Source organism: Pristis pectinata, chromosome 41 (assembly GCF_009764475.1).
Source record: "Pristis pectinata isolate sPriPec2 chromosome 41, sPriPec2.1.pri, whole genome shotgun sequence".
Lineage (NCBI taxonomy): Eukaryota > Metazoa > Chordata > Chondrichthyes > Rhinopristiformes > Pristidae > Pristis > Pristis pectinata.
The window spans coordinates 4,355,473-4,499,651 of NC_067444.1; the positions used below are offsets into that span (position 1 = coordinate 4,355,473).

Consider the following 144,179-nt stretch of genomic DNA (forward strand, 5'->3'; position numbering starts at 1 on the left):
CGTTTGGAAATATTGAATAAATGGATTCCAAACGTCCTCAAATTTAAGCAAAGGATCAACAGTCCTACTCCTAATTTTTTCTAATTATAAACATGGTTTGAGAAAACCATTGAAATGTGGTAGGGGGTATAGGGTCCTTCCATTTAAATAGAACGGATCCCTTGGCCATTAGTGTAACCAAAGCAATCATACGACAAGCAGAAGTGGATAAGTGGCCAGAATCCATCATTGGTAACCCAAAAATTGCAGTAATAGGATGGGGTTGTAAATCAATATCCAATACAGTTGAAATAATATTAAAAATGTCTTTCCAATATTTTTCGAAAAGGGGACAGGACCGGCCTCTTTCGATCCCATGCGTGGGAGGCCGCGGTAGCGGGTTCCAGCCGCTGACCGCCGTCTGCGCCGCCGTGGGAGCCGCTCGTGGTCCGGGCGCAGGACGGTACGCGCTGCCCCTGTCGAAACGCTTTGCGATGTCCGCTCGCCTCCCCTACTGGGCGCGTCCCTAAGCCTGCCGTGTGTTCCCCTTCTGCAGAACGCGAGCTGCGAGACCAGCTGCCGGCTCGCTCTGGCGCTGGACGTCCAGGTGCTGTGGGCGAACATGGGACCGCTCTCCAACCCCCAGTCCGCTGTGCTGGGCGCCCGCTTCCTCTACCGGACCCAGGAGGTACAGGTGAGCGCGTGGCCCATCGGCGGGTGGAAACAGCCAGAAGCACTTCGAGCCCGCTTCACCGCTCCTTAAAGTTACGGCCAATAGTTATTGCAAGGAGACAGGCCAGCCGTTTAAAACTTGAGAACACAGAACAGTTGTTGTGTGAAAAGGTTCTTTGGAGTCTTAAAGGTGGAGGACTCTGGACACAGGCTTTGGATTCTAAATGTAGTTTAATCACAAAGGTAAATATGGGGACAGAATAAATGGGAACAGATGCATACTCACACAGGAGACCGCAAACGTGAGGGGGCAAATCGCAACGAGGATGAGATACACACACACACACACACACACACACACACACACACACACACACACACACACACACACACACACACACAACAAACAAGTTACAGCTTATCAAGGGATAAATACTTCAATGCCTGAATACCTTGACCCAAACAAGCCTTGGCCTTAACACTCCCTGGAATCTGACTAAGACGCTCCCAAACCACGTGGTGATGCACTCTCCTACCAGTGGTCTCTGCAGCGTTGTTTCACTACTCTTGGGGAAGTCAAAAGAGAGAGACCAGGGGGGTTGCAACACTCTTTATAGTGCGGCGAGGCTGTGTGGAGACTGGCCAGGTGATTTAGACAGGCCAATGGTTTGCAGGTCAAGGACAAAGGTGCCTGCGATGGCCAATGGTCAGGCAGGTTCGGGAACAAAGGTGCTCTCCCAGGCCAATCCCTATACCCGCACCTGATGGGTGGGGTGGAGCCACACCTTGATTGACGGTCACTTCTGATCCGAGGTGCAATGCTGTCCTCCGACCAGAGGGCTCAGTGTTGTTACTGTCACGTGACAGCCATGTGCTCTACTACAACAGTCCAGCACTGTACAGGTTCTTCAGCCCACAATGTTGTGCCGACCTATATAAACCTACCCCAGGATCAATCTAACCCTTCCTTCCCACAGAGCCCAAAGCCATCCATTCTTCTTGCATCCACGTGCCTATCCAAGAGTCTTTTCTATGTCCCTATTGTATCAGCCTCTAACCCCCACCCCCGGCAGTGCGCTCCAGGCACCCACCGCTCCCTGTGTAAAACAAACCTACCTCTGACATCTCAGATTATGAAAATTTCTTTATTAGTCACATGTACTTCAAAACGCACAGTGAAATGAGTCTATTGGTATTGGTTTATTATTGTCACTTGTACCGAGGTACAGTGAAAAACTTGTCTCGTACAGGTCAATTCATTTAACCCAGTTACATTGCGTGAGTACAGGGTGCATTGAGGTAGTACAGGGTGCATTGAGGGAGTACAGGTAAAAACAATAACGGTACAGAGTAAAGTGTCACAGCTGCAGAGAAAGTGCAGTGCAATAAGATGCAAGGTCACTAAAAGGTAGATCGTGAGGTCAGAGTCCATCTCATCGCATAAGGGAACCGTTCAATAGTCTTATCACAGTGGGGTAGAAGCTGTCCTTAAGTCTGGTGGTATGTGCCCTCAGGCTCCTGTATCTTCTGCCTGATGGAAGAGGGGAGAAGAGAGAATGACCCGGGTGGGTGGGGTCTTTGATTATGCTGGCTGCTTCACCAAGACAGCGAGAGGTAAAGACAGAGTCCATGGAGGGGAGTCTGGTGTCCGTGATGCGCTGGGCTGTGTCCACAACTCTCTGCAGTTTCTTGCGGTCCTGGGGAGAGCAATTGCCGTATCAAGCCGTGATGCATCCAGATAGGATGCTTTCCTATCAGAATAAAGGCTTGTCCAGTCTGTCCTTGGAGCCAATACCCTCTAATTCAGGCAGCATCCTTGTTAGCCTCTTCCGCAAGGGAGATATGGACTTGGATCCCTGTTTCCTTCATACATCAATGCTGTTAAGGGTATTGCAACTGATTTATTATTGTCACATGTACCGAGGTACAGGGGAAAAACTTGTCTTGCATACTGTCCATACAGATCAATTCATTACACAGTGCATTGACGTAGTACAAGGTAAAACAATAATAGAATGCAGAATAAAGTGTAACCATTACAGGGAAAGTGCAGTGCAGGCAGGCAATAAGGTGCAAGGTCATAACGAGGTAGTTTGTGAGGTCAAGAGTCCATCTTATCGTACCAGGGAACCGTTCAATAGTCTTGCAACAGCGGGATAGACGCTGTCCTTGAGCCTGGTGGTATGTGCTTTCAGGCTTTTGTATCTTCTGCCTGATGGGAGGGGGGAGAAGAGAAAATGTCCTAGGGTGGGTAGGGTCTTTGACTTTTTCCGGCTGCTTTACCGAGGCAGTGGGAAGTGTAGGCAGAGTCCATGGAGGGGAGGCTGGTTTCCGTGATGCGCTGGGCTGTGTCCACAACTCTCTGCACTTAACCGTGGCGTCCACGTGAATCTTTGAGTCGTCTCCAAACTTACTGACCAACCCATCTACATTTTTGTCTCACCCAATCTGAGGGGAAAAGCCTGCATGCATTCACTCTAACTGTACCCCTCGTAATTTTCTATACCTCTGTAAGATATCCCCTCATCCTCCTGCGCTCCAGGGAATAAGTTCTACCCTATTCAACCTTTCCCTGAAACTCAGGTCCTCATGTCCCGGGAACATCTGTGTACATTTTCTCTACACTCTTTCAAGCTTATTGATATCTTTCCTGTAGGTGGGTGACCAGAACTGCACACAATACTCCAAATCCGGCCTCACCAACGTCTTCTCCAACTTCAACATAACAGCCCAACTCCTGTACTCAGTACCCTGATTTATGAAGGCCAAACAGCCAAAAGCTCTCTTTACTACCCTATCTACCTGTCATGACATGCATTACATGCCCCAACCACTCTCTGGGTAAAAAACCTTCCTCTGATATCTCCCTCGAACTTCCCACCCATTACTTTTAAAGCCATACCCTCTTGTTTCGAGCATTGGTGCACTGGGAAAGAGGCACTGGCTGTCCACTCTATCTATTCCTCTTAATATTTTGTACACCTCTATCATGTCTCCCCTCATCCTCCTCCTCTCCAAAGAGCAAAGCCCTAGCTCCCTTCGTCTCTCCTCATAATGCATACTCTCCAAACCAGGCAGCATCCTGGTAAATCTCCTCTGCACCCTTTCCAACGCTTCCATATCCTTCCTATAATGAGGCGACCAGAACTGGACAGGGTACTCCAAGTGTGGTCTAACCAGAGTTTTATAGAGCTGCATCATTACCTCGCGGCTGTTAAACTGGAGGCAATAATAAGCTAGTCCCAAGTTAGTTGGCCAGGGTGGTCAGAAGAACATTTGGTGGCACCGGCTTGCAGTGAAGGTCTCGTTTGTTCCACAGTGTTCCAGCAGGAAAGTCGCCCTGATGTCCTCCCTCACCTTTGTGGACACCACTCGGTACCCGCCAGCCCCCAGGGACCAGCCGGCCCCCGACTGGAAGCTGCCCTTTGACTTCTTCTACCCATTCAAGGTCTCGGGCGCCGGAGTTGTCGAGCCGGCGGGACGGGTGCTGGGCTCCATCTGGGCCGTGGCTGTGGCGCTTTTCCTGAGTCGGCAGTGAGGTCCCAGCGAATCGACGGGTGACTGTCACTGGGTGGGGACTGGCCGGCGGCTCTTGCTGAGTGTGGGGAACTCTCGCCGGTTCTGGAGCTGGGGAGAATGTTTCCCACTGGATCCTGAGCTGGGACGGTTGGGGGTGGGGGTGTGGATTACACAGGGTCCTCGGCTGGGATCGGGTGTGTTATTACAGGGGATACTGGGCTGCGGCAGGGGGTGTGGATTACACAGGTTCCTGGGCTGGGATGGAGGTCTGCATTACACAGGGTCCTGGGCTGGGGCAGGGGTTGTGTATAACACAGGGTCATGGGTTGGGGCAGGGTGTGTGCATAACACAGGGTCCTGGGCTGGGGCAGGGTGTGTGCATAACACAGGGTCCTGGGCTGGGGCAGGGTGTGTGCATAACACAGGGTCCTGGGCTAGGACAGGGGTTGTGTATAACACAGAGTCCTGGGCTGGGACAGGGTATGGATTACACAGGGTCCAGGGACAGGCGAATAGCTCCCACCAGCCTTCAAGAGCGGTGTGGGGAACAGCTCCCTGCTAGATGGAGGAGACTTGGGAAGGTTATTGGGAACCCGCTCCCTCTGGGGCGGGAAGAAGGACTTTTGGACCGCCTGCTGGGCTGGATGTGGGACGGTGCAGGGGCATTCCCTACAGCTTGCTCTCCTGAGATCAGATGGGAGCGGCTATAAACCAGAGGCACCGACACAAAGGTATGGTGTGGGATCCGTCGCTCTGGAGCCAGCTTCTGGGGCACTGGGACCACAGGTTGGCTACAGACCTTCTCACCACTGTACTCATGTGCTACCTGTCCACTTGACCTTAATGGGAATGTAGAGGCCAGTGGGATTTTAATACTTGTTCATATCTGAATCTCTTATCAATAAAAGTATATATTTTATTTTCAGCTGTCCTGATTTGAGTATTTCCTTTACACAACATGAGTCTGGGGAGCACAAAATCACATGAAAATTCAGAAACAAAGGACTGCAGATGCTGGAATCTAGAAGAAACACACGGTGACGCGGGACAACTCAGCAGGCCAGGCCGCATCCGCGGAGAAAAGCAGGCGGTCGACGTTTCCGGGGTCGGGACACCTTCGGGACTGAAGAGCGGAAAAGGGGGAAGCCCGATACCTAGGAGGGAAGAACAGAGCAGTGATAGGTCGACAGTAGAGGGGAGGCCGTTTTGTACCATCGGCAAACTTACCTGACGGATTGAGTTTGCAGTCCGGAAGATGGAGACGGAACAAAAGAAGAGGATTCGGGTCGAGGCTGATCTAGCAAGGAAGATAAATGCTGAGATGGAAATGAAGAAGGTAAAACAAGCTGTGTTGAAAGCTTACGAATCAGTACCTGAAGCCTCCGGGCCAAAATTTAGAGACCTAAAGAAGTCTACAGATAAGACGGAAATGGGATTTGCCACTGGAAAGAGAATATGTCTTGAACGATGGTACATGGCTAAAAATGTAGATGGGGATTTTGATAAATTGAAAGAATCGATTTTAGTGGAAGACTTCGAACCCAGATAAGTGTGAAGAGGTTCATTTTGGCAGGTCAAATATGTTGGCGGAATGTAGTGTTAATGGTAGGACTCTTGGCAGTGTGGAGGATCAGAGGGATCTTGGGGGCCGAGTCCATAGGACGCTCCAAGTGGCTGCGCAGGTTGACTCTGTGGTTAAGAAGGCATATGGTGTGTTGTCCTTCTGTGAATTGCAGGGCACTGGGGAGCGTAATGCAACAGAGGGACCAAGGGGTACAAGTCCATAGCTCCTACAAGGCGGCAACACAAGTGGACAGGGTGGTGAATACACCATTTAGCACGCTGGTCTTCGTCTGTCAGGTCATTTGGCATCGGAGTTTAAGGTGACTGGAGGAAGATATCAGGGAGATGACAGAGGTAGGTTTTTTACACAGAGAGTGGTGGGTGCATGGAACGCACTGCCGGCAGAGGGGGTGGGGGCGGATACATCAGGGACATTTAAGAGACTCTTAAGAGAGACACATGAATGATAGAGAACTAGGGGGTGGGGGTGGGCTATGTGGGTGGGAAGGATTAGATAGATCTTATAGCAGGATAAAAAGTCAGCACAACATTGTGGGCTGAAAGGCCTTTAATGTTCTATGTTCTACATTGCAGTTCCATAAGTCATTTGTGAGGCCACATGTGGAGTACTGTGTGCAGTTTTGGTCCTCCTGTTATAGGAGAGACGTGATTCAGCAGCAGAGACTGCAGAAAGGTTTTACGAGGATGTTGCCAGGACCAGAGGGCTTGAGATATAGAGAGAGGTTGGCCAGGCTAGGTCTTTACTCCTTGGAGCGCAGGAGAACCAAGGGCGTCCTGATCGTAATGTTGAAAATTATCAGAGGCACAGATCAGGTGGACGGTGACGGTATTTTAATCCCGGGGGCAGGGGAGTCCAAATGGTGGGGGTATAGATTTAGGGTGAGTGGGGCAAGATCGAAGAGGGACCTGAGAGACAGGTTTTTCACGCAGACGGTGGTGACTACATGAAGCGAGCTGCCAGAGGCAGGTAACAGTATCATATGAGAAGCAATTGAACAGGTACATGGCAGGGCGGAGAGGGACATGGGCCGAATGCAGGAAACTGGGACTATCTGGGTGGGCACCGTTGTCGTGCCTAACGGCCTGTATCCGTTCTGTGTTGCCCCGTCGCAATTGTGACTCCGTGCCCCTGGGGATTTCATGTATTCCTCCGGAAAACATGCTGTGGCGATCTTTCACTCACCAAGGTGGCGGAAATCTGGAGAGCAAATCCGTTGGCAGAGGCAGTCTCACAGGATTTTAGGATAACCTGGACGAGGATTTCAATGGTCAGTGCAGAGAAATATACGAGCCAGTTGTTCGATAATGGCATAGAACGTAGAACAGTACTGTGCTCAGTTCTGGTCGCCTCACTACAGGAAGGATGTGGAAGCCATAGAGAGGGTGCAGAGGAGATTTACAAGGATGCTGCCAGGATTGGGGAGCATGCCTTATGAAAGCAGGTTGAGGGAACTTGGCCTTTTCTCCTTGCAGCGACGGAGGATGGGTGGGGGTGGGGGGGACCTGATAGAGGTGTATAAGATGATGAGAGGCATTGATTGGGGAGATAGAGGCTTTCCCCCAGGGCGGAAATGGTGGCCACAAGAGGACACAGGTTTAAGGTGCTGGGGAGTAGGTACAGAGGAGATGTCAGGGGTAAGTTTTTTACTCAGAGAGTGGTGAGTGCGTGCAGTGGGCTGTCGGCAACGGTGGGGGAGGCGGATACGACAGGGTCTTTTAAGAGACTGTTGGATACGTACATGGAGCTGAGAAAAACAGAGGGCTATGGGTAAGCCTTGTAATTTCTAAGGGAGGGACATGTTCGTCACAGCTTTGTGGGCCGAAGGGCCTGAATTGTGCTGTACGTTTTCAATGTTTCTATGTTCTAGTATAGCACAGAACAGGCCCTTCGGCCCAAAATGTTGCTTATCCCTCCGACCCACAGGTTGCCCATATCCCTCCATTTTCCTCTCATTCATGCGCCCACCCAAGACCCTCTTAAGAGCCCCACAATGAATTTGCCTCCTCCACCCTATCAGGCAACGCAGTCCAGGCATCCGCCACTCTCTGAGTCCATTAGTATGGATCAATGATAGGCTCAGTTATAGTGGAGCGCAGGGCTTGTTTCAGTGCTGCAGTGAACTATCACAACATGACTCTATCGAGTGAACCTCCCAATTGGAGTAGAAATATATATTAGGAGTTAATTTGAACTGTGGGAGAGAGATCTGGAGAAGGGAACATCAGAACGGAAGGTACAGTGGACAAAACCACGTCGCATTTTGCGTGTGAACAAGCCCCTACCGATTTTTTGAGAGAAGAAATGTCATAATTCTTTCCAGTGGGAATTTCACCGCGTTCTTCAACTTCTCCCTGAAGTTACTCTGCGTCAGGACGTAAATACACGTGTTGATGCAGGTATTGAGGAGGTGCAACATTCCCGCCGTGGCGTCCGTGATATAGTAATAGCCGGTGGGGCTGTTGTCAATCGAGACCCTTGCAATCGCCTTGAAGAAGTGAAAAACGACCTGTGTTACCCACAGCAAAACTCCCCGTGATGCTGAATAGCAGGACGATGGACTTCCTGCGGTGGTCCATCTCGGGGTCCTTCTCTTTCTCGCCGCGGAGCCCCCGGCGGACTCCGCTGGCCGCTACAAATCCGTCTGACTGTCAGCGCATTGAGAAGGAGAATCAGGAAGAACGGGACACAAGGGGTTAAAAGGCGGTGAGTGAGATCATAGGCGACCCACGCAGGCGAAGAATAGAAGATGCTTTTCAGAACACAGTGCCAGGGAAGGTTATTAAGTTGGTAGACGGGTTCATACATAAACCACCGCGGTACACTCTCCAAACAGCCCAGCGCACTCACTGTCCCTATAACCACAGCCGCCGTTCACTCGGTACAATATTTTGATTTCAGCTTCTCCCAGCAAATGGCCACAAACCGATCGAAGGTGAAGGCGACCTTCAGCCAGACAGAGACAGTGGTGCTTGCAAACACCAGGAAGTTGATGAAGGTGCAGTCGGGAGTGATGCTCAGGAATGTGTAGGGGAAATAGATCGGAATGGTCCACCTCAAAAACGGATCGGCGACAACCACCAGGAGGTCGGCCGCAGCCATGGCCACCAGATAGCGTGCGATACACCTGGAGAGACCGCACTTCCCTCGGCACAGGACCGCAATCGCCGCCACGTTGACTGCAACAGAGAGAATACGATGCAGAGAAACCACTGATCAGTCCAATGGTTTCTGATGGGACATATTCCCTGCTGCCGGCCGCGGATTTTAAGATTAAAATTAAAATATCTTTATTAGTCCCATGTACATCGAAACACACAGTGAAATGCATCTTTTGCGTAGAGTGTTCTGGGGGGCAGCCGGCAAGTGTCGCCACGCTACCGGCACCAACATAGCACGCCCGCAACTTCCTAACCCGTACGTCTTTTGAATGTGGGAGGAAACCGGAGTACCCGGAGGAAACCCACGCAGACACAGGGAGAACGTACAAATTCCTTACAGACAGCGGACGCATTTCAACCCGGGTCGCCGGCGCTGCAAGGCGTTACGCTAACCGCTAAACTACCGTGCCTAAAATGCTGAACTGTCAGGAGTGGGATTCGAACCCCCCGCGTCTCCAGTGGAGACTGGAGACCTGAACGCGGCGCCTTAGACCACTCGGCCGTCCAAACGGCGACCGTTTTCTAACCTGTGCTGTTGCTTCGGGTAGATAATAAAATAAGCCATCACTGTCTATAGGATGATGGCAATTTGTCCCAATCAGCCGTTGGGGTTTGCACTGTGCGCCACATGTTGTGTCAGATGTGTCCAAACTTATGAGGGGGAGAGACATGGTGAATGGCCACTGTCTCTTTTTCCCCCAGCGATGGGGAATAACGAACGAGAGGGCAGAGATTTTGGGTAAACGGGGAGAGACTTAATGGCAACCTGAGAGGCATTTTATGTTCACCCAGAGGGTGGGCAGTATTTGGAACAAGCTGCCAGAGGAAGTGGTCGAGGCAGGTAGACTGACAACATTCAAAGGGAATTTGGACAGGTGTGTGGATGGCAAATTGCTCTGAGGGATTGTGTGCCAAACGCGGGCAAAAGGGTCTGGGTTAGATGTGGATTTCGGATGGCGTGAAGCACTTTATGGGCTGAAGGGCCTGTTTCAACGCTGTCCAACTGTATGAATCTCCGACTCTTGTGGATTCGCTTCAGCGGTGTCTCTCGCCGTCAGCACAGCCTGATTTAGGGGGTGGCCGCCCAAACACACAATCGCTCTCTACTTCCCCTGCCTTACGCATTTGAGCTGACGAATAGCCCTCAGGGCAACCAGGGCACAGGCCAGCACATAGATCGTACTCCTTTCCCCGCCAACATTTCTGTCACAGTAAACGGGCTGTCTCAGCTCTCCCTCCCTGTTCTGATCAAGAACTTTCGACACTGAACCCTTCACGACCTTCCGAGTGTTTCTGATATCTTCTGCTTGCATTTCAGCTTTGAAGCTTTGACACGATTTCCCTTTCAGCGGATTATGCCTGACCTGCTGAGTATTTCTGGCATTCACCGCTGAAAAATTCCGGCAAATACAAACAACCATCTGTAATTAATACACATCACCGGTAGATAGCACATTTGCTCAATTCAACGCCAATTTTACCGCAGTTCATTAAAATACCCATTGACATTCGCCGAATTGATACAACGGACACGGTGCAAACGGACATAAAATAACATTTTTTTCAACTGAATTCGCCAACGACGACTGAATTCTGGTCGACTTGCAAGTCTGTTCGCAGTTCTGGTCTCCCAAATATTTACAAGCAATATCTTTTCCCCATTGTTCAGCGATCCAATACTAGAGGGCGTGCATTTAAGGTGAAAGGGGGTAGGTTCAGAACAGGAGTGAGGGGAAGGTTTTTTTTAACCGAGAGAGTGGTGGATGCTCGGGATGTGTTGCCTGATAGGGTGGAGGAGGGAAATTCATTGGGGGCTTCTAAGAGGGGCTTGGATGGGCACATGATTGAGAGGAAAATAGAAGGATATGAGCATTATGCAGGTAGGAGGGAATAACTATGTCGGCAAACTTTGTGGGCCGAAGGGCCTGTTCTGTGCGGCGCTGTTCTATGATGTTCTATGCTCCAACTATAGGAAAGATGTCAGGCACGGCAGTGTAGCGTTTAGTGTAACGCTATTACGGTGCCAGCGACCCGGGTGCTCCGGTTTCCTCCCAAATTCCAAAGACGTACGGGTTAGGAAGTTGCGGGCGTACTATGTTGGTGCCGGTAGCGTGGCGACACTTGCCGGCTGCCCCCAGAACACTCTACGCAAAAGATGCATTTCACTGTGTGTTTCGATGTACATGGGACTAATAAAGATATTTTAATTTTAATCTTAAAATCCGCGGCCGGCAGCAGGGAATATGTCCCATCAGAAACCATTGGACTGATCAGTGGTTTCTCTGCATCGTATTCTCTCTGTTGCAGTCAACGTGGCGGCGATTGCGGTCCTGTGCCGAGGGAAGTGCGGTCTCTCCAGGTGTATCGCACGCTATCTGGTGGCCATGGCTGCGGCCGACCTCCTGGTGGTTGTCGCCGATCCGTTTTTGAGGTGGACCATTCCGATCTATTTCCCCTACACATTCGTGAGCATCACTCCCGTCTGCACCTTCATCAACTTCCTGGTGTTTGCAAGAACCACTGTCTCTGTCTGGCTGAAGGTCGCCTTCACCTTCGATCGGTTTGTGGCCATTTGCTGGGAGAAGCTGAAATCAAAATATTGTACCAAGTGAACGGCGGCTGTGGTTATAGGGACAGTGAGTGCGCTGGGCTGTTTGGAGAGTGTACCGCGGTGGTTTATGTATGAACCCGTCTACCAACTTAATAACCTTCCCTGGCACTGTGTTCTGAAAAGCATCTTCTATTCTTCGCCTGCGTGGGTCGCCTATGATCTCACTCACCGCGTTTTAACCCCTTGTGTCCCGTTCTTCCTGATTCTCCTTCTCAATGCGCTGACAGTCAGACGGATTTGTAGCGGCCAGCGGAGTCCGCCGGGGGCTCCGCGGGGAGAAAGAGAAGGACCCCGAGATGGACCACCGCAGGAAGTCCATCGTCCTGCTATTCAGCATCACGGGGAGTTTTGCTGTGGGTAACACAGGTCGTTTTTCACTTCTTCAAGGCGATTGCAAGGGTCTCGATTGACAACAGCCCCACCGGCTATTACTATATCACGGACGCCACGGCGGGAATGTTACACCTCCTCAATACCTGCATCAACACGTGTATTTACGTCCTGACGCAGAGTAAATTCAGGGAGAAGTTGAAGAACGCGGTGAAATTCCCACTGGAAAGAATTATGACATTTTTTCTCTCAAAAAGTCGGTAGGGGCTTGTTCACACGCAAAATGCGACGTGGTTTTGTCCACTGTACCTTCCGTTCTGATGTTCCCTTCTCCAGATCTCTCTCCCACAGTTCAAATTAACTCCTAATATATATTTCTACTCCAATTGGGAGGTTCACTCGATAGAGTCATGTTGTGATAGTTCACTGCAGCACTGAAACAAGCCCTGCGCTCCACTATAACTGAGCCTATCATTGATCCATACTAATGGACTCAGAGAGTGGCGGATGCCTGGACTGCGTTGCCTGATAGGGTGGAGGAGGCAAATTGATTGGGGGGCTCTTCAGAGGGTCTTGGGTGGGCGCATGAATGAGAGGAAAATGGAGGGATATGGGCAACCTGTGGGTCGGAGGGATAAGCAACATTTTGGGCCGAAGGGCCTGTTCTGTGCCATACTAGAACATAGAAACATAGAAAACCTACAGCACAATTCAGGCCCTTCGGCCCACAAAGCTGTGCCGAAAATGTCCCTACCTTAGTAATTACTAGGCTTACTCATAGCCCTCTATTTTACACAGCTCTATGTACCTATCCAACAGTCTCTTAAAAGACCCTATCGTATCCACCTCCATCACTGTTGCCGGCAGCCCATTGCACGCACTCACCACTCTCTGAGTCAAAAACTTACCCCTGACATCTCCTCTGTACCTACTCCCCAGCACCTTAAACCTGTGTCCTCTTGTGGCCACCAATTCAGCCCTGGGGAAATGCCTCTGACTATCCACACGATCAATGCCTCTCATCATCTTATACACCTCTATCAGGTCCCCCCCCCCCATCCTCCGTCGCTGCAAGGAGAAAAGGCCGAGTTCCCTCAACCTGCTTTCATAAGGCATGCTCCCCAATCCTGGCAGCATCCTTGTAAATCTCCTCTGCACCCTCTCTATGGCTTCCACATCCTTCCTGTAGTGAGGCGACCAGAACTGAGCACAGTACTGTTCTACGTTCTATGCCATTATCGAACAACTGGCTCATATATTTCTCTGCACTGGCCATTCAAATCCTCGTCCAGGTTATCCTAAAATCCTGTGAGACTGCCTCTGCCAACGGATTTGCTCTCCAGAGTTCCGCCACCTTGGTGAGTGAAAGATCGCCACAGCATGTTTTCCGGAGGAATACATGAAATCCCCAGGGGCACGGAGTCACAATTGCGACGGGGCAACACAGAACGGATACAGGCCGTTAGGCACGACAACGGTGCCCACCCAGAGAGTCCCAGTTTCCCGCGTTCGGCCCATGTCCGTCTCCGCCCCGCCTCTGCATGAACCTGTCCAATTGCTTCTCAAATGATACTATTTTTCTCTGCCTTTGGAATCTCGCTCCATGTAGTCACCACCGCCTGGGTGAAAAACCTGTCTCTCAGGTCCCTTTTAGATCTTTGCCCGCTCACCCTAAATCTATACCACCTCGATTTGCACTCCCCTGCCCTCGGTTAAAAAAATACAGTCAACGTCCACCTCTGATAACTTTCAATATTACTATCAGGACGCCTCTGATTCTACTGCGTTCCAAGGAGTAAAAACCTAGCCTGGCCAACCTCTACCTATATCTCAGGCCCTCTGGTCCTCGCAACATCCGCGTAAAACTTTCTTCTGCGGTCTTTGCAGCTGAATCGCGTCTTCCCTATAACAGGGGGACCAAAACTGCACACAGCGGCCTCACAAATGGCTTATAGAACTGCAACGTAGAACACAGAACATTACAGAACAGTACAGGCCCTTCGGCCTACAATGTTGTTCCGACATTTTATCCTGCTCTGAGATCTATCTAACCCTTCCCACCCACATCGCCCCCCATTTCTCTATCATTCATGTGTCTATCTTAAGAGTCCCTGATGTACCTGCCCCCCACCACCTCTGCCGGCAGTGCGTTCCACGCACCCACCGCTCTCTCTGTAAGATACTTACCTCTGCCGTCCCCCGTATATCTTCCTCCAATCAACTTAAACTCCGATGCTAAATGACCTGACAGATGAAGGCCAGCGTGCTAAACGCCGTTTTCCCCACCCTGTCCACTTGTGTCGCCGCCTTCAAGGAACAATGGATGTATTCCTTGGTCTATCTGTTCCATTACACTTCCCAGTGCCCGACCGTTCACAGCATATTTTCTACGCTGGTTCAGCTTTCCAAAATGCATCACTTCGCACTTACCTGTATGCAAAACCATTTGCCACTCCTCTGCCCATTTTTCTCACTGATCGACATCCCCTTCCAATCTACGATAAGCTTCTTCACTACCAACACCTCCTAATTTCGTGTCACCCGCAAACTTACCGGTGGAGCCTTGTGTGTTCACATCCAGATCATTTATATAAGTAACAAATAACAAGGGTTCCAACGCGGACCCTTGTGGCACACCACTGGTCACCGGCCTCCATTCCAAGACACGACCTTCAACCATCACCTTCTGCTTCCTTCCTCCGAGCCAAGTTTGAAAGCAGGATTCCATGAGACCTAACCTTCCAGACCAGCCTACCATGCAGGTCCTTCTTGAACGCCTGACTGAAGACCAAATAGACATCTTCCATTGCCAGACCCTCAGCTGCTTTCTTGGTGACCTCTTCAAAAAATCTCTGAAAGTTTTGTCAAACTTGGGTTCCCACTCTCAAGGCCACGCCGGCTCCTCCTAATCAGACGCTGTCTATCCAAATGCTGGTAGGTCCTGTCCTTCAGGATTCCCTCCAGCAATCTCCCCACCACTGATGTCAGGCTGACCGACCTGTAGTTCCCCGGCTTGTCCTTGCCACCCGTTTTAAACAATGGAACCACTCCAGTCCTCGGGATCTGAACCACCGGCGAACGATGAAGGTAAAAAAAATGTCTCCGTAATTTCCCCTGCAGACTCGCATCCTCTGTAGGCTTTTAAAATAAATCTGTTGTATTCGATTCAAATTAGCTGGAGTAAGAGTGCAGCTTCATTGCAAATCTTAGGAAATTGCAAAGTTGTGAGATACACTCGGGCAGGCCCTCGGGATTTTTTATATGACATCTTTATTAGTCACATGTACATCGATTTTTATCCACCTTTACGAACTGTCAGACTGCAAATACCTCCTCCCTGCCAATATGAAATGTTCTCCGAAACATGTCCACTTTTCCCCTTATCTCTTGAGCAACCATGATTTTCTCCTCAGTAAACCCCGAGGAAAAATATTCCTTGGAATTCCAACCATCTCCTGCGGCTCAAGAGAAAGGCGTTCCTGCTGATCTCCCAGCCGACCTACTCCCTCCCTACATACCCTTTTACTTTTAATACAGCTGTAGGACCTCTTGGGATTTACCTTAACCTCACCTGCCAGATCCATCTCGTACTCTCTCTTTGTCCCCTTGATTCTCCTCTTAAGACTATTGTTAATCTTTTTGTAGTCATCAAGGGATTCGCTCGATCCCAACCTTCTAAACACAATGTGTGCTTCCTTCTTTTTCTTGATCGGACCCTCAATATCTCTCGTCAGCCAAGGTTCCGAAAACTTGTCAGGTATACCCTTCACCCCAACAGGGACATGACGCTCCTCCATACTTGCTGAAACGCTCTTGAAAGCCTCTCACTCGCCATTCCTCCCTTTGCTTTCGAACAGGCTCATTCAATGGACCTCTGCGAAATCCTGTCTAATTTCCCCAAAATGAGCCCTGATATAGTTTAGGAACCGCACCTGTGGACCTGGCCTATCCATTTCCATTACTGTCTCAATACTAATGGGAGTCCTTATTTGGGAGAGGAACAGAGAGGTTATGCCAACTAGAGCCTTGGGCAAGAGTCAATGAAAGGTGGACACAAAACATAGAACACTACAGCACAGCACACTCCCTTCGGCCCACAATGTTGTGCCGATATCTTACCATGCTCTAAGATCTATCTAACCCTTCCCTCCCACATAGTCCCAAATTTTTCTGTCGTTCATGTGTCTACCTAAGAGTCCCTTAGGCATCTGCCCCCACAACCTCTGCCGGCAGTGCATTGCACGCACCCACCACTCTCTGTGTAAAATTCTTACCCCTGACATCCCCCTTATACCTTCCTCCAATCACTTTAAAATTATGTCCCCTCGTGTTAGCCATTGCCGCCCAAGGAAAAAGTCTCTGACTGTCCACTCGATCTATGCCTCTTATCATCTTGTACAGCTCTATCAAGTCACCTTCCATCGTCCTTCTCTCCAAAGAGAAAAAACGCAGCTCGTTCAACCTATCCTCATAAGACATGCTCTCCAATCCAGGCAACATCCTGGTAAATCTCCTCTGCACCCTCTCTAAAGCTTCCACATCCTCTCTATAATGAGGCGACCAGAACTGAACACAATACTCCAAGTGCGGTCTGACCAGAGTTCTGTAGAGCTGCAACATCATCTCGCAGCTCTTGAACTCAATCCCCCGACTAATGAAGGCCAACACTCCATACGCCTTCTTAACAACCCTATCGACCGACGTGGCAACCTTGAGGGATCAACGGACGTGGACCCCAAGAGCCTCCACACTGCGAGAAGTCCTGCCATTAACCTTGTATTCTGCCTTCGAGTTCGATCCCCCGAAATGTATCACTTCAAACTTATCCGGGTTGAACTCCATCTGCCACATCTCAGCCCAGCTCTGCATCCTATCAATAGCCTGTTGTAACCTACAGCAAACCTACACACTATCCACAACACCACCAAGCTTTGTATCATCAGCAAACTTACTAACCCACCCCTCCACATCCTTATCCAAGTCATTTATAAAAAGAGAAGGGGTCCCAGAACAGATCTCTGCGGAACTCCACAGGAGAGCCAAATAAATCAGAACCAACGGAACCTGAGTATTACGGTCAGAACTGATAGGAAAAGAGAATTATAATGAAGTATTTCGGTCGTGGAGCAGTGAGAAATCCGGAGACAAACTATCGCAAGGAAGACCCACGTGCCTGGGGCAGGGAAAAACAAGGATCATTCCTCTGGTCAACAAGAAGTCATCACTTTCGGCATTAGATGTTGGAATGATGTTCTGGGTAAGTACTGGTACAAAAGCATCAATAAGATAAGATCTCTTTATTAGTCACATGTACATTGAAACACACAGTGAAATGCATCTTTTGCGTAGAGTGTTCTGGGGGCAGCCCGCAAGTGTCGCCACGCTTCTGGCACCAACACAGCGCGCCCGCAACTTCCTAACCCCGTACGTCTTTGGAATGTGGGAGGAAACCGGAGCACTCGGGGGGAAACCCACGCAGATACGGGGACAACGTACAGACAGACAGTGGCCGGAATTGAACCCGGGTCGCTGGTTCTGTAACTGCTATACTACCATGCCTGCCCATCCAGGAACCAAATTTGTTGTCAGTGTAACGCTTTACAGTGCCAGCGACCCGGGTTGAATTCCGCCAACTGTCTGTACGGAGATTGCACGTTCTCTCCCCATATGTCTGCATGGGTTTTCTCCGGGCGCTCCGGTTTGCTCCCACATTCCACAGACTTACGGGTTAGGAGGTTGTGGGCCATGCTATGTTGGCGCTGGAAGCCTGGCGATAATTGCGGGCTGCCCCCAGAACGCTCTACCGCAAAAGATGCATTTCACTGTGCGCTTCGATGTACATGTGACTAATAAAAATATCTTATCTGATCTTTTGAACATGGATATTCGTGTTGATACAATGTAGTGCAACTTTTCAATTAATTAATCTTGGTGCGGTCATTTTCCGAACATAATTTCTACGACCGAGCTGGGGGTGGTGGTGGTGGTGGTGGGGGGGGGGGGGGGGGGGGGTGGGGTGGGGTGGAGTGGTTGGCAACATTTTTGGAGTGCCTTGCGTGGGCGCGAAAGAACATAAGAAGCTCGGAACTATGCTTTCAGTCGAATCATCTGATGCTAGGATATCAAAATGGTAACGGTATGAGGGGCGGGAAGAGCCAAGGGTGTTTGGAGAATTGGAGAGGTTATCATCGCAGTTGCATACAAAGGAAATGGCCTGACTATGACGATAAGCAAATGGGAAGGGTTAAGAGCAGAGGACCAGGGACCCTCGGGGATGCATTGTGGAAAGCAGTTCGTGAAAGGCAATCAAGGAGATTTTTAAGGCCGTTACGGTAGGATGTCTGCTGGACGATACAGCTGGACTGATGGGTGAAGAACTGCAGTTGAAGGGTGATTTGTGGAAGTTGCAGAGTTGTAGAGAGGGAGAGAGAGAGCGAGAGCTAGAGAGAGAGCGAGTGAGCGAGAGAGAGAGAGAGACAGAGAGAGAGAGAGACAGAAAGAGAGAGAGACAGAGAGAGCGAGTGAGCGAGAGAGAGAGACAGAGAGATGGAGAGACAGAGAGCATGAGCGAGAGAGAGACAGAAAGAGAGGGAGAGAGCGAGTGAGCGAGAGAGACAGCGAGAGAGAAAGCGAGAGAGAGACAGAAAGAGAGAGAGACAGAGGGAGAGAGCGAGTGAGCGAGAGAGAGAGACAGAGAGATGGAGAGACAGAGAGCATGAGCGAGAGAGAGAGAGAGTGAGCGAGCGAGAGAGCGAGAGAGACAGAAAGAGAGGGAGAGGGAGAGAGAGCGAGTGAGCGAGAGAGACAGCGAGAGAGAGAGCGAGAGAGAGATAGAAAGAGAGAGACAGAGGGAGAGAGAGCGAGTGAACGAGAGAGAGAGAGAGACAGAGAGAGAGAGAGAAAGAGAGAGACAGAGAGAGCGAGTGAGCGAGAGAGAGAGACAGAGAGATGGAGAGACAGAGAGCATGAGCGAGAGAGAGAGATAGTGAGCGAGCGAGAGAGCGAGAGAGCGAGAGAGAGACAGAAAGAGAGAGGGAGAGACAGCGAGTGAGCGAGAGAGACAGCGAGAGAGAGCGAGAGAGAGATAGAAAGAGAGAGACAGAGGGAGAGAGAGCGAGTGAGCGAGCGAGCGAGAGAGAGAGACAGAGCGTGAGAGAGAGAGAGAGAGGGAGAGGGAGAGAGGAAAGAAAGTGATTTGGGGAATGGCCCGCCTCTCCCGCTCCCTGAGGAGATAGAGAGCTTCGTGGCATAGTGTCATGAGGTGACAGAAGGCGAGGGACTGCAGATGAAATGACAGTGCCGTTTTCAACAACACGTCTGCCATCCTCAGCATTTATTTTCAGGTCACCGTCTATTCCTTATTTGTTTTACCTTTTGGAAAACTGGCGGTAAATACTGAATCCGTTGAGCAGGAACACTGACACCATGCGAATCTGCAACCCCCACCCCGCCCAGATCAATGGGGGACACACGTCTTTTAGTTACCAATGACTTCAATGATGTGTCGCCAGAGATTTCACTGCTTCAATAACTCCACGGCAGCGTGGCGGTTAGCATAACGCTATTACAGAGCCAGTGACATGCATGCATCAAACTTCCCTCTGCATTGTCTTTCAATATCCAGCAAATAAGATAAGTAATTTTTTTTATTAGTCACATGTACATCGAAACATACAATGAAACACATTTTGTTTTGCGTAGGGTGTTCTGGGGGCAGCCCGCAAGTGTCGCCACGCTTCCGGCGCCAACATAGCACATCCGCAACTTCCCTACCCGTGCGTCTTCCTAACCCGAAATCGGAGGAAACCCACACAGACACGGGGAGAAAGTATACAAACTCCTCACAGACGGTAGCCGGAATTGAACCCGGGTCGCTGGCGCTGTAAAGCGTTACGCTGTAAACCGCGACACTACCGTGCATGCCGTGTATGCAACCTCGACACAGACCGTGACCCCGGCCCGGCGTGCACCCGGTTCGCTGAAGCTACGAGGCAGCGCATCTACTAGAAGTTCTACTGGACGTACTTGATAGTGCAGGCAGGAATAAATGGAACATGGAATCACAAAATCATAGAATCGTACAGCACAATACAGGCCCTTCGGTCCACAATGTTGTGCCGACCTTTAAACCTCGCCTAAGACTATCTAACCCTTTCCTCCCACATATAAATTCCTCCATATGCTTATCTAGCAATCTCTTGAATTTGACCAATGTACCTGCCTCCACCACCAACGCAGGCAGCGCATTCCACGCCTCAACTACACTCTAGGTAAAAAAATACCTTCTTCTGATATCTCCCTTGAACTTCCTACCCAATACTTTAAAGCCATGCCCTCTTGTATTGAGCATTGGTGCCCTGGGAAAGAGCCGCTGGCTGTCTACTCTATCTACTCCACTTAATATTTTGTACACCTCTATCATGTCTCCCCTCATCCTCCTCCTCTCCAAAGAGTAAAGACTAGCTCCCTTAGTCTCTCCTCATAATGCATATTCTCTAAACCAGGCAGCATCCTGGTAAATCTCCTCTGCACCCTCTCCAACATCTGCAGGAACATCTCAGTTGACGTAGCCGACGATTCGAGGGACCATGAACAATCAAATAGAGCTCATCTCACGAACAGTTTTTATGGCAGCAGCAGTTGCAATGAGATGAATGGCCTGCCTCTGCGTCGCAAAACAGCATTGATTAATGACTCCCCTAGTCCCGGTGGAATGGAGTCATTGCATAGGTGGCCAGGTTCAACCTTTGTGAAACCAAATGAGATCGAGGAAACAGAGTGGCGCAGCCTGTGTAGAATTTCTGCCTCGCTGCTCCTGCAACCCCAGTTTAATCATTATCTCGGGTCCTGTCTTTGCGGAGTTCACAGGTAGACCAGGCCACATCCAGAGTACCCAATGCAGCAGACCAGGTTGGAAGGGGTGCAGGAGAATCTCTGCCTCACTTGGAAGGATACCTTAGGTCCCTGGATATTGGTGAAGGAATAGGTGTTGTACCTCCTTAGATAAGATATTTATTCATTGGTCACATGTACATCGAAACGCACAGTGAAATGCGTCTTCTTGCTAACGATCTGTTATTATTGGGTAAATAGTGCCGCCACATTGAGAATTTCCCTGCTTGATTGAAACAGGAGATTCAAATCATTGGAATCACGACTGAGAATGTGCTGGGAGCAGCCCGCAAGTGTCGCCACTCTTCTGGCGCCAGCATCGCATGCTAACGGCGCTAACCTGTACGACTTTGGAATGTGGGACGACACCCGAGCTCCCGGAGGAAACCTCCGCAGACACACGGGGAGAATGTCCAACCTCCTTACAGACAACGGCAAGAATTGAACACGGGTCGCTGGCTCTGTAATAGCGTTACGCTAACCGCAACACTACCGTGCCGCCTACATGTGCAGGGGAAAACGCCAGGAGACGGGGGTGACTCTCTCTCTCTCTCACAGCAGCCTGAGGGCACATACCACCAGGCTCAAGGACAGCTTCTATCCCACGGTGATAAGATGATCGAACGGTTTCCTTATACGATGAGATGGACTCTTGACCTCAGAAACTACCTTTTTTCTACCGTGCACATTATTGTCTACCTGCAATGCACTTCTCTGTAGCTGTGACACTTTTCTCTGTATTCTGTTGTTGGTTTTACCCTGTACGACCTCAATGCACTCTGTACTACCTCAATGCACCCTGTACTACCTCAATGCACCCTGTACTACCTTAATGCACCCTGTACTACCTCAATACACTCTGTACTACCTCAATGCATCCTGTACTATCTCAATGCACTCTGTACTACCTCAATGCATCCTGTACTACCTCAATGCACTCTGTACTACCTCAATGTATCTGCACTGTGTAATGAATTGATCTGTACGATCGGTATGCAAGACAAGTTTTTCACTGTACCTCGGTATCAATGGCAATAATAAACCCATACCAGTACCAATACAATTCTCTGTCGCAAGGACCAAGAGACCCGAAGGCTGTGTTGCCTTCCGTGTGCCCGGGTTCGGGACATCTCATCTGATCTGCGGAGGAATTTGGAATGGGAGAGGAAGATCCAGTTGTCATGGTCCATGTGGGTACCAGCGGCGTAGGAGAAACAAAGAACGAGGTTCTGCTGAGCGAATTTGAGCAGCTAGGGACTAAATTAGAAAGCAATAGTAAACCAACACTAATACCAACACTTCCCACATCGACGACTACCTTGGTGACTGGCTGGATGATCATCCCTTCCCATCCATCTCTACCCGCAAAACACTGTGAGTTGATGTAGCAGGAGGATTAGCTGTTAGATAATTCTTCATTGTCTGTGCAATGCGTTGCTCCAGCAAGGCCGCGGCACATGACGAAAAGAAACTGTGGAAACTAACGGCAGGGCTGATGGAAACCTCAAATGTGCTGGAGGAACTCAGCAGGCCCGGCAGCATCCGTGGAGAAAAGCAGGCGATCAACGCCTCCGGGTCGGGAACCTCCTTCAGGACTGGAGATGGGAAAAAGTGGGAGGCCCACTAGATAGGGAGGAAAAAGCAGTGCAGTGCTAGGTGGACAGAGGAGGGGAGGCTGGGTGGACAGAAGGTGGTGATAGATAGATTCAAGTGAGAGATAGTGGTAGGCAGGTGCAAGTCAGGCGGGGAGAGCAGAACTGATGCAGAGTGAGTTGTCTAAAGATGGAGAATCCGGCGGACTACAACGTGCCGAGAGGGAAGATTGGGAAGCTGTTCCTCAGGATTGTTTTAGGCCTTATTTTAACAGAGCAGGAAGCCACAGACAAAAAGGTTGGAGCAGGAAAATGAACCAAAGTGACGTGCAACACGCGAGGCTTCGCTCCTTCTGGGTGAATGCAGATTCACAGAGAGAAAAGTAAACCTTAAGCCACCGACGTTTCATTTCTTCATTGCAGAGGATGCCGTTTGGTGAACGCCCAATGCAAACCAATAGTACAGAGGAAAAAAAAACGCAGATGATCGGCCGCCTTCATCCAGAAACTCACTTTGCGACCCTGATACTGAGAAGGGAAGACGTTGTAGGAAAGGTGCTGCAGCCTCCGGGGTTACAGGGGTCAAACGGATTTCTGACTGGGACAGAACTATTGGTATTAGTTTCTGTTTTTTGTCACTTGTGCCGAGGTACAGTGAAAAACTTGTCTTGCATACCGTTGTACATATCAATTCATTACAGATAAGATAAGATATCTTTGTTAGTCCCATGCACATAGAAACACACAGTGAAATGCATCTTTTGCGTTGGGTGTTTTGCGGGCGGCCCGCAAGTGTCGCCACTCTTCCGGCTCCAACACAGCACGCCCGCAATTTCCTGACCCGTACGTCCTTGGAATGTGGGAGGAAACCGGAGCACCCGGAGGAAACACACGCAGACACACGGGGAGAGGGGGGGGTGGTGGTGGAGAACGTACAAACTCCTCACAGACAGCGGCGGGAATTGAACCCGGGTCGCTGGCGCTGTCATAACGTCACGCTAACCGCTACACTACCGTGCCTGCCCAAGGCACAGTGCATTGAGGTAGTACATAGTGCTTTGAGGTAGAACAGGGTAAAAACTATAACAGAATACAGAGTAAAGTGTCACAGCTACAGGGGAGTACGGACCAGCGAGTCAAGAAGACAGCGAGCCCTTCGAAGTGCTGAGAGAAAATGTGAGGAGTTGATGCTTCTGATGGCCTGTTATAGAACCATAGAACAATACAGCACAATACAGGCCCTTCGGCCCACCATGTTGTAACGGCCTTCAAACCACTCCTAAGACTATCTAACCCCTTCCTCCCACATATCCCTCTATCTTAAATTCCTGCATATGCTTTTGAACTTGACCAACATATCAGCCTCCACCACAGCCCCAGGCAGCGCATTCCATGCCCCAACCACTCTCTGGGTGAGAAACCTCCCTCTGACATCTCCCTTGAACTTCCCACCCGTTACTTTAAAGCCATGCCCTCTTGTATTGAGCATTGGTGCCCTGGGAAAGAGGCGCTGGCTGTCCACTCTATCTATTCCTCTTAATATGGATAGAGTGGACAGCCTGGTCTTTCTTTTTGCTCTCTTTCCATTTCTGATGAGTCGCCCTGAACCTGAAACGTTAACTGAGACTTTTTCCACAGACGCTGCCTGACTTCCTCTGCAGTTTTTGCGTTTTCTATTAATTTGACACGCCTTGTCAATTGAACTCTCTAACACGTAGGGACACATGGACCATATATTTTAATCGTCGCATATTTAATCGCACGCTATCTTGACAAAACTCTGAATTTTCATCGTGTCTGTTGGAATTTTATTACAGGAAGAATGGAACACAACAACAACTCATATCACTGGGGTAATTTCATACCAAGAGATCAATCTCCCACTACAGTGACTGACAACCAATATGAAGAGAAACGTTTTTTTCTATATTCCCTGATTTGTGTGATCTTGCCTGCAGGGATTTCTAATTCTATCTTTAGATCTATGTACAGTTTCCACAATTATTTGGGCTGATGTAATCTGTTCATATTTGGAAAAGGTCCTCATTTCAACGTCCCCGTGGATTTTCCAAAGGATATAAATTAAAGTTCCGGGAATGCGTTTGCTGAGAGTTCGATCCAGGGGAACGCTTCATGAACAAAATGCTCGAAATATTTTACAGTATCCAGAAAATATACTACCTGATCCTCGCGGCAATTGGTGTTTGCGGTAAGTGAGTGGAAGCGTGCAATTTTGATAAACCTGCAGGAGACTTGGTTTTGCACCGTGAGTACTCATGCACATTATGGCATGAGTTTCTTGTGTGAAGGTGAGCGGGAAGCTTAACAGTTTCTATCTGTGTTCCGTCAACTCTCAGAGAGAGAGGGGAATGGAAATACTGCAGACGAATACGATGGAAATATGATAATGGGAATAATATCTATTAGTCTTTGTCCCATGGATTTGCAATCCGGATCCCTTTCCTCATCAGCGTTCCGTCAACCCCTTGGGCCTCTTCACTTCGTTTTCTCTTCATGATTGAATTCGTCCCTCGAGGTCTAACCCCGTCCTTTTCTGTTCGAAGGCAACCGAGTTTTCCTTTATTTCCTGCTGACCCACGATTTTCCGAGTGCTGCAACGTCCCCCGAGCTGTCTCAGTTCCAACCCACATCTCTGTCAAGCGTCGGACAAAGTCACTCTTGAATGAACTTGTTCCCGTTTCGCCGACTTTGTCCTCATCAGTGAATAGAGCGTTGGAAGTGTTCTATCTTTGAGAACGGTCTACAAGTAGCATCGTTGTCTCCTCTGCATTCTCTCCAGCAATAATATTGATGCAATGCAGTGGAGCACAGAGGATTTCTCTATGTATGAACACACATAGTTCCCTTATATGATGAGATGGGCTATGATCTATGGCCTCATGACCTCACGATCTACCTTGTTGTGACCTTGCACCTTATTGCACTGCACTTTCTCTGTAGCTTGACACTTTACTCTGCACTGGTATTTTTTTTTTACCTGTACTACATCAATGCACTCTGTACTAACTTAAAGTAACAGCACTGTGTAATGAATTGACCTGTAAGATCGGCTTGTAAGACAAGCTTTTCACTGTACCTCGGTACAAGTGACAATAATAAACCAATACCAATACATAGGAGCATGCGAATTGGGAGCTCGAGTAAACCATTCAGATCCTCAAGTGCACTGCGCTATGAATCCGCCTTCATTCAACCTCCATTTTAATTCTTGCTGTAGTTAAAGAACTGTTGGTTTGCAGCACAGAAGAAAGCGTCTTGCCCATTCTGACTCATCGCGCCAAAACGGCCCGTCAAGTAAGCCCCTTATCGTTGTTCATGGTCTATATCCCCTCTTTTGGCAGAAGTGTCCATACAAATATTTAATAGGCACCCGCTTGTGCTGTCTTCGGGATTGGGCAGGCACGGTAGCGTAGCGGTTAGCTTTACGCTATTACAGCGCCAGCGACCCGGGTTCAATTTTCAAACATCAAAGGTTTTTAGGGTACAAACTGTCTGCAAGGAGTTTGTACGTTCTCCCCACCGTGTCTGCGTGGGTTTCCTCCGGGTGCTCCTCTTTCCTCCCACATTCTAAAGACGTACGGGTTAGGAAGTTGCGGGGCGTGCTATGTTGGCGCCGGAAGCGTGGCGACAATTGCGGGCTGCCCCCAGAACACTCGACGCAAAAGATGCATTTCACTGTGTGTTTCCCATGTACATGGGATATCTTATCTTATCTTATTTCATTTCCAGAACCACGCGAATCGTCGATAGTTTTTATCTCGGCGCAACTTTGTCCTTTTAATATCGATGTTCTATAATCTATGTTGCCATGGTTAACAATTGACCTACTAAGGGATTCTGTGTTGGTGACCAGAAACTTGTCTGTGGCCTTACTAGTGTTTTAAATAACCCTCCTATCACCGAGACACGCAGAGGTCATGTGATAAGACAGCACCCAAACAGGTCATTGGACCCACCGAATCTCCGACGGACACCAAAGCGCCATCTCTTTACCCCCACGTATCTATCAACTCGCAACAGATTCAATCACTAACCGTCACGCTATGGACAGTTTATAATGGCTAACTAAGCCAACAAACACGGCTTCTTTGAGCTGTGGGAGCAATTTGGAGAACACATGGGGGAAGTAGCCAGCAGTCACAGAGAGAAAATGCAAACTCCACACGTCACCGGACATCAAGCTTGAACCCTTTCAGTGGAATTGTGACGCCGCAGCTCTACCAGCTGCACTACTCCGCCGCAGCACGTCAAAAGCCTCCCCACTCCTATGTCCTATATCTTAGCCAAGAAGGGCAATTATCCAGTAAGATTGTTTCATCGGCAGAGCGACATGACTTCAAGGTCTACTCTTTTGTTATGTTTCATTGTACATCCGTTTCCCTTGAACATCTAATGCAAGACATCACACGTTTTTAGGGCCACGTCCAGTTGGGACGTTCCAAGCATTATATCAGCGCGCTTTTTTTTCACTGCAGCTAAAATCTTTGTTTGTTATGAATGACACTTCTCATTGTCGTGCCCACTCGCGTTTTATCCCCGCTTCCACATTGAGTTCCAAATTATTGTCAAACGTAGTGAGAATCGAGATGGCAGGAATTGCGCAATTGGTTGGTAAAACGCAACGCTGTGCTCAAATGCACAGCAGGCACTGTAGTGTAGCGGTTAGTGCAACGCTATTACAGCGCCAGCGACCCGGGTTCAATTCCGGCCACTGTCCGTAAGGAGTTTGTACGTTCTCTCCCTCACCCCTCCGTGTGTTTGCGTGGGTTTCCTCCCGGTGCTCCCGTTTCCACCCACATTCCAGACACGTACGGGTTAGGAAGCTGTGGGAGTGCTGTGTTGGCGCCGGAAGCGCGGCGACACTTGTGGGCTGCCCCCAGAACACTCAACACAAAAGATGCATCCCACTGTGTGTTTCTATGTACATGTGACTGATAAAGATATCTTAAAGATAAAACCTTAATAATTAATCTTTCTTCTCTCTTCCATTCTCTTCTTCCACAGTTAATTCGGTGTCCATCCTTGTCCTGTGCCGTGGAAATTGCGGACTGTCCAAGTCCACACGTCTCTATTTTGTAACCATGGGAACGACGGATATGCTCGTTGTTTTCATTGAAGTTATATTGTGGCAGATGAGTAACTATTATTTCCCGGAGTCTTTCCTCAATTTCACCTCTGCGTGCAAGGTTATCGACGTTTTGGCCCGTGCAGCCATAAATTGCTCAGTTTGGTTCACCGTCGCTTTCACTTTTGATCGCTTTGTCGCCATTTGTTGCGAGAAGCTGAAAGCAAAATATTGCTCCACCAAGTCCGGCGGTACAGTTTTGACGATTATATTCGCTCTGTTCTGTTTTAAAAGCATTCCCTTTTATTTTACAGTTGAAGCTGGAGAGGTAATCGGGAATGAGCAGTGGTATTGCAGGACAAAATCAACTTATTACACAGAGCCAACATGGGTGGGGTATGAATGGTTTGATAAGATTTTAACTCCATTACTGCCATTCGCATTGGTTTTGGTATTCAATGCTCTTACGGTGAGATATGTTTTGGTAAGCAACCGTGTTCGAAAGGGGCTGAGGTGTCAGAACACAGGCGGGCATCGCACCGACCCAGAGCTGCAGAGCAGAAGGAAGTCCATGATTTTGCTTTTCACCGTATCCGGCAGCTTCATACTGCTCTGGCTGGTCTTTCTGATAGAATTCTTACGCTACACGTTTGCGGGAACAGGGCGTGTCGGTACCAATATCTCTTTGCTGATCTTTGAACAAGTTGGATACATGCTGGTTTCCGTAAGCTGCTGTACAAATACATTTATTTACGGCGTCTCTCAATCCAAATTCCGACAGGAGTTGCGCGACCTTGTGAAATCTCCGTGGTCTTACATTATTCAATGTCTTCATAAAGTAAGGAACTGAACACATCACTGCATTGGACGGGCTGAGGTCGCGGAGTTGGTTTATATCAGTATTCCCAATGCATGAACGCAACAGTTACACTCAGGGTTCCAACGCTTATAAACACACCAGTAATCTCTGGTAACCTGCGATTATAACTAGATAGGAATCAGGACATTATCATCGACCGAATGATCCCCGCTTTCTTCAAGTTCATGTTACGAATTTCTTTGTTGCATTTGAGAGATCTCGTAAGGAACTCCGCAAAAAAATTCTGATTTGACAACTCACCTGCTGTTCCTACTTCAGAACATTCAGAACACTGCTTCAGAACATTGTCGATCAATATGCACGGGGAGATCAGTAAATGTGTCACCGATTTGAACCCATACCCAGTGGCTTGCAGTTTCAACGTGCAAAACTTCTGTCAATGCATAAAATATTTATTGTGTTATCTTGGGTTCTTTGGTAGTTCATATGTATGTTCCTGTCGGGTTGGAACTCATCAAGCTATGAACAATGCCTCAACATTGACTGCGTTTTACACGGTCCTACATAGATGGATATGAATAAATTAAAATCGTTTCCACGTATAATCGTATCCAATACTTGCAACCTCCGGCTTCAAATACCAATCTCTCGTATCTCTTGTTTATATACCTTTGAAAAAAATGCAATTTCAACATTGCTTCGTGATTACGAATTTTCGACCAGAAATGTTTTGTACTCTTAACTGAGACCTGATTGCTGCTCTGTACGAGGTCCATGAAATATTTTAAGAAATATATGCTTTTTAGCGCTTCAACTATTTTGCAATGTGTAATGACTTGACACCCTTATCATTTCATCAAATTGCTCCAACGACATAGTGTATAATATTCAAGTATATTACTTGACACCCTTATCATTTCATCAAATTGCTCCAACGACATAGTGTATAATATTCAAGTATATTACTTGACACTCTTATCATTTCATCAAATTGCTCCAACGACATAGTGTATAATATTCAAGTATATTACTTGACACCCTTATCATTTCATCAAATTGCTCCAACGACATAGTGTATAATATTCAAGTATATTACTTGACACCCTTATCATTTCATCAAATTGCTCCAACGACATAGTGTATAATATTCAAGTATATTACTTGACACCCTTATCATTTCATCAAATTGCTCCAACGACATAGTGTATAATATTCAAGTATATTACTTGACACCTTTATCATTTCATCAAATTGCTCCAACGACATTGTGTATAATATTCAAGTATATTACTTGACACCCTTATCATTTCATCAAATTGCTCCAACGACATTGTGTATAATATTCAAGTATATTAATTGACACCCTTATCATTTCATCAAATTGCTCCAACGACATTGTGTATAATATTCAAGTATATTACTTGACACCCTTATCATTTCATCAAATTGCTCCAACGATATAGTGTATAATATTCAAGTATACCTTCAGCGAGCGAATCATAGAAAAATGTAGCACAGAAAGCTGCCGTTTCCTTATAAGACAATTTTATGAACTGTTTCCCAGCTATCGATACTTCAGCTAAGACTCTTTCCACCATGCATGTACAAACCATTTCGTGGACTATCCACTTAAAGCAGCTACACTTCCGTTCATTTGTCAATCAAACAGCTGGCCTTTGTGACGGGTGGGGAGGGGAAGGTTACATGTCTTTTAATTGGATTATTTATGTCAGCATGGGAGATAGATGGGACTTATTAACTGTAGACCAGTGATCGTGGAGGTACCTTAAATCTTGAATGCGTTCTTATTGCCCCTTGTTTCCGGGCTTTGGAACAGACGTGAAGTAAACAAGTAAACTAAGTGTCCCCGCGTTACATCTTTCTATAATTCATGCATCGCTACCAACGCTCGTATTTTAAAAGTAAATTAACCTCACCTCCCGTTTCATTTTTTGAATTGTTTCCCAGCTGTCGAGACTTCAGCTAAGACTAAGACCTCACTTGGGGTACTGTGTGCAGTTTTGGACTCCTGATTTAAGAAAGGTTGTGCTAACGTTGGAGAGGGTTCAGAGAAGATTCACTCCGATGATTCCAGGAATGAGAGTGTTAACATTAGAGGAACGTTTGACGGTTCTTGGGTTGTACTCCTTGGAGTTCAGAAGAATGAGGGGGGGGGGGCCTTATAGAAATATTTCGAATGTTTAAAGGCCTGGACAGAGCAGATGTGGCAAAGTTGTTCCTCATGGTAGGGGAGTCTAGTACAAGAGGGTACGACTTCAGGATTGAAGGGCGCCCATTCAGAACAGAGATGCCGAGAAATTTCTTTAGCCAGAGAGTAGTGAATTGGTGAAATTTGTTACCATGGGCGGCTGTGGAGGGAAAGTGATTGAGTGTATTTAAGGAAGAGATTGATATGTATCTGAATAGCCAGGTCATCAAAAGTTGTGGTGAGAAGGCGGGAGAGTGGGGCTAAATGGGAGAACGGATCAGCTCATGATCGAATGGCGGAGTAGACTCGATGGGCCTGACTTCTGCTTCTGTACAAATAGGTCGTGGGAGGGATAGGAAGGGTCATTCTGGTATGATTCTGCAGACCTTGCGTGTGCATCGTGTGTTGTAGATGTCCAAGATGGAGGGAAGAGGTTCTCCAGTGATAATTGTGTTCATTGTATCAACTGGATCAATAAAGTGTTATTATCAAAGCAAATGCATTTAAAAGACATTCACAGGCGTCTCTGAACACGATACCCGAATAAGAGTGTGATTCAAAACCACATATTATCAACCACCATCAGAGTCTTTTCAAGAAAGTGGCTTGGGATTTGAATGCATGAAACCGACCGGACAAAAATGAGCAAATTAACACGGTAATGCGCCTTGTGAATGGAATCTTAGAACCTAAAACTAAGAGTGTTACATATTGTGGGAGAAACTGTCGTGTATGAGTTCTCGCCCGATGCTAAAGAGATGTCTTTTTCTTTCCTTTCCAATTTGGGATATGGGAAGGAGCCGCCATGAAACGTGATGCGGACACAAACATCAAATTCCCGCCGAGCGGGGTGAAACTTGAACCGACACTGTTCCAGTGGGTACATTGGTGGGAGTTTGGGTCAGTGGCTTCGGTTGGGACAGAAGAGATGTCACTTCGTAAGAAGGCAAAATACTGTTGGCACATTGTATAAACAGATCTTCACATTTAATGCATTTGGATTAACGCATTTACCCCAATCGTGCATGTCAATACACGTTCGAAACTCCCCGGGCTATTTTGTTTCGTTTGTTTCTGCTGAGTACTCGCTGAAAGGTACTTAACAGCTGTGGCAGAAAATGGTCCGTTGCAATGACGTGGATGTGCTGAGTTCAATTTCAATTCCACCCAACTGGAAAATAGGTGTTTAATGTCAATCATTCAAGCCATTAACCAAGCTTGCATCTGAATATGCTACTTTCAACATTTGTCTATTCGGGTTTGAAATGGTCACTTGACCCAGCCACTCAGGAGATACCATTAATATTTGCAGAATCTGAAATACAATACTTCGATCCAGTGCAAACTCCAGTAGTGGGAAGAATCACTAACTTAATATTGATATTGGTATTGGTTTATTATTGTCACTTGTACCGAGGTACAGTGAAAAACTTGTCTTGCATACCGATCGTACAGATCAATTCATTACACAGTGTAGCTACATTGGGTTAGTACGGAGTACATTGAGGCAGTACAGAGTGCACTGAGGTAGTACAGAGTGCATTGAGGTAGTACAGAATGCATTGATGTAGTACAGGTTAAACAATAACAGTACAGAGTAAAATGTCACAGCTACAGATAAAATGCAGTGCAATAAGGTGCAAGGTCACAACAAGGTAGATCGTGAGGTCAGAGTCTATCTCATCGTATAAGGGAACCGGTCAATAGTCTTGTCACCGTGGGGTAGAAGCTGTCCTTAAGTCTGATGGTACGTGCCCTCAGGCTCCTGTATCTTCTACCCGATGGAAGATGATACAAGAGGGAATGACCCGAGTGGGTAGGGTCTTTGATTATGCCGGCTGCTTCACCAAGACAGCGATAGGTAAAGACAGAGTTCAAGGAGGGGAGGTTGGTGTCCATGATGTGATGTGTCCAGAACTCTCTGCAGTTTCTTGCTGTCCTGGGCAGAGCAGTTGCCGTACCAAGCAGTGGACTGTGAATTGCGAGCAAGACAGCCAATTGTTGCGAATTAATTCCATCCTTCTCTCTCAAGGTTCGAGCAAACCAGTGCAGAAAGTTAATCGCCTTCTTGCATTCAAAACACCCAGTTTCACAGGAAAGCTTTGAACACTCATGCCCCGGATTGCAAAATATTCCGAAATGGTACTCGGAGCAATTATCAGGAGATAAATTTGTTAATCGGTCCCTATTTACTTATTGTGGGAGAGACTGCCTTCTGTGTTTTTAATCCGGATTTGCTGTGTTCGTTTTCAACTGTAGCGAGTACAAGCAGAGGCTCATAATCCGTTTCAATTGGCAGATAGATAATCACCGCTGAAAGACAAGGGAGTCTTGAAAAACTGCAGTGGGAGAAGTGTTATTGTTAGATCATATCAGGAGAATCAGAATCGTAACCGACACGCAAGACCATACACGCCCTCACTGGAAATATTTCATTCTTCAATCATGGGGCTCAACCAACAAAGTATAACCAAGTTTTGGACTATTCGTCCCTCCCACCTTGGATAACGAAGTGAGAACTTATTCCCCTGCAGATCAATGGGCCACTTCTGAAATATTTCACGCTATTTCCTGACCTGCGGGGTCACGTGACCATGTCAAAATCCACTTCCGCCACCTTTTCCTCAAACCCTTCGGGTATGAGCAAAAAACTCTCAGGGCGCCCTCCCACACAGAGACGAGAGATGTTGTAGCAGCAACCCGCAGACAATGACGACCACCACTTTGATTCTGTTGCTCGGTGAGTCATGAAATAATCTTTTGTCTCAATTAATGTATTCAGTTCCTGTGAAATCTATACACTATTGGTATTGGTTTATTACTGTCTTATAGTACGTTTCAGTGAGACTGTTCTATGCTAATTCAGTCGATAAAAGCAAAGACCAGTTTGATAAGAAGTAACACTGTCTGAATTCAATGCATAATTTTGCTCTATTACCTTTTTATTTGAAATGGATGCATTCAGATGTGGATCAGAGTCTTCGATCGCCATGCTCATCGTTGTTTTACTCCCTTTTTGCTAATTCACATTGAACGCAGAATCTTTCATTCTAGTTTTAATTCGTTGTGGTAAAATTGAAACACAAATTCGGTTCTTGCGTTGACAACACACGGCTGAATTGTTCACTCCATCAATGGAGATGCACAGTGCATTTTGGCGGGAGAAATGCGAAACCCTTGACCTTCCTCGAAAAGAGGATTTTGCCGAAGGCCACTTTTAGAATTGGTATTGGTTTATTATTGTCACTTGTACCGAGGTACAGTGAAAAGCTTGCCTTCCAAACCGATCGGACAGGTCATTTCATCACCTAGTGCAGTTACACTGAGTTGGTACAGAGTGCTTTGATGTAGTACAGGTAAAAACAATTACAGTACAGAGTAAAGTGTCACAGCTACAGAAAAAGTGCAGTGCAATAAGGTGCAAAGTCACAACAAGGTAGACCATGAGGTCAGAGTCCATCTAATCGTATAAGGGAACCGTTCAATAGTCTTGTCACAGTGGGGTAGAAGCTGTCCTTAAGTGTGGTGGTACGTGCGCTCAGGCTCCTGTATCTTCTACCCGATGGAAGAGGAGAGAAGAGAGAACGTCCCGGGTGGGAGGGGTCTTTGATTATGCCGGCTGCTTCACCAAGAGAACGAGAGGTAAAGAGGCTGGTGTCCGTGAAGAGCTGGGCCGTGTCCACAACTCTCTGCAGTTTCTTGCGGTCCCGGGAAGAGCAAGTTTCCGTACCAAGCCTTGAAACACACAGGTAGGATGCTTTCTATGGTGCATCGGTAAAAGTTGGTGAGAGTCAAAGGGGACGTGCCGAATTTCTTTCGCCTCCTGAGGAAGTAGAGGGGCTGGTGAGCTTTCTTGGCCGTGGCATCTACGTGACTACGTGACTTGACCACGACACTGGAGGTCTTGGAACATCGTGGTGGATCAAACCACGTCAACAGCAGAGTGGAAGAATTCACACACTTTGAATTTCTGGGACTCATGGGAGAGGATGATTCGGAAGTCCGCAATGATGGAGAATGGGAGGAGGGTCGTGTAGAATAACAAAAATAGGTTTCGATATACAAAAAAAAACATCTCATTCAGTTCCTTGTAATTAAAACTCGGAAAGAAATGAATGAATGAAATGCAGAAAAGCATGAAACAAGCAAACAGAATTATCACGAATTTCTGCTTAAGTGCTTTTCAACATCTGGTCGTGTGTACATACAAGGGGAAGACAGGGTCAATGTTGACGCCAATCATCCTCCACGACCACTATTGCAACCACTCCACCCAAGCACCCCACCCCCTGGCCGCAATCGTACAATGCACTGCAGCGGAACACATGATTTCAGTCCCGTGTCAATGTATGTTCGCATTTTCAGTGCAACTGGAGAGATAACCAGGGTTTGAAATGCTCTCCAGTAGCCACTGAATATTATACAGAAAATTGCTTCTTTTAAAAGTTCTGACCGAACTCTCTGCGTCGTGGGTCAAGTTCCGCTTTCTTGTTTTTGTTTCCTTTGAACGCTGTTCTCAGTTAAAACCGCTACCTTCCGTTGTGATGTTGTAACGATGTTATCAACAACAACCAGGTTTCCTTGATCTTGTTTGTTCTTTGTCTTTTATTCCATCTTAACTGAAGTCTCTTTCTTACTGTCGTGAGCGCGCATGTATAAATCTACAGCAGCAAAGCGTCTCTGCTTAAAATACTCAGGCAATACCGAGCATTAAGAATGTACTTAAGTGCATTTGCTCATTATGAGTGCTGTGATCATCGGCCTGGTTTGGCGAGATCCATGACTTCAAGGGAACGCATTGCACTTTCCTGCCAATTCAGCTCATGATTTATTTGTCAAACATAAATTCGGTCCAGTCACATTTCCCAGCGATACTGCTTCATCCATGACTGACAGAGAACCAACGCTGAACGTGCAGTTGTGTGTGGCTAAGAAGTAGGCGCATTGCGTAAAACATGCACTATTGATGGCAAGACCCTTAACAGTGTTGAAGAGTAGAGAGACCTTGGGGTGCAAGTACATGGCTCATTGAGAGTGGTTAAACTGGTCGATCGGGTGGTTGAGAAGGCTAATAGAATGCTTGCTTTCATTAATCGAGGTACTGAGGCTAGGATTCCAGAAGTTCATCTCTATAAAACTCTGGTTAGGCCGCATTTAGAGTATTGCGTGCAATTCTGGTCACCTCACTACAGGAAGGAAGTCGAGGGTTTAGAGAGGGTGCAGAGGAGGTTTACCAGGATGCTGCCTGTATTAGAAGGCATGTGCTATCAGGAGAGGCTGGACAAACTTGGGCTATTTTCTCTGGAGCGGCGGAGGCTGAGGGGTGATCTGCTGGAACTGTATAACATGATGAGGGGCATAGGTAGGATGACCAAGCAATATCTTTTTCCCATTGATGAGCGATCCAATACCAGAGGACGTGCATTTAAGATGAGAGGGGCTAGGTTCAGAAGAGAAACGAGGGATGTTTTTTACTGAGAGAGTGGTGGATGCCTGGAATGCGTTGCCTGATCGGGTGGTGGAAGCAAATTCAGTGGGGGCTTTTATGAGGGGGTTGGATGCGCACATGAATGAGAGGAAAATGGAGGGATATGGACATTCTGTAGGTTGGAGGGATTAGCTATGTCGGCACAACATTGTGGACCGAAGGGCCTGTTCTGTGCTGTACTGTTCTATGTTCTGTTATATGAAAGGCACTGCAACCAGGAGTGCCTTTCATATAACAACCTTCACTGACTGTTTGCCACATGCGTAAAATCGACATTTCTGGGCACGGCCGAACATACATTCAATGCATTTGGGAGTCATAAAATCGTACAGCACATAAACAGGTCACTCGGTCTAACCTATCCACGCCGACCACTGGACACCCGTTGGTATTAGTCCCGTCGCCCAGTACATAGTCCATAGCCCTATTACGTAACCCACTGAAATGTTCATCTACACTCATCTTAAATGCTTTCAGCTACCCAGCTTCAACCACTCACTCTCTCAGGCACGGCATTCCAGTCTAAAGCCCAAGGCCAGTTACCTTCCCTCATAACCTTCGCCACTTTAGTTTAACACCTTCTCGACAGACCTGGCTCTTGGGGTCACAGCGGCACCAGTGGCCACCCGATGCAAGTGCAGGAACCAGAGGAAACCCTCGAGCAACATAAATGCGACCTGATCTTCTGCATGTTTCGATTTATGGACTCACAGAGCAACACAGCACAGCTACGGGCCCTTCGGCACAACCAGTCCATGCCGACCGCGTTGTCCACAAGGCTATTTCCAATTCCCTGCATTCGGCCCATATCTCTCCAAGCTCTTCCCTTCCATGTGTAAAAGATAACTGGAAATAGAAGAGTTAAACTGGACATGTGAGGGTTAATGGTGTACAGCTATTATTCCTGCAACCATAGCGTGATATTGCTTCAACTATGGTGTGACTATAGTTATGGCTACAGGTTTTGCAGGTGCTGGTGAGAAACAAAGAAACCGTTGAAGGCATATCTTGCTGTGCTAAAAGTTTGCTGTAATCAAATGCCCTAGTATGTGCAACTTCGCACGGATTAAGTATAAAAGGAGGAGCACTGACCTGTAAATCTCTGAGTGAAGATCAGTGCAGAGCTCGGGTTACACTGTTTACTCTTTCTCTGTATCCCTTACTCCCTCTGGCGCTAACATAATAAAGCATTAATTAAACGCTCCTTGGTTCTGCTGTTGTCTGATAAATTTCAATGCGGGTCGACTTTCACACATGTACCTACCGAAGTGTTTCTCAAATGATATTATTGCACCTGCCTCAATAACTTACTCTGGTTTATTCCATATACTTACCACCTTCGGCGTGGAAAAGTTGCCTCCCAGGTCGCTTTTCAATCTTCCCCCTCTCACCCTAAACCAATGTCAAGATACACCCTCTAACTTTGGACTCCCCAAACCTGGTGAAAAGGCTGTTACTTCTCCGTCTTTTCTACCAGATTTCCCGCAGATGGAAACTTGCTTTGTCTCTTTCCAATTATCTTTGAGTGGTAGAGTCTGTGCAGGTGGGTGGGAGGGGAGAGTTTATGAAAGTTGAAGAGATTGAAATGGTTGATGAGTATCAGTGCGAATGAACACTGTTGTGCACTGACTAAGAACATAGGGCTCTACAGCACAGTACAGACACTGCGGCCCACAATGTTGTGCCGGCATTTTATCCTGCTCTAAGTCTATCTAATCCTTCCCTCCCACAAACCCCCCTATTTTTCTTGTTGGCTGAAAGGGATGTTTCCATTCCCTTCTCACAAAATCCGATCGTGTCATAGAATGGCGGATCTCAGCAACAACCCCTTAGGTCCACGACGTCCGAGCGGGCTATTTCTTTTGCCAATCCACACTAATTCCATTTTCTTGCATTGGGACGGCAGCTTTCTATCCCCTGCCTTTTCAAGTGTCTGCATAAAACATCATTAAACACTATTAATGATTGCATGTAATCCCCCCACCTCCACTGGCAACGCATTCCGGATATCAATACTTTTTGGGGGTTTCACCCTTTACGGTCATTGTAAGCCTGTGCAAGGTTACTTAGATGCACCTATCATGGGGAAGTATTTGTTTGCCGACTGTATTGATTTCCCTTATAATTTAATATTTCCCTGATGGATCTTACCTCACCCCCTTTCGCTCCATGGTAGACAAGCCCAGCCTAGCCAATTTCTGCATTCATGTCCTGGCAACATCCCTGTGAATCGCTTCTATATTCTATCCAACGCAACCACATCCTGCAGTGTGGCGAACAGAACTTGCATGCTTTTGGAGCGTGGCAATAAATCGCAGGGAGAACGTGCAAAATTCCACGCAATATTCAACCAAAAAGGGCAGGATTGAATTTGCGTCACTCGATTCTGAGAGACAGCGGCTCGATTCTGTCCGCCGTTGTGACCCGTCCCCCACCAATCCGCATCCCCGAACTCTGTGCAAAACCAATAAGGGGGAAAAGAAACATCTGACGCAGCACAGTATGAATGTGACTGTTTTGTCCTCAGAACTCTTTGTATTGTGTTGAGGGACAAGTTCTGTTTTAATAGAATAAACTCTCCTCCCATTTACAAGATGCTTCTTACGTGCTGGCATTTATCTGCCTGGACCTTTCAGTACGACGTAATCTGACCCTTACTGTTTTTTTAAAAAAATTATTTCTACTTCAGCTTTAGAATCTTCCTGAAAGTCATGAGAATTAATCTGTGAAACCTGTGGAAACAAACATTCTTGCTGAGCATATTCAGTTATTAGTGAATTCTGAGAATGTAGGAAGCCCACCTTCGCTCTTTCAAGGAACAGATCTTTCGCCCAACTCGTCCATCCCGACCAAGATGTCTATCTGAGCTAGTCCAATGTTTGGCCTATATCCGCCGAGACCCATTCTATTGATGTACGTGCCCACATGTCTTTTAATTATTGTTCTTCTTGCCGCCACAGGGACTTCCCCTTACAGCTGGTACAATACAACAACCGCACTATGTGGGGAAAAAATGTTTCTCAGATCCCTATTAAAACTTTCCCCTCTCATTGTAAATCTATTCGCTCTCGATTTAGACTCCCCCTATCCTTGGAAAGAAACTGTGGCCATCCACCATACGTACGCCCCTCATTATGTGATACATCTCATTAAGGTCACCACTTAACATCCTCCGCTTCAGGGAAAGAAAACGTCCCGGCTTGTCCAGACACTCACTGTAACTCAAACCTTCCAGTGCCGGTGTCTGATCCTCACGAATCATTTCTGACCCCCTTCGAGGTTCATGACATCCTTCCGACAGCTTGGCGGACAGAACTTCACACGATGGCTGCTGGTGAAAACCACTGAGGTATAAGAAGTCATATTTGGCGGAGAGAGAGGCGCATAGGACATATCGCAGTACAACACTGGAACAAACCAGTCGGCCCACGATGTCTGTGCCGAGCATGATGCCTAATTAAAGTAATCCCCGCATTTTTAATCCATATTCCTTATCCCTGCGTATTCATGCGCCCAGCCAAAAGCGTCTTAAACGCCTCTAACGTATCGGCTTCCACGACCACCCTTGGCAGCGCATTCCAGGTCCTTACCACTCTCTGTGTAAAAATACTTGGCCTCGCAAACCCCCTTTAAACTTTCCACCTATCACCTTAAAACCACGCCCTTCGGTATTCTATATTTCTATTCTGTGATAAAAGATTCTGGTTGTCTATCCTACCCATGCCTCTCATAATTTTATAAATTTCTGTCAGGTCTCCCCTTAGCCTCCAACGCACCAGCGAAAACAATGCAAGTTTATGTTATTGGTATTGCATTGGCTACTTATTGTCACTTGCACCGAGGTACAGTGAAAAACTTTGTCTTGCATACCGTTCGTACAGATCAGTTCATTGCACAGTACATTGAGGTAGTGAAGAGTGCACTGAGGTAGCACGGAGTGCATTGAGGTAGAACAGGGTGCATTGAGGTAGTACGGGGTAAAAATAATAACAAAATACAGAGTAAAGCGTTACAACTACAAGGAAATGCATTTAAGGTAGACAATAAGGTGTAAGGTCAAACAAGGTAGATTTTGAGGTCAAGAGTCCATCTCATCATATAAGGGAACCGTTCAATAGTCTTATCACAGTGGGGGTAGAAGCTGTCCTTGAGCCTGGTGGTATGTATACAACCTCTCTTTGTAGCTCACACCCTCTAATTCAGGCAGCATCCTGTTTGGCCTCTTCTGAACACTCTCCAAAGCCTGAACATCCTTCCTGTAACGGGCGACCAGAACTGCACGTTATTTTCCAAGTGTGGCCTAACCAAAATTTTATGCAACTGCATCCTGACTCCCTGACTCTTATTCGCTATGCCCCTAGAGATGGAGGTAAGCATGCCGTACGCGTTCGTTGCCACTCTCTGTTTGCTTTGCTATTTCAGGGAGATAGAGACTTGGAACTCCAAAATCCCTCTGTACGTCAATGCTGTTAAGGGTCATGCCATGAACAGTACACTTTCCCCTTACTCCTGACCTCTCAAAGTGCAATGCCTCACACTTGGCCGGATTAAACTCCAACTGCTGTTCCTCCGCTCATATCTGTCACGGATCTGCATCCTGTTCATTATCCACAACGCCACCAGTTTTTTGTCCCCCCAAAACCTGCAAACCAACTCACTTGCATTACCGTGCAAGTCATGTATATATACCACTACCCACTGTTATTTCCACGAAGCAAATTCTGAACCTAACTATCAGTTCACGCTGGATCCGGTGCACCTTAATTTTACCGATCAATCTACTATGAGGAAACTTGTCAAGCGCCCCACTAGAGTCTATGTAGAGAACATCCACTGCCCGACCCGCATCAATTACCTCGATTCACCTCCTCAAAAACTCAGTGAAGATTGTAAGGTCTGAGCCGTCCCGCAGAAAGCAAGTTGACTGCTCATAATTAGTCCATGTCTTTCCAAATGTGGGTGAATCCTATCCCCAAGAATCCTCTCCAATAGTTCCCCTACCACTGAATGTGAGGCTTACTGGCCTATAATATCCTGGATTATCTGTATTACCCTCCCTTAAAAATGGACACCATTGGTTATTGTCCAATTCTACCAGATCTCGCCTGTTCCCAGAGAGGATACAAAGATCTTCGTCAAAACCCCAGCAATCTCCTCTCTTGCTTCTGGAAACACCTTCGGACAGGTCCGATATCCAACTCCATGTTATTCATGACACCCAGCACCATCTCCTTCTTGATATCAAAATGGCGTAGCTTGTTAGGATACCCACAGGGATCCCAGTATGACCTATGTCCTCTCTTCAGTGAATACCGATGCAAAACATCTGTTTCGTACTCCGCTGCCATCGTCTTGACACCACGTACACATAGAACATAGAATATAGCACACTGCAGCACAGTACAGGCCCTTCTACCCACGATGTTATGCCGACATTTTGTCCTACTCTAAGATCTATCTAACCCTTCCCTCCTGTTCAGTTCTGGTCGCCTTATTGTAGGGAGGATGTGGAAGCTTTAGAGAGGGTACAGAGGATATTTACCAGTATGCTGCCTGGATTGGAGAGCATGTGATATGAGGATAGGTCGAGAAAGCTGCGGCTTTTCTCTTTGGAGGGAAGGAGTATGAGAGATGACTTCATGGTGGTGTACAAGATAATAAGAGGCATAGATCGAGTGGACAGTCGGAGACTTTTTCCCAGGGCGACAATGGCTAACACGAGGGGACTTAATTTTAAGGTGATTGGAGGAAGGTATAAGGGGGATGTCAGGGGTAAGTTTTTTACACAGAGAGTGGTGGGTGTGTGGAACGCACTGCCTGCAGATGTTGTGGGGGCAGATATTAGAGACATTTAAGAGACTCTTAGATAGACACATGAATGACAGAAAAATAAGGCCTATGTGGGAGGGAAGGGTTAGATAGATCTTAGAGCAGGATAATATGTCAGCACAACATTGTGGGCCGAAGGGCCTGTACTGTGCTGTAGTGTTCTGTGTTCTATGTTCCCACCAATGCCTCCACATTTCGCCTGATGTTCTGGTTACCACCACTTGTCACTCCTGTCTAAGTTCTCCAGAGTAGCACTGGAGAACCTCCCTGTAAGGATATTGAAACCCGTCTGGTTCAGCTACCTCTTGTAAAGGTCCTACCTGCTCTGGAAGAGAGCCAATTACAAAATCCGAGATCAATTCACATGCAGGTCCGGTTGTTAACCCGTGGGTTTGTTCATTCGTAGTTCTGCTGTTTTAACTGGTCCTTCAACAGAATTTCATTTAATCTGCCATTACTATCTTAGCGTGGCCAGGTCGGTGAACTTGCTCTCTGGACCAAATGAGATGCCTGTAATTTGCAATTTCTTTTTTGTTCACCCACGCGCCCTCGAATCAGGTGAAGTTGGAATAAGGCGAACATCTCCATATTTTCTTCAGTATTAGTGAAAGAGGCCCATACTTTGAAAAGCACTGTCCCATACGAATCTCTGAATATATGCCATGCAAATTACACGTGGTTTGGGTCGTAATCTAGGTACTTCTTAAACTTTGCGCCAGATATTTAGAATTTGAACCACGACTGCTCACACTCCTTCTTGGGATTCTCGTTCATTGTCCTGTTTATGTCACTGGAACCTACCTGGACCACACAGACCACATGCACCACAACAGTTCACTCAGGGAATTCTGTTGCATTTTCACTTCAGCATTGATCTCTTTTGAAGCCGAAAGATGGGGGGAGAGAGAGAGTGAGAGACAGAGACAGAGAAAGAGACAGAGACAGACAGACAGACCGACAGAGAGAGAGAGAGAGAGAGAGAGAGAGAGAGAGAGAGAGAGAGAGAGAGAGAGAGAGAGAGAGAGAGAGTGAGAGAGAGAGAGAGAGAGAGAGAGAGATACAGGGAGAGAGACAGGGAGGGAGAGAGACAGAGACAGACAGAAAGACAGAGATTGAGACAGAGAGAAAAAGAGAGACAGAGAGAGATAGGGAGACAGAGGCGGAGAGAGAAACATATAGACAGAGAGTCGGCTGGGGGGAAGGCAGAGAGAGTCAGTGAGAGCAATGAGAGAGAGGAGGGAAAGAGAGTCAACGAGAGGAGGAGAGGAAGAGAAGTTTGCGGCAAAATTTTACGAGCTATGGAACGTCGAAAACGAAGAGAAATAGTCGAGGAGAGAGAGAGAGGAAGAGGCAGAGCGAAAGTCAGTGGTCAACGGGTAGAGATAGTCAATGGCGGAGAGAGGGAGGGAGAGAGAGGACAGAGAGAGAGAGAGATGTTTGGTACCATTGAACAGAACTGGAAAATTGTGGCAAATTGAGAAAATAAGTTAGTTTCAGGCAGAAGAGAGTGTGGGAAATGGAGGGGAGGAAACACGAGAATAAATTTGACGGTGATATTCTTTTACTCTGCAGTAGACACGCTGAATTCATTTTTACTTCACCATGTTAAATGGATTCCTGAGGCACCGCGTTGTGCTTGGTTTGTTACTTCTTGCTGTAGTCTGACCTAACGCAACCGTCGGCTAAAGGAGCAATGTAAGAACTCTTTCAATGGAGGTGACATATTTCTGGGCTGAAACCGGGTTTCTGTTCAGAGCTTTTGCTGTTGGAGAAAAATTGAGAAATGAAGGATATGCAGCACAGAAAGAGAGCTCTGTTTCCTTTATGGTAGCCAACGCCCTCTTTTCTCTCCATATCAACCTAGACTTCTGCTGCCTTATTAACCTGGTTTTCCATCTTGTTTCCTGTTCCAATCATCGCAGGTGCCGAACTAAACTACTCTTGTGGTTCAGTGGTTCACACTGAGCCGACATTCTGAACGAAAACATTTCTGTGGAATTCGTTTCTGAATAAATAGAAATAAATTTTAAAACATAGGGTCATGCTTAGTGTTGACATCTGTGGTGTGTCGAGCATTTGATATTTTAACTGGATAAAGAGCTGAGCTGTTGCTCTTGCTGTATACCACAGAAGTAGAGACATAGGAAATATAGAACAGAAGGAAACCAATAATATATCTATATATCAATAATCTCTCTCTCTCTCTCTCTCTCTCTCTATCTATAAATCAATCTATCTATCTATCTATCTATCTATCTATCTATCTATCTATCTATCTATCTATCTATCTATCTATCTATCTATCTATCTATCTATCTATCTATCTATCTATCTATCTATCTATCTATCTATCTATCGTTACATACACAATCTCTCTCTCTCTCTCTCTCTCTCTCTCTCTCTCTCTCACACACACACACACACACACACACACAAAGAGAGAACATTTCAGCACAGGCATAGGTCTTCGGCCCACGATGTCAATTCCGACCCTGATGCGAACTTAAACTAATCCAAATGCCTGCACATGATCCATATACTTCCATTCCCTGCACGTTTATTTACCTGTCCAAATGCCTATTTAACGTCACTATCGTACCTGGGTGCATCAGCTCCCCTAGCAGAACGGTCCAGGAATCTACCACTTTTGTGTGAAAAAATGCCCCGCCTCGCAAATCTCCATTCAACTTCCCCTCTTTCACCTTAAAGCAACGTCCCCTGGAAATTGACTTTTCAGCCCGGGAAAAAAAAATCCCTGACTTTCTACCATATCCAAACCTCTCATAATTTTATAAATTTCGATCCTCACAGCTGCTACTCTCTGGTCCATGCAACATCCAGACGAACCTGTTCTGCACCCTCTCCAAAGCCACTACCCGTTTCCTGTTATACGCCGACCAGGAGTGCAGGCGGTATCCCGAAAATGACCCAATACAACTTTAACACAGCTACAATATGACTTCTCGACGTTTTAAGGCAAGCATGCCGTACGGCTTCTTCACTGCCCTATCTACTTGTGTTGCCACGTTCAATACAACATCGTGTGTTGTTATGTACTTGAATCTCAAGATCACTCAATACTCCTTAGGGCCCTCCAACAGAAATATCGAGGGGTACAAGTACCTAGCTCTCTGAAAGTGGAGACAGATGCGGACAGACAAGCGAAGAATGGATTTAGCACGATCGCTTCATCGATCGGGGCATTGAGTACATGGGTTGGGATGTCATGTTAGCGCTTCCCAGGAGGTTGGTGAGACCACATGTGGAGTATTGTCTGCTGTTCTGGTCTCCTCGCTATCGGAAGAATGTTATTTAAGCTGGGAAGCGTGCAAAACAAATGATTCAAGAGGACCTTCCGGGACTGGAGGGCTTGAGTTACACGGAGAGGATGGTTTGGCTGGGACTTTCCCCGGAGCGTCGGAGAGTAAGGGTCGAGCTGACAGACGAATATAATGTCAAAAGGGAGTGTAGATAATGTGGATTGTCATAACCTTTTTCCAGGGTAAAGGGAACAGACACACGCACACACGCACACATATGCATATACACACACACTCTGAGCAAAACAAGCGCACACACACAAGCACACACATTGAGCAAAACACAGACATGCACCCTGAATAAGAGACACACATGCACACACACCAAGAGAAAGACATCGGGAGACAGTGAGGAAGGAAGAGATGATATACTTAGAGCACAGGGAAGGAGAATAAGGAGGAGAAACCAGATTAGAGACATCCAAGAAATGGCAGGCAAGGGGAGAGAGAAATCAGAAGGAATTGAATTGGTTTCAGATTGTCACTTGTACTGAGGTACAGGCAGGGTAGCGTAGCAGTTAGCGTAACGCTATTCCAGCGCCAGGGACCAGGGTTCAATTCCAGCCGTTCTCTGTAAGGATGTTGTACGTTCTCCCTCCGTGTGTCTGCGTGGGTTTCCTCCGGGTGCTCCGGTTTCCTCCCACATTCCAAAGACGTACGGGTCAGGACGTTGCGGGCGTGTCATGTTGGTGCCAGAAGCGTGGCGACGCTTGCGGGCTGCCCCCAGAACACTCTACGCAAAAGATGCATTTCATTGTGTGTTTCGATGTACATGTGACTAATAGTTTTTTTTTATCGTATCTAAAACCAGAGGATATAGATTGAAGGTAGGAATGCAAAGATTTGCAAGGGAGCTGAGTGCAAAGTACTTCACACACAGGGTGCTGAGTGAATGGAACGAGCAGACAGAAGAAGCTGCAGAGCGGGTCGGATGACAATGTTTAAAAGACAGTTGGACAGCCACAGAGAGAGAGAAAAGTTTGAGTGCGATGTGGACCAAACGCAGGCAGTTTGGACCATCTTGGTCGGCATGAGCGGGTTGGGCCGGCGATCCCTTTCCGCGATATGACTCTCTGAACCTATGACTCTTATTTACTGCTTAAGGCCTGTATTGCTTTCAGCCAGTTGTTTGTTTTGACAGCCAGTTCCTCATTTTTCTTGAGTTGGCGTTCTTCTGAACTAAAACCTCTTCTGTCCGCACTGCAAACAGTTCATTGAGCTTCCGGATAGAAAGGAGATCTGTCTGCTTCTTACTTCATTCGAGGAACGCCACAACCTGTCTGGACCTCAATCCATCTGCCTTTTGCCCGCCCATGTGATCAGCACAGCGCCTTGTCGATTCTCCGACCTCCATTAACAAAGAACTGCAGAGAGATTGTGTGAAATGCCCTTGATTTTCAGGAAATATTGTGGAAGATTTAACCTTATTCTTAGTCAAACCATCGGACCATAAAAGAAATGTCCATAATTTGGCCATTCGGCCCATAACTTCCGAACCCGTACGTATCGAGACTGCTCGGTCATCAGGCATGGTAGTGTAGCGGTTACCGTAACGGTATTACAGCGCCAGCGACCCGGGTTCAATTCCAGCAGCTGTCTGTAAGGAGTTTGTTCGTTCTCCCCCGTGTGTCTGCGTGGGTTTCCTCCGGGTGCTCCCACATCCCAAAGACGCACAGGTTAGGAAGTTATAGGCAGTTAGAGTACTGTGTCCAGTTCTGGTGGCTTCATTATAGGAAGGATGTGGAGGCGTTGGAAAGGGTGCAGAGGAGATTTACAAGGATGCTGCCTGGATTAGAGAGTATGGATTATGAGGAGAGACTAGGGCTTTACTCATTGGAGAGAAGGAGGATCTAGGGCTTTACTCATTGGAGAGAAGGAGGATGAGAGGAGACATGATGGAGGTGTACAAAATATTGAGAGGAATAGATAGAGCGGACAGCCAGCGCCGCTTTTCCAGGGCACCGATGCTCAATACAAGAGGGCATGGCTTTAAGGCAATGGGTAGGAAGTTCAAGAGAGACGTCAGAGGGAAGTTTGCCACTCAGAGAGCTGTTGGTACATGGAATGCGCTGCCTGGGGTGGTGGTGGAGGCTGATACGTTGAGCAAGTTCAAGAGATTGTTAGATAAGCATCTGGAGGAATTTAAAATAGAAGGATATGTGTGAGTTAGATAGTCTTAGGAGTGGTTTGAGGGTCGGAGCAACATGGTGGGCCGGAAGGCCTGTATTGTGCTGTATTGTTCTATGGTTCTATGATGCAATGTTGACGCCAGAATTGTGGCGACACTTGCGGGTCGCCACCAGAACACTCTACGCAAAAGATGCATTTCACTGTCTGTTTCGATGTACACCTGACTGATAAAGATATCTTATATTATTCTTCATGGGCCAAACCACGAGGGGAGTAGATAAGTCGAACGGTCACGGTCTCCCCCCCCCCCCCCCCCGGTAGAGGAGTGTAAAACTAGAGGGCACAACGTTTAAGGCGATAGGGGCAGAGGTTTAAAAGGGGGACCTGAGGGGCAACCTTTTCACACAGAGTGTGGTGGGTACGAAGGGGAAATAGAGAAGATAGGTGGTTTACCAAGGGCATAGAACATAGAGCGTAGTGTAGCGGTCAGCCTAACGCTCTACAGCGCCAGCCACCCCAGTTTAATTCCGGCCGCTGTCTGTAAGGGGTTTGTACGTTCTCCCCCCGTGTGTCTGCGTGGGTTTCCTCCGGGTGCTCCGGTTTCCTCCCACATTCAAAAGACGTACGGGTCAGGAAGTTGCGGACGTGCTATGTTGGCGCCTGAATCGTGGCGACACTTGCAGGACACCCCAGTATACTCTACACAAAGGTGCATTTCACTGTGTGTTTCGATGTACACGTGACTGATAAAGATATATTATCTTATTTTATTTCAACCCCATTCTGCCAACTTCTCCCTGTAACCCCTAAATCCCTGAGCAATCAGGAAACTGTCAATCTCTGCCCAATGACTTGGCTCCAAAGCCTGCTGTGGCAAGCATATCCACGGTTACACCACCTTCTGGCTCAAGAAATTCCTCCTCATCTCAATTTTAATGGGATATCCCTTTATTCTGAGCTTGTACCCTCGGAAACAAGAACGTCCTGTTTGTGGAAACATCATCTCCACGTCCACTATATCCAGGTCTTTCAGTATCCGGTGGGTTTCAATGAGATCCCAGCTCATCCTTCTGAACTACATTGAGTACTGGCCCAGAGACATCATATGTTAAGCCTTTTTTCCCCTGGAATCATTCTGGTCCCTCCTCTGGACCCTGCTGAAGGACAACGAATCCTTCCCCAGATACAGGGCCGAAAATTGCTCACAATATCCCAAATGTGGTCTGACAAACGTTTCATAAAGTCTCAGCAGTGAATCCTGGCTTTTGGCTTCTGGAAATGCCTGCTGACATTGAATTTGCCTTCTTTATTGCCGAGACGAACTTAACCTGAAGGGAATTCTGACCTGGGACACTCATGTGTGTTTGCACCTCCGATCTCTGAATTCCCTCCCCAATTAGAAAAGCGTCCAATTTGGAATAATGTCTCCTTGCATGCTTGGAAGTGATTATTCCTGCCAGGAAGATAAGATAACATCATTACTGAACCCATTACCGCGCTTTCCACAAATCCAAATGAATGTGTGAATTCATGTTGACCAACTCGTTGTTCACACTCCAACACGGCCATGATCAAAGGGGGTTTCGGGGGCATTGTTTTGCTGCTGAGGGCCAGAAAAAACTCCAGTTTCTTTGGTATCCAAAGAATGGGAAATGCAGTCAATGGAGACAGAATGCTTCAAACAGACAGGAAGTATTACACAAGCCATTAAATACGTTGTTAGTTTTGCTCTGGCAAGTTCTTCATTCTTTGAATTCTGAAGTAAAACCGCAAAGTTACGTATTGAAAACAGTTCTTTGACCTTCCCGATAGAAACCACATTGTTCTGCTTTTCTTTTACTTTGTTTGAGTTATTGTTTTCTGATGCTGCTTTTTTTAGACGTTACTTTATGGGTTTTCAGAAGAGTGCGTGAGAGCACCAGAAGACTGTTTCTGCAGAAAATATTGAAGTACTGCTTGGTTGTGAAAATGCATTTTATGTGCCTCTCTGCTCTGTATTTACAAAGACACAACACCGAGATATTGATTTGCACATTGGGCAGAGGCCACCTCCTTTCAAGAAACATAGTATTAAGGATTAGAGACTTTAGGCACAAGAATAATGTCTGCAGCATTTCACGAAGTAACGATCATCTCAATAAAACTCAGTTATTTGCATTTCACAAGAAACCTGGAACGCAAGTTAAAAAATTACACAGCAAATCCAATGCAACTGACCGTAAGGATGCTCTCAGAGGAACTCAAGTTGTTTCCGACCTACCTTAGAATCTGATATGAAAATAGGTCAACCTGTTGATCTAAATGCAACTTCTGAGGTTTCGCAATGGAGGAGGGTTTGGCAGTCAGGCAATTAAATCAAATGATACGTAGACAGATAGAGTTATGATGTTATATTGGCATATAAACAGAGAGAGAGAGAGAGAGAGAGAGAGAGAGAGAGAGAGAGAGAGAGAGAGAGAGAGAGAAAGAGAGAGAGAGATAAGGATAGATAGAGAGATAGAGATAGATAGATAGATAGATAGATAGATAGATAGATAGATAGATAGATAGATAGATAGATAGAGAGATAGAGAGATAGAGAGACAGATAGATAAATTGAGAGATAGAGAGAGAGAGAGAGAGAGAGAGAGAGAGAGAGAGAGAGAGAGAGAGAGAGAGAGAGAGAGAGAGAGGTTATGGGCCATGACTGGGAAAAAAGTTCCTGAGTTTTCTGAATATTGAACAAGATTTATTATCAGCATGTAACGACGAAAATGGCCAGTAAGTGTCCACTGCATGAGGTGTATGACAAACACAGTGGGCCTCAGATTGAGTGCCACGCAAATGGTCGTTACATTAAATAGGGCAAACACAATTGCCTCTCCTATACCACGGTATGTTGCCATTTGTTCACAGAAGCAAACTGAAAGTGCAAGGATTATCGTAGATTTAGGAGCAAAAGTCTTGTGAACTGCTGCGGGGACCATTGTTGATGCCGTTGAATGGCAACCAAAAACTCGTCCCACAGATACTTTCTACTGCATTTTACTGGGCGGTGGGTGCATGGAATGATCTGCCAGAGGAAGTAGCAGGGGCTAGCAAAATTGCACCATTTAACCTACATTTGGACAGCTTCATGCATCGGAAACGTTCAGGAGGATGTGCGCTAAAGGCAGGCCAACGGGAGTATCTTGGATGAACATCTTTGGTGGCCTGGGCGACTTGAGCCAAAAGGCCTGTTTCCGTGTCGGATCACCCTGTGACTTCAATGACTGCACACCTTTATCTCATAACAGACCCCCCCCCAAAGTGCAACACCACACAGCTGTCTGGCCCTAACGTCATCTGCCCTTTCCTCGCCCGTATGATTAACAGAACACTTTGTCGCGTTTCCGCCTTCCAGTAACAAAGAACTGCAGAGCGATGATGTGAAATAACCACGATTTTAAGGAATTTTTCTGGCAGATTTAACATTATTCTTAATAAGACCATAACACCATAACATGTAGGAGAATAATCTATCCATTCGTCTCATCGAGTCTGCTTCGCCATTAATATTGGCTGATTTTTTTTCAACCGCATTGTCCCCGAAACCCTAAACCCACTTACCAATCAGGAACCTATCAACCAGATACTCGACTTCAAACTTCCGAACCAGATACCACAGCAGGAACCTAATCAAACTCTGACTTAAATACACCCTCATCAATTGGCCTCCCACAGATTCCTCAAAACGAATTCCACAGGTTCACCACCATCTGGTTAAAGAAATTCTTCCTCATCTCAGTTTTAAAGGGATGTGTCTTTGTTCTGAAGCTGCGCCGACTAACGGACACATCCTCTGCACGTCCGCTCTATTGAGCCCTGTTCAGTAACCCGTAGGTTTCAATGAGATCCCCTATCATCCTTCGAATCTCCATCCAGTACAGGTCCAGAGACTTCAAGCACTCATCATGTGTCTAGCCTTTCTTTCCTTGGAACATTCTTGTGAACCTCCTCTGGACCTTCCTCAGTCCCAGCACATACTTCCTTTGATACTGAGCCCAAAATTGCTCTCAATATTCCGAATGCGGTCTGACCAACTCCTAAACAAGCCTCAGCAGTAGATCCTTGCGTTTGATTCTGGACCCCTATTAATGAATGCTGATATTGCATATCCCTTCTTTACCACCGATTCAGTCTCCGAGTTAACCAAAAGGGAATTCTGAACAAGAACTCCCATAGAACCATAGAACCATAGAAAACTACAGCACAGAAAACAGGCCATTCGGCTCTTCTAGTCTGTGCCGAAACATTATTCTGCTAGTCCCAGTTATCTGCCCCCAGCCCATACCCCTCCAGACCTCTCCCGTCCATGTATCTATCCAATTTACTCTTAAAAGTTAAGAGCGAGCCCGCATTTACCACATCAGATGGCAGCCCATTCCACACTCCCACCACTCTCTGAGTGAAGAAGTTCCCTCTAACGCTCCCCCTAAACCATTCCCCCTTCATCCTAAAGCCATGCCCTCTCGTACTTATCTCTCCTAATCTAGGTGGAAAGAGCCTACTTGCATTAACTCTGTCTATGCCCCTCATCATTTTGTAAATCTCTATCATATCTCCCCTCATTCTTCTCCGCTCCAAGAAATAAAGTCCTAACATGCTCAATCTTGCCCTGTAACTCAACTCCTGAAGACCCGGCAACATTCTTGTACATCTCCTCTGCACTCTTTCAATCTTACTGACATCATTCCTGTAGTTCGGCGACCAGAACTGCACGCAATATTCCAAATTTGTTCTCACCAATGACTTATACAACCTCACCAAAACATTCCAACTCCTATACTCAATACTTTGATTTATAAATGCCAGGATGCCAAAAGCCTTTTTTACAACCCTACTGTGACTCTACTTTCAAGGAATTATGTATCTGAACTCCCAGATCCCTTTGTTCCTCCGCACTCCTCAGTGTCCTACCATTTACTGTGTATGTCCTCCCTTGATTTGTCCTTCTAAAATGCAACACCTCACACGTCTCCTTGTTCTTCCGATTTCTGAATTCTATCGCCATTCAGAAAATAGTCTAATTTAGAATAATGCCCCTTGAATGCTTGGAAGTGATAATTCACACCAGCAAGGCAGGTAACGTCACCACTGAACCTCTGATCGCATGCCCCCAGTACAAACTCTCACACATGCTCGTTCAGCAACGCGTGTTTCTCCCTCAAACATTGCCAGGATCAGTAGTGGCTTGCACCCGAGGGCCAGTAAAGTTCCGTATATTTGCTTGTTCAGAAGAACATAGAACAGTACAGCACAGAAAACGCCCTTCGGCCCACAATGTTGTGCCGACATAGCTAATCCCTTCTCCCTGCAGAGTGACCATATTTCTTCATTTTCCTCTCATGCATGCGCCCATCGAAGTCCATCTTAAAAGCCCCCGATGAATTTTCCTCCACCACCCAATTAGGCAACGCATTTCAGGCATCTCACACTCTTTCAGTAAAAAAAAACTTACCCCTGACCCTCTCACCTCCTCTGATCCTACCTCCTCAAATGCACGCCCTCTGGTATTGGATCGCTCAATAATGGGGAAAAAGATATTACCTGTCCACCCGATCTATGCCCCTCATAATTTTATACACTCACAACAGATCACTCCTCAGCCTCTGCTGCTCCAGAGAAAAGAGCCCAAGTTTGTCCAGCCTCTCCTGATAGCACATGCCCTCTAATCCAGGCAGCGTCCTGGTAAACCTTCTCTGCACCATCTCTAAAGCCTCGACATCCTTCCCGTAGTGAGGTGACCAGAATTGCACGCAATACTCTAAATACGGCCTAACCAGAGTTTTATAGAGATGAACTTCTTGAATCCTAGTCTCAGTACCTCGATTAATGAAAACAAGCATTCCAGAAACCACCCTATCTACCTATGTAGCCACTTTCAATGAGCCATGGAATTGCATCCCAAGGTCTCTCTGCTCTTCAACACTGTTAAGGGTCTTGTCTTTAGTGTGTACTGCTTCTTGACATTGGTTTCACCAATGTGCAACACGTCACATTTATCTGGGTTAGACTCCATCTGCCAATTCTCTGCCCGCACATGCAACTGATCCATATCACGCTGTATCCAGCGCCGGATTTCTACACTATTCACAGCACCACCAACATTGAAAAGAATGCAAGATACAATAAGTGGAGGCAAAATTTTTCACACAGACAAAAAATACTCCACTTAAGTTGTAAAATGTATTGTCTATTTGCACTGAGCCAGTTTATTGTTTTGATGGCAAGTTCTCATTCTTTGAATCCGTGTTCTTCTGAAGTAAAGCTACAACTTTCCGTGATGCAAACAGTTCTTTGACTTTCTCGATAAAAAGTCAGCGAACGAATCTAAGTGGACCATGTTGACCACAGCAGATGATTAAGGGAAATTTGTTGCACTTTCCCTTCATAATTGTTCACGTTTTCAGACATCGAGAGAAGAGAGGGGGCAGCGTGGGTGGGGGGGAGGGAGACTGTCCTCTCTTTACCAGGCTGTCGGACTGGTCGAAAGTAGGATACGAAAGTCGGTACTTGGATTGCTGCTTTTCGTGATTTTTATCAATGACTTGGATGAGGGAGTAGAAGGGTGGTTTGGCAAGATTGCAGACGACACAAAGGTCGGTGGTGTTGTGGATAGTGTGGAGAATTGTCGAAGATTGCAGAGGGCCATTCATAGAATGCAGAGCCCTGCTGAGGAGTGGAAGATGAAGTTCAATCCGGAGAAGTGTGAGGTGGTGCACTTTGGAAGGACAAACTCCAAGGCAGAGTACAAAGTTAATGGCAGGATTCTGGGTAGTGTGGAGGAGCAGAGGGATCTGGGAGTTCATATCCACAGATGCCTGAAAGTAGCCTCACAGGTGGACAGGGTAGTTAAGAAAGCTTATGGGATGTTAGAATTCATAAGTCGTGGGATCGAGTTTAAGAGGCGCGAGGTAATGATGCAGCTCGACAAAACTATGGGTAGACCACACTTGGAGTACCGTGTCCTGTTCTGGTCACCTCATTATAGGAAGGATATGGAAGGGTTGGAAAGGGTGCAGAGGAGATTTACCAGGATGCTGCCTGGTTCAGAGAGTATGCACTGTGAGGAGAGACTTAGGACTTTACTCTTTGGAGAGAAAGAGGATGAGAGGAGACATGATAGAGGTGTACAACATATGAAGTGGAGTAGATAGAGTGGACACCCAGCGCCTCTTTCTCGGGGCAACAATGCTCAATACAAGAGGGCATGGCTTTAAAGTAATATGTGGGAAGTTCAAGGGAAATATCAGCGGAAAGTTTTTTACCCAGAGCGTGTTTGGGCCATGGAATGCGCTGTCTGGGGTGGTGGTGGAGGCAGGTACATCGATCAAATTCAAGAGATTGCTAGATAAGCATATGGAGGAATTTTAAATAGAGCGATATGTGGGAGGAAGGGGTTAAATAGTCTTCGGCGACGCTTAACGGTCAGCACAACATTGTGGGCCGAAGGGCCTGTATTGTGCCGTACTGTTCCATGATTCTATGATTCTGTGAAAGTAGGCTCATAAAGATACTGTAAATGCCATGAATTGTGAACTGTGAAGGCCTGCGGTCAAGTGCGAAGCAAGTGGGTTATTGTACAAATATTTGTTGTCATACAACAGGGTAGGTTGATGTCCGTTCCTGGAAGAAAAACGGAGAGTCTAAATAAGTGGTTCCTCGTATGTTTTGGTGTCTGTAACTTGTGATTTGCTGCAGGGTCGTTTGTTGGAGACAGTGGTTCCCACAAATGCGGCCCAAGAATTATTTTTCCTGAATTTCACTGGGCGGTGGGTATAAGGTACCAGCTGCCAGAGGAAGTAGCAGAGGCGCGTACAATTGCGACACCTGAACTACATTTGGACGTGTGCATGGTTAGGAAATGTTTCGTGGACATAGGCCTAATGCAGGCAAACTGGGCTTACCCAGGAAGACATCTTGGCCCGCATGGACGAGTTTGGCCGAAGATCCTGTTTCCGTGCTGTATAACCCTGTGACTCCACATCTTGGCAATATACTCGTTCCAGTGCTCGCAATCATATCCTTGATACTCATTTGTTCTTTATATCGCAATAGAACATGGCAGATGGAGTTCAAACCAGATTAAGTGAAATGGTTCCTTTTACTAGGTCAAATATGATGGCAGAATATAGTATTAATGGTGGAGAACCAGAGGGATCTTGGGTTCCGAGTCCATAGGACGCTCAAAGCAGCTGCACAGGTTGACTCTGTGGTTAAGAAGGAATATGGTGTATTTTCCTTCATCAATTGTGGAATTGAATTTAGGAGCCGAGAGGTAATGTTGCAGCTACATAGGACCCTGGTCAGACTTCACTTAAGAGTACTGTGCCCAGTTCTGATCACCTAACTACCGGAAGAATGTGGAAGCCCTAGAAATGGTGCAGAAGAGATTTAGAAGGACGTTGTCTGGATTGGGGAGCATGCCTTATGAAAACAGGTTGAGGGAACTCGGCCTTTTCTCCTTGGAGCGACGGAGGATGAATGGTGACCTGATAGAGGTGTATAAGATGAACAGAGGCGTTGATCATTTGGATAGTCAGAGGCTTTCCCCCACGGCTGAAATGGTTGCCACAAGAGGACACAGATTTAAGGTGCTGGGGAGCAGGTATAGAAGAGATGTCAGGGGTAAATTCTTTACTCAGAGAGTGTTGAGTGCGTGGAATGGGCTGCCGGCAACGATGGTGGAGGCGGATACGATAGAGTCTTTTCATATACTTTTGGATAGGTACATGGAGCTTAGAAAAATAGAGGGCTGTGGGTAAGCCTAGTAATTTCTGATGTAGGGATATGTTCGGCACAGCTTTGTGGGCAGAAGGGCCTGTATGTGCTGTAGGTTTTCTATGTTTCTATGTCTAGCTAAACCTAATAGCAGAGTTTGGCTTTCAGTAAAAACTGCTTGATGATAATTTTTAGCTGACGTATAACCGAATAATTGAAGATAATATTGACATCATTTTACCTGATCCTGCCTCAAATTATGACCTCATTCTGATAAGGATAACTACCGATTCCGATCTCTACTCCAGATTAGTCTTTAATCAGAGGCACCGGCATGCAATAAAATTCGCGTGAAGCCAACAGAGTAAAGAGTATGCAGGGCAATAATAAATACAAAAGTAAATAAAATGAGCGCAAGATAACAGAATGTGCAAATACAGCCGCGCAATCTGTAGCAGTGGAAATAAGTGCTAAAACCCCAACAGTTTACGATGTTTAGGGCGATGGTCAAAAGAGAACACAGATGTCAAAGTGACACCAAAATGAAACAGCAGTCACCAAGTAAAAGCCCGAATTAGAACACAGAACATACAACAGTACAGCACAAGACCAGGTCCTTCGGCCCACAATATTGCCAATGATGCCTAATGATGCCTAATTACATGAATCCTTTTTGCCGCCACATAGTCCATATTCCTCTATTCTCTGCATTTACGTCTCCCTATCTAAAACACAGAACATTACAGAACATATAAGATATGACAAGTTTCTTTGTTAGTCCCATATACATCGAAACACACAGTGAAATGCATCTTTTGCGTTGAATGTTCTGGGGGGCAGCCCGCAAGTGCCGCCACGCTTCCGGCTCCAACACAGCACACCCGCGACTTCCTAACCCCGTACGTCTTTGGAATGTGGGAGGAAACCGGAGCTCCCGGAGGAAACCCGCGCAGACACGGGGACAACGTACAAACTCCTTACAGACAGCGGCTGGAATTGAACCCAGGTCGCTGGCGCTGTAATAGCGTTACGCGAACCGCTACACTACCTTGCTGCCCGGTAGAACGTAGAACATTACAGCACCGTACAGGCCCTTCGGACCACAATGTTGTGTGGACATTTAATTCTGTTCCATCCAACCCTTTCCTCCCACATAGCCCCCCATTTCTCTATCATTCTTGTATATAAGTCTCTTAAATGTCCCAAATGTATCTGCTCCCACCACCTCTTCTGGAGGTTATCTAAGAGACTATAAAATGCCCCTACCATATCTGCTCCGACCACCACCCCCTAGTAACTCACTCCAGGCACTTACTGCTCTCTTGTGCAAAACGAAAGTTTGTCCTGCACATTCCTCCCCCCCCCCCCAACAACTTAAATGCATGCTCTAAGTTCACACAGGATGCAATGGCAATATGGAAACCCAACACGGAATCTGATCTTCAACCTACGAAATAGCAAGTTCCTATTCGAAAGTTGAAGCAATATTTGAATTGATAAGTTATTACAGTTACCCATACAAGAACAGGGGAATGAGGCGAAAGGTGCACATGGAATTCTGGGATGCGGTAACACAGTAGAACTTTCTGCAAATCGGACGGAAGTCTTTTTCTGCGAGGTTAAAGTTCTGTGGGGCTCTTGAAGATGGCATAAATGTAACCAATACGCGTTTCTTTTTTTTTTACAGTGGTTTTAACGGCTCGCTGGGGTGTTTGTCCAGGTTAGTGACAAATATTTTCCCTTAAAATAATGCAATAAATAAGGTTAGATATTTTTTCGCCGAAGATAATCAGGCGTCTTATTCTGTTGCCTTGTATATTGGCTATTCGATCGAGCTTATTGATTGCTGTAACATTTTTTACAATAACGTGCAAGAATTAATGTAGATCTGTGTCTGGCCATTCACCTCCCTTCTTCGTGAAGTCAGTATGGGGCATACTATTGGATATGTCCTTACTTTGTTTCGATGCACCCGCATTCTCAGTGCGGACTAGGCGGACAGATGCTTGTGAGGTCGACGATTTTCTTATTTTCTTCATGGATATCGAAGTGATTTCGATATGAGGGTGATGGAAGTCAGAGGTGTTGAAGGTGAGAAAAATTCATGCAAATTTCTTAGAACCATAGAAGAATACAGCACAATACAGGCCCTTCGGCCCACCATGTGGTGCCGACCTTTAAACCACGCGTAAGACTATATAACCCCATCTTCCAACATATCCCCCTATTTTAAATTCCTCCACATGCTTATCTAACAATCTCTTGAGTTCCGCCAACGTATCAGCCTCCACTACCACCCCAGGCAGCGCATTCCATGCACCAGCCACTCTCTGGGCGAAAAACCTCCTTCTGACATCTCTCTTGGTGATGTTGTTCCAAGTTTTTATTTATTACTTGCATTATTACGTTCACTTCGCTTAATTCTCGATCGGAATTCTAACCCTTTGCAGAATTGGAATTCGTTTATCATTGTCACATGTACCGAGGTTCAGTGAAAGACCTGCCTTGCATACCGTTCAATTCCGTAAAGTTGGTAACGTTAGTAGCAGATTTAAACAGCTAAACGTTTCATGTAAACGACTGACCCAACTTGTGCGTTCTTCATCCGAACATATTGGCACAATATATAATTCTAAATGGCAACAAACACACCTATTCGGTTTTGAAACTCTGTGGTTAAGAAGGCATATGGTGTATTCTCCTTCATCAATCGTGGAATAGAATTTAGGAGCAGGGAGGTATTGAGGCGGCTATATACAACCCTGGTCAGACCCAACTCGGAGTACTGTGCTCAGTTCTGCTCACCTCACTACAGGAAGAATGTGGAAGCCATAGAAAGGGTGCAGAGGAGATTTACAAGGATGTTGCTTGGGATGCGGAGCATGCCTTATGAAAGCAGGTTGAGAGAACTCGGCCTTTTCTCCTTGGAGAGACGGAGGATGAGGGGGGACCTGATAGAGGTATATAAGATGATGAGAGGCATTGATCGGGTGGATAGACAGAGGCGTTTTCCCTAGGGATGAAATGGTTGCCACAAGAGGACACAGGTTTAAGGTGCTGGAGTAGGTATAGAGGAGATGTCAGTGGTAAGTTTTTTACTCAGAGAGTGGTGAGTGCGTGGAACGGGCTGCCCGGCAACGGTGGTGGAGGCGGATACGATAGGGTCTTTTAAGACACTGTTGGATAGGTACATGGAGCTGAGAAAAATAGAGGGCTATGAGTAAGCCTAGTAATTTCTAAGATGGGGACATGTTCGGCACAGCTTTGTGGGCCGAAGGGCCTGCATTGTGCTGTAGGTTTTCTATGTTCTAAAACTTCAGATCACACTAAAAAAAATATAACGTATTGGTGTGAACCAGATGCTGAGTTTGTATTATGAACATGTTATCGTGATATCATCACTGCATTCTCTTGTAACCTTTGGCCTACTTTTGCGGAACTAGCACACATTCCTCCTCTCCCCCAGTCACCTGCTTTCCCCCTCTCACCTGGACGCCGATCACCTGAACTCACCTATCACATGCCTGCGTGTGCTCTTCCCCCTCCCCCACGTTCTTATTCTGGCTTCTGCCCGCTTCCTTTCCAGTCCTGATGCAGGGTCTCGGTCTGAAAGGTCGACTGTTTATTCCCCCCCCCCCCCCCCATAGATGCTGCCTGATCTGCTGAGTTCCTCCAGGTTTTTTGGTGTATTGGTCAAGATTCCAGCATCTCCAGGGTTTCTTGTGTCTCCGAAATAGTTCTATAAATTGAGGTACATGAATGATTTAATTCTCCTAAATACCAGAAATAGATTATAGTTTTCCCTGCTAGATATATTCTACTTCATTTTCATAGAAACATGGAAAACCTACAGCACAATTCAGACCCTTCGGCCCACAAAGCTGTGCCGAACACGTCTCTACCCTAGACATTACTAGGCTTACCCATAGCCCTCTATTTTTCTCAGCTCCATGTACCGATCCAACAATCTCTTAAAAGACCCTATCGTATCCGCCTCCACCACCGTTGCCGGCAGCCCGTTCCACGCACTCACCACTCTCTGAGTAAAAAACGTACCCCTGGCATCTCCTCTGTACCTGCTCCCCAGCACCTTAACCCTGTGTCCTCTTGTGGCTACCATTTCAGCCCCCGGGAAAAGCCTCTGACTATCCACACGATCAATGCCCCTCATCATCTTATACACCTCTATCAGGTCCCCCCTCATCCTCTGTCGCTCCAAGGAGAAAAGACCGAGTTCCCTCAACCTATTTTCATAAGTCATGATCCCAAATCCAGGAAACAAACTTGTAAATCTCCTCTGCACCCTTTCTATGGCTTCTACATCCTTCCTGTTGCGAGCCGACGACCGTATAACTGACATCCTGCGGAAACAACCTTTGAAAGGTAAACTTATCGAGAGCAACAAAACCATTCAGCTCCTCCCGAGTTGCAATATCCATAACACCTTGCCACGGTTTCAGACAATATTCAAACATATCTCAAGACAATTGTAGCATACCTTTTCAGCAAATAGAACACCTAACAACACCACAGAACAGGAACAGGCCCTTCGGCCCACGAGGTTGCGCCGCACTAGTGAAATCAGTAATCAAATGCCCAAGTAAACTAACCCCTTTTGCCGCCACAATCTCCATGACAATTTCCTGCACATTCGTGTGCCTATCTAAGAGCATGTTGAACGCTGACATCGTATTTGCCCCCACCACCACTCCTGGCAGAGCATTCCAGGCAACCACCACTCTCTGTGTAAAAACTTGCTCCACCCATCTCCTTTGAACTTACCCCATCTCACCTGAAATGCATGCCCTATGGAATCAGACACTTCAACCCTGGGGAAAAGATACTGACTGTCCACACCATCTCTGACTCTCGTAATCTCACAAACATCTATTAGTTCTCCCCTCCGCCTTCGCCGGTCTAGAGAAAACAACAAAGGTTTGTCCGATGTCTACTTATAAGCACATGCCCTCTAATCCAGGCAGCATCCTGGTGAACGTATTCGGCACCCCCCACAAAGTCTGGATATCCTTCCTGAAATGGGTAGAGCATAATTGAAGGAAAGGCTCCAGATGCGGCATAACGAAAATGATATAGATCTTGAACATAACTTCATGACTCTTGAACTGAATTCATTGACCAATAAAGGCAAGCATGTCATGTGCCTTCTTTACCAGCCTTTCAGGAAGTTATGGATTTGATGTGGACTTGACCTAGATAAGATTTCAGGAGAAGTCCTCCCTTAGCTTGTTGATAATTTTCGTAAATAGACGACACAGTCTCTGGTTGTTTCAATATTCCTGGCTGTTCACCATTTGAAAAACAAGAAGTCTTTCATATTTCACAGGTCACCATCTAGTAAGCACGTGTACCCCACACCGATATCAATATTTCATTTCATGACCCACTCAAAATCTACTGAAATCTGCAGAACCACAAACTGGCTCTAAATTCAGCTATTGGGAAGTTTATCCGTAAGCGTTCATTTATTCAGCAGTATATCTATGGCAATGGTTGAGGATCAGAATTTATGCGGGTGAGAGCACAGATCTGTTTTCCCTGGTTTCTGTCCTTGTCTAACCTGAGCAATTCACTATCCGCGCCAATAAATTGACAGAGTTTGCTTAACTTTAACTTCGGTCGAAAAGGTAAAGGCCAATGTGGGTTGCAGGGAAAGTCGGCAATATTGACCCAAAATTGGCTTGGCTATACGAGGCAGTGGATGATGGCAGAGGAAGGTTTGTGACTTGGTGCCTGTGACTATTGATACTCCACAGAGTTAGGTATCGTATGCCTGGCTATTTGTTATGTAGGTGAATGTTATTGATGTGGAAGGCGACACAGTCGTAGGCTACAGAATGATAGTTGGTGAAACGGGCTGAGAAAAAGGTATATATTCTGTATAAACACACACACACACACACACACACACACACACACACACACACACACAAACACACAAATATATATCCTGATATTTGTGAGGTGATGCATTTTGAAATGAGGTGCGTACATCCACCATGAGAGAGTTTTGAAGAACAGACTAAAGTCCTCCAAAGAACTTTGAAGGTGGCAGTGCGGATAGGTAACGCAGTTAATAAGGCATATAGGGCACTGGCATTAAAAACAAGAACAATGAAGTTGTTCCCCAACTTCATGAAATATTGGTCGGATGTCGGCTGTAATATTGCGTGGAAGTCACCACACCGTAGGAAAAGCTAATAATGCTGGACAGGGCGCAGCATTATGACATGGGTGGAGCGTTTTGCTCACGAGGGGAGACTGAAGAGGTTAAATGTGTTTTCCCCAGAACGAAATGGGTTAAATGGGGACATTACTGAGGTATCTAAACGATGAGGTTTATAGATCGTGGAGACGGATTTGACCGGGGCAAGTCATGTCTTACAAACCTGACTGAGCTTTTTGAGGAGGTAACGAGTATGGCTGTTTGACAGTGAACAGTGGATGCTTGCCACGTATACGTTGCTAAGTCATTGAACAAGATCCCTCATGGAAGGCTGATCCAGAGGATTACGATGCAAGGGATTCATGGCGACTTTGATGACAATATAGGTGGGTTGCTTATTAAGTTAGCAAACAACAAAGAGCAGTTGCGGACGCTGAAGGTGGTTACAGGAGACAGCAGAATATATTTCAGATATATTTGTGCATACATGCATATATCTGCACGTACTGTAGAGATGCATATAGGTTGAGGGGTGACCTGACTGAACTGTATAAGATATGAAAGGCCAATGTAGGGTAGATGGTCAGAGCCTTTTTTTTCCGGGATGGAAATGTCAAATACTGGAGGACATATCTTTAACGTGGAAGAAATGGGCCCTTTGCAGCACAGAAATGGGCCCGTTGACTCACTGATTCGGCACTGATAATCAGCTAGTCATTTACTCTGATCCTACATTAATACATTAAGGGGGGAACGATTAACGGATGCAAGTTCTTCAGACCGTGAGTGGTCGGTGCCTGGAACTCGCAGCCAAAGGAGTTAGTATAAGTATTTCGACAGGCTCATATCCAGGTGGAGAAAGTTAGGATAAAGGCCTTGTGCAGGCGGGTGGGTTATTTTAACACTGACCATATGGTCAGTACAGGTATTATGTGTCGGAGGGCCTGTTGTGGTGATGTACTGTTGTATGGTCTATGATATATTTCTAATATTCTATGTCCTGTGATACGCTTCTTTCCTTTGTATGCTCCATCGAAACAAATTTCGCTTTTTTTGTGTGCTTGCAGATCCATTTAGTAAACCGGTTCTACGTGTTGACCGTGTGGATAGAGTATATCTGAGAAATGAAATGGTAACTTTCACTTGTTCATCCTCCTGTGAGTTGCCAGTCTACCACTTTCATCCCGATAAAGGGCAACGTCGTGTCAATGCAAAAGCTATTTCCGGTGTTCCTTGCAGGGAGAAATTTCTGGTTGAATTGACCTCTACTGGGTCAGAGGAATACTTCTGTTATTATTACAGAAATGTGTCGCAGAAATGGAGAAGATCCGAGCGAAGTGAACCGGTCACGATAACGGTCCTGGGCGAGTTTCATTTTTCTGCCGATCTCAGAATATTGTTACGTACCATCAAACATAGAAACACAAGGAGCCACTTTCAAATGTTAGAATCTATTTAATACTAACTACTTGTAATAATGAGAATTAAAAACGTTAGGTATTAAATATTGACCACAAGATAAACCAGAAGTGTGTGTGTGTGTGTGTGTGTGTGTGTGTGTGTGTGTGTGTGTGTGTGTGTGTGTGTGTGTGTGTGTGTGCGCGCGCGCGTGGAGGGGGGGGGGCAAGTTCCCAAACCCCCACGTCGAGGAACAGTTCTCAAATTTCAGTTCAGCGAGTCATGAAGCAATACGATGAGCAAAGGCTTCTTGAAACTACAGTAGAATGTAGAGAGAATGAATTTACGAAATCCACAAGTTTCACGATGGAACCCATACGGCGCCTCACTCACCGAAGATCTCTATTGTTTTGTTCCGAAGTATCTGTCACAACGAGGGCACTCGATGCGTGTCCGCCCACAGATATACCTACTTTCCAGTACAGGTTAACGACAAAGTGGACTTCACAGATTGCTCCATAAATCCATACGTGGATTGTAGTGACAGACACAGCTATTGTTCTTCATCCATAGATACAGAGACCGGCAGTCAGTGCCACCTACTCTCTCTCTCACTTCGTCTCTCTGTGCAGCTGCCACTACGCTCCAGTTATAGTCTTTTCTTCACTCGCAGTAGTCAGACATAACCATACACACACAAACACACACTACTACACTGCCCTCCAGGTGCTTTAAAAGGGACACTCACCAAGTAGCAACATGGCTCGTAACACCTCCCCCTAAAAGAAAAATGTTGATCTGCAAGAGCAAATCTTTAAACTGCGTATACAATTATTAAAGAAATGCGTTACTATTAACATATTTCATGATTATATAAAATTACATTAGTAAAGATACATTTCCCAATTAACAGCTGTAAATGCTATTGCCGACTGCGTTCAACGTGAGCTATCATGAGATCACAACCTGGAAAAATTAAGCTCCAATTTAACCATTCTCTAACATATATTCAATCTCTTGGTCAAAAAGTTCACTCTTTTCTACATTCATTCGATATGGGTGTTGCTTTATCGGTTCTGCATCTCCAAAATCAACATAATGATAAGCTTCTGTGAGGTGATGTTGCATAAACTTGTATCGTGGCACTTTGTAACAATGGAGGATGTCATAGCAGATAGATCAGAATGGGAGTGGAATGCGGAAGATAAATGCCAAGCAGCACAGCATGAAATGGAGGTTGATTCCTGCGGAATAGTACACCTCGGGAGATGAAATTTAAATGAGGAATACAAGATTAACGGCAGGACTCTCAGCAGTGTGGAGGAACAGAGGGATCTTGGGGTCCACATCCATAGATCCCTCAAAGTTGCCGCGCAGGTCGATAAGGTTGTTTAGAAGGCGTATGGTGTGTTGGCCTTCATTAATCGGGGGACTGAGTTCAAGAGCCGCGAGGTGATGTTGCAGCTCTGTAGAACTCTGGTCAGACCACACTTGGAGCATTGTGTTCAGTTCTGGTCGCCTCTTTATAGGTAGGATGTAGAAGCTTTAGAGAGGGTGTAGAGGAGATTTAGATAAGATAGGATGCCTTTATTTGTCACAAGTACATCAAAACACATAGTGAAATGCATCTTTTGCGTAGAGTGTTCTTTGGGCAGCCCTCAAGCGTCGCCAGGCTTCCGGCACCAACATAACATGCCCACAACGTCCTAACCTGTACGTCTTTGGAATACGGGAAGAAACCGGAGCACCCGGAGGAAAACCACGCATTCGCACGGGAGGGAGCGTGTACAAACTCCTTACAGACAGCGGCCGGAATTGAACCAGGATGTTGCCTGGATTGGAGAACATGTCTTATGAGGACAGTTTGAGTAAGCTAGGACTTTTCTCTTTGGAGAGAGGGAGGATGAGGGGTGACTTGACAGACGTGTACAACATGATAAGAGGCATATGTAGAGTGGACAGTCAGAGACTTTTTCCCGTGGACAATGGCTAACATGAGGGGACATAATTTTAAGGTGATTGGAGGAAGGTATAAGCTGGATGTCAGGGGTCAGTGTTTTTACACAGAGAGTGGTGGGTACATGGAACGCACTGCCGGCAGAGGCTTTGGGAGCAGTTTCCTTAGGGTCATTTAAGAGGCTCTTGGATAGACACATGAATGACAGAGAAATGTGGAGATATGTGGGAGGGAAATGTTAGATGTATCTTAGAATAGAATAAAACGTCGGCACTGCATTATGGGCCGAAGGACCTATACTGTGTTTTAATATTCTATGTTCTAATGAGCACACGTGGTCTGTAGAAGTGTCACCCAATTTGTGTTTGGTTTATCCGGTGTGGAATCGATAAAACTATAAACACCAAGTGCAGTGCTCTAGATTAGCAAAGAGCAAGTGAAGTACTGTTTGGACAGTTTGGGTCCATATCTTGTGAAAGGACAGGTTTGCACTTTCGGCGATTTCATCCGAAGGTACCAAAGGACGGAAAGTACTAAGTGGTGCAGAAAGTGCGGACAAGGAGGTGGCGAAAGCAGCGATGTCTTCGGATTTTGTTTAAAGGGAGCTGAGGGTAAAGTGCCTCGGAGAGGAGTCTAGTTGGATCTGACAGAAATTGGAAAGGATGATCTGGCGAACGCGGAGGCCGGTCGGTGAAACGTGAGGACCAGGAGAAATCTGCCTTGCTTAGTCCAGGAATGGGCAGGGTGAGAACAAAATTGGTGGAAGATGATGAGATGCGGTGAAGAGATCTATCCATTATAGTACAGGGGAAGCCACGGTTCAGGAAGATGAGATGAAACTCAGAAGCAGCTAATTCAAATCGGTGCTACACCCTTGTCTGTTGTGCAACAATAGTAGGTGACAAGGGGTAAACGACTTGGGCACGTGATTGAAATGAATTTACATACATAGCGGGTATGTCGTGAGGAGACAGGAAATAACTTCAGCAGCAAGGCCGCTTCCTGATTAGGACATTTAATAAGGACAGTTAAGATACTTTCACAGAGCGCTTGTAATCAAATCTTAACAATGCGCCATTTGCAAAGATGGACTGCGGCCGTTGTCCCAAAGATTACAAGGCGTTAAACTGGAAGAAACAACTTAACAGGAGAAGAGAGGCAAATGGGAGGATTGGTTACGGATTCGATAGAAGAGCCAATGCACTGAACAGCAGAAAGAACTGCGGCAGAGATGATTTACACCTAAACTTATCAATTTATTCCTCAAAGTCTTCAGGGCCACACATACGTGTGGGAGCGATGTGTTGGAGAATCATCATGTGAATTGATGTGCAGAGAGATGTTGTGGGGCAAGTCCACAGCTCCCAGAAAGAGAAACGCAAATAGATAGGGCGGTAAAGAAGGCTTACAGAATACTTGCCGCTATCAATTTGGACATTTAGTATAACTGTCTGGAAATCATTATACAGTTCTATGAAAGGCTACATCTGGAGTATTGCATACACTTTCGGTCGCCGTTATACAGGAAGGATGCAGAGGATTTTCAGACGGTGTCGGATGGTTCATTGGAATGTTGCCTGGATTAGCGAATGTCAGCTTTAAGCAGAGTTTGGACAAACTTGCGTTGTTTTCTTTGGAGCGTCGTAGTTTGAGGGGCCACCTGATATAAGTGTAAAATTCTGACAGATAGGGTACGTAATCAGAGTCTTTGTTCCCCGTGTGGAAATGCCAAATACCAGACAATATGCATTGCTGGTGAGGGTGGCGGAGTTAAAGATATGCGGGGTAAGATTTTATAAATGATGTAGTAGGTGCCAGCAAACGCGCTGCCAAGGGAAGTGGTGTAAACACATACGGTAGTGTTGTTGAGGATGCATCTCAACGGCAGATAGAGAGGTTGATAATGGATCAATGTTAACCTTGAGGAGGCAGATAGGATTAGTTTAACTTCTCATCATTGTCGGCACAGAGCATGGATGGAAGGGCATGTTACTGTGATATACTGTTCAAAGTTCGATGTTCTCCATGTCTTCTTGGGTGGATAGTATAATCATCAATAGGGTGGGTAGTATAATCACTGCTAGGGTGGGCAGTATAATCTCCGAGAGGGTGGGTTGTATAATCACTGATAGGGTGGATAGCATAACCACTGATAGGGTGGGTAGTATAATCACCGATACGTTGGGTAGCATATTCACTGATAGGGTGGGCTGTATAATCACTGATAGGGTGGGTGGTGTAATCACTGATAGGGTTGGTAGTATAATCACTGGCCAAGTGGGTAGCATAATCACTGATAGGGTTTGTCGTATAATCACTGATAGTGTGGATTGTATAATCACCGATACGGTGGGTAGTTTTATCACTGGCAGTGTGGGTAGTATCATCACTGACAGCGTGTGTGCAAATATAAACAACAAACAAACGTTGGACGAACCCGATGAGTCAAGCAGCATCTGTGGAGGGTAAAGTAGTAAAGTCCAGGTTGTGGGTCAGGAAACTGCATGGAGAGCAGGCTATATGAGCAGTAAATGTTCCAAGGTCATGTAAGGCACTCCCCTGCTTTTGTTCACACACACACACACACACACACACACACACACACACACACACACACACACACACACACACACACACACACACACACACACACACACACACACACATAAAGCGCCCCCTCCACACACATCGGGGGACACCAAATTACGACGTTATTGGACAGGGGTTAGGGACAGTTAATTGGGAGCGGCTGCTATCGGGTGTTCCCCGAAGAGATTCCGAAGACATACGGGTTGGGAAGCTGTGGGATGCTACGTTGGCGCCGGAAGCGTAGCGACACTTGAGGGCTGCTCCCAGAACACTCTACGCAAAAGATGCATTTCACTGTGTGTTTCGATGTACAGGTGATTAATAAGAAAATCTTATCTTATCTTGATGGGACCTTGGATGATGAGGGTTGTTATGAACTCAGTCAAAAAAGAAAAGGAAACGTATAGTAAGGTTTCGGAATCTTTCATTAGACAAGGCCTGGAGTAACACAGAGCTGGCAGGAAAGAGGTCCAACAGGGAATCATTTGAGGCCAGAAAGCCCATGTAAAGAGCAAGGGAAGTAGGATTAAAGGGAATCCCAAGGCATTTTGTTCTTGCATTAAAAAGAAAAGGATAACGATATGGAGGGTAGGACCGCTCTGGGATAAAGGTGGGAAGCTAAGCTTCGAGGTTAGAGAATGCGCGCGGGATACTGCAGGCCGGGCAGTGTAGGGGCTAGCGGAACGCTTTACAGCGCCAGCGGCCCTGGTTCAATTCCGGCCGCTGTCAGTGAGGAGTTTGCATGTTCTTCCCCCTGTGTGTTTTCGTGTGTGCATGGCGTTGTGCGGGGCAGGTCATGTTTAACAAACTTGATTGAGTTTTTTAAGGATGTAACAAGTGTGGTTGATGAAGGTCAGGCAGTGGGCGTTGCCTGCATTGGCGTTTGTTGTGCATTTGACAAATTCGCTGATCCAGAACTTTAAGAAGGACGGGATGCCCGGTAGATTCAGAATCGTCTTGCCCCATAACAGAAAGAGCGTCGTGGTGAAAGGGTGTTATTCTAGCTGGAGGTGATTGATCAGCAGTGTTCCGCAGGGATCGGTGCTGGGGCCTCTGTTTTTGGCGATATGTTATTTGGATGAAAATACAGATGGGTGGGTTACGAAGTTTGCAAGCGACGTGACGTTCAGGGAGCTGTGGACAGTGCAGCGGGCTGTCAAATAACACAGCGAAAATATATCAGTTGCTGTTCTGGGCGGAGAAATGGCAGATAGTGCTTAATGCGATCAAGCCTGAGGTGTTGTACTCTGGGTGGTCTAATGTCAGGGCACTGTTTACAGTTAATATTCGGCACGGTAGTGTAGCGGTTAGCGTGACTCTATTACAACGCCAGCGACCCGGCTTCAATTCCCGCCGCTGCCTGTAAGGAGTTTGTACGTTCTCCCCCCTCCCCCACGTGTGTCTGCGTGGGTTTCCTCCAGGTGCTCCGGTTCCCTCCCACATTCCAAAAACGTACGGGTTAGGAAGTTGTGGGCCTGCTGAGTTGGCACCAGAAGAATGCGACACTTGCGGGCTGCCCCACCCCCCTATCACTCCAGGCAAGAGGTGCATTTCACTGCGTGTTTCGATGTACGTGTGACTAATAAAGACATCTTATCTTAAAATCTCCTCTGCACTCTTTTCAGCAGAATGTTTCCCGCAGCAGTATGATCAAAACTGAACAGAATGGTCCAGATGCGGCCTCAACGACGTCCTGTACAAATGCAACATAACGTCCCAACTTCTATACTCGGTGCCCTGTCCTCGCCGATGACGGCCAGCGTGCCAAATGCCTTCTTCACCCCTCTGTCTACCTGCGATGCCACTTTCAGTGTACTGTGTACATGTACTCCGAGAGCCCTCTGTTCCGTTGCATTCCCCTCGGTCCTACAATTCACTGTGAAAGCCCAACCCCAGTTTGAGTTTCTAAAAATGCAACACCTCACACTCATCGTAATTAAACTCCACCTGTCAATCATCTTCCCATCAACTTAATCTTTTATCAAACGACGGGCAACAGAAAGAATTTTCTTTCTGTCTCTGCAGATCGTCCGGAGAAACCACAGCTGTCAGCAGACCGAGAAGATAGAACATATATGTCAGGTGAAGAGGTGAATTTTACCTGTGGCACAACCCAACCTGTATACCCGAACAACAGTTTTGTCCTGTACAGAGCCGAAATACCTCTTTCATCAAAACCCAGAGATAGATCATGGGAATACGGGGTCACGTTTACCATCACGGTCTCCAGCTCTGGGTCAGAAGATTACTGCTGTGTTCAGATGAGCCCGGTGTCTGGGAGAAACGCATCCTCAGAGAAGAGCGAACCAGTGAATATAACGGTAGTGGGTAAGTTTTATGTTTCGGTATCTGTATTGGTATATTATTGTACAGTACACACACACACACACACACACACACACACACACACACACACACACACACACACACACACACACACACACCCTGCACCCTGTTTTCTTCTCCCTTTGTTTACCCTCTGCATCTGTCCCATCCTGCGACAGTAGAGTGAAAAACTTGTCTTGCATACTGTACATACAGATCCATTCATTACAGAGTGCATTGAGGTATGACAGGGTAAAAATAACAGCAGAGTACAGAGTGAGGTGTCATAGCTACAGGGAAATGCATTTCAGGTAGAAAATAAGGTGCAAGGTCATAAAAATGTAGATTTTGAGGTCAAGAGTTCATCTCATCGTATTAGGGAACCGTTCAATAGTCTTACACAGCGGGATAGAAGCTGTCCTTGAGCCTGGTAGTATGTGCCCTCAGGCTCCTGTATCTTCTGCCTGATGGAAGAGGAGAGAAGAGAGAATGACCCGGGTGGGTGGGGTTTTTGATTATGCTGGCTGTTTCACCAAGCCAGAGAGAGGTATAGGCAGAGTCCATGGAGGGGAGGCTGGTTTCCCGGATGTGCTGGGCTATTGTCCACAACTCTCTACGGTTTCTTGCGGAGCCGGGCAGAGCAGTTGCTATACCAAGCCGTGATGCATCGGATATGATGCTTTCTATGGGTGCAACGATAAAAGCTGGTTAGTGTCAAAAGGGAACATGCCAAATTTCTTTAGTCTCCAAAGGAAGTGGAGGAGCTAGTGAGCTTTCTTGGCCGTGGCGTCTACGCTGTTGGACCAGGACAGGCTGTTGGTGATGTTCATTCCAAGGAACTTGAAGCTCTCAACCCTCTCAACCTCAGCATAATTGATGTAGAAAGGTGCATGTACACAGCCCCTTTTCCTGAAGTTAATGACCAGCTCTTTTGCCATAATAGAGACCGAACAACACTGGACCTTCAGTTGGGAAATGAGGTGGGACGATGGAGTGAAGTGTCAGTGGGGGAGAACTTTGGATCAGCGACCAAAATGTGGCTAAGCCTAACTTGATGGCATTGGTACTGGTTTATTATTGTCATTTGTACCGAGGTCCAGTGAAAAATTGTCTTGCATACCGATCGTACAGGTCAATTCATTACACAGTGCGGTTACATTGAGTTAGTACAGAGTGCATTGAGGTAGTACAGGTAAAAACAATAATAGTGCAGAGTAAAGTATCGCAGCTACAGAGAAAGTGCAGTGCAGTTGGACAATAAGGTACAAGGTCACAACAAGGCAGATTGTGATGTCAAGTGTCAATCTCATCGTCGCAAAGAACCGTTAAATAGTTTTATCACAGTGGGACAGAAGCTGTCCTTAAGCCTGGCAAAGGATGATTGGCGGAACCGGTTTGCAGGTAAAATGGACAACGGACAAGAGGAAGACCTTCAACAGGAAGATAAGGAGAGTTCAGGAACAGCAAGTTCCCGTTAAGAAGGACAGGGCTATCAGGGTCAGGAAATACTTGTCAACGAGGGACACAGAGGCAGTGGTGCGGAAAAAAACACGTTAGCTACGCACAGCTGTGGATCAGATGAATCTTCTCAAGAATGAAAGGAAAGTAGGACTACACGAGAAGGAAAGCACGACGGAAAAAAGAGAACAGGACATAGCTCTGGCAGGTAAAACTTCTGATAGTTGGAAAAACACGATGATACTGGAGGAACTCAGCAAGCCAGGCAACATCCGTGGAGAAATGCAGGCGGTCAACGTTTCGGGTCAGGACCCTTCTTCAGGACTGAAGATAGGAAAAGGTTAAGCTCAATACATGGGAGGGAAAAGCAGAGCAGTGATAGGTGGACAAAAGAGGGGCGGTGGGGTGGGAACGAGGCGGTGATAGGTAGCTGAATGTAAGAGATAGCGATAGGCAGTTGCAGGGGAAGGGGAGAGCAGATCTATTGGGGGATGTGTCAAAGATAAGTAGAAGAAAAGGCTAGGAAAACTTAATCATCAAAAAGGTGGGGAGTATAATCACTGATAGGGTGCGTGGTAAAATCACCGATTGGGTGGGTACTGTAATCACCGATAGGGCGGCAAGTATAATCACTGATGGGGTGGGCAGTTTCATCCTTGATAGAGTAGTTAGTGTCTCAACAGCAGGGTGAGGATCATAATCACTTGTAGTGTGGGTAGTATGATCTCGATAGGGTGTGTAGTATAATCAATGACAGGGTTGGTAGGATAATTACTGAGAGGGTGGGTTGTATAATCACCTATAGGCTGGGTATTGTAATCAACGATAGGGTGTGTTGTATATTCTGTGATAGGCTTGGTAGCTGAATCACTGAGATGGTGGGTGGTATAATCACTGATAGGGTGGGTTGTATAATCACTGCTAGGGTGGGTAGTATAATCACTGCTAGGGTGGGTAGTATAATCACTACTAGGGTGGGTAGTATAATCACTGCTAGGGTGGGGAGTATAATCACTGATAGGGTGGGTTGTATAATCACTGATGCAGTGGGTAATATAATCACAGCACTTGATCGATATAATTTATCCTCTCCATTCAATTTTCACCTGTTTGTTACCCTGGTGTAAGCACTACAACAAAGTGGAGAGTTTGGAATTGCCTTCAATCTGCTGACAGAATATTGACGTTCTGCTCTATGTTACCGCAGTTTGACTAACTGCTACGGTTATTGCTAATAGAGAAGTGAATACGAGTACTACACTTTCTCCACGATAAAACTTTCCATATCAAAATCCATATAGGCACATTCATGAATTTACGGCATAGAACTATGCGAACAAAAAGGTAATTTTACTTTAAGAATCAAGGTGGTAGAGTGTCAATGCCTTGATGAAATCTCCGTCAAGGGAAGGAACTGGGCTCTTCATTACAACACCTATTAACAATGATTGTAACTGGGCAAAGGGGCATCGCAGAAAAGAATTACCTGTGCAGAGATTTGCAATTTTTGTTCAAATAAACTGCGTTGAATGTTCTCACAGTTGATCCACGAGATTAGCATTTGGCAAAGTCTCAGCAAGAGAACACGAGAAAGACGGAGGTTGAGGGCAATAGTTTTTAAAATAATATCGTCAGAACGCACTTTCGTGAAGGCAATGTTCCATTTTCGCAGTAAAGTTAGACTCAAGCGTTGCAGGCAGCGGGAAGCAGAAACCATATGGCATGTTGACCTGTTTTACAATGGAACAGAAATCAGTCAAACATGACGATCCATAGACAACAATCCGTGTCACTCGATATCCGTTTACATTTGTTACGAACGTTTAAGCATACCTTAATATATTTTTGAGAATAAAGTGTTAGATGGTTCCTCTCAATGATTCCTTGATAGAAAATATCCAAAATTACCAGTTGATTGAAGGAAAACAATAGATCGCTCTTAAATCAAAGTTGACTCTGCTGAATCATATTATTGCTTTCTTGGCTCTTGTTTTTTTTTCCCCTGTCCACTATAATACCTTTTGCAGTTTGTTCTGGGCACTGTAAAGAATTGCGAACTGCAATTCTTTATAGTTCCGCAAATGTAAAGAATTGCGCACGTGTTATCACTGTACCATTGCACTGTTTGCGCTTGTTGACCCTCAGCGCTGTTACCCTTTTAAAGACAGTCTACACGATGCCCCTGTTAAATTCCACCAGCTATACTCCCGCAGAGTTTTCCCGCCTCTTTTTTTCCTTGCCACGTGTTGCACTATTCCGATTTTCCGTAAAACTTCGGCTTTTAACCCATAGTCACGTTATGATTTCCAGAAGCAGATTAATTTGAAGGGGTCTTCATTGTTGTCTTCCTTGGATTTACAGTTCTACCCACACCCAGGATAGTGGTTGATTTCACCACCGTTGTTCGGGGTGCAGACGTCACACTTAACTGTGAAAGCTGGCAGAAAATCTCAGTCAAAACATTTTACTTTTACCACAACGAGGGATTAATTTACTCTGCTCCCAAGTCTACCGCTGCATGGGGCAATTCAGCCACCTTCACCATCAAGAACATGGATGACAATAAGAGCGGGAGCTACAATTGCACTTATGAGGTTGAGAAGAATGGAAGGCGTCTGACCTCGGCGTGGAGTAATTCTGTGCATTTATCTGCAACAGGTGAGTAAATCTCAAACAGCCATGTGGATTAAATTTATCCTCTGTGATATTGTTTTCGCAAAGTATCCTATCCCGTGTAAGTTATTTAGTTCCATTGAAGTCAATCGATTAATCTTCAGGCTTCTGAAGTGCACAACCGATCCAACGGCTTGGCCGATGGAGTTAAATAATATGAAATATTCGGTCTGCAGCAACTGTGTACATTTTAACGGTTGCAACTTCGGCAGGTGTCCTCTCACTGCTCAGAGAAAAGGGAACAGAGAGTTGGTTGCTTTGCAACGTCGCTTCGTTGCACCCTGGTGTCTATTCCGTTTCCAAGTATTGACGTTTTAGATGAGGTGTGAAAATAGTCAAACTTGGCACAGTCGCTTATTCGGCGCTTTCTGCCAATTGCCATTAAACACTTCCTTCCAGCTGCACGCTTTATCGTAGAATCGTAGAACAGTACAACACAATTCAGGCCCTTCGGCCCACAATATTGTGCCGACCTTTAAACCTCGCCTAGGACTATCTAACCCCTTCCTCCCACAAATCCCTCTATTTTAAATTCATCCATATGCTTATCTGGCAATGTCTTGAATATGGCCAACGTACCTGCCTCTACCACCACCCCAGGCAGCCCATTCCATGCCCCAACCACCCTTTGGGTGAAAAGCCTTTCTCTGATATCTCTCTTGAACTTCCCACCCATTACCTTAAGGCCATTCCCTCTTGTATTGAGCATTGGTGCCCTGGGAAAGAGGCGCTGGCTGTCCACTCTATCTATTCCTCTTAATATTTTGAACACCTCTATCATGTCTCCTCTCATCCTCCTTCTCTCCAAAGAGTAAAGCCCAAACTTCCTTAGTCTCTCCTCATAATGCATACTCTCTAAACCAGGCAGCACCCTGGTAAATCTCCTCTGCACCATTTCCAACGTTTTCACATCCTTTCTGTAATGAGCCGACCAGAACTGGACACAGTACTCTAAGTGTGGTCTAACCAGAGTTTTGTAGAGCTGCATCATTACCTCGCGGCTCTTTAACTCGATCCTACGACTTATGAAAACTTACATCCCATAAGCTTTTTTAACTACCTTATCCACCTGTGAGGCAACTTTCAGGGATCTGTGGATATGGACCCCGCTCCCCCACCCCCCCCCCCAGATCCTTCTGCTCCTCCACACTGCCCAGAATCCTGCAATTAACTTTGTACTCCGCCTTGGAGTTTGTCCTTCCAAAATGTACCACAACACACTTCTCCGGATTGAACTCAAACTGCCACTTCTCAGCCCATCTCTGCATCCTATTAATGTCCCTCTGCAATCTTCGACAATCCTCCACATTGTCCACAACACCACCAACTGCAAACTTGCCAAACCACCCTTCTACCCCCTTGTGCAAATAATGTAAGTCGTGCACTCACATGGAATGGATCCAAACCAGTGATTTCAGCTCATTAAAAGCACATTTCCGGAAGTTTATCACAAGCTTCAATAAACAGACTGACCAGCAGTCTATAGAATTTTGTAGAGTAAGGGCTCATTTTAGGAAGAATACCCCCTTCACCCGTGTCATGGAATCAGACAGCAAAGGAACAGGTTTGTCAGACGGCTGCGACCATGATGACCCTCATTACCCGTCTATACCAATCAGATTTATTGGCAATTGACCCCAATATACCTTGGCGATTGAAGCTCTCGTCGTACTGCTGTGTGCATCCTGTGAGAGAAAATACCTGATTCCACCTTGTTCCAAGGCATTATGTTCCTGATTCCTAACAGTATCTGTAAACAGATTTCATGAAATAAATCCCGAAAAGTTAGAGCGCAGATATGAAATAAAACCAAACAGTTTGTGGGGTTTTAATGTTTTAACACTTGCGTTGTAACGAAGAGAATGCAACGCTGTGTAATGAGCAGATGAAAGCGATACTGATGATTATCGACGATCTTATTGAATATCGAATCGGACGCGTGCTGCCTAATGATCTGCCGTGTTTATTACCTTGCGGTATTTTGTTAACAAGAGAATGTGTTATGTGGCCAGTGACAGAAATTCAGTGTTGTGACATCATCAGTGTGACAAAATGATGCGCTTATCCATTTCTGGGGTCGAAAGAAAATATGAAATTATGAGAGCTAACACTGCAAAAAAATTTGTAACAATACGTTGACCATTCGGAGGCCAGAGCTTTTTCTCCCCCTGGTTATCTGAAATCGGCTCGCCGACCACGTCTGAAAAATAAAATCCCTTACCTTTCTCACCGGTGGATCTAAATTCTGGAACTCCAGTGGCCTCACCTGAGAGATTGCAGCTGTTCAGTGAGGTGACTCAACGCTTCCTTCTCGCACTCAATTAGAGATGATTAGTACGTTACCATCTTCCTGGCAACCCCTGCTTGAGGAGAAAATGATTAATTAACTACTAAATACATGGTTCATTGATCACATATTAGTTTGAATCTCCCTTGCATCTTTGCTCTGCGTTCTAATTGTCCCATTCTCCATGAGAAAATAACTACAGACTCACAGTGTAGTCCAATCCAGAACTCTTAAAACTTTTTATTTAAAATACCAAACATCATAAATAAAATGTACAAATACAAAAACCCGACAGATAGAACAAACAAACCGTGTCACCTGAAATTATATAACTAGCTATTGACAATTAACATCCTGCAGATAGAAAGCTCGGAAGTAAAACCGAAAATCTTGAACATCTCAGCAGGTGTGGTAGCATCTGCCGAAAGAGAAAAACAAAATGTTTCGCAAGCGTATTTGAATCCTCATTTGATGACCGTACACTTTGCTGACAGTGTCACAGAGCTGGGATGCTGGGAAAAGATTGTTGACAAAAGAGCACGTCATGATTTCTTTCGCAGATTGCAATCTATTTGAAAAACCAGCACTAGCGCTAGATTCCCTTAAAGAATTAGGGCGTTTATCGCCTGATTTTGCGCCTAATATTATGAGTTGTCTTATTCTGTTACATTGTACAGTGGCCACTAGATCCAGCTTCTCAATTGTTGCAACTTACTTTTCGATCACATACCAGAATTAATGTAGATATGAGTCTGATCATTCACCTCCCAGCTTCGCGGTCAGTATGAGGCTTACTTTTGGATTTGCTCTTACTTTGTTTCAGTACACTCAGATAGTTGTCTTTTATGTATTCTTCGTGAATTTAGAAGAGATTTCGATAAGGAGAGAGATGGAAGTTAGCTGCGTCGAAGATCATAAAAAATCATTGCAACCTCTATAGGTGATGTAGTCCCAACGTTCTCGATATTGGTCGCATCACCATGTTCATTGCGTTGTGTTGTAGATCGGAATTCTAACACTTTGCAAAATAACATAGATAGCACAGGGAGACAGCTGAAAGTTTCACGTGAATGACTAACCCAACTTGTGCGTTCTTCATCCGAACATACTGGTTAAGTGCCATTTTAAATTACAACAAATACATCTATTACGGTTTTGAAATCATCAGATCACGATACAAAGGAGATTTTGTGTGGATGTGAGGCAGATTCTGTGTTTATATTATGAATAAATGTGAGGTAGTGTATTTTAATTAAGTTCGGACAAACACCATCAGGAAGTATTGAGGAAAAAAGATTGTTTAACACAGAACATAGAACGCTACAGCACAGTACAGGCCCTTCGGCCCACAATGTTGCGCCGACATTTTATCCTGCTCTAAGATCTAACTAACCTTTCCCTCCCACGTCAACCTCTGTTTTCCTATCATTCATGTGTCCACCTAAGGGTCTATTAAATATCCCCAATGTGTCTGCCCCCACAACCTCTGCTGGCAGTCCGTTCCACACACCCACCACTCTCTGTGTAAAAAAAATACTTACCCCTGACATCCCCCTGGTACCTTCCGACTATCACCTTGAAATTATGCCCCCTCGTGGTAGCCATTGTCGCCCTGCGTAAAAGTATCTGACTGTCCACTCGATATATGCCTCTTATCACGTTGTACACGTCTGTCAAGTCACCCCTCATCCTCCTCCTCTCCAAAGAGAAAGGCCCCATCTTGCTTAACCTATCCTCATAAGAACGTGGCAGCGCAGGGAAATAACGTGGTTGAGAAGACATATGGGATACTGACATTCTTTCGTCCGGGCATTGAATACGAGAACAAGAAATGTATTCTCCCACTTCTTGAAATATTCGTCAGATCTCTGCTGTAATACTGTACGTAGTTCAACTCACCACATCACAGGAAGGATAATAACGCTGGAGACGGTGAAGACTGGGAGTGGGGAGCGTTTTCTTTATGAGGAGAAACTGTTGCTTTCGGCAACGGGGAGGAGGTTAAGTGGGGATATTATTGCGGTATAGAAACTGTGAGGGTTTTAGATCGTGTAGTCAGTAGGCGACGTTCGCTCTTATCAGGGGTGAACGAAACCAGAGGAGATTCAGGGTGAGCCGCAGAGGACTGAGATGAGATTTGGAGGGAGGGGTTCTGTTAATGCAGGGAGTGATGAGAACACTGACTGAAGGAGTATTGGAAGCAGGGCCGCCAACAGAATTTAAGAGGTGCCTTGGCGAGCACTTGAAGCTATCGGCCCAGTGCTGGAAGATGGGATTAATACGGATCGGTGTCCATTGATCGTCGTAGACGTGGGGGCGGGGGTGGAGACGAAAGGCCCATTTTCATGCTGCATGGTTGTTTTAACTGAAAACAGTTCCATTCAATGTTTCCTTCATTTCCACATACAGTATACACTTAAACCGGGCCTGACATCCGTCTGCGCGTTTCCTTCGAACTCCAAATCTGATAGGATTCTGTTTTTATCCACGTACGCCCGGCAGACCAGAAGATATTACATGCAATTCATCATGAAAATCATTAGTCCCAAGTAAGAGCATAAAAACAAAAGGCACAGGGGCAGAATTTGGCCATTCGGCCCATCGAGACTGCTCCGTCATTCCATCATGGCTGATTTATTTCCCCTCTCAAACCTATTGCCCTGCCTGCTCCCGGTAACCTTTGACGCCCTTACTAATCAAGAACATATCAACCTCCTCTTTAAATATACCCAATGTCTTGGCCTCCAGAGCCGTCTGTGGCAATAACTTCAACAGATTCACCACCCTCTTGCTTAAGAAATTCCTCGTCATCTCTGTTATAAGGGGACGTCCTTCTATTTTGAGGCTGTGCCCTCTGGTCATAGACTCTCCCATTGCTGAAAACCTCCTCTCCACGTCCACTCTGTCCAGGCCTTTCAATATTCAGTAGGTTTCAATGAGATCCCCCCTTATCCTTCTAAACTCCAGCGAGTACAGGCCCAGAGCCATCAAACGCTCCTCATACGTTAACGCTTTGATCACCGAGATCATTCTTGTAAACTTCTTCAAGACCCTCTCCAACGCCAGCACATCCTTCTTTAACTAGTGGACCTAGAACTGCGCAGAATACTCCAAATGTGGTTTGACCAACGCCTTATAAAACCTCAGCATTACATCCTTGCTTTTATATTCTAGTGCTCTCGAAATGAATGTTAACTTTGTATTGGCCTTCCTTACTACCGACTCAACCTGCAAGTTAACCTTTAGGCAAATCCTGAAACTAGGACTCCTGATTCCCTTTTGACCTCCGATTTCTGAATTTTCTGCCGTTTAGAAAATAGTCGACGCCTTTATTCCTTCTACCAAAATACAGGGTGCTTTGTTCCACCAACGTTCTACCAACAGGATGCTGCCTGGAATAGAAAGTATCAGTTATAAGGAGAGGTTGGACAAACTTGAATTGTTTTCTCTGGATTGTCGAAGGCTGTGGGGAGACCTGACAGAATTTTGTAAAATTAGGAGAGGCATCGGTAGAGTAGACAGAAAGTACAAAGGAAATCTGCGTGCAAGTTTTTTTTTCAGATAAAGAATAATAGGTGCTTGGAGTGCTCTGTCAGGGATGATAGTGGGAGTAGATAGTGGCTTTCAGGAGGGCTTTAGAGAGGCAGTGAATATGCAGGATATGGAGGGATATGGATCCTATGCAGGCAGAAAGGATTAGTTTAATTTAGCATCATGCTTGGAACGTGCGCCGAAAGGTCTGTTCATGTGTTGTACTGCTAGATGTTCTGAGCTCAGTTGAGCGCGTATAATTATCGACAGAACTGATCCGGTGGTACCAGTAGTCAAAATCTCGGCAAAAATCGATCCGGAAGATTTTATCTGACGGCGATTGCCATTGCGAATTATTAAAAAAAACGATTATTTGACTACAATATTCCATTACGACAGTGAAACTATACCCAGTCTTACCGTGCGACGTGACCAATTAAGAAAGTAGAAATGCAAACATTTACTCGTTTTATTCAAAAGAAAAGGGAATGAGCTCAGTTCGCTATCTGTAAAGTGTAACTGGATCACACATTTGGTATTTGCTTTCTGCCGCGACCCCTTAAGTATCTTGTTTTTAAACTTTTCAACCATATTAGAGAGCGTCAACTGTAGGAAAAGGTTGGGCAAACTTGGATTATGTTTTGTGGGAGCGTTTGAGGCTGAAGGACGACCTGATAGAAATCTACAAAATTACGAGAGACAAATAAAGGGTAGAGAGTAAGTATCTTTTTTCCCTGTGTGGAAATGTCATACACTGCAGTGCTTAAGGTGAGAGGGGAAACGTTTGAAGGAGGCAAGTCCTTTACACCGAGAGTGGTATGTGCTTGGAATGCGCTGCCAAAGGAGTTGGAAGAAGCATTATGACAGACACATACAGAAGCAAAGAATGGAGGAATGACGTACATCTGCAGGCAGGTGGGGTTATCTGAACATGTGCATTATGGTCGGCACAGGCATCATTGGCCGGAGGGCTTGTGGCGGTCATATACTGTTCTCTACTGCGTGTTCTCCGTATCATAGTCTATGTTCTATGATACCTTCTTTTCCTTGTATGCCACGTCCAACGAAATTTCATTTTTGTTTTCTGCTTGCAGATCTGCTTCTTAAACCGCTACTACGAGTTGATCGTGTGGATAAAGTATATCTGAGGAAAGAAAAGGTCACTTTCACTTGTTCAGTCAACTGCGTATCAGGAGGCCTCCATTTTTTTCTGTACAGAGCGCAAACATCTGCCGAAATAGAAAGAATTTATTCCGGTGATGTTTGCAGAGTGAACGCTGTCGTTAAGGAAAGAAGTATTGGGTCGGAAGAATACTTCTGTTATTATACAAAAAATATTTCGGGGAAGATGATACAATCCGATCGAAGTGAAGAAGTGACGATAACGACCCTGGGTAAGTTTCAGTTTTTTGTCGACTTCAGACAATCCTTAGCAGTTGCCGTCTTCACTTGTCATAGAAATTAACGGATGCAAAAATGATTTCAAAAGGTATACCCATCTGTTGATAATTATAATTAATCTCCCATTTTGAACCATGGATTTGTATATATCCAAGGGGCATAACATGGATCAACACATTCTTTCGCCCGTTATTCAGTGGAATGCCACTTCAGGTTTTCCTGTGCATGCGCTGATTCAGATGTGGTGAAAATAACGAATATTGCACTTCATAAATGTCACTGTACAGCCTTTCCACTAACGTTCGAGTGAGCTTCAGTCGGGACAATTCTGTCTTCCGCCGGGGAACATCTACGTAGGTCGCTGCGCATGTACCAGCATGTACGGAAACCTCGATTAAGCCTGTGTAATTACAAATTCATGAACTGATGTCTGTTTGCCTGCATACTCCAATCTGTCGGCAATTGAGCACCGCAGCTGGAGAATCCACTGGCACATTGATCAAATTGGGAAGGGACAGCTAAAGTACGGTGATGATCAATTAGATTGAATTATATTAATGTTTTAGGTGGTTCTTCTTTGCTGAACTGTTTCCTGTTCTGTGCAGTAAATCTGTGTTTATAGATTCTGGAAAACCTTTAAACGTTGGATTACAAACAAACAAAACTGAAGTCCCCAATGCTTCGATAGTTCGCTAACATTCACAAAGAAGTTAATTATTTCTGTTTTAAATGAAAACAAGTACAATACATTTAAAATATATATATATAAAAAAGAAACAGACAAAATGCTGGAAAAACAGGACGCCTCATAGATCTTCTGCAGAAAACGGAACATAATTAACGTTCTTGGACAAGAGATCTTTCAGGAGAACTGGGAAACGTAGCAAATCAAGTTAGCTTTCAATAGAAAAGGAGACGAGGGGAGAGAGGTGGGCGGATAGAACAAAGGGATAACTATGATAGGATGAGACCAAATAGGTTCATATGGGGCTCAGATTCGGATTATGCTCTTTTGTTGGATTTATATCTTGCTAAACACATGGCTCTGGGAATTCCCCGGCAGGACAGACCAACCTGATGCAATGAGGAAAAACACTAAACGAAAATCAAAGATCAATAGCGGTCAGAAATGGCAGTTTCTGGTACTGACGGGAAGTAACAGAGGAGTTACCTAAAATTGTAGAACACGATACTGAGTACAGAAAGGTCCAACGTGCACAGATGGAGAATGAGGTGCTGTTCCTTAAGTTTGCGTTGAGCCTTTCTGTCACAACTGAGCATATCATAGAAAGATAAATTGAAGTGGGAGAGGAATGGGCGGAAGGAGGCAGCACAGCACAGAATGATTCCAGGAATGAGAGGGTTAACATTTGAGGAAAATTTGACGGCTCTTGTGCTGTACTCCTTGGAGTTCAGAGAATGACGGGGGACTTCATAGAAACATTTCTAATGTTAAAAGGTCTGGACAGAGTAGATGTGGCAAAGTTGTTTCCCATGGTAGGGGAGTCCAGCACAAGAGGGCACGACTTCAGGATTGAACGGCACCCATTCAGAACAGAGATGCGGAGAAATTTCTTTAGCCAGAGAATGGTGAATCTGTGGAATTTGTTGCCACGGGCGGCTGTGGAGGCAAAGTCATCGGGTGTATTTCAGGCAGAGATTGATAGGTATCTGTGTAGCCAGGGCATCAAAGGTTATGGTGAGAAGGCGGGGGAGTGGGGCTAAATGGGGGAATGGATCAGTTTATGATAGAATGGCGGAGCAAACTCGATGGGCCAAATGGCCGACTTCTTCTCCTTTGTCTTATGGTCTTATGAAAACAGAGGGTCGTTCCTGCAGAATGAGTGCATGTGCTCGATAGAGGCGTCACCCAGTTTCCCTTCGGTTTCTCCGGCGTAGATAGGACAAAATTATGAATTTGCAAGTGCAGTGGTCCAGATTAGTAAACGAGCAAGTGAAGTACTGCTTGGGCAGTTTGGGTCCAAGTATGGTGAAATGTGGAGAGGAGAAAGGACAGGTCTTGCACATTCGGTGGTTTCGTGGAAAGGTGGTGGTAGATGGGAGGCGGCAGTGCGGACCAGAAAGTCGCGAAAGCAGCGATGCCTTCGGATTTCTTCTAAGGGGAGATGAGGGCAGCTTGCATCAGGGAGGAATCTTGTTGGAGCTGGCGGAAATAAGGAATGATGATCCGCCGAATGCGACGGATGGGCGGTGGGATGATCAGCAGAACGCTGCTTTGCTTCGTCCAGGAACAGCGAGGGTTGGACATAAGGTGTTGGAAGTTAACGAGATGCGGTGAAGGGATCCACCCAGCGTAACAGAGGAGAAAGCAGAATTCAGCTCAGAAGCGACTTCTTCAAATCGGTGCTAAGCCTATTTAAATGTGGGTCGCTGTGGTAGATTACAAGGGGGAAATCGTATTTACCACGAAAAATGACTTGGACTCGTGTTTGAAATGCAGTGTCTAAAGAGCGGATATGTCGTGAGGATGACGGACACGAAGTCAGCTACAGCAGCGCTTCCCAATCAGTACATTGAACGTCGTGAAATATCACAAGATATTTTCATAGAGAGCTTGTAATCACATTTTAACAAAGCATAATATATAAAGATGAACACCGGCTGATGTGCCAAAGTTCAGAAGAACGTGAGCTTGAAGGAACATCTTAATAGGAGAAGAGACACAAATGCGCGGAAAGGCTATGGATTCGTTAGCAGAGCTTATGCTCGGAAGGCCACAAACAACAGCGGCCAAAATAATCTGTACGTGACATAAGCAATTGATTCCTCGAAGTCTGCAGGGCCACAGATGTTCAGGAAGATAAACATGAGAAATCGCGAAATCATGCGTAGATACTTCACATGTGACGTTCAAGTTGGAAGGTGAAATTCGAATAATCCATGGAGACACGGTCGCCCGTAATTCCGTCGGTTTCAGGCCCTTCTCTGAAGAAATAATCACATTTCATGCGTGCGTTAAATCATTGAAAGATCCCAATTGACACTGCAGTATGCACTGTTACGAACCAACAACAAAAGAAACACACCGATATGTATAAGCGTTAGAAACTATTTTATTAATAACTACTTATGATAATAAGAAAAATAAAAGTAAAAATCTTAGAATGTTAGAAGTAAAAATGTTAAACCTTGAACATTAACCCCAAAAACTAAACTCTTCGTGTGTGTGTGGCAAAGTCCCAAACTCCAAGTGCAGGAATAGCTTTCAAAGTTCAGTTCAGCAAGCCGTGAGGTGAAACATGAGCAAAGGCTTCCTCAGCAACCAGCGTTGTCTGAAGATAAGACGTAGATGTAGATAACATAGAGAAAGTAATTCCGAAATCCAAATGTTCCACGATGGAACCCAAACGACACCTCAGTGTTTACTCGGTAGTGACTTCCTCACCCTGAAAAGCACCCGAATCGTCGCCGTCCACACAAATACCTGGTTTCCTCTACAGGTCAGCAACAAAGTGAACTCCACCGGATTACTCCCAATTTCCATAGGTGGATTGTAGTAACAGACAAAGTTTTTGTTTCTCATCCATCGATAGAGAAAACTAGCACGCTGGTGTCTCTCTCTCCTCTGACTTCGACTGACTGTTTCAAAAACGTCATTACGTCCTTTAACTTTGGTTGACGTAAGCACGCCACACACACACACACACACACACACACACACACACACACACACACACACACACACACACACACACACACACACACACACACACACACACACACACACAACTACCTCTATCTTAAAGGGACATTCACCGAGTCCGGAACAGCAAATGGAAGGATGTGCACTCATTTCTTGAGAAAGGATGCGAACGCAATAATACACTACTTGACAGCATAACTCTTGCCGAGAGAAAGACTAACACTGACTTGTCGGGGCGTCAGGAGCAAATGCTATTTCTATCTCTAATCGCACCTGGTTACAAACACAGGAACACACGACTTATGAGCGAGGAGTCGGCAATTTGGTACATGAAGCGGACTCCACCAATCAATAGATCATGGCAGATCCGAACTCAACTTCTCATTCTTATCCCCCTTTATTCGCGGTAACCTCTCTCTCCTTGTTCACCAAGATGACATCGACATCTGCCTTTCAATTATTTTGCTTCTCCCGCCTTTTGTGGAAGAGAAGCTTAGACTCGCAAGCTCTGAGAGAACAAGAGAACCGATTCACATCCTCTTTAAACCTGCGTGTCATAATTCCAGATTTTCCCACTGGAAGAAATATCTGCTCCATACCAAGGCTGTCAATACCCTCCAGTTTCTTAAAAATAGCGTCTGTCCTTTAAATTAGCAGACAGAAATTTCCCACCTAAAATATATATATATTGACAGATTGTGGAAAGATCTAAAAACAGCAGGGTTATTGTAGTGGGTGAGCTTAGTTTCCAGAATATTGATTGAGGCTTACTTACTGGTGGAGGATATTACAGGGGGAATTGACTCAGTGAATCCAGGAGGATTACATGACACAGTATGTAGATAGTCCTATCAGGGAACTGGTCATACTAGAACTATTAATGGGAAATGAACCTGGCCACCTGATCGAAACTTTAGTGGGCGAATATTTCGTGAACATTGATCAGAGCTCCGTAAGCTTTCAGACTGTTATGGATAAGGATTAGACTGGACCTCGGTGGAACGTGCTAAATTGTGGAACAGCTAATTGAAACAGTATTAAGCAGGAGCTGGGCGCCGGCTGTTGTTGGGTAAGCCCTCATATGTTGACCTACCCAAGTGGGAGCCGTTGAAAAGGCAGCTGGTGAGAATTCAGGACAAACATCTTCCAGTGAGGATTATAGCTGGGTATGGCAAGATAGGGAAGCTTAGAGGACGGAAGGTATCGCAACGTTAACCAAAAAAGAAAGAACAATGCAGTACATGTGGAGCGTAAGATTGTGAAATCACCAACGGCCCTTGAGACATATAAAAAAGCAAGGAAGAACTTAAATAGGGATTCAGGAGGGCTAATAGTGGACATGAAATCTCCTTGTCGAATAAGATTGAGGAAATTCCCAAGGCATTTCATACATACATTACAAACGAGAAGGTAACAAAGGAGCGTGTTGGCCCAGTGAAGGAAAAGGTTGGAATTTACCCTTAGACGCAGAAGAATTGGATGGGGGACTGAACAAACACTTATCATCGGTATCCATGAAGGATAAGGACATGGAAGGTAAAGAGATGAGGGAATGATATGCTGATATTCCAGGGCATGTTGATGTCAAGAAGCAGGAGGTTTTGGTTCGCCTGAAGAACATCAATGTGGATATGTCCCAATGCCTTCAAGGAATCTACATCAAGTGATTGAGAGAGGCAAAGGAGTTGATTTCTGGGGCGTTGAAAAATCTACGCAGCTTCATTCGCCACGGACGAGGTCCAAGAGAACTGAAGAAGAACCACTGTTGTTCATTTCTATAAGTAAAGTATTGCGGACAAGCCCGGAAATAATAGGCCGGTGAGCTTTACATCCGTGGTAGGGAGATTACTGGGAACGATTTCCTCGGTAAAGATATACCCACATCTGGAAAAGTATAGACTTTGCCCGGGGGAGGGGATGTCTCACAAATTTGATTGAGTTTTTTTGAGGAGTTGAGAAGGTGACTGATGAGGGTATATGTAAGGACGAAAACCAAGGTGGGCTTATTAGCAAGCTGGCAGACTACACATATATTGGCGGAGCTGGGGATAACGATCAGGATGCAGATCAGTTCCAAATATGGGGAGAGAAAAGACAGATGGAGTTTAATCCGGACAATTGTGAGATGTTGTACTATTGAGGGTAAAATGCAGAAGGAAAGTGTGCAATGTGTGAGAGAATACTCATGAAAATTGATACACAGAGATGTTGTACTACAAGTCCATAGCCCCCAGAAAGAGAAACACTAACTGATAGCGTGGTGAAGAAGGCTTGCGGAATACTTGGCGTCATTGTTTTGGACATTGAGTATAAATGTCTGGAAATCATGATGCAGTTGATTGAAAGCTTTGTTTCGGCCACATTTGAGGTATTTCATACATCTGGTCGCCGTTTGACAGGGAGGATGTGGAGTGGAGGCTTTTCACAGGCTGCCCAATTGGTTCACTGGAATGAGCCTGGGTAAGAAAATATTAGCTGTAAGTAAAGTTTGAACAAACATGAGTTATTTTCGTTGGAGCGTCGAAGCCTGAGGGGCCACCTGATATTGGAGTGTAAAGTTCTAAGTGATGTGCTAGATTCTCAGAGCGTTTATTACCAGTGTGGAAATGTAAAATACGACAGGATATGAATTTAAGTCGGCTGGGGGGTGTTGACGGGAGATGTGCGGGGTAAGATTTTACACATTGAGTGGTAGGTGCCTGGAACCCGCTATCAGAAAAGGTGGGTTGGAAACATTGCTTACGAGTAATTTCAATTGACACATGAATAGGCCGTGTATCGATCAATATTAATGATATGCATCCAGAGAGGATTAATTTTACATTGAAGCATGCATGCACAGGCATCGTGGAGGGAAGGGCATGATGTTGCCATGTTCAACCTTCTATGTCGTATGTTTTCAATTTTTATTTGTATCTCAGAGCAAATGTCTTGGATTAATTGTAATATGGAAATCTACGGAAGATTCTGATGCACAACTGAAGTATCTGTTACGTATTTTACCTCTGCGGTTACACTCACTTTGAAAGATTCAAATAATCCATCGGATGTGTTCATTGGAATCAGAGACAGCTTGAGGCAGTCATAGAACACAGGGCATAGACCATTACAGCACAGTAAAGGCCCTTCTGTCCACTATGTTGTGTAGACATTTTAATCCTGCTCTAAGATATATCTAACCCTTCCCTCCTACATAGCCCCCCATTTCTCTATCATTCTCGTGTCTATCTAAGAGTCTCTTGAATGTCCCTAATGAACCTGCCCCCACAACCTCTGCCGACAGTGCGTTCCACGCACTTATCACTCTCTGTGTAAAAAAATCTTACCTCTGACATCCCGCTTATATATTCCTCCAATCACCTTAAAATTATGCCCCCTCTTGTCAGCCATTTTCGCCCTTGGAAAAGGTCTCTGACTGTCCACTCGATCTATGCCATTTATCATATTGTACACCTTTATCAAGTCACCTCACATCCTCCTTCTCTCCAAAGAGAAAAAAAACCCAGCTCACTCAAACTATATGACCTGCTCTCCAGTCCAGGCAGCATTCGAGTAAATATTCTCTGCACCCTCTCGAAAGCTTTCACATCCTTCCTGTAGTAAGGCGACCATAACTGAACATTATACTCTGTCATCCAACCAGAGTTCTATAGAGCTGCAAAATCACCTCGCGGCTCTTGAACTGAATACCCCGTCTAATGAAGGCCAACATACCATACGCCTTCTTAACAACCCTATCAACCTGCGCGGCAACCTTGAGGGATCCATGGACGTGGACACCAAGATCCCTCTGTTCGTCCACACTGCCCAGAGACCTGCCATTAACCTCGTATTCTGCCTTCAAATTCGATCTGCCAAAGTTATCACTTCACACTTTTCCGGGTTGAACTCTATCTGCCACTTCTCAGGCAGGTCTATATCCTATCGTGAGATCTGCTTGCATAAGCGAAGCCGGACACTCAAGTAAGCCCTCAGAATGCCACTGGTCTCTGCAGCTGTTGATCTGGATGGTGCTGTCAGCTGAGCTTTGCCAAGTACAGACCAGTGGGTTCTATTGATGTGTATTGTCCAACAGCAATGGTGTCAATCATTATCTAGGTCACGAGCTGGTTTCCCTGTGAAAATTAATTCAAATAATTGAAGGGTCTGCCATTAGAGCAAAAGTAGATAAAATCACAATAATGGTCGTAATGGGACCATCTGGTTATCGTATGATCTTGCTTAATAATATTCTTTAGGAGGGTATACCTACCTTACTTATCCAGCCTGACCGATGGACAGTCCATATCGACAGACACGATTGACTACTGACGACTTCTTCAGTTCAGAGAAGGCGGGAGAGGACAATGAATGCCGACTTCTCTGGTGACCTCTGTACCACCTGGAAGAAACGATGTGAAATCATCTCACATGGCAACATAGAAGTATTTTGTTGGGGCCTGAGTAAAGCGGTGGCAAGATAATGAATGTATCTAACCAACATTATACTAAAGTTCAACAATAGTTTCAGTCATTGAAATTCTCGCTAGATGCATTGTACGGATGGTTTTGTGCTGAAAACTGGACGTGATCATTCTTTATCTTCGAAATCAACGCTTTTCGTTGTCTAATGTTGCAAGTGTCAGTAGAAATAAAGCTTTATGCTGCACCTCAGTCTATTGCCATCGATAAGCTGCAAAAGGAGGAGCGTAACTCTGACGGAAGCAAAGAGGAATCGATGCTTTAATTTGGGATAATAGCGGGAGATCACAGGAGAACCGAATTTATACAGGATATCACCATAAATGACGCAGCTGGAACGTTCTCTATTTCCCCGAAGGAACCAACAGTGCGTCACCAATGTCAGCTCAATGCACGCAAGAATGTCTGGATTACCGCTCAGTGAGGGGGCGATGCTGACTACAGTCGAGTATATAAATGTTTAAATGTGTTTAATTTTATTTACAGCGCGGTAACAGGCCCTTCCAGCCCAACGAGTCCGCGCCGCCCGTTTTAAACCCATATTAACCTACCCATACGTCTTTGGAATGCGGGAGGAAACTGGAGCTCTCGGAGGAAACCCACGCAGACACGGGAGAACGTACAAACTCCTTACAGACAGCGACGGGAATCGAACCCCCATCGCTGGCGCTGTATAGCATCGTGCTAACCGCTATGCTACCGTATCGTTACACGTTCAGGAGTAGGTCATTCAAAAATGAGGTGCGCAGGGAGTTCTTCTCCCAAAGGGTCGGGGCAGTCTGCAGAAGTCTGTTCCGGAGGGTTAAGGAGGCCGGATCACTGGGGATAGCTGAAGAGGAAGTGGACATATGTTGTGGAAGATGCGAGATTTATGGCGAACTGACATGGAAGTGGGAGCTGAGACCTGGAATATCAGGAGACAATGGAGAGGCGGATGAGTGCAATCCTGCTCCTGTAATCTTGGCAATGGAGGGTGGATCATAGATTGATGCACCTGATCATTGCTAAACAGGTGCGTATAAATCTTCAACTAACGCCCACGGTTCTTGATTACCCACCTGAGAAGGCATTCACTCTACATTCACGCATCAATATCCCTCAGCGATTTATCACGTGTCAGTGATCGCGCTTGACACTTGCAGACATATCTCCTCGATCTTCGGTAGATTCTGCACACATTTGTTTCTCGAATAGACCTCAGTAACATTTTGACCTCATATTCCATCAGCGGCTTAACCGCTGGAGATAGCAGCCAGAGTGAGGAGCGAATTCGTATGTTGTTATTTGGATGGATTTGACATTTAGTCAGAAGCGAGCCAGGATCGTCGGAGCTGTGCGAGGGAAGATCTCTGCTCCCTGCGTCAGTGTCGCATTCCAGACCGGAAAATGGATTGCGTTAGTTGCAATGCTATTGAACGTGTCTCGCACTGGAGTGCATTTCTTCCAACATCCCTACACTCTCAACCTACAACGCTGAAGAAAAAGTGGTAGTAGCTCCTGCGAACATCACAATCTCCAATGAAAAACACTGTGATGTTGCGGGAACTCAGCAGGCCAGGCAGCATCCATGGAGAAAAGCTGACGGTCAACGTTTCGGGTCAGGACCCTTCTTCAGGACGGAAAAGGGGGAAGCCTAATATATAGGAGGGAAAAGTAGAGCAGTGATAGGTGGACAAAAGAGGGGAGGCGGGGTGGGCACAGGGTGGTGATAGGTAGATGCAGGTGAGATATAGTGAGAGGCAGGTGCGGGGGAGGAGGGGAGAGCAGATCCACCGGGGAATGGGCCGAAGGTTAGGAGAGAATAGGGAAAAAGGTAGGACAAACAGCTAGGCAATGGTATACGAGAAGAAACATGGTGGAGAGTTGCGTTGTGGGGAAGGGGGTGGGGATTACTTAAAGCCGGAGAATTCAATTTCATTCCGTTATGCTGCAAGATTTCAAGACGGAAAATGAGGTGCTGTTCCTCCAGTTTGCGCTTGGAATTCTCCTGGCAGTGGAGGAGGCCGAGGACCGACATATCAGTGATAGTGTGGGAGGGGGAGTTGAAGTGACTGGCAACGGGGAGATGCCGATCGCGTTTGCGGACGGGGCGCAGGTGTTCTGCGAAACGCTCACCTAGCCTGCCTTTGTTCCCACCAATGAAGAGGAGGCCACACTTGGAGTACCGCATGCAGTAGATGATATTAAGGGAGGTGCAGGTGAAATCTGTCTCACTTGAAAGGACTGTTAATCTCCAATCTGTGCCGGAAGTCCGAACCTGTTTGCAAATGTGTTCATCTTCCGAACCATCTCAATGTGGAATCCAGAAATTTCTGTTTTAAATGCAAAGCGGGAACTGATTGAAGGTTCGCTCTTCAATTTAGCAGGAAATGTCGTGGCCAAAGGTACCATCAGAACAGAGCTCTCTAAATCGTGACTCCTTCCAGATGGGAATCTGTACGTCTGAGAGACTCATCCGGATTTACAGAGGCTATTCTGCTTAGATTTTAATCGTAATATATTCAAGTACAAAAGTCTTTACTCTGAAAGCCCAGAATTTGACACAGAGATATACAGCATGGAAACAGGCCCTTCGGCCCATTGCGCCCTGGTGATCAACCGAGCATCCGTGAAACCGATTGCATTTTTCCTTAGCATCCCCAGCAAATCCCTTTCCTACTCCACGCTTGTTCTGCTGACAACCAGATACATAAGTGGTAATATATAGAAGCCAATTAAACTGAAAAAAAAAACACAATCCAAAGAAATCGGAGGAACGCACACGGCACAAGGACAACGATAAAATTCCACACAAATTCACCTAAGGTCAGTATCAAAACTGGTCTCAGTAGGCGTGAGGTAGCAGCGCTGTCCGCGACTCCACTGTGCCTGCTTTGAATGCAGGAACGATCCTCTGGACTTCCCTGTCGACTTTTGTTTGACCTCTTGAGTAGAATCTCTATCTCTGAAGATACACCGTTGCTTTGTTCAGCATTTCGCTCATAACATTGAATAATTAACGGGAATCCTGCAAACTATTTCGGTGGGGGGGGGGGAGGAGGGAGGCTGGGCAGGGAATAACTCCCCGATACTGTCTCGGACTTCTGTTTTAATTCTGTTTTATTTTTATAACCACCAGCCGAACCAGAAGCTCCAAAGATATCACACGGGCGACCGATCGGCTTGTTCTCAAAAACTGAGACGGTGAGTCTAACCTGCGAAGCCAACAGAATTATTCCGAATCAATTCTACTTCCGCAAACGTGGTCTCCGTTTATCCTCCGAACAAATCACCGTGAAGGGCAACACTGGGATGTTCACGGTTACCACGAAGAATCAAAGTGGACCGTACACATGCCAATACACAACCAACGTGCAATCGAGGCTTCTGGATTCCCTGCCAAGCAAACAGGTGGACATCTTTGTAGCAGGTGAGAAAAAAAGGCAAATGTTTACATGTTTGCTCCATGACTTGTCTGTTTAAAATAATCCTGGTATTAGTGGCATACAGCAGGGAAACAAACCATTCGCTGAGGATGGATTACAGGGAAATTGAACAAATTCTGGGATGAACTCGGCGCAGTCTAGGTGACCGTTTCGCTCAAAGTCCGCATCCGAGATCTGCATCTCCGCGTTGCCAGTCACTTCAACTCCCCCTCCCACACTCTCACTGATATGTCAGTCCACGGCCTCGTCCATTGCCAAGAGAGTTCCAAGCGCAAACTGGAGGAAGAGCACCTCCTTTTCCGTCTTGGAACCTTGCAGCCTAACGGCATGAACAGTGAATTATTCCACTTTAAGTAATCCCCACACCGCTTCCCCACTCTCCCCCACCATGCTTCTTGCCTTTCTTAGCCTCACTTTTATCCACCCTCTTTATTTCGTCTCCTTACCTTTGACTCACACCCCTGTGGATTTGCTCTACCCCCCCCCCCACCCGACTAACGCTATCTCTTACCTGCATCTACCTAGCACCAACATGCCCACCCCTCCTCCCCTCTTTTGTCCACCTATCACTGCTCTGATATTGGGCTTCCCCCTTTCCTATCTTTAGTCCTGAAGAAGGGTCCCTGACCCGAAACATCGACCGCCTGCTTTTCTCCACGGATGCTGCCTGGCCTGCTGAGTTCCTCCAGCATCACCGTGTTTCTCATCTGGATTCGAGCATATGTAGTGCTCTGTTTCTCTACACATGTTGGTCGGAAGGCACCAGTTGGCCCCAAGGAACCTAATTCCGTGCTGTTTTACTCTATGAATCTGTGACTCTGTGAAGTACATTCCGGACTTTCAACACCCATTTAAACGACCGACATTTTATTGTTACAACTCTCCCACCAAATTCGAACATGGAACATGGAAAAATGAAAAATAGTTTGCCGATTTCTTTCTTGTAAGAGGGAGATGAAAACTAAATACAATAGTCGAAGTGCGGCCTCACCAGCGTCCTGTTCAACTTCTATACTCAATGCCCTGTCCGATGAATGCAGCGTAGCAAAATACTCCTTCACCACCCAATCTTACTGGAACGCCACTTTCAGCGAATCGTGTACGTAAACTCCAATGTCCCTCTCTTCTACAACACTACCAGTGCCCTGTCTGCCGTTTACTGAGAAAGTATCACCTTGGTTTGAATTTCCAAACTGCAGCACCTCACACTGATCCGAATTAAACTCCATTTGCCATTCTGCAGCCCACTTACCCAGCCGCTCAAGATCCCATTTTAATTCTTGACAACTTTCATTACTGCCTACGACAAAATCTAGTTTAGTGTCATTTGCGAACTTACTAACCGTGTATTCTCATTCAAGTCGTTGATGTAGATGACAAAGACAATGGGCCCAGCACAAACGCCTTGAACGTACCACGAGTCAAGGGCCTCCAACCTAAGAAACAACCTTCCACCATCACTATCTGCTTCTTACCATCAAACGAATTGTGCATCTAATTAGCCGCCTCCCTCCGGATTCTGTGATCTTGGCTTCCACGTGGAACCTTATCAAAGGCTTTGATCTTCACTCTGTTAGGAACATGTATACCTTGAGCTTTCTCACTATCTCACATTTAAAAACCTCCCTCTTGCTGGAGGCCAGTTTGCCCGGAAACGACCTCCTCCAATCAATAACATCAAAATCTTCGAATAACTTCTGTCTTGCCCCTATTTAGAGCTCAGACCTGTGGACCAGTTCTGTCCCTTTCCATGACTCGTTTAAAACTAATATAACTGTGGTCACTGGACCCAAAGTGCTCCACCACTGTTACCTCAATCGCCTCTCTTGCCGTTTTCCCCAAGGATAAGTCAAGCGTTGCCTTCCTCTCAGTTGGACCCTCTGTATATTGCCTGAGGAAACTTCGCTGAACACATTTAACTGAATCCACCCAATCTGAGCCCTTAACACTATGGCAGTTGCAGTCTATGTCAGGAAAGTTAAAATCCTCCACTTTGAGAATGCTAACTTTCTTGTCTCTCCCCACAAGCTCCCTGCACATTTGTTCCTCAATTTCCTGATGACTATTTGGGGGCCTAGAGTACAACCCCAACATGTTGGCCATCTCCGTATTAATTCTCAGCTCCACCCGTTAAGTCTCAATGACCCCTCAAGTAGTTTCATCTCTGACTACTGCCGTGATGTTCCCCTTCATCAAACATGTAACTCTCACTCATCTCTTTCCTTCGCCTCTCTCCTGCCGGTAGCGCATGCATCCTGGACTATTAAGCTGACAGTCCTGTCCTTCTCTCAGCCATGTTTCTATAATAGCTGTAATATCCCATACCCATGTATCCAACCATGTCCTGAGTCCATGCGCCTGACCTGTCAGGCATCTTGCATTGAAATAAACGCGACTTAATCCTACAGATTTTTCCTCGGTCTCTGCAGTGCCCCTCCCTATATTCTTTAATCAACTTTCTATGGCCGAATTCTGTATCACTTTCCAGCATCCTATTTGTCTTCCTGCTGCGTTGGATCCTATCTCACGGCCAATGCAGCTTAAACCCTTTCTTATAGCAGGAGCAAATCTGCCTGCCAGGATATTGTTCCCCTTCCTGTTCAAGTGAAACCAGGTCCTCTTGACCAGGTCACTTCTGGCCCAGAAGAAATCCCAATGGTACAAAAATCTGATTCCTTGCACCCTTGCACACCAATTTTTTCAGCCACGCATTCATTTGCCTGATCCTCTCAATACCCTCACCAGCAGGTTGCGCTAGAAGTAATCCAAAGATTACTACCCTGTATTCTTGCCTACCGGCACAACGAATCCTGGCTGCTCACCCTCCCCCTTGTGAATGTTCTGCAGCCACTCCGAGACGGGCCAGGCCCAGTCTTGCGAATTTGGAAGGAAACTAGTGCACCCGGAGAAAACCCACACGTTTAGTTAGAGAACGTGCAAACTTCACTCAGCTACAACGGAAGCTCAAGCACTGAGTACAAGCGGCAGCAGCGCCACCCCCAGCACCACCTTATCTCCCCCAGCAGCACATAAAATTCACGCTGTGAGCACTTGGCCAGAACTTGGCGCATAACATTGGCATTTAGTTAAATGCACAGCGATATTTATAGTGAATAGACAATGTGGGACACGTGGTCATTTTCGATAGTTTTGTTTTTCGTGCAGATCAGTGTGGCTTTAACCACTGATTTCAGTAAGACGCCATGCATAATAATTTGTGTTGCCGATGCCTTGTTGTCATGTCTATCTTGCACCAAATATTGTTAACTGCTATTCGCTTTAATATATGCCCTGTGATATGAAAAATTTCTGTACAGTTTATATTGAGACTTATAACATTCAGCTATCAGCTGTCTGGGCAAGATGATCCGTTGCATATTATGTAAAAAGAAAGCTGGTCTTTTAATAGTTCCGAGTATAGGTTTATTTTTTTACGTGATTTAAGATAGGTTGAGCTTGTTCAGTACAAGCTCACGCTGTGAATCAATGCACGCTGTGCCTTGATTCTCTATATATCATCCTTTTAAAAAAAGTTATCAAAGTTTTCGGACCATTCCCTTTTGTTTCCAAGCTGTACTGACAGCGGAACGATGTATCGGATTTACATTGTGATGCAACCAACGGTCTTGGTACAGTGGGTATTATTGATCCAATAACGTATATTCCAGGTTAAAGATCATTGACCTGAAAGGCTGACACTGTTTCCATCCTTACGGGACCTGCTCTGTTTTCCGGCACTTTCTCCTTTTTGCTATGCTCTGTTTCCCTAATCCGTACTTTTTTAAAAAACAATTTTATTCACATTCAGTTTTTGTGGTCGCTGCATCTTCATACTGAAGTGGCACCAGAATATTCTTGGAGTTCCAGAGAGTCATATTGTCTCACAAATTATAAAAGGGCCCTTCGGCCCATCACGTCCATGCCGACCTTCATACAGATCTACTGTTCTTCATGTGATGTTGGCCATAGCAAGTCATCTAGGCAGCGACATTTAATGATCCACCATCAGACTGACAGTCATATGGGGTAAACTCTCCCCATTTGCAATTGAAACATAAATAATAGAAATCGGAAGTATATGTTTCTCTCTGACCATTTATGTTCCGGTTGTAAGTCCGTCAGTTCTTTCTTGAGGGGCGGTTCTGTATGACAGTGGGATTAAACAAATATCATTCCAGTTAGAGTTTCTGGATCAATTGCCAGAAATCGACGTGACATCCTTTTCAGGAAGTCCTGGCTCTTGACGTGATTTGCAGTCATGGAAATTGTTTTTGTTTGCTTTGTTTCATTATAGAACATAGAACATAGAACAATTACAGCACAATTACGGTCCTTTGGCCCACAAATCTGTGCCGAACATGTCCCTACCCTAGAAATTACTAGGTTTACCCATACCCATTTTACTCAGCTCCATATACCGATTTAACAGTCTCTTGAAAGACCCTATCGTATCCGCCTCCACCACCGTTTCCTGCAGCCCATTCCACGCACTCACCACTCTCTGAGCAAAAAACTTACCCCTGACATCTCCTCTATATCTACTCCCCAGCATCTTAAACCTATGTCCTCTTGTGGCCACCAATTCAGCCCTGGGGGAAAGCCTCTGACTATCAATACCTATCATCATCTTATACACCTCTATCAGGTCCCCCCTCATCCTCCGTCGCTCCAAGGAGAAAAGGCCGATTTCCCTCAACCTGCTTTCATAAGGCATGCTCCGCATTCCATGCAGCATCCTTGTAAATCTCCTCTGCACCCTCTCTATGGCTTCCACATCTTTCCCGTAGTGAGGCGACCAGAACTGAGCATAATTGTCCTAATGAAGGGCCAATCTTCCCAACGTTTCGTGTTCAGTTTTACAGGATATCCTCCTGGAGAATTTAACCGCCCTTCTTGCGTTTGCTTTAGAACCATAGAGCACAGAAAAAGCCCTTGAGCCGATCATGCTCAGAACAGCGGTTGACGTCCTATTTATACCACTCGCATTGCTCTGCCTTCTCTGCGTTGCTCTTTCCAATGCTCATGTAAATGGTTCTACATGGCGGTTAGATATCTTCCCGCAGTAGACATTCTAGCAGGGCGTTCTAAATGCCAGCAGGGAATGATAAAAAAAATCGCCTTGCGGTTAGCGCGACGCTATTACAGAGCCAGCGATCGGGGTTCGATTCCCGTCGCTGTCTGTAAGGAGTTTGGACGTTCTCCCGTGTCTGCGTGGGTTTCCTCCGGGTGCTCCGGTTTCCCCCAACATTCCAAAGACGTACGGGTAGGTTAATTTGGGTTGAAAATGGGCGGCGCGGACTCGTTGGGTCGGAAGGGCTGTTACCACGCTGCAAATTAAAATTTAATTAAAAAAATAATTCTCCCTGAAGTTTCTTGGTTCTTGTACCAAAAACATGGCTCTACTTTGACACACCTCGAATGGGGTAAGGTTTCGCACTATCTACCATCTCCACGCCCATCGTAATCGTATATGCATCTGCCCGGTCCCCCTCTGGTTCCTACGCTTCCAGGAAACTAAAACTCATCCTAACCACACTCACCTCGTAACGAGAACGCTCCATCCCAAGTAACACCCTGGTGAATCTCCTCAGCTTCTCACTTCGAAACATATGAACATAAACCTATGGATTATATGTCGAGTAGAAGAGTGCGCCTGGGTTGCATTTTCGCTCTAAAGGCCTGTCTATTCCCCTCTCATCACAGATCTGGCGCCGCCAACTTTATCAGCGGATTTGAGCGATGCTGCTTCCGAAGACATCACGTTCATCTGTACAAGCCCACTGCACCTTCCAGCGATGACATTTTTCCTGCATCGACACGGAGACTCAAGGCACCTTCAAGACCGTCAGACAGGGAACAATTCAGTCAAATTCACCATTCCGAATACAGATATCAACAAAGGCAGAAGATACACCTGTCATTTTGAAGTGCACGAGACGAAAGGACTGATCTTGTCTGCTTTGAGCAATGTTTTAGATATTCCTCCCAGGGGTGAGTATTGTTCATTTAATGCAGATGTTGGTCCAATAACCCACCAATGCGCACGTGTTTGGGATGCGGGAAGAAACGGGAGTTCTCGGGGGCGGGGGGTTTACAACCGACACGTTCTCATTGGGTGCATGCAACTTTCACACGGTCAACGGAAGGAATGCACGACATGGCGAGAAACTTCTGTACAGTTTATATTGAAAATCATAACATTCCGCCGTGAGGTGTCTGGGCAAGATGATCCGTTTCATATCATGTTCAAAAAGCTGGTCTTTTAATAGCTCAGAGTACAGATTTATTGTTTTTCTTACGTGCTGCTAAATCGGTTAAGCTTGTTCAGTACAACGTCACACTGTGAATGAATGCACGCTGTGCCTTGATTCTTCACATAGTATCCGTTTAAAGAGAAATTGTCAAAGTTTTCGGACTTCTGTTTCTAAGCTGTATTGACAGCGGAAGGGTATATCGAGTTTGCATTGCGATATAACCAACGGTCTTGGTACGGTGGATATTATTATACGTGGCGTACCGATCGGATTGAAGGCAGTCATTGCACATGAGTATTTGAATAACTTTTTTATGGGTTGCATGAAGGCAGTCAATGCAGGTGCGCAATAAGGCAGGGCGCTGCACCAGCTCCTGTATACGCCAACGGTGCTGAGCTCGTTGGTTTGGAAACTGCGTCCTCAGGGCTGATGCACACCATGTAACCCAGTGTTTGCAACGCTGTTGATGATTGCTTTGACTTGTATCAATGGAATTAAATACCAATGCTTGCATTAAACCGGCAAACAATTCGAAGACGTTGGTTTTTGAGCCTGTTCGAAATTGACGGCTCGACCTGTCTGCACATCCACTTGTTGCAACGGAATGAAGTCAACTTTGATCGACATTACTCTTGGGTGGGTCAGACAATAGCGCCCTCTAGTACGGGCACCTGCTCTTCGTCTTTTATGGGAATGATGAATGAAGTGTCTTTTCCTCGAAGTGCACGAGAGATTTTGGTTGAAGCATTCAGCACTGTTGTTTTTCCTCGATTAACTCCACAGATTGCTTAACTGACACGGTGGGCTTGAACCTATGTACAGGAATTGCTACTACACTCCCTTTCCAGACGTGTTCAATAATCTAACTACTGAGGCATCAACGATATCATTCGCTGAAATCGAATAGCCAGATCTGTGTTATATGAAGTACACTCATCCTGGTAACCTCCTGTTGCTGAATAAAAAAAAAGTTCACGCATACCAACCGAGAAGGAAATGTATGGTTCTCTCCCGACTGTGAATGAGTAATTGCAGACAATGTTATTGAGTACAGGAAAAAGATTGAGTAGCAAAAAAGGAAGAAAGGATCATACATAGAAAGTGGAAATGCAGGAATATGATGAACTACAGCGGAATGATACAAAATGGAAATTTCGTGCAAATAACGTCGCATTTTCTGCGATAAAATTGTCGTGTTCTATACCAATCTGAAACTAGTTATGCATTATATCCTGTTCAGGTACATGTTCCGGTTTCGCGATACGAATATTTTTTGTTCCTGCGAAAAGCGAAAAAAGATCACCCCATGTTGCTTCATGTGATCACAACCGATGCTTTCATCTTTTCAGATAAATCGTTCGGTGTGCAAATTGGCATTCGAATGGTTGCGTTTCTGATTGTCAGCATTTTGATGATGGGGATAGTGTACTGGAAGAAAGGTAGGTTAAGCGTGCATTCATTTCCAATCACAGAACAGAAGTTTCAATTCTCCTCTCTCCTTTCTGCCTGTCACTTACTGCCAGTCATATTTCTACTGCGAATAGAAGGACACTGGGACTTCTGCTGTTTGTGATATAGATATAAAATTGACTTGGATGAAAGCGTGAATGAGTGGGCGACTTGGTTTGCTGATGACACAAAGATTGGAGGCGCTGTGGATAGTGTCGAAGGTTGCGAAATGAGACAGCGGGATACAGATCAATTGCGGATATGGGCGGATAAACGGCAGACGGGGTTTGATCCGGGCAAGTGTAAGGTGTTGCACTCTGAGACGTGAACTATAAACGGAAAGTACACAGTCAATGGAAGGACCCTTAACAGTGTTGATGTGCAGAGGGATCGTGGGAGCCCAGGTCCATAGATCCATGGATGGGCACATGAATGAGAGAAAAATAGAGAGGAAAATGGAGGGATCTGGGCATTCTGTAGGCAGGAGGGATTAGCTATGTCGGCACAACATTGTGGGCCGTAGGATCTGTTCTGTGTTGTACTGTTATATGTTCTATGTGTGTTCCATGAAAATGGCTGCAGAAGTCGATAGGGCTGTTTGTTAGTCGAGACACTGGGTTCAAAAGTCAGGAAGTTACGTTTCAGTTGTACAAAACTCTGGTTAGGCCGCACCTGCAATATTGCAGTAAATTCTGTTCGCCCCATTGTAGGAACGATGTGGAGGCTATGGAGCCTGTGCAGAAGAGTTTGACCAGGATGCTGCCTGGATTCAAGGGTTTGTGCTGCAAGGATACTTGGACAAACTGGAGTTGATTTCTCTGGAGCGGCGGATGTCTAAAAGGGGTTTATGAAACAATGAGAGACATAGATAGAGTGGGACAGGTATCTTTTTTCCCAGGGTCCAAATGTCTAATACTGGAGGGCATGCATTTAAGGTTAGAAGGGGAAAGTTCAAAGGAGATGTGCGGGGAAAGTTTTTTTAAACCAGAGAATGGTGGGTGCCTGGAATGCGTTGTCAGGGGTAGTTGGAGGCAGATACGACAGAAGCATTTAAGAAACTCTTCGTCAGGCATATCAATACGCAATGAACGGAGGTACATGGACCTGATGCTGGCAGAATAAAATCAAATGTCATTAACTTAATTAGTTCGGCGCAACATTGTGGGCCGAAGGGCCCGTGCCTGTGCAGTACTGTTCTGAGTTCTCAGCTCTGGATTGATATGCGGCGCATCAAAGCATCAAGCACGAGAAAACAAGTGAATATAGAGCAAATTTTCACTCTGCTAGGCAGGCCCTTGGGTATTGTAAAGATGTAGTTCAGATCCTAAAACTTTTTGTGTGGAAGTTAACATAGATGTCGCTAGAGGTTGGGTCAAAGCGAGGCTCATGGTGGAGTAGCCGAAGATTAACAGAACTTGAGTGGTTTATCAATTTCCAGAGTTTCATTGCAATTTAATCTTGCTAGCTTTCCACTCTTTCAGAGACCCTCTTCCTTTCACCTATTCCCATTTTCTACGCAGCAACAGGCTTCTTGTATCGTCCACGTTTCCCAGTTTTCACAACAACTAAACTTGTAGCCTACGCAGAAGGTGCACGATTTGCAGAATATTTCCGACGATCCCCTTTCAGTTTCGGTCATCTGTAGCAACTTGCTTTCGAATCTTACAAGGGGTTTTGCATTACATTATGCTTGTACTGTGCGGGCTTCTGGGTGAGACAGAACAGAATCGTACAAACGAGATAGGGACAGGGATGGTCATAGGTGTATAATGATGAGAGGCATTGATGGTGTGGATAGTTAGAGGCTCTTACACAGGAAATGATTGCCACAAGTGGACATAGGTTTAAGGTGCTGGACAGTAGGTACAGTGGAGCTGTCAGGGGTAAGTTTATCACTCAGAGAGTGGTGAGTGCGTGGAATGGGCTGCCAGCAACGGTAGTGGACGTGGATACGATAGGGTCTTTTAAGAGTTTGTTGGATAGGTACATGGAGCTTAGAAAAATAGATGGCTATGGGTCAGCCTAGTAATATCTAAGGTAGGGACATGTTCGGCACAACTTTGTGGGCCGAAGGGCCTGAATTGTGCTGTAGGTGTTCTATGTTTCTGTATGTCCTTTACTTTGCCATTTATTGTAACAATTTTCTGACTTTGATTTTTAACCTCACGTTAACTTTCCCTCCGAGTAGAATGCATCAACGTATTGCCCTGTCGCCAAACAATAGCCCCATTTTCTCAATGCAATATGCCCACTGAGTGCACACAATAACCCGTGCACTGTTCCCACATTGTTTCCGAGCGCAGTGCCAACTCTCCCAAGTTTGATTCAAACGTCTTGTCCGGCACAATATCCCAATTGACAGATTAATCCATAAGGGAAACCAATTAAAAACATCTGCACTGTGCAAGTCTGCTCCGAGGTTTGAAAGTTTCTGTGAGATCTTCCCGAAACTTCAGAGACTGTTTCGCTCCACTTTCAGAGCAGACCAAGATTTCTCCAGAAGGCAATAGATTGCTCCCATCATTTTATCATCATACTGCAAGCTTTTGTTTTTAATATTACATTTCCGAATCTGTGAATGAAAGGTGATCGAAGTTTAATTTCCAGTTGTTTAAAGTGATAAGCTGTCAAGCGTAGTGTTGCAAATTTACTTTGGATTTTACCACGTGAAAGGTGGTCATAGAATGGTAACGGTTATTTTCATATATCCTATCGATATTATCTCATAATCGGCAAAGGTTGATGTTTGTACAGTGTGTTCGTAAAGCCACACCTGGGAAACTGCGCACAGCTTTGCTCTCTTTAACTAAAAAACGATCTCGCAGCGTTGGAGGGAATCTAAAGACATTTGCTGGACTAACTCCTGGGATGATAGGTTTGTCCAGTCGAGGAAGGTTAGACAGATTGGGCCTGCATCCTTTGGAGTTTAAAAGAATGAATGGTGACATTATTCAAAATGTAAAATCCCCAGGAGGACTTAAGAGGTATCTATCGGGATGTATTCACTGGTAGAGTCACGAACAGGGGATTATATCTGCAAAATTACGATCCAGGTATTTCACAACGATGTGCATGAAAAGTTCTTCCGTCGAGCGCAGCGAATGTTTGGGATTCTCTGTCAAGGGAGATGGAGGTCAGATCGCTGGAAATATTTAAAGTTGAGGGGGGTAAATATTTGACAAAACCGAGGAATTGAGGGTAACTGGGAACTGGAGTTGAGGCCAGTCATAATCATATTGAATAGCGTGACAACTGGCCAGCTCCCGATGCTATTTTCTTGTTCTTTTCTTGTCCTGTGTTCTGGTAAACAGAATATCTCAAGACATGACAATATGCATGACAACATTGTGCATAGCTAATGGGAAGTTTACCAATTCGCTCCCCTCATTAAATTCAACGACAATATTCGAATACGGGTCAGAACAAATCGGAGAGAAAGATGAGTTGGTGATCATTGTGACAATGCAACTGATGAATTGACACGTGAAACCCAAAACACAGCCGAGGATATTGTCAAATCTAGAAATCCAACTCTCAGCCGTGGTAAAATATTCTGCAATAATTCTTGCAGATAAAGAATATCAGTACCTGGGAAGTCGATTATCGGTTGTTTGTAGAATCCAACACCAGATCAATCAAGTACTGTTCTGCTCGTTGGTCATTTCCGGTCATTGAATTTCCAGTGGCTCCCAGCAATACCATCGGGCAATTTTCCTCCGACAAGCCTACCCGTGGTTGTTCTTGAGATATTTTATACTTCTTTGCTTACCACCATTTGTAGTATATGCGCTAACCTCTGGCGGCCTCGCTATTCAATATCCACTGCTGGCAAAAGTGCTAGGGGAAGATACATCAGGGACATTCAAGAGCCTCTTAGGTATATCACATATATGATAAAAAAAGGAGGGCTATGTGGGAGTGAAGGGTTAGATAGGTCTTAGAGCAGGATTAAATGTCGGCACAACATCGTGGGCCGAAGGGCCTGTAATGTGCCGCAATGTTCTGTGTTCCAATCCATACAGCTGTGCATTGAAAACGCGCTAAGCACTGATTGTCAACCTTCAGCAGCTCAGATATCCGGATCTTCAATAAAAAAAATACTCTGAAAGAGAGACGCCGGAGAGACATGAAATTCATTTGATAATAGAAAGAAACGTATAATCCATTTCCTCATAAGGATTATTTTTCTTTTGCTCCTTCAGATGTTCTGTTTCAACAGAGAGAAAAGAAATATGTAAGTTGGAAATGGTCTAAACGTTGGTTTTGTATTCATGTGATGCTATTTTGCATTGCCCGCCCATGATACCACTGAACATATTGTATTCACTCAGTATGCCACTTCTAAGAGCACATTATGCTTTCTCTTTCGTACTCATTTGAATAATCACATTTCTACAGTATTAAAATGTTTCTAAATATGTCACTGAAATATACAAATCTGAAATTTATGGAGCCAATCCTTCTTGAAAGTTCTAGGGCAACTATATGTTGAAGTGTTCCTCTCTTGAGGAAACTTATCGGAAATTAGTGGTCAAATTTCTCTCTCCAAATTGAGGGAGCCGCACTGTGTGCAAGAAATAGATGTCGCTGTTAGTCGACGTTCAGAAATGCAAAGCATTACATAACCATTACACAAGCATTACATAAAGTAACTTATATTAATCTATTTTCCTTTTTAATACAAAGCATTACATAACGTAATTTATTTTAGTTCACCATAATAATTTCCATAGCACTTATTTTGAACCCCTTAAAATTACAACTTGCCACGAGCCTCTTCAAGTGCTTTCACAATCGCTTCTTGTCCTTTACAATCAGCGTTCATTGCAAAAACTATTTGCGCGGAGTCACTCACCAGATGCAGATCACCCCCTCGATGAATTTGGAGGTGTAGAACTGCTTCTTTTTTTTAATAGCATTGAGCTGATGATTGCATTGAGCCACATGGCAACAAGAGTTAAATAAAAAGAAACAGTTTATCGCAACAGCAAAGATAAAACACATTGACGCATGTTGTATGGAGTTTCGTTGCGTGTTCGTCCGAACTGTACTTGACCAATAGTAATGTTCCCTTCAGGATCAGCGAGCCATCGCCGTTAGCACTGTTGACCAGGATGCCACCTATGCAGAAGTGAGGCTGTAGAGTGTTTGCAAGCGCCTCCGGGGATCCTTCAACAATGGGGAAGCTGCCGACCATTGCGGTGATCGTTCATATTTTATACATTCAATATTTTACAGAGTATCGTATGCCTATTGAAGTTGATGCATAGAAAAGAAATTTCCATGTATACTTTACCTACTTTGCTAAGCTTCAATCTTAACAGATCACATAACAGCCGAAAAAATAGAACGCATGGACAGAGGACATATCCCCGTGTGCCTGTTTTGCTATGCAATGTAATCCTGATAACCAGATTGACCTCAAGTTACTTGTTCTTTCGATTGAACATCGCCATTGCCTTCCTTATCGCAAACATGCCCATTGGTGACACCAAAATAAGTTCATTGTTTAACTTCCAATGCCCGGCTAAGTCAAGAAACGTAAGAATTAATCTTTCCCGCGACAAGAAATTGCGCATCCTCTCTGTAGTACACGGGCGAGAGCAGTGAATTTGTGATATCTAATTTTCGGAGTAAAGGAGAGACGGCGACCTTGCAAAATTGCAAAATTTCCCAGACTAGTTAAACCTCAAGGAGCACAGATCAGCTCTATGGACACTGATTAGCCTTCTAATGATGAGTCATTCATCAATGACTCGCCTCAAATTCATTTACCTCCCTTCACTCAATGAAATTTGACTCTTTACAAGATAAGAAAAAAAGGATGGATATTTGATAGATCCAGTTGTCCTCCAATATATACGGCCATTTGTGGATAAGATTGCAAAATTCTACACTATATGTGGAAGTGTGTTTCTTGCTTTCTCTCGAATCACCTGAAACTCATGAACCAACTGCTTATTTCGTTTTGCGTTGGCTGACCTGAAGAAATAGCCTCTCTGCCTTCGTACTATTACATTGTTGGAGAGTAGAAGAAAGTTGGAATTGGTGAGTTGAACAAAACTGGTCAATCCATAAGTGAAATATACCTGTGCAGGGTCCTCTTATGCTCAAAGTTCCGAAGTACATCGGTGGAGTTTGTGCTGCGCCCTCTCAAAGGATTATGTTTCCTTCCTTGGATAGGACGGATAAATCTGACGGCGATAATCCAGGATAATACAGGCGAAATTTCAGTCCTAAATACCCCACAATTCAGGTGACAAATGCAGCTGAATGCTTTCCACCTGCCAGTGTTGAGCAGAACAGGCGAACATGACTTCGTCCGTGACGGTGTATCTTTGTCTGGCTTCATGACCAGGGAAGCACATCCAGTTTTCCCACTTCTTGAAGGGAGTTACAAGAGATATATAGCAAAACACCTTCCCTTAATAATTTGAATAACATGGGCACTCAATATGACTTATGCAGACGTCGAACGCTCCGCCGTAATTTCTACTGGAACGGGAAACTGACTGATATTAAACTTTGGCAGTTAGAATGTTGATTCCTTCCGTTTTAACCCGATTGAAGCAAAACTGGTGTGTTTTTTTATAATATTGAAATGACATGTATAATTTTATATTTAGAATGAGTTATTGATATAATTGGAATAGGTGCCATGTTTTGACCATTCCAAATGACCTTGAATTGCATGCTTCTTATGCTTATGAACTTGTTGACATGCCAGTTCAAGTATATTTCGCCCAGAACGGACACAACGTTTTTGGTCTTCTTGATCAACGCTTAGAAATGAACCTGACACGATTAAACGTCAGTAAAGTTTCTCTCTCACCTTCGATCGCACCAAGATCTTTGTACTGGTCACGTCATACATATCGGTGTGACTTCAACCAATATCTCCTGCCTGACGATCAGCATTCTTGTGCGTTCTGGGTAAGGTCTTGGTCGAATAACATTTCACGGTTACATTCCGCTGCTCGATTTATTTTTCTGTCTCAGCGTGGCTGGTCAACGTAAGATCCAAGAAGATGATAGGAGATGACAACCTGTTGATAAATTTCAGCGGTATTCCTGTTCACTTTGTCTCGGATGATGAATGATTGCTTTTCGCGGGGTGTTTGAGTATTTTCAAGCTTTGTATGCACGTCACTGACTACAATGTCATTGTATGCATTCCCATTCTGAATAAATAAATGGACAATATATAAATACAAGACAGTTGTATTATTGTATCAGTTATTAAGGGAATTTAGAGAGAGTCGGAGCATAGAAGCCGGCCTCTGCACTAAACGAGTCCGGACGAATTGTTGAACATGGAACTTATGTATTGTATAGCAATAGGCCCTCCACCCCACGACGTATGCACGAAACACGATGCCAAATTCAATTAATTTCATTTTTCTCCACACGATCCACATTCGTACATTGCTTGCATAGTAATTTGTCTACCGAAAAGCCTCAAACTGCTTTAAAGGTCCTAAACTCAGGGAGGTCCAACTTTGGAAACATTAGGCGACATCTTGCAGAGGTCTATTAGGTAAGACTTGTTTTCTGGTGAAGGGACAAATGGCAAGTGGTAAGCCTTTTCAAGTGTGATATCAGGAGCAGCATCTTCCTGCGAGGGTGAAGGACAAGGCTGGCAAGTTGAGAGAACGCCGACTGACGAGACATATTGCAACGCCTGTCAGGAAAAAGGAGGCATACATTTGGCATTCATTAAGCTTTTCGAAAAGGGACTCAAGAGGATAGATGAACAGAATGTAGTGGACGTAATCTATCTGGACTTCAGCAAGACCTCTGAAAAGGTCAAGCATGGCAGTCCAGTCTATAAGGTTAGATTTCATGGGTTCCAGGGATAAATAGCTGATTAGATTCGCAATTGACTCCATGGTAGAAGACAGAGAGTGGCGATCGAAGGTTGTTTCGCGGACGGGTGGTCTGTGGATGATGGCGTGCCACTTGGGTCGTGTCTGGGACTTTTGTTGTTTGTTATTTATATCAATGACCTGGATGTGAATGTACGCTGCATGGTTAGTCAGTTTGCAGATGATTGTACAATAGGTGCTACCATGAATGGTGAAGAAAGTTATCAAAAAATTACAAACGGATCTAGATCAGCTGGTACTTGGGCTGATGATTGGCAAATGGCTTTAACTTCATATGCGTGCGAGGGCTAGCCCTTTGAGAACTCAAACCAAGGTAGGACTGATGCATTGAATGGCCGGACCCTGGAGACTGTTGTGGAACAGAGGGAGGCAGGACAACAAACACTTTGTTACGGACTCAGTGAATGTCCCTTTAAGATAGAGTGTGTGTGTGGGGGGGGGGGGGAGTGCTTACGTCAATAGAAGATAAAGGACGTAATGACGTTGTTGAAGAAGTCAGAAGAAGAGAGAGAGAGAGAAGGGAGAGAGACACCAGCCTGCTAGTTTTCTCTATTGATGGATGAGAAACAATAACTGTGTTTGCCACTGAAATCCATGTATGGAAGTTGGAAGTAATCCGGTGGAGTTCACTTTGTTGCTGACCTGTAGAAGGAAACAGGTATTTGTGTGTGGACGACCACGATTCGGATGCTTTTCGGGGTGAGGAATCACTACCGAGTAAACACTGAAGTGTCGTTTGGGTTCCATTGTGGAACATTTGGATTTCGTATTTACTCCTCCATGTTTCTCTACATCTACGTCTTATCTTCAGACGACGGTGGTTGTTGAAGAAGCCCTTGCTCATGTTTCACCTTATGGCTTGCGGAACTGAACTTTAAGACCCATTGCCGGACTTGGAGTTTGGGACCTTGCCACACACACACACACGAAGTGTTTAGTTTTTGGGGTTAATGTTCAAGGTTTAACATTTTTGAATTCTAACATACTAACATTTTTACTTTTATTTTACGTATTATCATAAGTAGTGATCAATAAAATAGTTTTTAACACTGAATCATGCTCAGTGTGTCTCTTTTGTTGCTGGTTCCTGACAACGTAGTTAGCTGAAAGCGATGTCACAAGTGTACAGGGTGGTCAATAAGGCGTTTCACGCTGGCCTTCATCAGTCATGGCATGGAGTATTGCAGGTGTAAAAGACGTTGGCGAGATCGCACTTGGAGTGTGCCGTTTCGTTCGCCCTGTTATAAGGGCAACATCACTGCACTGGAACGACTGCTGAGAAGATTTACGAGGAAGCTGTCTGGGGCACCATGGCCAACGTTATATAGAGACTTTGGGTTGGTTATGACTTTATTGCTTGGAACTTCTGAAATTGAGTGGTGACCTTACAGAGGTGTATAAAACATGAGTGTCGAGATAAGGTGGACCTAAATAGTCTTTTTTTCCTATGGAAGGGGCACTATAAACTATACGGCATACGTTTCTGGTGAGAGGTGAAAGATTTAAAAGGGACTTGTGCTTGTTGCGTAAATGGAATTAGCTGCCAGAGAAAGTGGTTGAAGCAGGTACACTAACGTTGAATAGACATTTATATGGATAGAAGTTGCTCAGCGAAATACGGGCCAAACCCAGGCAAATCGAACTAGCTTAGCGGACTCCATTGTCGGCATGGACGATTTGGGCCGAAGGATAGGTTTACTTGCCGTAATACTCGATTACTCTATGACCATAAACGCCATTATCGGACCTGCCTCCACCACTACTCCTGGAAGTCCGTTCCAGACACCTACCACTCTCTGTATAAAAGAAAACCTGGCCCGCAGACCTCCTTTAAACTCCCCCCCCCTCACCTGAAATGCATGTCGTCTGGTATGGGACACTTCTGTCCTGGGAAAGATATTCTGAGTGTTTAGCGTATCTGTGCCTCCCGTAATGTTGCAAACGTCTGTTAGGTCTCCCCTCAGCCTCGCAAAGTTTGTCCGAAGTCCCTTATAGTTCATTTCCTCTTATCCAGGCAGCACTCTGGTAAACTCTTGTTCCATTTCGAAAGCCTCCACATGCTTCCGGTAATGGCGTGACCAGAAGCGCGCAGAAGCAATCACAGAAGATGGAAACACAAGAGACTGCAAATGCTTGAACTTGGAGAAACACACAAAAAGCTGAGGAACTCAACAGGTCAGGCAGCATTTGGACAGTTGACATTTCAGGCCCAGACTTCTCACCTGTACTGAAAGATAGGGGACGGGGTAGCCTGTATAAAAAGGTGAAGGGAAGGGGTGGTGCAATGTTGTCAAGCGATATTTGGATCGAGCTCTGGGGCCGACAGGGATATGAAGGAGGGAGTAGAGTAGGAGACCGCTCAGAAGCTGGGGGGTGATAGTTGGAAGTGACAACGGGTTGAAGATGATGTAATCTGTTCGCAGATGAAGGCGGAAGTTTACAATTCCAAGCCAACCTATTTACTTTCCCAACATTTCCCTCAACTCCTTCCCACATTTTACCATTCACCCTCATCGTTTCGGGGAGATTTACCGTAGCAACTAACCTACCAACACACGCGTCTTTGGAATGTGGGAGGAAACCGGATCGCCCAGAGCAAACCCGCATGGAAGTAATCGAATTTGCAAGGTCCACGAAAGAGATTATATTTCGAGCAATAAACACAAAATGTCACCTGTCTCCAGCGGTTTGATTGCTGAGGACATGCAGAGATATTTTTCTGGCGTGGAATGGGAAAAGACAAGGATTGATCCAGAAGCAAATTGCGAAATAGTAGGGGGAAAGGGTCCAACCAACTCTCACCAACTTTTACTGATGCACCATAGAAAGCATCCTATCTGGATGTATCACGGCTTGGTACGGAAACTGCTCTGCCCAAGACCGCAAGAAGCTGTAGAGTGTTGTTGTCACAGCCCAGTGCACTACGGACACCAGTCTTCCCTCCTTGGACTCTGTCTATACCTCTCGTTGTCTTGGTGTAGCAGCCAGCATAATCAAAGACCCCATCCACCCGAGACATTCTCTCTTCTCTCCTCTTCCATCGAGTAGAAGATACAGGAGCCTGAGGGCAAGCCCCACTAGACTTGACAGCTTCTACCCCACTGTGATAAGACTATTGAACAGTTCCCTTATACAATGAGATGGACTGTGACCTATGACTTCATGACCTCACGAGCTACCTTGTCATGACCTGCACCTTATTGCACTGCACTTTCTCTGTAGCTGTGACACTTTACTCTCTACAGTTATTGTTTTTACCTGTACTACATTAATGCACTCTGTACTAACTTAATGTAACTGCACTGTGTAATGAATTGACTTGTAAGATCGGTTTGTAAGACAAGTTTTTCACTGTACCTCGGTACAAGTGACAATAATAAACCAATACCAACACCAATACCAACATTCTCAGGAAGCTAGATTCCATTGAATGTTTCGATTGAAACCACAAGGTTGACAAGGTTCAGAGAGAAATCCAGATGTCGGGACAAGACAGTGAAAGGCATAGTCAGCAAATCTACATTCAGATTCAGGTTATCTTATTGTATATACACCAAGTTGGAATAATATTTCTTGCTCGCATGAAATAAACAGTACATACGGTAATAACAGTACATACGCGTTGGAGTTGGAGCCAGATTTGGAGCGGGACCTTTGAAAAGAGGTGAGTCTCTGTGCCTGTGCTTGGGAGTTTCACCTTGCAAGAAAATAAACGAGGCACATTTGTAAATTGTTGCCAGATGATTGGCTTGTTAACAACCGCAAATAAAGGGAAGGCAGGTATCAGCGGAGCGGCCATTTTGGATGCGGCCATTGTGTGAGTGGCCAGTGTTAGAGTGGGGGACTGAGGCTTTGGTTCAAGCGGCTTCGGCGAGAAGAGGCGAAGGTAAGTTCCTTTCTTTCTTTCGTGTTCTCTTAAGGGCCAGGACAGGGTAACTGAGAATGGCTCCAGGGTCAGTGGTGTGTTCAGCTTGTGAGATGTGGGAATTCTGGGAGGCAGGTGGTATCCCGAATAACCACATATGCATGAGCTGCATACAGCTGCAGCTCGTTACAGACCTTGTTGGGGAACTGAAGCTGCAGCTGGACGAGCTTCGGTTCCTACGGGATACCGAGGAGTACGTAGATAAGAGCAACAAGAAGGCAGTCATTCTCAAGCTGCAGGACGCAGGTAGCTGGGTGACTATTGGAGAAGGACAAAGAATAGACAGGTAGTGCAGAGTAACCCTGTAGCCATTCCACTCAATAACAGGAACACCGTCTTGGATACGGTTGGGGGCGGCAACCTACCAGGGGAAAGCCGCAGTGACCAGGTCTCTAGCACTGAGCCTGGTCGTGTAGTGCATAAGGGAAGGGGGAGAAGACGGAATTGGTGGGGACATGGGATTCCATTGTAAGTGGTGCAGACAGGCGATTCTGTGGACGTGAAAGGGACTCCCGGACGGTATGCTGCCTCCTGGTTGCAAGGGTCAGTAACGTCTCGGATCGGGTCCACAACATTCTGAAGGGGGAAGGTGAACACCCAGAGATCGTGGTACATATTGGTACCAATGACATAGAAAAGAAAAGAGATGAGGTCCTGAAGAAGAAATATAGGGAGCTATTTAGGAAGCTGAAAAGCAGGACCTCAAGGGCAGTAATCTCCGGATTGCTGCCTGTGTCACGCTCCAGTAAGGGTGATAATAGGATGATTTGACAGATGAATGCGTGGCTGAGGAGTTGGTGTAGGAGGCATGGTTTCAGATGTGTTGATAATTGGGATCTCTTCTGGGGAAAGTACGACCTGTACAAAAGGGACGGTTTACACCTGAACTGGAGGGGGACCAATATATTTGCTGACAAGTTTGCTGGAATTGTTGGGGAGGGTTGAAACTAGTTTGGCAGGGGGGTGGGAACCAGAGTGATCGGTCAGAGGTTGGTGCATTTGGTGTACAATTAAATGTAGTGTGTAGAAATACTGAGGAAGGATAGGCATTTGAAAATGGAAATTGCAGTCAGTTGGATGGACTGAAGTGTGTCTACTTTAATGCGAGAAGTATCAGGAAAAAGGGTAATGAACATGGAGCTTGGGTAAGTACGTGGAACTTTGACGTGCCCGCTATTACAGAGACTTGGCTGTCACAAGGGCAGGAATGACTGCTGGATATTCCGGGGTTCAGATATTTCAAGAGGGAGAGAGGACTGAGACAAAAGAGGTGGGGGGGGGGGCGGGGTGGATTTGCTGATCAGAGACATTGTCACATCTGTAGAAAAGGAGAACGTCCTGAGGGATCGTCTAATGCGTCAGTGTGGAAGGGAGCGATCACTCCATTGGGAGTATTCTACAAACCCCTCAATAGCAGCAGAGACAGCGAGGAGCAGATCGGGAGGCAGATTTTGGTAAGGTACAAAAATAACAGGGTTGTTGTCATGGGTGATTTCAACCTCCCTAATATTGATTGGTACATCTTCAATGTAAAGGGGAGAGGTGGGGCAGAGATTGTTGGGTGATTCCAAGCAGAATTCCTGACACAGTACGTGGACCGTCCGTCTAGAGGAGGGACCATTCTGGACCTGGTACTAGACTATGAGCCTGATCAGGTTTCAGATCTCTCGGTGCGAGATTTTGGAGATAATGATCATAACTCCTTGACCTTAACCACAGCCTTGGAAAGGGATAGAAACAGACGATACGGGAAAGTATACAACTGGGGGAAGGGGGAATTATCCTGCTATGAAGCAGGAACTTGGGAGCATAAATTAGGAACAGATGTTCTTGGGGAATTGCGCAGCGTAAATGTGGAGGTTGTATTGGGAGTACTTGCATGGAAAGGTTTGTCCCATTGAGGCAGTGTAAGGATGGTACAGTGAAGGAACCGCTGTTGACAGGAACCGTAGAATATCTTGTCAAGAGGAAGAAAGAAGCTTACCTGAGGTTCAGAATCCATGGATCAAACAGGGCTCTGGAGAGTTACAAGCAAGCCAGGAGGGAGCTTAATAATAGTCTTAGGAGAGCTAGAAGGGGACATGAGAAGGCCTTGGAGAGTAGGGTCAAGGAAAGCCCCAAAGCGTTCTACACGTATATGAAGGATAGGAGGATGACTAGAGCGGGGGTAGAACCGATCAGGCATAAAAGACGAAATATGTGCCTGGAGTCGGAAGAGGCAGGGCAGGTCCTTAACGAATACTTTGCTTCAGTATTCACCAATGAGAGAGACCTTGAAGATTGTGGGGATGGCGTACAACAGGCTTATATGCCTGGGCATGTCGACGTGAGGAAAGAGTATGTGCTGAAAATTTTGAAAAACATTGGGATGGATAAGTTAACGGGGCCGGATGGGATATATTTAAGGTAATAACGTGAAGCTAGGGAAGAGATTGCTGCGCATTTTGCGATGGTCTTTGCGTCCTCACTGGCCACAGGAGTAGAGCCAGGTGATTGGAGGTTGGCGAATGTTGTTCCTTTGTTTAAGAAAGGAAGCAGGGATAACCCTGGGAATTACTTCAGTTGTGGGCAAATTGCTGGAGAAGATTCTTAGAGACAGGATTTATGGGCATTTGGAGAAGCAGAAGCTGATTAGGGAAAGTCAGCGTGGCTTTGTGAGGAGCAGGTCGTGCCGCACAGGTTTGATTGTATTCTTTCAGGATGTGACAAATCACATTGAAAGTAGAACAATGGATGCGGTGTACATGAATTTTAGTAAGGAGTTTCATCAGGTTCCTCATGGAAGGCTCATTCAGAAATTCAGGAGGCATGGGATCCAGGGAAACATGGCTGTGTGCATTCAGTATTGGCTCGCCCATTGAAGACAGAGGGTGGTGGTAGATGGAGCGTAATCTTCCTGAAGGTCAGTGAGAAGTGGTGTTCCGCAGGTATCTGTTCTGAGACCCCTGCTCTTTGTGATTTTTATAAATGTCTTGGATGAGGATGTGGAAAGGTGTGTTTGTATGTTTTCGGATGACACGAAGGTTAGTGATGTTGTGGATAGTGTAGAAGGTTGCTGTAGATTACAACAGGATATTGATAGGATGCAGAGCTGGGCTGAGAAGTGGCAGATGGAGTTCAACCCCGGTAAGTGTGAAGTGATACACTTCGGGAGATCGAATTTGAAGGCAGAATACAAAGTTAATGGCATGAGGAGTAGAAGGATCTTGTTGTTCACGTCCACAAATCCCTCAAGGTTACCTAGCAGCTCAATAGGGTTGTTACGAAGACGTATGGTGTGTTGGTCTTCATTCGTCATGGTATTGAGTTCGAGAGCCACGAAGTAATGTTGCAGTTCTTTCGAATTCTGGTTCGACCACACTTGTAGTGTTCAGTTATGGTCGCCTCATTATAGGAAGGATGTGGGAGCTTTAGAGAGGGTGCAGAGAAGATTTACCAGGATGCTGCCTGGATTGGAGAGCATGTCTTATGAAGATAGGTTCAGTTGGCGAGGGATTTTCTCTTTAAAGCGAAAGAGGACAGGCATACAAGACGATAAGAGGCTTAGATCTATTGGACAGTCAGACTTTTCCTCAGGGCGGAAATGGCTAAGACGAAGGAGAATTATCTTAAGGTGATTGGTGGAAGCTATTGGGAGGATGTCAGGATTTCGTTTTTGCACAGAGTGGTGGGTGCTTTGTAGACACTGCTGGCAGAGGTTGTGGGGCAGATAGATTAGGGACATGTATGAGACCCTTAGGTAGCCACATGAATTATGGAGAAATGGAGGACTATGTGGGAGGGAAGGGTTAGATAGATCTTAGAGCAGGAGAAAATGTCGGCGCAACAACGGGGGCCGAAGGGCCTGTAGTTTACTGTAATATTGTATGTTCTATGTTCTCCCCCTGATCTCGTTATCTCGGCGCTCGTCTTCTAAAGTGCTTCTGTCAGGATGAAACATCTAATGAACCCATCGGCGAGGACGTAGTTACCAACTCGGATTCAAAGGAGAGTATTACAAAGAGGACTTCGAGGTCTACGTTTTTGATTCCGCACGATTCGCAATGCCAATTTTCCTTTCTAATGCTTTTGAGATGTCCACTCAATAACACCAATGAGTTCAGAAACAGAACTTCCGGAAGAAGTCTGCAAATGTGGTAACATATTCGGAACTAGAAATCAATAACCATTTCTTGTCGAAGACACCTCATCAAAACTGAGAAACAGAAAAGGCAACGCAGTCGAAATAACATTGAAAGCGATGGGGCAATATTTGAAGCAAAGGGAAGGTCCGTAATACGGTGTAATGATTGGTAGCCATTGAATGGACAATTGTGTTTCTTTGTCTGTGTAATATGTTGCTAATTATGTGAAAACAAAGTGATGCTGTACAGTCTGGCCTGCGGGGACTTGTTCAGCAGACCAAAAAATAAGTATTAATTTGCACAAAAGTTGTTGCGGTAAATGAAAGTAGGTAACTTTGACAACAGCGATCTTTCACTATTTCTGACACAAATACCAACTGCAATAAAACTTGCGTTATAAGTGATGGACTCCAAACATTGCGTCACACTGTCCTTGTCAGTGGTACAGTTTACTGTGCGGGAAATTCTTCGTGGATTGGCTCCAGTTTCGGCCGTTCGGTACGGTAGCGTAGCCGTTAGCGTAACGCTATTACAGCGCCAGCGACCCGGGTTCACTTCCGGTCACTGTAAGGAGTTTGTACGTCTCCCTGTTTCCTCCGCGTGTTCCGGTTTCCTCCCACATTCCAAAGACGTGCAGGTTAGGAAGTTGTGGGCATGCTATTTTGCGCCGGGATCATGGGGATACTTGCGCGCTGCCCCCGGAACAAAATATGTATTTCACTGTGTGTTTTGATGTACACGTGACAAATAAAGATATCTTATCTCTTATCTCTGATGAGTACATACCAGCCTCACTGTGCAAGTAAGTTAGAAACCTTCAACACTGACAGTGGAAGGGGTGTTCATGTAGTATAATTCTGTCGGATGTCAATTCAGATCAGAGGGTGTTCTCGAGGTAGCATGGCGGTTGAGGGAACAGATAGAGAAGGGACCAGAATGAACCCGGAGCAAAATCGTCAATTCGTATGAATTCATGGAGGACACGAGAGACTGCAGATGTTGGAATCTGGAGTAACAAATAATTAGCTGGAGGAACTCAGGAGGTCGGGCTCCAGAGCAGTTAGACAGGACAACCCCGACCCTGGTCCTCCCGAGCCCGGACCTTCCCGGCGGCCTGCTTAAGGGAAGCGGCGGTTCCCCGACCCTCCGGAGCCCGATTTCCCCGGTCCTCCTGAGCCTGGTCATCACCAAAATTTTTGGAGTGGTATTGGTATCGGTTTATTGTTGTCAGTTGCACCGAGGTACAGTGAAAAACTTGTCTTGCATACCGCTCGTACAGATCAATTCATTACACAGTGCAGTTACATTGGGTTAGTACAGAGTCCATTGATGTGGTACAGGTAAAAACAATAACAGTACAGAGTAAAGTGTTATAGCTACAGAGAAAGTGCAGTGCAATAAGGTGCAAGGTCACAACAAGGTAGATCATGAGGTCAGAGTCCATCTCATCGTATAAGGGGACCGTTCAATAGTCTTATCACCTTGGGGTAGAAGCTGTCCTTGAGCCTGGTAGTACATGCCCTCAGGCTCCTGTATCTGCTACCTGATGGAAGAGGAGACAGGTAAGAATGAACCGGGTGGGTGGGGTCTTCGATTATGCTGGCTGCTTAACAAAGACAGCTTGAGGTAAAGACGGAGTCCAAGGAGGGGAGGCTGGTGTCCGTGATGCGCTGGGCTGTGTCCACAATTCTTTGCGGTTTCTTGCGGTCCTGGGCAGAGCAGTTGCCGTACCAAGCCGTGATGCATCCAGATCGGATGTTTTCTATGGTGCATCGATAAAAGTGTTGGTGAAGTAAATTGTCGACGTTTGGGGTCAAAAGCCTGTCTGCTACTCATCCGACGTCATCCGCCAGCCGTTTGCTTGTTGGAACAGGAAATCAGATCCGGGAATCAAATCCTGGCAGCATTTTGACACTGGTCCGATGTTTGTTGCCCACGCACATCTGGTTTGAAATGTGCGCAGTCGTCAGCTGGAGACGGAAAACGTCAGAACGATTCATGAAAACAGTGAAAGAAACGTAAGTCCTCAAGAGAGCGCTGTTTATGTGAAGGCGAGTTGATCTGCAAACCGATGGCGAAGAACTGAATGGGACCTATCGAAAGCAACATCCGTAAGGGATAGGTTTAAAACACCATGATGCTGGAGGGATTCAGCAGGCCAGGCAGCATTCGTAGACAAAAGCAGGCGGTCAACATTTCGGGTCAGGACCCTTCTTCAGGACTGAAGATAGGAAAAGGGGAAGCCTAATATATAGGAGGTAAAATCAGAGCAGCGATAGGTGGACAAAAGAGGGGAGGCGGGCTGGGTACAGGGTCGTGATAGGTAGATGCAGGTAAGAAACAGAGATAGGCAGGTGCGGGGGAGGAGGGGAGAGCAGATCCACCGGAGGATGGGTCTAAAGTAAGAAGAGACAGGAGAAAAACTCATGAGGCTAGGAAAGAGAAGACGAGAAGATGGGAGGGAGTGTTTGTGGGGAAGGGAGGTAGGAATTACCCGAAGTTGGACAATTCATTATTCATGCCGTTCGGCTGCAAGGTTCCAATACGAAAAACGAGGTGCTGTTTCCTTCAGTTTGCTCTTGGAATTCTCCTGGCATTGGAGGAGGCCGAGGACTGTCATATCTTATCTGCATCTACTTGTAACCGACCTGTGCACACCCCGCCTCCCCTCTTCTGTTCATTTATCACTGCTCTGCTTTTCCCTCCGATATATTGGGCTTCCCCTTTTCTTACCTTCAGTCTGAAAAAGAGTCCTGTCCCGAATCCTTGACAGCCTGCTTTTCTCCATGGATGCTGCCTGGTCTCCTGAGTTCGTCCAGCATCATCGTATTTTTCATCTGGATACCAGCATCTGCAATTCTTTGTTTCTCTTCTTAAGGGATAGGAACATCTTTGATTAAAAACGGGTAGCTGAGCGAAACGGGGAATTGGAGAATGGAAAATGAAAATGTAAGTTAGAAGCGGCATCCTAGGTACATCTTTCACATGTAGAATTGGAAATGTTTGTCACATGTTCCTAGGTACAGAGAAACACTTTGTTTTGCGGGCTTTCTATACAGAACACTTCATTTCAACAGTGCATTGAGGTCGTACAAGGGAAAAAGGAAAGAAAAAACACAATGCAGAATAAAGTGTTGCAGTTACAAAGAAAGTGCGTATCAGGCAGATAATAAGGTGCAAGGCCTAAAGGACAGAGGTTTTGAGGTCGCGTCCATCTGATTTTATAAAGGTACTGTTAAACCGTTCAGCGGAATAGAAGCTGTACTTGCTTTCAGGTTTTTGTATCTTCTGTCCAATTGGGAATGGAGTGAGAGGAATGTCCGCGGTGGGTTGTGCCTTTGACTATGTTGGCTGCTTTACGGCGGCAGCGAGATGTATAGGCAGAGCAAGGTGTCGACATGAATGTATACGTATTCACAGTCAGAAAGCAACATTTCGGAACCATTAATTAATGAACAATTAGTTCATCATAATGCGTCCGAAATTGACGTGTTACAAACCAGCAAAAAAGAAACACACCGAGATGTATCAGTGTTAAGAAGTATTTTATTAATAACTACTTATGATAATAAGAAACATAAAAGTAAAAATCTTAGCATGTTAGAAGTAAAAATGTTAAACTTTGAACATTAACCCCAAAAACTAAACTCTTCGTGTGTGTGTGTGTGTGGGGCAAACTCCCAAACTCCCAAGTCCAGGAAATAGTTTTCAAAGTTCAGTTCAGCAAGCCATTAGGTCAAACATGAGCAAAGGCTTCTTCAGCAACCAGCGTTGTCTGAAGATAAGACGTCGATGTAGAGAACATAGAGAGAGTAATTCCGAAATCCAAATGTTCCACGATGGAACCCAAACGACACCTCAGTGTTTACTCGGTAGTGACTTCCTCACCCCGAAAAGCATCCGAATCGTTGCCGTCCGTCCACACAAATACCTGTTTCCTTCTACAGGTCAGCAACAAAGTGAACTCCACCGGATTACTTCCAATTTCCATACGTGGATGGTAGTGACAGACACAGTTATTGATTCTCATCCATCGATAGAGAAACTAGCAGGCTGGTGCCTCTCTCTCTCTCTCTCTCTCTCTCTCTCTCTCTCTCTCTCTCTCTCTCTCTCTTCTCTCTCCTCTGACTGACTTCGACTGACTGTTTCAAAAACGTCATTACGTCCTTTTCTTCGGTTGACGTAAGGACCCCCCCCCCCCCACACACACACACACACTACGAACTCTATCTTAAAGGGACATTCACCGCGTCCGTCACAGACGTAATTTTTTTTCTTTGTGTTTCGTGAATTTGTCACAAGCTTACACAGTATTAATGGCTGAAATAGTTCAGAGAATACCCTGAAGTGAACCGTCTGAAAGAGGCGAGCGAGGAAGACTATTTACAGTCTCCCATACGTGTCTTAGAACACAGAACATGGAACAGTACAACACAGGAACAGGTTCTTCAGCCCGCGATGTTGCACTGAACTAATTAATTAGTTATCAAATACCCAACTAAACTAATCCGTGCACAATGTCCATATCCTTCCAAATCCTGCATATTCATGTGCCTGTCCAAGAGACTCTTGAACGACTCCATCGTATCTGCCTCCCACCACCGCCCCCGGCAGCTCATTCCAAGCACCCACCACTCTCTGTATGAAACACTTGCCCCGCGCGTCTCCTTTGAACTATCCTCCTCTCACCTTAAAGTCATGCCCTTTGATATTAGATAATTCAACCCTGGGATAAAGATACCGGATGTCTACTCTGGATGTTTATCTCATAATTTTATAGACAACTATCAGATCTCCTCTCTGCCTCCTCCGCTCCTGAGACAACAACACAAATTTGTCCAACCTCTCTTTTCAGTACATGCTTTCTAATCCAGGCAGCATCCTGGTGAACCTATTCTGCACCCTCTCCAAAGTCTCCTAATTCCTCCTGTAATGGGGCGACCATAATGGAATGCAATATTCCAGCTGCGGCCCAACTAGAGTTTTATAAAATTGCAACATAACTTACCGACTTTTGAAACCAGTTTCTCAGCGAATAAACTCATGCCTGCCAGACGCCTATAACCACCCTACCAACCTATGTAGCCACGTTCAGGGAGCTATGGACTTGGACCCCATGACTACATTTCACATTTGGCCGGGTTAAACTCCATCGGCCATTTTCCCGCCCAAATCTGTCACTAATCCCGCTGTATCCTTTGTCAGGTTTTTAAACGACAAACGCCACCAACAACCTTCATATCGTCTGCAAATTTACTAAGCTAACCATCTACATTTTAAACCATGTTATTTGTACATATCACCAACAGCAGATGTCTCATTTCGGACTCCGCTGAGCACCACCAGTGACAGACCTCCAGTCTTCTCTGAGCAAGCCAATTCTAAATACAAACGGATAATTCACCGTGGATCCCATGCATCTTAATCTTCTAAATGAGCCTCCCATGAGGGACCTTGTCAAATACCTTACTAAAATCCATTTAGACAACACAAACAGCTCTACCTTCATTAAACTCTACTTTCGCCATCTCCTCGAAAAACTAAACAACTTAGTAAGGCACGTCTTGCCCCGCACTCTGCCATGCTGATCGTCCCTCATCAGGCCATGGTCTTCGATATGCTCATAATTCGTATTCCAAGGAATCCGCTCCAGTAACTTCCCTACCACCGACGAGAGACAATCCCTGTGTTCCTTCTTGCATAATGGAACAACTGTAGCTACTCTCCAGCCCTCCAGAACCTCGCTTGGTTCAGAGGGTGCACGAAGATACTGGTTAAGTCCCCAGCAATTTCATCTCTGGCCTCTCTCTAAATCACCTGGACTATATCCCACTAGGCCCTAGGGACATATCCAACTTCATCTTCTTTAGGAGACCCAACGCTAACTCCTTAGTCATCTCGAAATATCATAGCATATTAGGATGCTCCGCACGGATCTCCCTATCCTCCACGTTCTCCTCCTTGGTAAATATTGATGTAAATTACTCATTTAGGACCACCCACATTCCCCACGTCCAAGCACATAATCCTTTCTTTATCTCAGAGCGGTCCGACCCTATCCCCAGTTATGCCTTTGCTTTTGTGAATGTATAGAATGCTTTGGGGTTCTCTTTAATCCGACTTGCCAAGGAATTTTCATGGCCCCTCCTAGCTCTCCCAATTCCCTTCTTTTCCGGCTTCCTTCTCATCCTCAAGAGCTCTGTTTGACTTTAGCTTCCTAAACCTTGCAGACGCTTCCTTGTTCTTCTCGACTAAATTCACTACCTCTCTCGACATCCAAAGTCCTCTTACCTTGCCATGTCTTTCTTTCCTTCTCACTGGAACATATCTGTGTTGTACTCCATGCAGTTGGTCTTTAAACATCCTCCATATGTCAGGTGTGGACTTGCCCAAAAACACCTGTTCTCAGAAGTCTTGAGCATACTTTTCCCCACCCCGCTTCCTCCAAGCGATGCATTCCATTCTCGCAGTTCCTCAGTCTCCGTCCCATGTATTCCAACTAGGAGGCATTCCACGCTTCCTCTGAGATCACTTCCTTCCCAGTGGATCGTGGCTTCCTCTCCAACATAGTCTACAAAATCCTTCACCCATCTAGAATAGACCCTCATCACCTCTCTTGTCTCTTCCTGGACAGACAAGGACAGCATTGCCCTCATCCTCTCATTCCACCCCACTCTCCTCCGCATCGAAAGGATCGTCAGTCGTAGGTTCCGCCAGATTCAACAAGTTTACACCACGAAATACATTCCCCCCCCCGCCCTCACTACCAGCATTTTGGCGGCTCCTTTTCCTTCCCGGCGCTCTTCTGTCCTCATGTGCCCACTTCGTTGTTACAGCACTTCCCTTTGCAAATAGCACAACTGTACATTCACATATTTCCATACAACTGCCCAAGGTCAGATTCATTCCTTTCAGATTATACAGAGATTCATTGCACTTTGCACCATCTAGCATATTGGATAACGTGTTCTCAAAGTTATTTGCACTGCGTTGGAGAAATCAAACTCATATTGGATGACCACAATGCTGAATACGCGTGTTCAGGCTGTGCGGAGACTTTGAGTGTTCTGCTGTCTGCCAGTATAATTCCGCTCCATTGCACTGGCTGTCCATCTACACTCTCAGTACTGAATCGATCCAAAACGTGGGCCATCCTTTTGTCCCCGCAGATGCTGCTTGCCTCACGGATTTCTTCCAGAAGTTTTGTTTTGAATTGCATCCTGTCCAATCTCCGCAGTTTGTGACTTACTGCAAGTGTTGAAAGGCATATGGATTGGAGTTCGGACCGGCTAAGGGTATTACATTTCAAATTAGACACACCTCAGTGATTGCGTGAACTTGTCATCATTCTCTCCTGTCATAATTGTTTCAACATTTCCGGGAATGAGCAACGATCTGACTTGCTCTTACTCAGAGGGGAATGCTAGGTACAACCAGCCGACAGTGGACAATGAATTCCGTCGCTTTCTTTCTACTATTTGGTGAGTCTTCAAACGATTTTATATCGATATTCATCTGTTCACTTTCTACAATTTACCGTGCAAGTAAGGTCAATAGTTCAGATTTTCTTTCGTTTACTGTGCTGAATATAAAACAGAATAGCTGTTCTTCCAAAATAGCTGCAGGTCACTGAGGAATCTCTTCTGGCGGAACCAAGAGAAATGTTATGTTACCTGGTTGGCAACACACTATTTGTGTTCTTACTTTGTTGGATGCGGTGCACGGTGCATTTTGACAGCGGAAATTTGGAATGCTTTGAGTTAAAACCGTGCCGCAAATACCGCTGCACGCAGCGAGTAATAAAACATAGAATACTGAAAGACATCTTCTGTTGATTTCAATGGCTGACTTTCTTTGTAGCAGAGATAGCCGAGGACGTGGAAATAGCCACAGGAGCTTGTGCGTGTTAGGAAACTGTTGAGCATTATGTAAGAATAATTCTTCATTACTGAAACGGCATCTTTTGCAGTTCCCTGTCCCCAAAGCGTTTAACAGCAATCAGGAATGAGTGAGATTCCCAAGACAACGAACAAATTTCAGCCACTCGTGTCTTTCTCAAGCTCAATGATCTGGTGGGCATTCAAAATAGGGAGTGCTTGCAAATGTTTCAATGAGTGAAAAACCCGCTCACCACATAAACCCTCATCCGCTACCCGAGACACCCTTCATAAGAAATCTATTATCGCCACTCATGTAGGATACACTGCAATGGAGCACTAGATTGTAACCCTCCCTCCAGATATTGCATTAATTTTGTAACAAAATGACAGCAGAGGCTGGGGGTGTTCTGCTTGACTATTTCAGCTGTTTTGTTCTGAGAGCGCCACGTTCCTCATTGTGTGAATTAACGCTGCTCTCAGGTAATCCCTCCGACATCACTCACAAATCCCAGCTGCCTTAAAGTTCTGGAAAGAACCTATCATTCATTTTTGTTGTCTTATTTTCTGAACTACGTTACATTTTAATTAACCGTGATTATAACAGTTATATGCGCCCACATATGAAAACTGGTGCACCGAATTTTCATGGTGGGGATTTCCAGTCGACCTTCAGAGAAGTGATTACATTTCAATTCCACTTCCTTGTTTTATCTGCTGGCTTTGGGAAAGACATTGAGACATACTTCCTCACAGTGGGTGGATACGGAAATCGAAGGGTAATGACAAAACCGCAGCTGCCTATTCAGTCCTTAAAATAATACGGTTCTAGTCTTTTGTTTTCACCGTTGGCTGCAGAAATGGTGACGTCAGATGTCCAAGCCTGAAAGAAGTTCAATTAAATATAAAACAGTGGAAGTACTGTTACGTACTAGCAACAATAGAAAGACAAAGAGCCATGTATAAATGTTAGAATCTATTTATTAATAACTACTTGTAATAATAAGAGAAAATAAAACGTCAGATATTAAACATTGACCCCACAATAACCCGAAGTGTGTGCGTGGCATGTTCCCAACCCCCCAAGTCTAGGAACTGTTCTCAAAGTTCAGTTCAGCAACTTATAAGGTAGAACAATGAACAAAGATGTTTGAAAACCAAAGTAGATTGCAGAGAGAATGTAGAGAGAATTTACGAAATCCACATGTTCCACGATGGAACCCATACGACCCCTCAGTCTCCGATAATCATTGTTCCGAAGTATCTGCCACAACGAGGGCATTCGATACGTGACCACCCACAGATATACCTGCTTTCCAGTACAGATTGAACCCCACAGATTGCTCCAAAAATCCATACATGGATTGTATAGTGACAGTCACAGCTACCGTTCTTCATCCATAGATACAGAGATCGGCAGTCCGTGTCCAGCTCTCTCTCTCTCTCTGTCTCTCTCTCTCTCCGTCTGAGCAGCAGCCAGTATGCTCCAGTTATAGTCCTTTTTTGCACTTGCAGTAGACAGATAGCACCACACACACACACACACACACACACACACACACACACACACACACACACACACACACACACACACACACACACACACACACTACTACACTACTGTCCTTAAAGAGACACCGACCAAGTATCAACCTGGCTCGTAACAATACTCAGGCAGCCGCTGAGCAGAGTAAAATTCAAATGTTGCTACCTACTGAATGTTTACAAGATGTTTTAACCTATTTAAAACCAGGAGTGTTTGTTTTCTTTTATTTGTTTGTTATAACGGTTCAGTTAAAGTGTAGTTTTTCCCAATGGAGCAGGCTTATCTTTCTCCAATACTGGCTTCATTGTTTCATGTTTCGACATTAATTTTCCTCACAGCACTTTTTATGCCCAGAATTCATAACTCCGATCTTCCCTCCCTATTCCATTTGGTAAATGATAGAAAATTAGAGGTTTAAAAAGATACTGAGAAGTTTTACCATGAAACAAACTGCTCATGCATCTTAAGAGCAGACAATTCCTACTGTCACTTACGTCACTGGTTCTGCATACAGCCCCACAGCTGTGTCTTTGCCCTTCAAGAGCAATGTCCTTGGATTGCAGGGCAAACTTAGGTTGTCTTCTCTGGAGCAGCAGAGGCGGAGGGGAAAGCTGATATAAGTTAATAAAATGATCGGAGGTATAGATAGGGTAGACAGCCAGAAGCTTTGTTTTTCCAGGATGTAACTTTAGGGCATAACTTTAAGGTGAGAGGTGGAAGGTTACAAGGGGATGTGCCAGGGAATGTTTTTTCTTACACTCTGTGTGGTAGGTGCCTGAAACACGCTGCCATGTTTGGTACTGGAGGCAGGTACAATGGTGTCGTTGAAACGGCTTTAACATAGGCACATGGATAATCAGGAAATGGAGAGATATGCATTTTATGCAGGCAGAAAGGGATTAGTTTAATTTGGCATTAAGCTCGACACAAACATCTCGGCCGAAGGGCTTGTTCCTGTGCTATACTCTGCTATGTTCCATGGCCTCTCCATCTCGGAGTTACGATTTTTAACTGTGGCACCAGGCGGGGTAAAACTCTCCGGAGTCATGTTGTTGCATCAAAATTGCATTCAGTTTTCACTGGCCCAGTTTGAACGTATTCTTGATATACGGTGATACAGACAATTTGTTCTTATTCCTATGTAAGTGTTCTATCGTCTATTATTCTTCTGTAACTGTCTGTACATCGTCTGCAAAACTTACTTTGCAAACTATGTTTAGGTCGTCAGATGTTTAGCAACCACAAGTTCGGGCCCTTCATCCAGGCCCTTTGAATAAAATGTAGAATGTCTGAGTCTCCGGAACACCGGTCGTTTCTTCATGACAAGTGAATGGGTATTCTGTCACAATTCGCGCGTGATAGATTGTCCTAACTATACATCGTATTATATTTTGAAATCATACGTCCAGCCTGCTTCATCCCAATTCTCCTCTGTGATTGGTGATAACTTCAGAGCACTTGTGTAAGGTTTGCAAAATTAAACATTTGTGCTGGAAATATTGAGGTAATGTTGAGATCTGAGGATTTATCCAAGTTCACTTCAGCTCGCTGCCTGCAAGATCACATCACTGAGGCAGTGCTCTGTACCGTGGTTGGAGTCTATGACCCTTCAGGAAACAAATCTGCCAATTGAGCAGATCTTTTGCAAGTAAAGCATAAGACATTTACAGTCCATGTTCAATCGTTTGCTTTCCCCATGAATCCAGGATTAAACACTCTCACTGGAACTGAAATTGTGCTCCATGGTTCAGAAGCATGTGTACTTCAATGAAGATGCACAATACTTGCAAAGGTGTTGCCACCAGCCGACACCCTTTGTTGTCAAGAAATATTCACCGAATTCAGCGAATTTTCACCAAGAACTGTGACATCAGGTTCACGAATAATCTCACGCAAATGTCACTAAATAGCGCTTATTAATCCTTAAGGTACATGTTAGTGGACATAAATTGCAATTCCAACAATTGCAACAACAGGTTACATTTATACAGCGTCGGTAGTGTGGTTGAACTAATTAAGCACTGCAAAGCAGGTACATTTGATTTTCCGCACGCATACCAATGAGTGAAGAGAAACGACCAATACTTTGATCAGAATGTTTTAGTACCTTCGGAAAGGATGAATCACTAAATGGATGGAAGGATAGATAGATAGATAGATAGATAGATATAGATAGATAGATAGATAGATAGATAGATAGATAGATAGATAGATAGATAGATAGATATAGATAGATAGATATAGATAGATAGATATAGATAGATAGATAGATAGATAGATAGATAGATAGATAGATAGATAGATATACTGATATATACGAAGCTAGGCGTGTATGTTTGTACGCAGAGAAATAGAGATATAGAGGGATAGAGAAATAGATGCCTAACTGGAAAGCCAAAATTCATCCCAGGATGCAGTAAATTGGTAAGATTCTATCACTGCACAATTTGGTGAAGTTTTGTTTCTTCTGAGGAAGTACTCACCGTGCCTTACATTAAAAAAAAATTTCCACTGACCTTCCTCAAATATGTTGTTCATTAATTTATAAAACAAAAATGCTTCTGGTTTTAATTTACTGCGTTTTGCTGTATAATGTTATCTTCGGGATAAGTTGCTCTTTGTCAGAGCTGAATCAGTTCTGAGCTACCACAGCAGAATTTCATTTTAAGTACACCCTTTTTAGGCTAAAATTAGTTAAGGATTATTCATACGCTTTTGTCTCAGTATGAGTAGTTCCTTCCCTATTCTGTGGAGACGAAGCAAGGAAACCTTGCATATCCGACAGTGAAATCAGGAACCAGAATATAACTGTGTATCAGTCACAAGAAGCCGCATTTAATTCCAAGTATTTAGATGTAACTTTTTCCTTTTGTTCCTTCTTTTTTGTCTTTTCACTGAGATGTGAGCAGGACAGTGGGTGGAGACGAATGTCCTTGACATGTACACTGCTGAAGCTTCTCAGCCGTCACCTCTTAGCCGCCAGCTATATTATCAATCTCAGTCTGTTTAAATGTTCAAGTTATCTGGCCAAGCCTGGCCATTTTCGATAGCACAGCTATTTTATCGCACCTATATACATGAGCAAATCTTGTCCTCATCCGAGTAAAATGGCCATTATCCTATATGGTTATCCTATGTATTGAAACTGCGCTGATGTAGATTGATAGACAGTTAGATAGATAGATAGATAGATAGATAGATAGATAGATAGATAGATAGATAGATAGATAGATAGATAGATAGATAGATAGATAGATAGATAGATAGATAGATAGATAGATAGATAGATAGATAGATAGATAGATAGATAGATTACTGTAGATAGATAGATACTGTCGATAGGTACTGTAGATCTGTATGCAGATAGATACGGTAGATAGATAGATAGATAGATAGATAGATAGATAGATAGATAGATAGATAGATGATAGATAGATAGATAGATAGAGAGACAGACAGACAGACAGACAGACAGACAGACAGACAGACAGATAGATAGATAGATAGATAGATAGATAGATAGATAGATAGATAGATAGATAGACAGATAGATAGACAGACAGACAGACAGACAGACAGACAGATAGATAGATAGATAGATGATAGATAGATAGATAGATATAGATAGATAGATAGATAGATAGATAGATAGATAGATAGATAGACAGACAGATAGATATGTAGATATACAGACAGACAACGGAGAGCAACAGTTATCTCACACGCTTCGCAAAATATAAAGAAAAACACCCTATAGAACGAATCTCCCAACCAAAAATGCTTTTTCTGCAGTTCCTAGAACAACACTATGGCCCGTGTGGCCGTTCCGCTCAATAGCAGGTCTACCGCTTTGGATACTGTTGGCGGTCGGGGGGGGGGGGGGGGCGGAGGTGGTGGTGAACGAGCTACCGGTGGAAGCCGCAGTGACCGGATCTCTGGCACTGAGCCTGGTTGTGGGCGCAGAAAGGAAGGGGGGAAAAGACGATCGTGATCGGGGATTCGACAGTAATGAGGGACGAGGAGACACGAGATTCTGTGGATGTGAAGGAGACTCCCGGATGGTATGTTGCCTCCCGGGTGCCAGGATCAGGGATGTCTCTGATCGGGTCCACAGCATTGTGAAGGGGGAGGGCGTACAGACAGGGGTGGTGCTACATATTGGTAGCAATGACATAGGCAGGAAAAGAGATGAGGTCCTGAAGTGGTAATATTGGGAGATCGGTTGGAAGTTAAAAATCAGGAACTCAAGGGTAGTAATCTCTGAATTGATGCCTGTGCCAAGCGACAATGAGCGTAAGAATAGGTTGATCTGGTAGATGAATGTGTGACTGAGAAATTGGTGCAGGGGGCAGGCTTTCAGATTTGTTGATCATTGGGATATTTTCTGGGGAAAGTACGACCTGTACAAAAGGGACGGGTCACACTTGAACTGGAGGAGGACCAATATTCTTGCCGGCAGGTTTGCTTGAGCTGTTGGCAATGGTTCAAATCAGTTCGGCAGGGGGATGGGAGCCCGAGTGACAGGTCAGAGGTTGGTGCATTTAGTGTACAAGTGGATGCAGCGTGTAGAGAGACTGTGAGGAAGGATAGGCAGTTGAAAGGGCAAAATTGCAGTCAGTTGGATGGGCTGAAGTGTGTCTACCCTGACCAATGCGTCAAACCTATCCAGAACCTCATGGAACTACTCCCTGAATAACCTCCATATTTCCACTGTGCTCTTCCCCAAGAACATCTGTTCCAAATTTACGCTCCCAAGTTCCAACCTAATAGCAGAATTATCCCTCCCCCAAGAAGTATCAGGAACAAGGGTGATGAACTTGGAACATGGAACTACGATTTGGTGGCCATTACAGATACTTGGCTGTCACAAAGTCAGGAATGGCTGCTGTATATTCCGGGGTTTAGATTTTTCAAAACGAACAAAGACGGAGGGTTGGTATGCTGATCAGGGACAGTATCACACCTGCAGACGGGGAGGTCTCCTGGAGGGATCATCCACTGAGTCAGTGTGGGTGGAAGTCAGAAACAGGAAGGGAGCGGTCATTCTTTTGGTAATTTCCTACAGACCCACTAATAGTAACAGAGACACTGAGGATCAGATTGTGAGGCAGACTTCTGGAGAAGTACAAAAATAACAGGTTGTTGTCATGAGTGATCTCAACTTCCCCAACATTGACTGGCACCATATTAATGCAAAGGGCATAGATGGGGCGGAGTTTGTTATGTGTGTCCAGTAAGGATCCCTGATACAGTATGCGGACAGGCCGACTCGTGGAGGAGCCATTCTGGACCTGGTACTAGGCAATGGGCCTGATCAGGTTTCAGATCTCTCGGTGGGAGAGATTTTGGAGATAGTGACCATAACTCCTTGACTTTTACCATAGCCTTGGAGAGGGATAGGAGCAGACGATATGGGGAAGTATTTAATTGGGGGAGGGGGAATTATGATCCTATTAGGTTGGAACTCGGGCGCGTAAATTGGGAACAGATGTTCGTGCGGAAGTGCACTGCGGAAATATGGAGGTTGTTTAGGGAGTACTTGCATGGAGTTCTGGATAGGTTTGACCCATGGAGGCAGGGTAGAGATGGCAGAGTAAAGGAACCGTGGTTGACAAGAGACGGAGAATATATTATCAACAGGAAGAAAGAAACTTACCTAAGATTTAGAAAGCAAAGATGAGACAGGGCCCTGGTTAGTTACAAGGTAGCCAGGAAGGAGATTCAAAGTGGATTTAGGAGAGCTAGAAAGGAGCATGAAAAGGCCTTGGCGAATATGTGCGGGGAGTCGGAAGAGGTCGGGGAGATCCTTAATGAATACTTTGATTCAGTGTTCACCAGTGAGAGAGACCTTGACATTTGTGAGAATGGCGTACGACAGGCTGACAATCTAGGGCATGTCGACGTGAGGAAAGAGGGTGTGTTGGAACCTTTGAAAAACATAAGGATGGACAAGACAGCGGGCCAGACTGGATATAGCCAAGGATTTATGGGAAGCGAGGGAAGAGATTGTTTTGCCTCTGGCCATGATCTTTGTGTCGTCACTGGCTACAGCAGTAATGCCAGCTGATTGGCAGGTGGAAAATGTTGTTCCTTTGTTTAAGAAAGGGAACAGGTGTAACCCTGGGAATTACAGACCAGTGAGTCTTTTCGGTGGGCGAATTACTGGATAAGATCCTTACAGACAGGATTTATGGGCATTTGGAAAAGCACAGGCTGATTAGGGATGTTCTATGTTCTATGTATGACACAGAGAGGTACCACGGCCACTCATATGTTAAGTATGTATTCCTGATCTCCAAGGCTACCTCATTTTGGACCGAGCACTTTATTTGTTTGCCTGCACTGCTCCCTCTCTGCAGCCACTGCAATATATTCTGCATTTTTGCGTTCCAATGCTTCATCAATATCCATATGTATGGTATCATCTCGCTGGATGGCACGTACACAAATGTATTTTCATTTTATCCCCGTAAACCAACAACGAAAGTAATACCAATATCAAAGCACCTTAAGCAACACAAATTAATCATGTTCCAATCTTCTTTTCTACACCTCTGTAAGTGCCATTTACTTTGTTTATTTTGGTCTCGGCTGTCATCAAGGTGCGAATCAGTTGCAAAGAGGATGTTGAATCCACCACTGACCACATGACATGAAATTGAGCTATTTTCTTCTCACTTCTGGGAGATATTTCTCAAGTTACTTTCAGACTCTTTCACTTGTTTCTGTCCCGTCCGACATGGAGAAGCATCTTCCGGCTATTGACCATCTACGAGGCCGAGACCTGCATTGATTCAGCAATTGTACTGACAGTCAGAAAGATGATCTATCCTATCCTAGTTTCGGCCATTCAAATTCGGGAAATTAACTATATCCAGAATTATTGTCATTTTGATTAAGCAGCAACTGCCCAGTATCCTCATGCTTTAAAGGAAAAAAATGATTTCGTCACCAATTCGTCCCGTTCATATGTAGCTTCTGTTCCAGAGACATTTTCTGTTTACTCGCCTCGTTTGTTCAGTAAAGCACTAACTAGCGATGCTGGATAAATTCCAGCATTGGTCGTAATTTCAAATGCTTTGAAGAAATTAAGAGGAATTTAAAAAGTCGTTCTTCCTCAAACTATAAATACGAGCTTCAATTGAAAGAATGCCATACGGATTGTTTTTATACAATATTTTTCCATGCATTATGTTTGACTATTGTCAGAGATAAATTATTACACAAGAAACATCACGCCAAGTAAATTTATCTCGTCTGCAGAGTGTTCTGAAGGGCTTGTCTCTCTTTGAGGTTGTGTTTCAAACAAGTCTGAAATATTCCATCGACGCTCAGCTAGACTGTCCCTCAGTTACATTCTCTATAGAACATAGAACAATTACAGCACAATTCAGGCCCTTCGGCCCACAAAGCTGATTTACAGCATTCTGTGTTGGTATTATTGTTTCACAAATTCATTGCATTTCGCATTCATCGTCCAGGGAATTCTGCGGTAAATGTATCGACAAAATTGCCCCCCCCCCCCATCATCCAAACAAGTAAATAATTCCACATCGAAAGAGCATGATACAACGTTAGTTTTGAAAGGCCTTTTCTCTCCAATAAAGTGCACCGGGATGTATATTATTTTCTGAATTGCTGTTTTATTTTCCCCTGTTCAACCACGGAACTCATAACTTTTGCACTACTGTGCAAGAGTGTGGAATGATGAACTTAGGAGATTGAATTTGAAGGGGAATACAAGGTTAATGGCAGGACTCTTAGTAGTGTGGAGGAACAGAGGGATCTTGGGGTCCACTTCATAGATCCCTCAAGGTTGCCTCGAAGGTTGATAGGGTTGTTAAGAAGGCGTAGGTTTGGTTTTCATTAGTCTGGGTATTGCGTTCAAGAGCCGCGAGGTAATGTGGCAGATCTATAGAACTCTGGTTCGACCACACTTGGATTATATTGTTCAGTTCTGGTCGCCTCCTTACAGGAAGGATGTGGAAGCTTTGGAGAGGTTGCAGGGTAGATATACCAGAATGCTTCCTGGATTGAGAACATGTCTTATGAGAATCGGTTGAGTGAGCTAGGGCTTCCTTTTCTCTTTGGAGAGACAGAGGATGAGAGGTGACTTGACAGAGGTGTACACGATGATAAGAGGCATAGATCGAGTGGACATTTAGAGACATTATCCCAGGGTGACAATTGTTACGAACCAGCAACAAAAGAAACACTCCGAGTCATATGATGTGTTAAAAAACTACTTCATTAATAACTACTTGTGATAATAAGAAAAATAAAAGTAAAAATGTTAGAATGTTAGAAGTAAAAATGTTAAACCTTGAACATTAACCCCAAAACTAAACTCGTCGTGTGTTTGTGGCAAAGTCCCAAACTTCAAGTCCAGTAATGGTTCATAAAGTTCAGTTCAGCAAGCCATAAGGTGAAACATGAGCAAAGGCTTCTGCAAAACCACCGTTGTCTGAAGATTAAACGTAGATGTAGAGAGAACATAGAGAGTAATTACGAAATCCAAATGTTCCACGATGGAACCCAATCGACACCTCAGTGTTTACTTGGTAGTGACTTCCTCAGCCCGAAAAACATCCGAATCGTGGTCGTCCACACAAATATCTGTTTCCCTCTACAGGTCAGCAACAAAGTGAATTCCACCGGATTACTCCCAATGTCCAGACGTGGATTGTAGTCACTGACACAGTTATTGTTTCTCATCCATCGACAGAGAAACTAGCAGACTGGTGTCTCTCTCCCTTCTCTCTCTCTCTCTTCTCTGACTGACTTCGACTGACATCTTCAACAACGTCATTACCTCCTTTAACTTCTGTTGACGTAAACACGCCACCCACCCACCCACACACACACACACACACCAGTATTTTCTATCTTAAAGGAACATTCACCGAGTCCGTAACACAATGGATAATTTTAAGGTGATTGGAGGAAGATATACGGGGTGGGGTGTTAGGGTAAGTTTTTTTACACAGAGCGCGGTGGTGCGTGGAACGCACTGCCGCCAGAGAGTTGAAGGCAGATACATTAGGAACATTTAAGAGACTCTTAGATCGGCACATGAATGATAGAGAAGTGGAAGGCTATGCGGAGGGAAGGGTTAGATAGATGCTAGAACAGGATAAAATGTCGGCACAACATTGTTGGCCGAAGGGCCTGTACTGTGCTGTAATGTTCTATGTTGTGTGTTCGATGTGCATTGCAGTAATGCTGTCCACAGCCCTCGAACTTTATATTTTAGGACTTTAACTGAGCTGTTTTCTCAAACTTCAGGAAACTGGATCCTTGTCAAAATTCGTTCATTTCAGCCTTTATCTCTTCAACGTCCGTATTGTACCTTTGATTCCTCAGTCCCGTTTCCAGTTTGTAACACTAGATCTGTTGTTATCCACGCATCAAACAATCTCCTTATTTTCCTAACTAAGTGCAGCACACGTCTGAATTGAAATTCAGTTGCCAATTAACGATGGCTCGGAGAATAGGGATGGGATAGAGAGCCTAGTGGCATGGTGAAATTACAGCAATCGTTCCCTCAATATCAGCGAAACAAAGTAGCATGTCATGGACCAGAGCAAAGGAGACAGTGCCCATGCTGCTGTTTATCTTAACGGCGCTGAGGTCAAAAGAGATGAGAACGACGGGTTTTTCAGAAGTAAATATCACCAACAACATGTTCTTGCCCAGCCACAGAAACGACCTGGTCAAGATAGCTTACCAGTGTCTGGACTTCCTCAAAAGGATCCAGAAATTTGGCATTTCCCCAGTGACCCTCAGAATCTTTTATAGATGCAGCAGAGAACGTATCTTGCGAAATGACATTAAATAATTGCTCTGCCTATGTTGTTATTTGAGTTTCTTTAACTTATTCTTCTTTTTTCCTTCTGCAGTCGTGGTGTTTCAGAGGAGTGCTACTCAAGGTTAGTGACAAAGTTTTATCGTGTATCTTAGAAAATAATGGGAGTTGAATAGATTTGTCCTGGGCTGTTGCTTCTTTGATCTAAATTGATCAAATTAAAGTTAATTGCTGTCACCATATTTGCGACAATATTGACATGGCCGATGCATCGGTGAGCACAATGGGGCTTCAGTCTCACACTCTTTCAATTCATTCACAACCTCCTATTTGGGAGGGATACAGCAAGGACGATGAGCCCGAAAGTTTGATGCAGTCTACACGGATTAAGCAGATTTCATTGACAAAACTAAACATGATAATCTGCTCAAAAGGTCAGATGCCGTGGATTCCAATGTTGGTGGGAAATCGGACATCAAAATTGGCTCAGTGGCAGAAAGGCAGGGACGATGATTCATGCGATCCCTTGTGACAAGAGTACATAATCAGTGGGGTTCGACAAGGATCGGAAGGCGGTACCTTGTTTATGTAATGTGCATTACATAAATACAGGCACGGCAGTGTAGCGGTTAGCGTAACGCTATTACGGCGCCAGCGACCCAGGATCAATTCCGGCCACTGTCTGTAAGGAGTTTGTATGTTCTCCCCGTGTCTGGGTGTGTTTCCTCCGGGTTCTCCGGTTTCCTCCCACATGACATAGACGTACTGGTTAGGAGGTTTGGGCATGCTATGTTGGCGCCGGTAGCGTGGCAATACTGCCCCCAGAACACTCCACGCAAAAGATGTATTTCACTGCGTGTTTCGATGTACATGTGACTAAGAAAGATATCTTAATCTTAATGATTTTAGACTTCAATATCAGGGCATGATAAAGCCGCTTACAAAATAGCAGTGCTTTTGACCGCAATGACGAAATGTGAACGAAGGCGTAGATGGTCAAACCAGTTAATTAGTGAAGTGCTGAATGGCATTTGGCCCAGAAAATTGTGATGGATTGAAGTGGGGTGCTGCTCTGCGGTCTTGGTACTGTATGCCCCACATTGAGCACTAAGTGGTGAGCAGGAGTAAAGGACTTTGGACTGCAAATCTGCTAATCGTGTCCTGCAATGGAACAGGACAACAATGTAAACTATAAAGTAGACGTAATGCATTAGCAGTTTGGGCCTGAATATACAAAAGGAATTGTAATGAACGTACACGCAAGAATGCTGGAACCACAGCTGGAGTATTGTGTGAAATTCCTCCAACATCACTACAAAACAAAAAAGGTTGATCGTGAGAGAGCACATAAAAAAGATTTAAAAATACGACCACGGCAGTAAATACTAAGCTGTAATGTTCCCTCCAATTCGCTGTACAATTATAACTCGACCCAGACTGGAGAAAATATCAACACTCCAACGTTGGACCAAATTTATGGAAGTGATATCCTCGCATGTAATGAAACCTCCTACATGCAGAATGATAGGCATCCCCGTCCCTCTGGCAAGGGAATTGTGGGGACTGGAGGATACTCAATCAAAAGCAAATGTCTCTTCAGATACTCAGAATTCTACTTTAATGTTCGCAGAGAAGAGTCCCGACGTTAGGATATAACACATTTCAGACAAGAATCAATTACGAATACACAGGTTAACCATCACCGCCATGCAAACAACAAAACTAGAACACAATTATTTGAGAATATTCCCCTGTAGTGGCAAAAGTCAGAAGGAATGTACAGCAACTTGTACTCGCAAAACAGTTGCACGTTGACTTGTTTGATCATTTGAATGGAACCCAAGTCAAACTGCGGATGTGTAAACAAGAACGAGTCATCTCCCGATTGCCATGAGCATTTGAAAATCCATTTATTGTTATCCAAATCTATTTGAGATTTCCCACGTTCTGTCAAGGAGAGCAAAATGAGAGCTAAACAAAATTATTACGCAGTTGGGCAGACGGAATACCGTAAAGAGTTTGCCTGAGCTTCAGTTCTTGTTGCCAGCTCGTTGAGGTTTAACTTCGGTCGAGGAGATTGTCTGTCTTCATTTAATGCCCTGGCTTGCTGGAAAAGTACTTGGATGGCAGGAGGGAGCAGGACGGGTATGCATGGAGTTGATTTTGTTCAGTGTATCCAGGAAAAGTTTCTCAAATAATATGTCGAGACTCTAACAGAGACGATGCAACACTGGACCTCCTGTGGGAACTGATGTAGGGCGATTGACTGAAGTGTGGGTGGGGGAGCACTTTGGATCAGCAGCCGTGATTATATTAGTTGTACTGTTCCCCAATTTAAAGCCCTAAATGGGGTCAAGACGAATTTTGACGGCATTCGGCAGGAAATTGCAAGGGTTGGTTGGCGAGGGGCTATTGGGAGGTAAAGCGAAGACTGGCGTGTGGAAGGTTCTTAAAAGTGAGACAGGGAGAGCTCAGGGATAGCATGAAGGCTAAGGCTGGAAGGATTGGGAAAACCTTGTTAAGGAGGGATATTGAGCCACTGGTGAGGAAAATGAGACGTGTGACAGATAGAGGCAGATCAAATGAATCCTCAGAAGAATCTAAGAGGTGGAGGAGGGCACATCATAGGGAAATCAGGAGGGCAAAAGGACGACATGAGATAGCTTTGGCAGATAAGTCAAAAGAGAATCCAAAGAGATTCTGTAAGTATACTAAGAGTAAAAGGGTAACTAGGAAGAGAATAGGGTCCCTTAAGTGGTGGTCCATAAGTGGGACCATAAGAAACTGGTGACGTCTTAAATAAACATCTCCCATCTTTATTTGCCATCTAGAAAGGCCATGAATGATCGGGCAGGAGGGCTTGAATTATATGGAGAGGATTAACAGGCTACCAGTTAATTCGGGAGAGTTAGCAGTGTCTTTTCAAAAGTGGAGGTGCTCGCGGTTATGAAGCGCACAAAGATGGATAAATATCAGACAATGTGCTTAGGTGGGGGGGGGGGGGGAATTTGTGGGGCCCGTGCAGAGATATCGTCAGATTCGGATGAGTGTTGGGATGAGTGGAGAATGCCAACTGCTGTGCCTTTGTTTCGAAAGGGCTCAAGGACAAGCCAGGGAACTACAGGCCGACGAGCACAAGAAGGGAGAAGGTTACCCAAGGGCATTATGAGTGATAGAACCTACCAGTATTTGGTCAGGCGAGGACTAATTGGCCATAGCCGGCATGACGTTTTGGGTTGGAGATCTTCACGTGAACTTGAAAGTTTTCTTGAAGAGGTGAATAAGAACATTGACGAGAGTAGAGCTTTAGAATTTATCTTGGTTGACTTTAGCAAGGCCTTTAACAAGGTCTCTCATGGCAGGCTCGTTTGGAAGGTTAGATTACGTAGGATCCATGGTGAGCTAGCTAATTGGGTTAAAAAAGAAAACAGCTTGGTGGTAGGAGCCAGAGGGTGGTAGTGGAGGTTTGCTTTTTGAAATTGGAAGCCCGTGACTCGCAGTGAGCCTCAGTGATCGGTGCTATATCCACTGGTGTTTGTCAGCTATATTAACGACTTCAATGAAAATGTAACGGGCACTGTCAGCTATTTTGCCGATACCCAATATTGGTGGTATAGTGCAGAGTGAAGAAGATTAATTCAGATTGAAACATGATCTAGATCAATTGGGAAAGCGGGATAAGGAAGCGTGGCATTATGGTAAGTTAAAACCAGGGCAGGTTTTGGACAGTACATCTCAGGATCCTGGAGAACGTTGCAGAACAGAAATACCTCGAGGTACAAGTACATAGGTCCATGAAAGTGACGACACAGGTAGACAAGGTGTTGAAGAAGGCGGTTGACACTCTTGCTCAGTCAGTCAGCACACTTGAGTGCAAGAGCTGGGCCGTCACGATACAACTTAGAAGACTTTGGTGAGATTGGACTAGAGCACAGTGTACAGTTCTCGTCGACTCGCTTACGAAAGATGTTACTGAGCTGGAAAGGGCGCATAAAATATTCACGAAGATGATATTGGTCTGGAGGACTTGATTTATAAAGAAAGACTGAATGGACTCTCGGTGTATTGAGTGGGTAGCTTTGCAGAAGAATAAATGAAATAAAAACAACCTTCGCCTCCTGCACCCCTTAAGAAAAAGATCAGACTAACGTTTTCCTTAGAAGTGACTATCCACGCTTTTTTCTAGTGTTGACGTTACCTTTTCTTCAGCGCCCACGTCGATTTATGGAAGATACTTCTGTCGTTCTGATGAAATTTGGATGCGTTATTTAATCACAAGCCTTGATCGAAATAACATTAAACTCAGCTCAATTGAAACAAAGCATGCAAATAGAACCATAGAACCACAGGACACTACAGCACAGAAAACAGACCATTCAGCCCTTTTATACTTCACGCTTGTCCCATTGACCTGCACATAGTCCATAACCCTCCAGAACTCTCCCATCCATGTATCTATCCAATTTATTCTTAAAACTTAATAGTGAGCGCACATTTACCACGTCAGATGGCAGCTTGTTTCACACTACCACCACTCTCTGAGTGAAGGAGTTCCCTCTAATGCTCCCCCTAAACCTTTCCCATTTCATCCTAAAGCCATATCCTCTCGTACTTATCTCACCTAATCTAAGTGGAAAGAGCATACTCGCATTTACCCTGTCTATACCCCTCATAATTTTGTAAACATCTGTCAAATCTCCCCTCATTCTTCTATGCTGCAAGGAATAAAGTCCTAACCTATTCAATCTTTCCCTGTAACTCAACTCCTGAAGACCCGGAAACATACTAGTAAATCTCCTTTGCACTCTTTCAATCTTATTGATATCTTTCTTGCAGTTAGGTGACCAGAACTGCACGCAGTACTCCAAATCTGGCCTCTCTAATGTCTTATGCAACCTCGCAATAACATCCCAACTCCAATACTCAATCCTTTGATTTATGAATGCCAGGGTGCCAAAAGCCTTCTTTACAACCCTGTATACCTGTGACGGCACTTGCAGGGAATTTTGTATCTGAACTCCCAGATCCCTTTGTTCCTCCGCACCCCTCAGTGCCCTACCATTTACTGTGCAATAGCTGCACAAATAACTGCAGGGTTGCTTCCTTTCTGCGATGCCCCTGTGCAATGATACAATGATCAATTTTCACTTGTTATTCACGCTGATGGAATCACTTCGACAACGAGCAAAAGTTTTGGATTCCTGCAATCGGCTGTCATGGAAGACCGAAGAAAGACAGAAAGACTATGGAAGTCTGCCCATCACACACACAGACACACACACACACGCACGCACGCACGCACGCACACACACACACGCACGCACACACGCACGCACGCACGCACACACGCACACACACACATTCCTCCCTCCGTTTCCTCTCTCAGTCTCATCCCCTTTATTCCGTGGTCCATTGTCCTCTCCAATCAAATTCCATCCTCTTTAGCCCTTTGCGATTTCCGCCTCTCACCTCCCTGCTTCCCACATCATTCCCACTCTCCTTTCACCTTTCACCTCCCAGCTCCGAAAATCATTCCCAACCTTCCATCACACCCCTATCACAGCGCTGACCTGGATCCACCAATCACTGCAAGTTCTTGCTCCGCCCCTACCCCCATCTTTTTATACCAGCCATTCCCCTTCCTTCCAGTCCTGATGAAGCGTCTTGACCTGAAATGATGACTGTTCATTTCCCTGAAAATTATACTGCCCGACTCGCTGTCCTCAAGCACCTTTCAGTGTGGCTCCATATTTCCAGCATCTGCAGTCTCATAGATGTTCCCCTGTATGTCATCGCAGATCGACTAACGACATAGGTGATTGCTGATCGAAGAATGATTAAGGCTACTGTACTTTCACCGTGATAAATATTTTCTATATGCTGCAAAGCACATTCGTGAATTTAAGATAAGATAAGATATCTTTATTTGTCACATGTACATCGAAACACACAGTGTTTCCAACATTGCATGCCCACAACTTCCTAACCCGTCCGTCTTTGGAATGTGGGAGGAAACCGGAGCACCCGGAGGAAACCCACGCACACACGGGGAGAACGTACAAACTCCTCACAGACAGCGGCCGGAATTGAACCCGGGTCGCTGGCGCTGTAAAGGCGTCACGCTAACCGCTACACTACCATGTCACATAACTCAGCAGGAGAAAAGATAGTTTTTACTTCAGGAATCAAGGCGGAAGGTGGCAATGTCTTTATGAAACCTCCGTCAATGGTAAGTAACCTATCTATTGGCTTGAATCCTCTAACTTCAGGTAAACTGGTTCATTGTCCCATTTCTCGCTCCTCCTGATATACCCTGCGTTTGCTGCACTCAACACATCCTCCATTACCCTGTTTGTCCCCATCCACCCCTTCCTCCCCGCTCTATCTGCCCATAACCCACACATTCCTTTCACATGGTTGTCTCCCCCCAACTTCCCCATTTGCCGTCCCCCACCTCCCTTACTTGGATTTGACCTCGCAGTCACGAGTGTCTAGAGAGCAGAATAGGGAGCTGAGGACGCTGCCTCCTGGGACACCAGTGTTGAGAATAATCGTGCCGGAGATGTTGCTGCCTAATCTTACTGATTACGGTCTGTTGGTCAGGTAGATGCAAAGGGAGATGTTGAATACCAGGTCTCGGAGTTTGGTGATGAGTTCACTTGGAATTATCGGAATTATCGTGTTGAAGACGGAGCTGTCTTCCATAAACAGTCGTCTCACCTAGCTGTCTTTAGAATATAGAACATAGAACAGTACAGCATAGAATTGGCTTTTCGGCCCACAATGTTGTGCCGACATAACTAATCCCATAGCTGAAGTGAACTCCCGTGGCAGGTAGAATAGTCGACACTGCACCGTTAGATATTCCAGGCTGGGTGAGGAGGAGCTCGCCAGGACCGTTACGTCCGAGCACCACGAGTTATTGATTAAAAATCAGACCCCTCCACTTCTAAATTCGCCCAAGGACGCTGTACAGTCCATACGGTCAATTGAGAAGCCCTCAGGTTGAATGGCACAGTCAGGTGAAACAGGTATAAGCCACGGTTTGATGAAACAAAGCACACAGCATTCCATCAGTTCTCCTTGGTAGGCCAGCCTTGCCCTTAGTTCATCAACGTTGTTTTCAATGGTCTGGATGTTATCTTGTAGTATGCTGGATTAGGGGTGTATTGAGCCCACGCTGTTTCAGTCTAACCGGCAGCCCAGCCCTCTTACGAGGCTTACGAGGTAAGTGGCTGGGATCCGTCGGTCCCGGAAGTCCTGGAGTGGAGGCAGATAGACTGGATGGTAAGTGCTTTATTCTTGGCATACCTCTAAGGCATGGAGCGAAGTCACCTGGACTGGAAGGTAAGTAAATGCTCAAGAACAGACCTGGAATACATGGAGTAGATTCAGCTGGCCTATGAGGTATGTTGTTGCTCCCACACAGGCCTGAAGGTCCTGAAGAGGAGTGGGGGTCCCAGCATGTAAGTGGAGGCGACGCGGGAAGCCTTGGCGTCGGGACTTTGCCCTGGGTACTCCGTAGAGTCTGGCTTATGATCCTGAGAGCCATGGCATCGGGCCTTGGCGTCGGGCGACGCCATAGGTCGGGCCTCGCGTCGGGTCGGGCCTAGGGACTCGGGTCTTCGCTGCCTCCGATGGAGTGGTCGAGCCTCCGGGTAGTTCGGGTTGCCGGGGTCGGCGTCGTGCGCTCCTTCTGGTCGGGTCTTCACTCCCGGTCCTCGGCTGGCGTCCGGGAGTCCCGGTCTCGGTGGTGTGGCTCGGCGGGGTCGTTTTTTCAGCCTGCGCTGGCTTCCTCGTGGATGGGCCGTTCTTCGGGTTCGCTGGTCGTTTTCATCTGGGACCGGGAATCTGACCAGTTGATCTGCCGTTCCTGGACGTCGGAAGATCTCCAGCCCTGTAAGAAGATTTAAAGGGACATTATTAGTAATTATCAGAAATACAGAATTTAAATTTAAAAGAGTAGAACAATTATAGCAGAAGTATTGAATAAATCTG

At 45.5% G+C, this 144,179-nt stretch overlaps 2 protein-coding genes across 3 annotated transcripts in view; both read left to right on the top strand.

The window, feature by feature from the left end:
* LOC127587590 (tectonic-3-like) overlaps nt 1-5,089 on the top strand; it is a 38,990-nt gene extending 33,901 nt beyond the window's left edge. The window contains exons 12-13 of the mRNA XM_052045999.1: nt 536-673; nt 3,971-5,089. Of these exons, the coding sequence (XP_051901959.1) occupies nt 536-673; nt 3,971-4,189 (357 nt within the window). The 3' untranslated portion in view covers nt 4,190-5,089. The remainder of the gene's footprint in view (nt 1-535; nt 674-3,970) is intronic.
* A 28,014-nt stretch (nt 5,090-33,103) lies between these two features.
* LOC127587592 (immunoglobulin superfamily member 1-like) lies at nt 33,104-107,046 on the top strand. 2 transcript variants are annotated; one of them, XM_052046002.1, is made up of 10 exons: nt 33,104-33,193; nt 57,650-57,682; nt 70,116-70,418; nt 74,235-74,531; nt 81,459-81,758; nt 93,009-93,299; nt 99,019-99,306; nt 100,919-101,008; nt 105,221-105,252; nt 106,096-107,046. In XM_052046002.1, the coding sequence occupies exons 1-10, from the start codon at nt 33,163-33,165 to the stop codon at nt 106,159-106,161; spliced, it is 1,731 nt and encodes a 576-aa protein (XP_051901962.1). In that variant the 5' UTR covers nt 33,104-33,162; the 3' UTR covers nt 106,162-107,046. The 2 variants fall into 2 exon arrangements, with proteins under 2 accessions (XP_051901962.1, XP_051901963.1); XM_052046003.1 differs by lacking the exons at nt 33,104-33,193; nt 57,650-57,682 and adding an exon at nt 63,243-63,278.
* Nucleotides 107,047-144,179: the final 37,133 nt, after the last annotated feature.

What these genes read in the sequence shown, in the direction of transcription:
- LOC127587592 (XM_052046002.1), top strand. Translation starts at nt 33,163, where the DNA reads ATGACGACCACCACTTTGATTCTGTTGCTCG. An exon ending in AGTGACGATAACGACCCTGG is followed by an intron (nt 81,759 to 93,008) that starts GTAAGTTTCAGT and finishes TATAACCACCAG; the next exon opens with CCGAACCAGAAGCTCCAAAG. An exon ending in GGTGGACATCTTTGTAGCAG is followed by an intron (nt 93,300 to 99,018) that starts GTGAGAAAAAAA and finishes CTCTCATCACAG; the next exon opens with ATCTGGCGCCGCCAACTTTA.